Raw genomic sequence first — 120,783 nt, 5'->3', positions numbered from 1 at the left:
CTTAATACGCCCGAGTACACGAGGTAAAACTCGGAGGCGCCATTGAAAAGTTCAATTATAACACACTTCTTATCTCTTATCTGTACTGACCCGCAGCACTGCACGAAGTGAAGTCCCCACCTGCTTGCATTTTACTAATATTCAACATCGCGTATGTGCATAACGTTATCCTGCCAATCATATAGGCACATTCGCACATACAAACCGTTTTAAGAAAGCAAAAGTCGAGCACTTGTGTGAAAAATGTCGCACCGTTCGCCGGAAGTACGCCGGACGGGCATGAACCCCTATGCGGTTTACCAAACGAACAAAATTATTCAAAGTGCATTTGACGGTTGATAATGACCATAATATTTGTTTATGTGTTTGCTTTCTTCCTACCCGAGTATGACGAAAAAATTTCAGACACACCGTTCGGGCACAGATCTTGGGCGTCAGTAAAAGCTCGTTTGAAAAGGCTTAGCGAGGAATAGGGGACGCTTGTTAGGGCCTCCGTCGTAGCTAGCCGATCTCAGCGTTTGTGAAAACTTAATCTTCTATCAGCATAAAATTTGAGTGCGAGATATATGATGACACGAGGAAGACATCGTAGTAACTTTGGTGCGGTAGTGAGGTCGAATTTATTGCGTTTCCTTAAACTTTCATGCGTCAACGCTGGGTTTAAATTTGATACTCCTGCGAGGATGCGGTTTGCTTTTCGCCCAATGAAGTAACAAGAAGCGGACGTTTAGCAAACAAAATATGTGTAAGGCTCCAGGTGACCAAATTTCAGTTGTAGTTCACTGATACTAGACGGGATTATTGAAATTGAACTCAAAGGTGAGGTGGCTAAGCCCCGTCTTAATTACTACGTTTGCATACGCACTCATAATATTCGGTGTTTCGGGAACCAAGGAAAGTGTCCCGGTTCTCGTTTTGTATCGCTCAAGAATGTGTATTGCACGTTTGTGAAAAGTCAAATAATCGAAAACGCAAGCAATGCGTTCAGTCGCGGCCCGATAGCTGAGATGGAGCTGCTCAGTCGAAACCGAAACTGAATGGCCAATTAGTTCCCAGAGTGGACTGCGTGGTATTTCGCCGCAATGGGGCGCGTCGGTTTTGGAAGAAGTCCATTGGTGAAGTTTGGCTGGCCCTCCCATCTATGCCATTGAGCCAACTTTGCTTATTACAGGTTCCTTTATTAATATACATTTGGGTATTATGGACTATATTAGGGAGTTTGTATGTAGAAAACAATTCAGTTATAGAGGAGAATACGTGGCTTTGGTTCTTTAGCAATGGTGCCCATTTTACGGACTGCTGTTACCTCACTTGTAGCCTCGTGCGACCTAAAGCGCACGGTGATGCCAGTTTTTAGTACAGCTCAATAAAAAATCAATGCCCTTCAAAGCTTAGGAGTGACAATAAGCCAGTTATTTTCTACTGTCCATTCAGATTACGTCAGCCTCGCTGGTTAGAACAGACTCCAGTAATAATGCACGTCAGTCTGCAGCAAGAGTATCTGCATTCTGCATACTCGTTTTACAACGGATCAGAATCTTCACTATCAAGGTCTGCTGTAACGAGCTTTAACTGCGCGTAAAACAGCAGGGAGTGATGGCAGACGGTGTTAAGGAATGCCAGTTGCAAGTCCGACACCGGATGGAGACGACTGCACGCTGCCACGAAAAACCAAGTCTCATCTCCCCCCCCCCCCCCTTCCTTTCCCCCCCATCAAAAAAACCTAATGGGGAAAGAAAATATTTATTCGTTGCACGGCCACGGAGAACACGACAAGAAAATAAGGAACCCGCACCCGTGAGTGGCCGAAATAAAGGTTAGAAGGCTCAAATTTTCCACGTATGTTTAATGAGCCACGAAAACACTGTACAGAAAAACAAGGGCAAAATAATGCAAAAAAAAAAAAAAAAGAACACTGAAGAAAATGAAAAGAGACGCACGGAGAGGTAACCCCCCCCCAACAGATTTTCCTCAAAAAACCTCCTGATGCATTACTTCAGAAGCGTAGCTGTGGTGTCTCCTCTTCCGCAGATGTCGAATTCATCTCGTCCTTCCGCCTCTTATGTACAAAGCGTCGCGGCGCTCCTGCTCTTCCCGCTAGCCGTTCCGGGGAACCGGGGCTGCGTTGGGTGTTCGTCCCAGCACCCGCCTGTCTGTTGCTGAAAGACGTCGATGGTGTCGTCGTCCTCCATGTCAAGACCCGCCGGCGTGTCCGTCTCGTTGATCGGCTGCCCATCAAACCGGAACCTGACATTCTGGATGCTTAGGCCCTGGTCACAAAAGAAAGAAACAGAACTCCTGCAATTGCTTATGATGCTGGGGGTCTGATTTTGGTCACTGCAAGAGAGAGATCTCATTTGCTCCTTGCGGAGTGAGCGAAGATAACGTTCGTAGAATATTCGTCTACTACAAAACATTAAAAAAAAAAACACTGTACTGTACATAACACAATGTTAGAAGTGAGGTGCATTCATATGTTACTAGATCCAGCCAAGAACAAAGTGTTTCATCCGGGCACGTAGCCAGGATTTTAATTGGGGGGGGGGGGGGGGTATTCGCCAAACAGGTGTTAGTAAAGGGTTCAGTAGAGCTACTGCAGCTTTTCCTTCATTTCCTGTTAGATGTTTAGAAGTTCTTGCATCTTTGTTTTCGCCATTCTCCTTCTGCTGTTCGACTTCACAATGTCAAGTCGAACAGGCTAAGGAAAACGACGAGAATGCAGGTGATGTTGTTTGTTGCATATGCTTTCTTGGTGTCTGTAGTCGTCATGACTCAGCCACAACCACTGCAAGTTGCAATTCTCGGGCATCGCGCACAATTTAAACTATGTTCACCATGTGTAGCGTAAAACAGACATGGAAAAAACAAACCAGAAATAGCTAGCAAACAATGCGAACGAGGGGCGAGATAGCGGACAGGCGAGACCGGATCTGGAACCACCGGGACTGCTACCATAGCGGCCAGGCGCTCAACAGGCACCCCCTCAATGTGTCTATATGTGCCATGTAAAAAACTTCCTCGTTGAAATTTATGTTAACATACATGTAAAAAAATATATATATATATTTTAGTATTGTAAAAAAAAACAAAAAAACTGGCTATTGGGAAATTCCAGGGTTTTCGAGTACCACTAGAAATTCCGGGGCTTTCAAGGTCTGGAAGAGGCTGTTTTCAAATTCTCTGGTCTTCAAGGTTTTGAAGGACCCGTGGAAACCCTGATAATGTCCAGAAATAAGCTCAGTTTAGCCATTTGCATACCTGCCAAGTTTGGAGAGACCAAATCCGGGAGAATGGGCGTGTTTGCAGGCACGTGTTTGCACTGTGCCTGCAAACACGTCTGTTTTCCTGCCCTTCTGCGGCGCGGCGCCGAATTCGGAATCATCTGCGCTTACTGACATGACACCTACAAAGCAACAAGTCACGGCAGCTCAACTGAGCGATAAGCTCAACTGGTTATAAACCAAGGTGCGCTGACATGGCGAAATACGGCGCAATGCTGCAGGCGGTATCTCCAGTTTCGGAATGTGTAGCAGACCCTGGTCAGCTGCAAGTGCAATTTCCGAGGCGGTACCATGCGCCCGATTCGGAGTTAGACGTCGCGCCACAGAAGAGCGGGAAAACACACATGTTTGCAGGCAGAGTAGGATGCGCATGCGCTTTTGTGTGATCTCGAAACCAGGTGACCCGCCGGCAGATGGCAGAGCAATGCGTTTCAGTCGCAGCTCGCGCGTCCTGGAGACTTTTGTCCCCGACTGTACATAAAGACAATTTTATTACATTTATATTGCACTGCTCATGCTAGCGAGATAGAGCTGAGCCTCACTATCATTGCAGCCGTTTCTTGCGATGGCAAAACCTCCCTGTACGGGGAGGGGGGTTAAAAGCGAACTGCATGCAAGCGATTTAGTGAGCAATGAGACGAGTGACGGCGACAGCAACAAAGGTCAGCGATGATCCACAGAGATTTCCCACTTTCGCTCATCGTCCCGCCGCTTTCATGCGGTTTGCCTCGTCGCGTGACTAGCCAAGCGACAGTAAAGCAAGTTGCTGTCGCTCGCCAAATCGCTTGTGTGCGGTTTATACTTAGTTTGCGTTTTCCGGGAGGTTTTCCTGTCAATCGTACAACCATCCAAATTGGTCAAAATTCAGGAGCCTCCCAGGTAATACGGGAAATTTGGCAGGTATGCATTAGAAGAGGTCAATGCTAGTGACACGTTTTTTTGTGACAGTTTTTTAGTTACGTTGATTCACTCCCTACTTTGTACTTGAAGAGGGAGATCGGTGGCCGAGTGGGCTATCACACACCAGTTCGTAGCACGCGGAGCAAAAGCTTGCACTGCAGAACCCAGGGATCCTGGTTTCGATCCCCACCCCTGCCCGTTTCGACCTGGATGAGCATCGCACCGGCGTGCGGTCGTGTAGCATTATTGCGGGGTGCACATTGAAGACCCCAGGCTAGCAGTTGTACTGCACTGGCTAAATTTCTTATCTACAGTAGGTATCAATGTCGCCATGCTCTGGCAGGCTAAACTCCTGCTGTATAAACAACTAAAAACCAATTTGTTTTCTTTGTAGTTGAAGAGGGCCGAGTAGCAGTCAAGCTGTTTGGACAACCACGGCCCGACTGGAAGCACGCAGTCTCTTTCTCTTCTTACGGCCTATGCATTTGGGGCAATCGCCACCTCCCGCCACAATTCGCGGGGGGCGCTGTCACCTCACCCCTGGGCTACCCTTTGCCGTTTGCACAGAGCGCGTCTGACAGCGGATCTCAGCGCTGTCGCAACTTGCAGCCGAGATGTTTATAGCCTTTGATACCCGATTCTTACGTTTAGACCCTCAGCCACTATCTAATGCGCTTCTGATGAGCCCAAATGTGACGCACATATCCGAGAGATTTGGAAGTAAAAAGCAGTATAAGTAGAGACAGCGAAGGCAATTGCGGAAAGCTATACTCGTCTTTACCTCCAGGACTTCTGTTGCAACTCAAAAACAGGAGGAGACGAACCCCTTCTACGTGGAGGAACTTTAAATGATAAATAATTCGTACACTCTCGTGAAATGTAAGCAGGCCCAATCTATCTATTGCCGTGGTCTGCATCATCATTTCATAGGTCGCACATGAAGACTACTACACCCTCTAGACGAGGGTGTAGTAGTTTGTACAATTTTCGCACAGTGCCTATTAAAGCCTAAAGTGCTTCCTCGTGGGCTTGTGCACATATCCCGCTGATATTTCGTTTCTGTCAGTGACCGTCTTTGCATGGTTAATCAGAAGTATTCTGAGGAACTGTTGCCAAAACAACACCCTACGATGCTCGAACACCAGCGCAAAGCAGCTCGAAGGGACTCTCCGAGTGGTGTGAAGTGGGGTGAGGTGGTTGCGCCCCTGGCGGCAAGCAAGTGAACCACATACGGAGAAAAAATGCTATTGACTCCCGGGCAATTGCAAAGGCCGTAAGAAGAGAAAGAGAGAGCGCGCTTCTCATTCGGCTGTGGGACAACTTTCCAGCGTATTTTTTCCCTGATACTTACATGGTGAATAAAGATATTTTTATTAACTTTGCAGATGCATTTTTTGTATTACTGTTCCTCACATTAATAGGCTGCTAAGACGGGCACTCTTGATGGTGTTGAATGCAGGTTACAAGTGAACTGTTGAAGCACGAGGTCAGCAGTCGCGCACACACAGCAATGTCCGCGAGTGAATACTCCCTATACTACTACAGTGTGAGGTGAGTGAACTCTCCCCCCCAATTCTCCAGTTTGACCCCTTTAGCACTGCTTCAGAAACTAAATATAACCTAACTAAGTCAACTGGCGGTTGGTTTTAGTTTCAAGTAAAATCGCGAAGACAGCCACATTTCTTTATTTTTTGTCGCTCAGGGACATATCGGTGCGACATCGCGAGGTGACTCCGTCATGGGTCGACAATGTTTCGAAATAGCGCTGCGAGATGCATCGAGGGTGGTTACACGACCAAAGCTGTGCTAGTAAACCCACCAGCGGTTAACGAAAGAAGAGAGAAAAAAAGAGGCAGAGCAAATAACTGACAATCAAATATTACGAGGAAAGAAAAAAAAAAAAAAAAAAGGTGAATGCCGGCATCGTTAAGCCGAGCGTGCAACTTACCGCTCTGTCGCAGTACGTCGTCATGAGTTTCCGCAATGGTGTGTGCTTCTTGATTTTGAAATGAACCACGCTGCCGTCTTGGCCCACGACTTTCAGGTTGATGTGTTCATTGTCGGGTTTAACATCCTGTACGCGAACACGAGGGAAAAAAAAAGCGCCAAATGTCGGCGTTTTACGTTCAACAGCAGCACTCGCAAACTTCCGCAGCATATAGTACAACTTGTATGAACGACGAGGTAGAGCGAGACGGTTTTGCAAGTGTTCCAAGCGAAACGACGAAATGGTCGCGCTACCGCAGGCAGTAAAACGGTATCTCGGATTACAGAGGAGTTCGCGGGGTTGGTGTTAAGCCTAATCTAAACAGCGGCACAATGCGACAGTTTGTCGGGGATTGATCGCGAGCGCTCGAACCCGCGCGCTTTTAGAGAGCGTGAAATTTGAGCGTAATGGCTGGGAGGGGCTCACCTTTTTGTCGTCCGACATTGTGGGCTAAATAAGTTAGTGTATTTTGCGTTAAAACTCGCCGCAAAACCGTCGTATGACAGTCCTTGCGTACACACAAGTAGAAGAGCAAAAAAAAGTAAAAAAAAGGCGGGGCCAGCGGCTTTTTGGACGAATAGATAGATATCAACAGCTGTAATCTTTGTAACGGGCGGTAATCTGTACCACCTAGCGGAAAGCTTAAAAAAACATGATTTTCCCCATTTTTAATAAATTTTATTGTATCTGTGTTTATATATATATTGTGAAAGCACTCGCTCTCAAACGTTTTGTTTGAGTTGGATACGCTGCATCTCTCCAAGATCGGAGAGCCGTGCCAAACGCTATTGAGTCTAATAAATAACTCTAAGGTGGCGCAAGCTACCGCCTAATACAAAAGAGTACAGTCAGACATCATTCTATTAGCACTGCTGATTCTGGCTGATTCCGCAGCTTTGGCTTTGACTCTGGCTCTGCCGTTCTGCTGTTGTTTTGGTGGTGGTACTTTTCGTGCGCTCCAGTTTGCACCAAATAAAATCAAGTAAACCTCCATCTGAACAATGTCGGAGCGAAAAGTATTAAACGTAAGTACTAAGTTTCGATCTTCGTATCGTTTGTAACGAGATACTGCCACCCTAAACGGCAATGGGACGTGCCCTCCAGTGGTCCGAACTCTGTTGCAGTGTCCTCCTTTACAATGAGCTCTCCCTTTTTTCCTACAGAAATACTATCCTCCGGATTTCGATCCGTTGAAAATACCCAGGCTCCGTCTTCCAAAAGACAGACAGTATACGGTTCGTTTGATGGCACCGTGTAACATGAGGTAAGTCTGCAGCGCGAACATTAGACGTCGCTCAGAGCTGTGCAGTGCACAGTGGTGGTTGCTGCCATGGAGTTATTAACAATAAACGCTAGAGGTTGAGGTGGCGCTAGTGTGCTGTTTTGCTTTTTGAAGCAGACAGCAACCAGTCGAAATTTGACTTCGGTAATGCGTTCCAATGGGAAAACGCAAATGTGTTTTCTCTTCGCGCTCGATTATACATGTCTTGCACGTGACGTCACGCTAGGGAAGGACGGGGCCCGCGCCATGCTGGTGGTTGACTTCACACCGCGCGGACGCGCTTACCAGGGTGTAGGATGTCGCTAACTGCCTGGACATGCTCTGGCATGCACCATATTTTCAACAAATTTACCTAGTTTTTTACACGTTAACTTAGAGAAACATGCCGACCTTACGATGATGACGTTCAGCCAGCACGTGCGGAATTTTTCAGTGTTGTTGCGATTGCGCTACAAGCAGAAAGTTTCTGTATGCGAACGACGGAATTTTGATGCAAAGGGTTGCCGTTTCGGTGAAAAAAGCTTCATTACAAAGGGCTGCCGTTTCGGCAAAAAAAGCTTCATTGCACGCCGCAAAATTTGACGAGCGGCTCTAGGAGACACTTGTAGTAAAATTGTTATGATTTTGCAAAGTACTAGTTAACAACGCAATGTCACCGTCACACTCTAAAACAAGAGGCAAGGAGAAATAAAGTAACAGACAAGACAACTCATCGTCTCGGGGCTTAGATTATGATGTTTTCTAACAAGCTCTCCTGAATACTTTCCCTCCTTGCAAAGTTTACCGTGTCGCGGACGGCACAAGCCCCGGCATCGGCGTCTCGGCAAGCGCGCACACTGGGGCTGCTGTTGACCGATCGTCGTCCGGCCGGACTCGCGGCGTGACACTCTCTCCCGTAGTCGGCAGGGAGCCCCGATAATTCACTCAAAGCGTGGAAACAGCGTGATGAAACAAAACGCAAAGGCATCGACGTCTTAAACGGACAAAGCAGATGCGAAGGCGTGCACGAACGTAAACAACGGTAGAAAAGTGCCATCACTCGCTGCCATATAATGCGCCTCGCAAACTCAGTAATGCATGGCCGCATCCCTTCTTTGCCACTCATACTTTCCCTTACTTGATGGCTACTCTGTCGCGGGGCATGCCGACGAAACAATAGACGGGATGCGTAGCAATAGCTGCTGCCGAGCGTGGTGCAGTTTACCATGGCTCTCGCTGCGAGTTGCCGCCGACTTCACCACCAGCATGGTTGTTACCGGTGTTCGACGTCATCATGTGACGTAGGTGCAGGGCATGTATAAGAGCAAATATTGCTTAGTGTTGTGACAGAATAAAAAGTTTGGAACGTTTTACAATCTGGTGTACAAAACTATATCGGAGTGTTTTTCTTTAGAATTCATGGCGTCGAACGCTGCGCTAAAATATCCCAATACACATGTATAATACATGTTGACGTTGCAGACGGCTGTTATAGGGCACATATTTATGCATATAGTCAATGCCATGAAGCACACAGAGTAAATCAGCTTGACAAAACACCAAAAGGATGCGAATATATGCCAAATCAAACAATCAAAACAGACAACAAGAACGAAGCATGGAGTTATAGGGCGAAGAACACATACTGGATTTTTTTGTTTCGTTTCTGTCATCTGAATCCTATTACAGCTTGAAAAAAACCCTACACACTTTTTAATTGTTCTTTTTGCTTGAATTGATAGCTTGTATTGACATATCATGCTGTACAACATAGACCTGGGCCTCAATTTTTGCTAACTTAAACAACGCTCAGTAATAAAAAAAATTAACTAAATAAATGACTTTTATAATGTGAATAAATCTACATAGTCCCCATTACGAGTAAAGAAACTACAGTGATTTCGAATATTCCCCTGGCGAAGAAAAAAATGTCACATACGTTTTCCCATACGAATACACAGGAAGGCTGGAACAGTAAAGTGGTTGCTCTCTGCTTAAATTTGCAACCGTGAGTCCTGTAGACACTATCACCAGCTGAGCCTCTACGGAACCATAGTTGCCACTAGAGCTCCGTCCAGTGGGAACCATAGTCACCTCTAGAGTTCCATCCGGATAGAACCGATAGTCACCATGTGTATCACTGGGGTATGGTGCCTAGAACATGTCTCCGACTGGTGTGTTTACCTTCGTCCGAAAAAGTGCTCCCTTGATGTCTGTCTGGTGACGTCAGAAAAGTGTCATGCTGTTGCCGGTCGCGATCCTAGCGGTGTTCCAGCAGCGGTGGTGGAGGTAGCAGACACCTGTTCTGCTACAGGTTGCTCTCTGGTGTGACAGTCCACAGTATCTTCAGCAGCCAGAAGTTGGGACGCCATGACGACAGCGACATTCGCATTCGCTCGTACTTTTTGCCTGCATTTCTATGACCAACCGCCAGAATCGTGACATCCGACAGCATGGCACTTCGGTTTCTATGACATGATTTGTTGCCACTTCGGGACCTCTTTTGATGCATGGGCGGGATAGGACGCTAAACACACCAGTCGGAGATGTGTTCCAGGCACCATAAAGCAGGGAACACATGAGCGGCAAAAACGGGCGCCGCGCGCCGATTCCCATAGCAACAGCCTGGGACCCTGTGACGTGGACCTATGCCAAGCCACCACGTCACAGCACGTGCGAGAGTTGCCATGGAAACTGCTGCGCGGCGCCCGTTTTTGTCGCTCATGTGTTCCCTGCTTAACTGGGGGAGCGTGTTAACGGTTAACCCCCCCCCCCCTGCCTGCACCTCTGCAATAAGGGATAGCTTCGCTATCCCCCATTGCGCCCCTGAAAAGGGAGTCCCATACCATTTAGCTCAGCGACGTTTTGTCAACGACATTTGCTTTTTTCAGTGATAATTGTGAGAAAAAAAAATGTGTAAAAATTGCCAAAAAAAGAAATAGTATGCCCATCTTTTGGATTGAACCTGGGTAAGCTCCGTGGAAAGCAGACACTTTTTTTCTGAGCTACTCTACAGCTTCAGATGGTCGTTTTGAAAGTTTGTTTTATATGAGACCCAATAGGGGACAACTGCCGGCAATATTTTTCCCGGGTTGTTGTGCCGGCTGCAGGCAGAATATTCACTACCAAAATATTAACCCACCTGGCCCACCCACCCGCACATGCCGCTTCGTGGTGGCCAAATTTGCTAAAGTGACTTTCAATGAAAAGTCGAGAGCAAGACTGTGTTTGCTAAAATGTCTTTCGACCAACTGAGCGCCGCCCCTACTGCACTTGCTATCTTTGCATCTGGACTATCTCTGCTAAACCTGCTATCGTTCCGTCTGGACAGAACTCTGCGGGATCTGGTATCATTTTGTCTGCAGGATCTGATATTGTTTTGTCTGCGCGAAACTCTAGACACTCTGTAATGTTAAGGTGGGCTTTTGCAGGTGCAAAACATGCGGTGAATACATCTACAAGGGCAAAAAGTTCAACGCAAGAAAAGAGACCGTGCAGAATGAGGACTACCTGGGCATCAAAGTGTTCCGCTTCTACATCAAGTGCCCACGATGCCTTGCCGAAGTCACGTTTAAGGTAGGTAAACATCAGTACTACAGTTGGTGTCTTACACTTTTCCAATGTTCACAGATTTACAGCCCAGCGTGCAATTGCCAAGCACAGCACGCGCGCGTTTCCGAAAGCGAGACATGAATGGTCTCGACAGTGGATAATTTTTTTGCAGTTTGTGTACGTGGTTTGCGTTGATGCCCCTCCATTTGGTCTGCAAACCATACTTCACTGTGGTGAGACTTCGAGCTAGAGATGTTTTTGCAGTGAGCACATGATGTGAAACTACAACCGCGTCTAGAGCAATGTGAGATAAGGCACAAACCACGAATAGTCTCGTGTGCATGGAGTGCACTTCTGTGGCACGTGGTTATTTGAGACGCACAGTGTGGTCTCAAATCAAAATAAGACTGAGTAAAGTGTGACTGCAGCCTTCGAATTGGATAACACAACATCATTGTTAGCTTCTGCACTGTAAAGTGCAGAAGCTAACAATGATGTTGTGATGGTCATCGCTTTTCTTTTCAGCATAAAGGCTATGAGTGATGCAACACTGTCCTTCGAACCACTAACAATGAGTAAAGTGCAACTACAGCTAATGCATGTACCAATAGACATGCAGTATTGAAAGATGTTTCCTAATTTATTGGCCCAATTTGACATGGGGATGCGAAACAATTCCGCAATAATTTAGGTATGCTTGAGAAACGACAGAAATATGAACGCGAGACGAATTCTCAACAAAATTGTATGTAAAAGGCACACATCTTTTTCTTCTTTTTGTGCCGGTTGATTTAGACGCAGCAGAGTGTTTGTAATGGAGCGAAATCTTGTCACGGTTGCCACGTTCACGCAGCACGCCTTAATCCGAATCTAGCACACGTGTCGGCACCATCGAACACGTGCAGCTTATTGATGCATGGGTACTTTCTGCTTCCAGACAGATCCACAGAACTCTGACTACATCGTGGAGCATGGAGCGACGCGGAACTTCCAGGCGCTCAAGTTGGCCGAGGAAGCGGCAGAGCGTGAGGCGAGGGAGGAAGAAGAGGACGAGAAGAACAACCCAATGAAGGTGAGGGCGGCTCCGCCTTTACATGAGAGTCGGTGGCCGAGCGCGTCGGCTTAGCACACCTCGGAGAACGTGGAGCAAAGCTCGCACTGCGGAACCCAAGGATCCCGGGTTTGTCCCCTCCTCCTGCCCATCTCAATCTGGGCGGACGTCGTACTGGTGTACGCTCGCACACCACTACTGCTTGATGCGCCCCTAGGGCTGTAGGCTAGCAGTCATACTGCACTGGCTTGCTTTGTCATCTTCGGCGGAGGCACCAGACGGTCATTGGGGCCGACCAACTTTTCGTCTGTTCAAGCACAAACGCAACACAATAAACCCTTCCCGAAATTGTGAAATTATGCATCAATTATGTGCAGCCGCCATTAGCTGGTCTCATCGCTTCCGGCGCAAAGCCTGCGATTGGTTCCGAGTTTGTGTCGAGTACTTACGCGGCGCTCGTGTGAAACACGTTTCTATCCAAGCACAGTTTTAATGCTGATGAAGCACTCGTGTCTAATGTGTGCTCAAAGTGCGTGACCAACTAATGGCGGCTGCACATAATCTATGCATCATTTCTAGGGATGCCGCAAACTTTTTCGAATCGAAGTTTCGATGATCGAATCAAGCGGTTCGAAAGATGTCGAATTTTCAAACTTTCCATATCGGGAAATTCGACGGAAGTCGAATTTTTGAACTTATTAAACTAAGAAGTTCGACGCTTTTCGAATTTTCGAACTTCTTACGCTGCAAAGTTCGATGCTTGTCGAACTTTCGAACTTGATAGACTAAAAGATTCGATGATTTTCTAACTTTCGACCTTCTTCCACTAAAAAGTTCAAAGCTTTTCGAACTTTCGAACTTCCTACGCAAGAAATTCACAAATTTTCGAACTTTCAAACTTATTAATCTAAAGAATTCGAAAATTGTCGAGTTTTCGATTCCTGAAAAGTCAAAAGTTTGACGAACTTCGAACTTTTAGAGTAAAAGTTTGAAGTTCGTCGAACTTCGAAAGACCGGCGGGCGGTTTATTTGTATTCAAGCAGTAAGGTACATTCGTAATTTTTTTTTTTTTCGCAATTTTACATGGGGTGTCGCATTCTTTGCGAAAGACAATGCCGTTTATTTCAATCATCTGGCATGCTTAGTTTTAGAAAAATAGATTCCCGAAGGAGCGACGGAGGACGACGGGTTTTTGATAATTGTCGTTTGTACCATATTTGAAGCGCGCTATAGCCGAAGCTATTTATGGCAGAGATGTTAAACTTTTTAAGAATAATCTATATATAGCCTAGGTGAGTGTCGTCTTAAGATATCGTTATTGTTGTTCAAGACGAGTTTCGAATAAATATCCAAACGTGTACCTACGGACAATTATGCCCTAAACTTGGTAATTTTTTTCGCCTACATTGTTTAGGGTATCGCATTTAAATTAACACCAGAGACGATACATATCATTACCATCTGCAGAATACAAAATAATGTATTTATTGCTTTTTCACGTTGAGGAATAAATTAATTCATGGGGGAAGATTTCTAAAATTGTTCAAGTTCAGCGTGTCATAAAAAAAAATTATTATTTTTTCTCATTTTACGTTTTTGGGACGTGTTTCTTTTGGCCTGTAGACATTTTGGTAGGAGAAACTTGTTTCATAGTTCTGGGCCTCTGAATATGCAAGAATACAACACTTCCGGCGGGTTCTTGGTAGTTTTTTTTTTCTCTCCAGCTTTTTATTTTTGCAGTTATTGTTATGTTTATTTATTGATTATTTTTTACCAATGGCACAGTTATTTAGGTCGAAAAGACATAGCTTTGAACTTTCGAGCCACCGAGCATGTGACGAGTAGTGCCTCCTGACAACGAGTTTCTAAAGGCCTGTTCACACATGCAGCGGAGCGCTACAAGCATAGCGCTGACCTCGTGCTAAGCACGTGCCGACGGGAGCGTTCACCAGCTTTGTATCGCACCGTCAAAACTGTTGCACATGGCATCAACAAGTACCTGATGGCACGTGAGCAGCGTTGCATCAGCACTTCGCTGCATGTGGGAACCGGCCTTAACAATGACCATCTACACAATCTTTTATGCAGCGAAGAGCGACAATAGCTATACATATGCATAAATAATTTCAGATAAAAATAAGCTCGACCATGCCCTCTTTCCCCGTATTGTTTTCTTTAACAGTCCGAAATATCTGGGAGGGGGGGGGGGGGAGGCACTGGAGCTCCCCCCCTTCCCCCCCCTCCCCGTTTTTCCTCTTCCGACGCCACTGGTATGGTAGAACGCTCCTCGACCTCAAGTTGCGTCAGCTTCTGTGCTTTTTGCTCGGCGTTTCTTCGCCCTAGAAAATAAACCTCCAAAGGAATTACAAAAAAAAAAAAAAAAAAGTCAAGGTGCAGGCGAGCTGGTGATTATGATACAAAGTCCCGACACTGGGAATGAAATTCGCAAGAAATAGTGTAAGAAGAAAGAAAAAAGGGGACAGCACAACGTCTCAAACTCAGCCGAGTTGAGTTTGAGACGTTGTCCTGAGCTGAGTTTTCAGCTGAGTTGAGTTTGAGACGTTGTGCTGTCCCCTTTTTTCTGTCTTCTTACACTTTTTCTTTCAAATTTCATTCCCAGTCTCAGGATTTTGCATCATGTACAAACTAAACTTACTATATGCCAGCGTCACTCGGGCGGCGTTCGATCGGATTACTACCAGAGCGCAAGGGGGTAGGGGGGCAGTTTGCCAGATCACTTCAAGGATTTTCTGAACCTCAACCACCTGCCTGCCCCTGGCGTTTTGAACTGGATCAGTATTAGTGCGTTCGTGGGATCACTACTTCGTAATTCACGTTAATGACCACCCCGGGCTGGCGGTCACAATTACTGATCTATTGTTACACGTCACTGCACTGGCAAATATTCCAGCACATCCGGGGCACTTCGCGCAGTCTAAATATCACACCCAAACTTTTCTAAACCTGATTTCGTGAAAACTAGTGAGGCGTGAAAACGTTATTTGAAACTGAAACTGGTGGCGGAACATGACAACCGGACTTCGAACTTTGTGCACTTGGACTTCAAAGAAATCAAAAACCTTCAAAGTTTTTTTTTTTTTTGATTTAGTTTTAGACGAGAATCGAAACCTTCGAACTTTATGTTGAAAGAAATTCGAAATCTTCGAATTTATCGAACCTCATGTCTTTAAAAATTCGAAACGTTCAAATATTTCTAATTTTAGATCCAAAGAAATTCGAAACATTTAAATCTCTCGAATTTCAAAGGGAAGTTCGAAATCTTCGAATTTATCGAACCTCAAGTAAACAAATATTCGAAATAATCGAACCCAAACTTTTAGAAACCGTGAAAGCTTCTAACTTTTCGAATTCGAACCTCTCTACGTTCGAAAATATCGAAACTTTTCGAAATCGAACATCAGTTCGGTTCGAAAATATTGAAACCTTTCGAATTCAAACCTAGGGTGGTTCGCGGCATCCCTAATCATTTCGAAAATTCGAAAAGGGCCTATTACTTTTACTGTGGTGCCTGGAGTGCGACTCAGACCGGCGCGCTTACCGCATCCTCAAAAGTGGTCCCTCGATTTCCGGCTCGACGACGTCATAAAGGTGTCGTGCGGTTGCAATCCTGGTGGCGGCAGAAGAGCGGAGGTGGATGTGGCATACGCCTCTTCCGTCCAACGTCGCTCTGGGGCCAGATGGCCAGCGGAAATCAAATCAGGCGCGAGATGGGACGCCACGACGAGAGTGACGCTTGCCTCTGCTCTCTTCTTGCGCCGGCATTTCTACAACAACACCAGCAAGATCGTGATGTCCTGCAGCACGCAGTCTATTCTTGCTTCGGGGCCACTTTCGATGCACGAGCGGGAAAGGACGGTGAAGACACCCGTCGGAGACGCGTTTCGTGCACCGCATTTTTACTAGGGAATTTGAGTAGATTGTTCCGGTAGCTCCAATAACGGTACCCGATACCGGTCCGACGCCTTTCTTGTGCGTCGCGTCGCAATCTGGTGATGTTGTCCGAGGTGTCGGAGGAATCTACCGAAACTTTCGCGAAGAGTCAAACCCCCTTTCTCTTGACCGCCTTCCTTTCTGTCGTCTGCTTCCGTCTTCCCGGGCAGCTCCTGGAGAAGAGGACCCAGGCGTCCAAGCAGGAGATGGACCTCATCGAGGCACTGGAGGACCTCAAGGACCTGAACAAGCGGCAGGCCAACGTCAACTTTGACGCCATGCTGGGCCGCTACGCTGCAGAGCGGGAGGCCATGTTGAAGAGGCAGGAGGAAGAGGACGAGAACCTTATCGCGTAAGGCTCCGTCCATTCCCTCGTGGGCGAGGAATTTGCATTTTTCGCGCATTTATTTAACTGCCTGGCCTTAGTTTTGTGGGCTGCGCGCATCTGCGGGCCCTTATATTTTTAGGCTTTACAGATTTGTTTTAAAAAAATCCGGGAAACCTACACTAATGCGGTTTGTGCAGGAGAAATTACACGGCCAAGGGGACCTAATAATTTGTCAGTGACTGCCTGCGCGTTGGGGCAGTTAATTTTGATTAGTCAGTTTTCATGCTTATTCCTTATTTCCCTGCAAACTGCACACATTTAGAAACCTGTTCTATTATTTGTTGCAAATTTTATGTAGAGCTTTTTTTCAGAATCGCACTGGCCATCCTGTTTGCCAAGAAATAGATTCGCATCAGTGCGGGTGTATAGCCTGGGCAGAGCTCTAATGTTGCTTGATATCCGATGTTGGCAACATCGGAAGCAAAATGGCTATAGTCGGATGCAACCTAAGAACAATCTTTTAGCTCCACCCACAAGCGCATTGCGCCCATCTGAAGTGCCTCCGCCGTCGAGAAAGTAGTTCGCTAGCAACGTTGCTTTTTCTTCCTCCAGGAAACCTGTCTTAAACTACTACAATATTTATTTAATTCATTCAGGACATTTAAATAAGTTAGAATACGTTTTTGTTAACAAAATAGCTGTTTAGTAAAGAAAGAAAGAAATTCATGTCCAATGTACCGTCTTCCCAATTCATTTTCTGTACAAGATACTGTCTAACATACCGTCTAACGTACCTCTCAGCAATGCTAAGCCTCGTGCCCGCTTCGAAATTTTCGTTGGCGATAGCGTCGCTGGATTGTCACGTTGTCGCGCAAAAACTGCTGCAAACGCAAGCCGATACCATCAAGATTTCGTGGCGTAACCTCGGGCACGTAAAACACGGTGCAAAAAAGCAGAATAATTGTCACGAGAAACTATAGCATCGCGTTGCTAAGGCCAGCAGCCATGTTGAGCTTTTTTTCTTTTTCAAAAGGATCGCGATTGGTCCACAGAATCGTGACGTCATGAAAACAATTGGCTGGCGTTTCTCGGCGTAGGATTACATTTTCCTCTGAGAGGCATTTCCGGTTTTTTCTTAGCTTGCAACCGACTATAGTGTCTTTATTATTATCGTCACATAGGCAACTAATTCCAGTTATACTCGGGGACAACTTTCCTTGGCAATTCAGTTAAAGATACGGGCATGCGTGCCCTTTCCCATTTTGAGCACTGATTGAAGTTGTGCGTGCACTCTTTCCCTTTCCTTAAAGATGCCAAGAGAAGTGGTCCCCGAGTACAGTGATGCACTTAATTCAGATCTTGATCGCAGTGACTTTTAAGTGGCTTGCTTGCAGTTCTTGGGCCATGTCAGTGTGGCAACCCCTGCCCCAGATGGAGTATGCGGTATTATGCATGAAATCTGAGGTCCAGTCGAGCTTAGAGACCCTGACACTGGGGGCGCATGAGGGTATGCCAAATGAAGGAGTGCAGGGAGACATAAGCTGGGCATATTTCGAGGCTAGAAAGGCAATCAGCAAGTTGAAATTGGAATGAAGACTGGAATGGAGACAATTGAGGATATGCGATGGGCAAGAAACGTATATAATAGTGATAGACCAAACTGTTGCCAAATTGAAAATTTGGCACCGAATCTCATGATTTGGAAAAGCCAAATTTTCGTCTTACTTCTTGGCAAAAATGCATTGTTGCTAGACCTAAAAGTTGATATTTCATTTTATTGGGCGAAAAAATTGACACAGTTATTACTAAGAAAGGGGATATTCTACAAGATAATTGTATCAGTGCCCTTTTTGTAATTGTGTGTTTACTGGCAATTTTACAGTGACGTTTTGCAGAAGTGGCGTGCCAACGAGGTTGGGTAGTAGTGGGCGCAGTTGTGATACACGAGTTTCTGTTTCGAGGCTTCATCAGTGCAAGCGGTAACACTGTTCTTACTTTCTCTGAGAGTCGCCATTTTGTGTGCAAAAATGGATGCTATGGCTGCTGAGCCTCCACCAGAAGCAATAACAATATTATTATAAATATGCATGTTTTTCGATATGAGTCACTTCAGCTTTGCATGAAAGTATGCATTCCATATTCACAGCGTCTCGTTTTTAACTTTTAAAATGCCGGTTTCTGATATTAGGACACACGCAGGCATTTAGGAGGATGGGAAGAGTTAGGAATGTCAGATGTGCAACATCGAGCATGATAGTTCTATGTTTATTTTTATGTAGATAGATAAAAAAACCACAAAATAGTGCTAATTAAAAAGCAGTATAATTTGTTTTGGCACAAACTACTTGTGAGCTGAAAACTGGAGTGCTATAATGGCGAGGAGTGCTTTAAAGTACTTGGTAGTCAATGTTGTTAATGTTGCAACTACCTCGTTGCATCACTGGAAAGATCAAATGAAAGTCACGTTATCCAGATTGTACCACATCATTTGCCCACTTGTGCAGTAGACTGTGTCAATTCCTGGTCAATCTTCTGTAATCTTCAAAGTATTGAAGAGAATTACACTTATAAAGGCTGACAAACACACAGTTACAGTGTCGCCTACTCTGCACCCAGCCCTAACCGCTGGTAGTATTCATTGTATGATGGTGATCGCACGGCATCCGTTTGCAATCCATGGCCTTGTCGTGTTTTCGCGCATGCGCAGACGTTTGCCAAATCTTCTCCAAACTTTCCTTCAAAAGTTCCTTCGCCATATCTGAAGTTTGCCAGATTTGGTCCATCACTAGTATATAAGCATCTATACATAAAAGGTTTGAACACTGAATGGACAGACCGAACCCAAAAACTGAAATTCAAATACCAAGAGTCAAGTGCGGGAGCTGAGCAGACTACCTCTGTGAAAAAGAAAGTAAAAGAAGCAGAGAGAAAGATGTGGGAGGAAAGAATGCAGGGAAAATCAGCCTTCAATATGTATAGGGGACAAAAACAGGAAGGAACGTGGGTATCATAATTCATGGGGGAGCTCGTTGTTATTTGAGGCTAGAACAGGAGTATTGAGGACTAGGACATATAGGACAAAGTATGAGGAAATGGATATGCAGTGTGCTGTATGCCAAGGGGAAGACAAGACAATAGAACACGTGGTGTTGAGGTGCACAGGGCTAGCTTCCACCCTCCTGGAGAGGGTGATGAATTTAGCCGGAGAGCTGGGATTTGCAGACAAGAATGGATGATAAGTCCATTTTGAGAACAAATAGGAGATGGAAGACTGGTGGGAATTATCTAGGGGGAATCGAATGACGTACGACGAACTGACACAGCTGGGGATAGGCGGGACGGAAGAAAATTGGGACTCCCTTCCACGTGGCTCTGGCCCAGTCTCCACCCCGCCTTCCAGTGGACCCAGTGCCGAGGTAATGCCAACTAGGTTTGACCAGAGGAAAATTGGCGACTTCCTCGCCGGGGAGAAGAGGTGGGGGGTGAAGCTTTTAGTTTTCTTTGCCCGATTCCCCAAAGTTCATCTTGGTGATACCTCACACCGCCTGGTGATGGCTATGAAATTGCAGAGGGTAAGCAGATTGGCGAAAGAAAGAAACCATATTTTCGGTTCTTAATTTACAGGCTAGGTGGCACAAGCTACCACCCAATATAAAGGATATGGCCGTTAGCATTGATCCATTCATCCATGTGAATCTGGCTTCCCAGGCTGTAGGTCGAGTAGTCAGTCTGGCAACCCACGCTCTGGACGGAGTATTTTTATGTCAACGAATGGATCAAAGGCTAGGTGGCGCCCGCTACAAAAGCAGAAAAGCCACCACTGCCACCCATCCCTTCGTTTATGCTAGATTCACCGAACATTTCTAGAGTATCGGAACTCCCAAACGCCGTCGTAGAACTGCGTCGCGACGCTGAAACTGAATCGAACTGGACTGGACAAACCTGGCAGAGTCTGCTTGTGAGCTGCCAAACGAGCCGGCATTCCTCTTGCGCTGACAACGTTACAGGCTACTTGATATGAAGACAGTAAGCGCCGTCAATTTGTCTTGCAAACATCATCAAGGCTGAGCTTGCAAGACTCGTTGTCGGGTCATGCTTCGTTTCACCGTAACTTGGCAAAGATTGAACGCTGCGGCCCCTGCGAGCCAATATGAGCGGCCAAGGCGAAGCACGTGACGGCCCTCACCAAAGGTACAGGGGCAACGATGTAGTTCAAATAGTTAGAGAAGGAGGAACTGCCATCTAGCCCAAACCCTCTTTTGTGTGTCCCAGACATGGCTTCTCTGACCCCAGAAGATTGGCCCGTCGCTCGAAGTTTGTACAAAAGCAGCTTTCTGCTCTCTCCCGTTTGCGGCTTTGACAGCACTGCGCGACGGAGTACAGTCATGTGTTTCTGTCCGGCGCGCCATTTGGCTCATCGGACCGTGGTCTTTGCCGCTTGCCGGGTTACGGTGAAAGAGTGTGGCCGGTGCATAGTGCTCGACGCCCCTTCTTCGTGTCCGTGTCTGTTTGCACTTACAAGTTTCCGAGCATTGAGGCTGTCCTGTTGTCCTTCGTACAATGATCGGAAAATGTACAGATTGGGATTCCAGTAAATGCAACAAGACAATTTTTTATCATTTGGACGCTTTTTCGTCTTGGCAACTCTTGTGCAGCTTGTACAAAGGCGACGCGTAAAGTACCAGTGCGGAAGCAAAAGAAAAATCTGGCACTTTGTGATCTGCTCATTTTGCAGGTCGGTCTTCGGGAAGAGTGCGGAAGGTGCCGTGAAGAGGATCGTCGAGGACAGCGACGAAGACAGCGAAGAGGACAAGCCGAAGAGACCGCGGACGACGTACGAAAAGCCGACGGACATTCTGGCCGAGGTGAGGCGGAATCCAGGGATTTTATGAACTTTGATGTTGCCTTTCTGAACAGCCAGTCTTCTCTGCTGCGGCTATAGTCGATCTACATAAATAAAACATAGGCGATCTTCCAGCCTTCCAAATGTCATTGTAGATCGGCTGCATACTGCTTTCTCAGGTGTTCTAAACCTGGCATCATGTCTTTGTAAATGCCACATTAAAGTGGTAATGTTTCCATTTAAAGTATATTTTCCTGATCCTATTGAAGTGTTTTATTATGACTAAGCTACAGTATTTTCTTTCAGGGAACCAGTGTCTCCAACACGCATGCAGCAGGGCCTACACTGATGTCAACCTCAAAGGCACCAGTTGCTCCAAAGTCGAGCTCGAAGTCGCTGCTAGCAGGTCTCGTCCGTCCCAAGTCGACACAATCCACATCCGAGCCCCAAAAGCCGGCGGGGTCTGGCGCCTCGTCAAGCCAATCTGCCACGTCAAATCCTGTTGCTTCGAGCGGGCTCAATCTTTTGGGAACCTACTCTGGAAGTGACGAGAGTGACTGATAATGTCGGTTACAAGCACGTATATGAAAAAAAAAAATTATGCGACCACTGTAATTATAGTTGTCACCAAGTGTGAACACGCGGATTTCGTGCTTCACTAGTGGGCAGTAACAAACATTTTACATCTGTAATATAAAATCATTTTCTGTATCACATCTAGTTTGGATCACATTGGTTCAATCACCGAAATTTACAAGTTGTTTTCATTGTACAGGGGCCCATGCTGGTGCATACATAATGATCTATACATATAATTTGTTCAGGTTTATTTGCACATTACTCTTGCTTTTCTTTGTAAAAGAATGAGGGCCGGGAACATTTTTATTTAATACTCGCTCTAAAATATTGAAACCTTAGCTACTGATAAAGTCTTGCATTCTTTTTAAAACAGTTATTAGTGTAATGTAGCTTCTATAGTTTTGTGTGCAGAGGCAGAAACAACTACATGGAAAGGTTTTTTTTTTTTTTTTGTGACATCTAGGTTTTTTAACGGGCATGGTGCAACAGCTCATAATGCTCCCTATAAAGTGTAGTGTGCCAGTGTCTAGCCAAAAGCTGTGTACACATTTTTAATTCAATTAAGAAAAATGGACGTCGTAAAGCCTTTTTGAAGGCCCTTTAAAAGTTGACAGCGTTCAAGTCCACGGAAAGACTTGTTCGAGCTTCCTGATGTCATAGCTTTGCTTTGCACTCGTGCATCTCCATGTGGTGCGGCACATTTCAACGAAAATGTCGAAAGAAAGAACCCACTTGGGACACTTGCTCTTCTCAGTGTAGTCTGAGGGACGATGAAAATCCTTTGCGTTTCCCAGCCAACTCGGAAACACAGAATCTGCACTCGTCACAAGCGGGACAGATCACATGTCGGCACGCCAATGTTGCACATCACCAAACTCGCAGAGCCATGGTCCCATGTTCTGTATTTGTTTTCGAAGGATGCCATCTTCTCCTCTGTTGCGCGAACAAACGTGAACGAAACATCGATTGCATCGGAACAGTGGCCGCAACCGTGGTTAGGCTCAGCAGGCCACAGTAAACACTCCTTAAAGGGCAACTTCGCTTCATTTTTTGTTTTCAAAAAACAATGCAGTCCCCTTCAGTATCGCCTAGGAAGACCACACGTCAAATATCACGACGCAGTTCTGTCAATGTTTCTGAAACGGTCCGGAAAAGTTTGCAACTCGCCGAAATTGGCTAACTCGAGCGGGCATATTCAGGCGCAACCAAAAGCGCAGTCAAGGCTGCGGCGTGGGTGTAGCCAACATTGAGCTAAACGTCATGACCATGGCCCCCTTTTGCTTGTTTTTACTTCTCTGTGCGAGCGTAGTGGATGACGTCAGCAACGTTTCCTCTCGGCGCTCAGCAATGTCCACGCGATTGGTATAACGCGCCTGCGCAGTGCGCTTTTTGGGAGCCGGACGGCCGACCCGCCATGGTTTCGCCGTTACCGCTGTCTCCCGCGTCACAACTGCCGGCGTCGTCTCACCGTTTGTGACTATTGTCTCTGGGAGTTTAATCCACACTACGTTCACTATGTGCGCAGACATGTGCCGCAGTTCTGCAGACGTTGTCGAATCTCGTAGACACCAAAATGTGACAACTGCGCGATGCAGACGACACCTGCACCTGGCACACGCCCGCCCCAGTCCTGTTCGTCGTTGTGTAGAGGATCACGTGACATCTCATACCACGTGATGGCTATGTTCTTGGCGGCCCGAGGCCAATGTTGCCGGACGGAGCCAAAGTTTCGGTTTCGGCTCGTGTTTAAAATTAAGATTTAAAAATATATATCCCATTCTTCGCGAAGCAAACAACGTGGTGTCTTTTACTAGGGCTTTTTAATGCAAAATCACTCATTATCCCAAAATCTTCGTAATTGAGCGGAGTTGCCCTTTAACAGACTTTCTCCACTTGCGTTTGCGCCACCTTTCTTGAAACTTGCCTTTCCTTTGGGAGTTTCAAATGCAAAAATCATGCTTTTAGTGCTGTTTATCGCAAATCGAATTGAAGATCCGTAGGAAGTGCTGCTGGTGCTGCTGTCCCAAGCGACAGCCTCTCGAAAACGGCGGTTTTTCGAGCACCATGAGTCAGTAAGACGCGTTTTTTTCAAACTTAGGGTGCGAGCGTTGCTTTGATTTTTTTAATCGTAAAAGTAGGATGTCCAAAAATAAAGAAAGCAAAAACCCCAAAAAATTGACAATTTCCAAAGTAAGCTTGATTTTTTTTATCCACATCTCCCTTTAAAGGGATACTTCAACAAAATTTGAAATATACCGGTTGTGTTCAAAAATAGGCTGAATATGATCCACAATATCCGTAAAAGAAAATTCGCTTTTGTTTGTATTTTGAGCCTGGTGACTGTATTTTTTGTTGTAAACGGTCCACTCTGGCAAGCGCTCAGAGAACAGCCAGCAGAGACCACGTGACATCCAACGCAATCGTGACGTAGGTCGTCTCGAGACGAGCAAAGCTACAGCGAGGCTGACGTCGAGAGGATGGCCTAGTCGTTCCAGCGACCGAAGCGGCTGCTTTTGTACGAATTTTGAGTGACTGGTTAATCTTCTATAATCTTATAGAGGGACAATAGCGACTTCTGGGTCAAACAAAGGGATTCTCGGGAAGAGGAGTTCCTACTTCCCCTCTTCTCTGGTCGTGGCCGGAGGCGAGACAATAACCGTCACTGCCCCTCAAAGGTTTTAGACGGGTATTACAAGCGAGGCATTAGCGACATCCACCAGGTGCTCTTTGCTAATTGTTTAATTCATTTCAAAATTCCTTTTCGTGACTTTTTTAACACAATATTGGTGTGTTCAATGTGATACTGCTCCTTGAACACATATAGACCAAGAAATAAGTGCCGAAATTTCATTGTAGTATCCCTTTAAGCTTGTTGCATCTGTTGACCTGATGGATTAGAAAGTTGGATGTAAAAGTTGTTTGCCTTTTTTTTTTAATGTGTAAATTTCCTGTGGCAGTTTCTAAGCTATACAAGCAAGTATGGTAATAGTCAGAACTTTTCATGCTAGCAGTTGTGTCACCAGAGCAGTTCAGTCGTAAAATCTTTATTTCTTGCAGAGTCCCTACAACAAAATATGGCCATATCGAAAACCCCGCCAAAACAAAACGCCCAGTGTGATTATGCTAGGTTCAAACAGACCGATTTGTAACAAATCAACAAGATCAAATCCCACTTCCATGACGGAGATCTTCGGAAAAAAAAAACAGTGCACCGAAAGCATGGTTGGTACAACGCCAGCTCAATAAGAGCTATATGACTGGAAAAATCACTGAGCAAACACCTTCTTTTGGTTTAACGCGTGTTGCCATGCAAACACAACAAAAACAGTTTGAACTTTGCGCACACCACGTTGTAGAGACGGCCGTGGAAGGCTGTGACAAGTCTAGCGACAATATTGCTTCAGAGCCACACAAACATTCGAAAACATTATCGCAGGACGCCCGAATACAGAACACAGACGCAACAATGCAAGACTGCTGTCCCGTAACATTGCGAAAACAATGCAAAAGTGACATTTGGTCTCCACGAGCAGCCGCACACAACGATGCTCTCTGCCAAAACTTGCACCTCGTGGCACTTTGGAATGAACGCGGTTCTGTAGCGGCAAAAGCAGTGCCACGACACTAACCTGGAATGCCCTTTAGAAACCCTGAGGGTTGATACCGTTTGACTAGGCTAGGGAACGAAAACCATGGCTCCACTGCCGGGCCGAGTGACAAACAGTGCTGCCTCCTTGCCAGCGTCGAGCTTGTCGTAGTAGGCAGACTTGACTCGATCCAGGAACTCATCAACTTTTTCGGAAGGCACCAGGGAAATTGCGCATCCTCCCCACCTGTGTTCAGAATGACAGTTCCCCGAAGCAATCTTGTTAGCAGCTCCCAGTAATCTCGTAATGTGAGATTTTCACGTCTCACATGAAGAATCCAGGAAAATAACTGTTGTGTAGCTTTAAAGTTGTTTTAGGGTGGAGGGGAAGAGTGAGAAAAACTATGGCTGCCTGTTTCCAATCATTTCGCAAGTAAACTCTGAACACGCTGTTGCAATTTTCCTAATTTCTGACATGCAACATGTGTGACGCACATGTCCGGTTGTCACAAGGAAGCGTTGGCTGCTTTCACATGGCAGCCAATGCCTCTGTCATCCTGGCACTATACCACACTGCCCGGTGATAGGTCATCTGGCACTATCCCACGCTGCCCAGTAATAGTACCAGGCATTAAAGGTCATCCTGGCACTATCCCACACCGCCTGGTGATAGTTACAAAAAGACGAAGGGGAAAGAAATTTGCAAGGAGAAAAAAATCGAACTTTTGGTTTCAAGGCTAGGTAGTGCAAGCTACCACCTGTTACAAGTGATACAGCCGTTAACCTCCATCCATCAATCCATTACTTGACCCCATATCGGCAGGGTTTCTAGACCCAAAAGTTCAGAGGACTGCGCCCTTAATCAAATACCTTGTTTCACTCTGCAACCATAGTAGAGGTGCGTTCTAGTAAACAAAAAACTTTATTTATCTTGATCCTTCGAAAAAAAATCACTGTACACACAATAAGTTTCCACAGCATTCTTCAAAGCTTGTGGTGAATGCCACAGTTTTATGTTTTTTAAACTATCAAATTTTTATGCAATGGTGTGCACATCTTGGATTTCTCGTTTTTTTCCCATTGACCGTTTGAAAGCCATCAAGCCAAATGCCGGCGTTGGGCATCTAAAAGTTTGAGGAGACCGGCACGGTAAAGACAGAGCCAGCTAGCTTTGCATCTACCCACCAATTGGCGTGGTGGTAGAATGTCGAGCTCAGAGTCGTGATTTCGGTTCCCATTGGATCGCGTCAAAAATTGTGTTTGTTTGTTTTTCTTTTCAGTTTACCACTTTTTTTAACAGAATGTCCTGTGAAGAACATGTCACACATTTTTTAGTGTTCTCCATGGCGTTCTGTCACACCTTTCTCAAGCTTATGCACCATTCCGTGTTAATAAACTATAAAAGCCGAATGCACTGCCCTTAAAGGTAAACTGAAGCAGTTCTGTATTTGAGGAACAACACATAAATCGTCTACATTTGGCCTCCAGGATCACGAATATCGAGATTATTTTTCAATTTGGTGCATGGATGCTGCAGAAATTAATTTTCAAAGTATATACTGCTCAATCCCCTTCTTCCCGGGGTGTGACGCCATATTAGGAGCCTTTCAAAATCTCCGCTCTCGTGCATCTTCAGCGCTTGTCAAAGCTATGCACGCGCACTCTCACTATTTACAAAAAAAATCGGAAAGAGACGTCACGACTGGTGTCAGTGCGGGGGAATATAAATGGCAAGCTTGCAATTGCACGCGCGGCTCATACGAGCAACACGCGCTTGGCGGCCCAAAGATTCTAGTACGACGTCACGACTGGTCGGAGGTTTTTCGTGTTTTCTCACGTTTGGTTGCATCTTCGGGCAAAACAAATCTGATAGTCAGATTCACGGGATAAAAATACGTCAGAATTCACCTCTAACTCGTTTTTTCCAAGAAGTGTTTCAGCTTCCCTTTAAGCGCCGTACACACTTGCAACCGAGTACGACCGAGAGAGACAAGACCGGTTTTAAGCGTCTTGCAACAGCAAAGGACTGGATGCGCAGCAGGTTGTACGCCGTCGCAAGAGGCTTAAAACCCGGTCTTGTCTCTCAGTCGTACTCGGCTGCAAGTATGTGAACGGTGCTTAAGACGAATACCTAAATTTGACGACACCGAGACAAGGCTGAGCAGTTTTTCACGACTGTTTCTCCGAGATTCCCTTTGGTGTTTTTGGAGTATATAACGAAGTTCGTATTGATCTACTGATGAGCTCACCCCGCTCCAGTGAGCCTGGAACCTAGTGCTCCTGCCTGGAGTGAGGCGTCGACGAGCCTGTCAAGGTCCGGGTGGCTGCACTCGTAAAGGTCCCTGCAGCTTGCGTGGCTCTCATTCATTAGCTGTCCCAGTGTCACCAGGCTGCCCTCGAAAGAGTCCGGATTCGCGTTCTGGTCGCAGACCTCCTTGAAGCGCCAGACCCTGTTCGCCTCCTCGTAGACGTGGACTGCTCTTTGGTAAAGCTGGAAAGCAAGTAGAAGTTGTTGGCACTTCAACAGGGTTTGGCAGGCAAAAAGTCACTGTTAGTGATGCAGAATCGCCTTCCAATGGTGTCTGGGTTAGCTCCTACTGCAGATCCCAGGGATCCTGGGTTTGATCCCCACCCCTGCCTGCTTTGTTAGGGAAGACCGTTATACTGGCATGCGGTCATGGTGAATGTTAGAAGGCCCCACACTAGCAGGGGTACTGCACTGGCTAGATGTCTTATCTATGAAAAAGACACCAGACACCCGCTGGGGGCCGACTAACTTCTCGCCATCTAAACCAGGGGTCTCCAAACATTTTGGTTAAGAGGCCACACTGTGGATCTGTCACTTCCCTAGGGCCGGAAAAAATTTTAGACATTATAGTCGAGCAAACCTAAATGAGGATTTAAATACAAAAATTTAAACAAGAGCAAAAAGAAAAAATGAACGCATCTCCACGTGGTGAATGATGTTGATTGGGGCGAAGCTGTGGAGGTGCTGATGATACTGATTTTATTGTTCATAGGTAGTGCTGATGGTGCTGATTTTTTTTTTTTTTTTTATTGCTCATAGGTAGTGTTGAGTTCCGGGTTGCATTTCGACTTCATTATTACTGCTTTATGGTCGGTGATATGCAGAGCCAGTGGTTCTTCTAGCGTATCAGCTTGAATCCGCTAGAAGCCGTGGGAATGCATCTCAACCACTTAAGTCAACGGTCCATGTCGGAAAGAGAATGTGTGGTATGGATCGTGGTTATATACGCAGCTGAGCATTTGACCGCAGCGTCCACTCGTCTATAAACGTTGAGCCAATGCATGCAAAGTTTAACGCGATTATATACGCATTTGACCGCAGCGCCCGCTCCTGTATAGACGAGCGGCTACATGCAACGTGTCATCCATGACATCCCCAGCTCTTGAGTTACTACCACCATCTCAGAGTCCCCCACTCGTCCCGCAGTCGTGGCTGAGTGGTTAAGGCGATGGACTAGAAATCCATTGGGGTCCCCCTGCACAGGTTCGAATCCTGTCGACTGCGCAAACATTTTTTTTTTTTTTAAGAAAACAGATGGGATGGCAATCGATATGAGCACGGACGCCGGACGGACAAGGCTTTGCCCCTAAAAAACGTAAAGTGGATGAATGCATTTAGTACTTTAATTTTGAAATTAACATGTTGCTAATTATGACATTCACAAAATAATCAGGACACAGGAAGCTCACTAGGCATAAATAAAAGTGTATATATGTTCACACAAGACAGAAGGCTAAAGAGAATGGTAACTCTGATGACAACAATATGCAATAGTTATGACAAGCGTTGCAGAGTTGCCACTCCGGAGTTGGGATGATTCTGGAATCATTCTGCACTTTCCCAACCCCGGAATAAAATGGGAATGGAATGGAAATGGAATTATATTCCTTTTGCTTGGAATGGGCTTGGTTCTTATGCGGACTGTGTCGATCTTCAGCTAGTGAAACTCTAGCGCACGGTCAAAGTGACTCTTGAAACAGTATCATTGCAGACTGACAACGCCACTGTCTAACCGGTTCATTCGTTTTCAAGGATGAAAGTGGTGTCCCTAGTGAAGCAACCAAAACTGAAAAGTTGTAGATGAACAAGTTGCCGTCTTTGGTGCTGCGAGATGTGACAGAGCGGATGTTATGACCATGTCATAGAACACGAAGCAGGGATAAAGCAATGCCGTCCGCCTTCCTGGCAAGCGCGGAGCCAAAAGTGTCGCAAGTGGCTCATGTTTCTGCGACACACAGGGTTTGATTCCCTGACGAGCATCTTGTACGAAGGATGCAGCGGACGCTACAAGCCACCGCAGCAAACCTAGTGCCGTGAATGTATCGCATGATACATTCACGTGACACATGTGCATAATTAGAGGAATGGAAGGGAATGGTTCAGCCAATCCAGGAGTAGGACTGAGTCCCAGTGTCTTTGTCTCTAGAAGGTGAAAAGAATAGAATTATCAGAAACTCCGATTCCCCGGAATGGAGTTGGTATAGAAGGGGGGTGCTTATTCGGCTGCAACACTGCTTATGACACTAAGCACGATGCATGCAAGAACGCAACTCAATTTTGACATGGTTGCACAGACGTGAAACGGGACTATGAATAGTAATGCTGGTCATGATAATGCACAGTTGGCAGCAAAAGTCTTTGCAGTGCACAGCAGTGCTAGCCGAAATGACTGCTTACGCCTTCTGACGACGCGCAGCCGCTCTCAAGACTCGCACTCCGAGGCTGCGCTTACTTCTGTGTTTGCAGTCATGTCTTTTTCACTCGCTTCCGTCCGACGCGCACAAGATAACTGGGATCGACGCAAGGTGACGCTTTGTGAGTCGTCATGCTACACGTCTGTCCAAGTCATCATGATGGGTGACGGAACTTGCAAGTTCCAGATGACATTCCGCAGCACCTTGTGCCAGTCTGTTATCTCATACGCGTCGGACAGAAGTGAGCAAAAAAATACATGTCTGCGAACACGAGAGGAAGCGCATGCGCAAAGCGAGAGTCTTGAGATCGGCAACGCACCATCAGAAGGCGCGGCCAGTCATTTCGGCTGACGCTCCCGTGCCCCGCAGACTTTTGCTGCCGACTGCAAAATAAATTGTCGTACGGCAAGATAACCCCCGTTTTGATGCAGTTTTTTCTCTTTCTTCCTGACATTTGTGTTCGTTCTTTTGGTGCGCACTGCAGCACCGGTGTCTTTATGCACGCTTATTGTTGCGTTGGTAGCTGCGGATGACAGGCTGGGTGTCGCTGGAAAGACCATGGCCATTCGCGGGCTGGCCAGAAGCCCTTTACAGGTTGCACCTGGCCTGCACAGTGGCGTAGCCAGGGGAGGGGCTTATGGGGCTTCAGCTCCCTCAATGCACCCAGTCACGAATGTATCTGTCTCCAAACCCCAGCCTACGGGCTGAGGTTTGGAGGCCATGGCATAAACAAACATACAACAGAATTACAAAATGATTGTTCCAACAGAAGCCAGTCCAGATTTCCCGTGTGTATGTGGCTCGGCATGGCACAAGTGGATGGAAAGGGTAGAGTGGAGAACGTAGCAGAAGTGGAGAGGGTAGAGTTTTTCTTTCCACACTTCCACCTGTCCATCTATGCTCCACTGGCCAGCTGCCCACTACCTGCATGTGCTGACACACATGCTGACACGCACGTTGTGCACATGGTGACATGCATATTGATGCATGTGTCGGCACGTGCGTTGATGCACGTGCCGACACATGTGGGGATGCACACGTTGACATGCACGTTGATGCACACGTTGACATGCACGTTGATGCCCATGTTAACACATATAATGCACATGTCAACACGTCATAGATCACCTCATGAACGTCTCTCTGCGCATCCTTTGCTTTGTTGCAAGGATGAAGAGGTAAGGGGGGACGAAAAGGTAACACTTTGAAAAGATGAAGCAGTGCGTGACAGGAACGCCGAAACTTCACACGACCGCTGGCTGCACTTCTCTTACTCTTAAAATGCATATGACAATTTGAACGCTGCTTCGAAACACAGCCACCAATTTTTTCGTCAAGATAAAGCCAGGGTTTCTCACACATGGCGTTGGTGAAAGAAAGGGGCACGCAAAAAAGGTTGCAGCATTTTTCCGTTAAATTCAGCAGGGAAGTTGTGACATTGTGTGATGTGAAATGAGGTCACCTGACATTGTGACATCACTTTAAGCGTTTACCCACTAAATTGTCTGTAGTCTTTGTGCAGAAAAGCGAACAGTGCCTTGCCTGTTGCCTCATGCAACAGGCAAGGCACAGCAGAGAACCGGTAATTACTGCTGGTCCCCCACCAGATTATTACAGGAGCAGAACCCACCTTGAACTCTTGAAGGTGTTTGGTGTTCCTGGTGAGGAAAGATGCCTCGAACTGGTCTTGGTCCAGGTCAAGGAGGTTGCAGAGCTCAGCACGAGTGTAGCTGGCGGGGTGGAGGGCTAGCTTCGCCACTGAAGACATCTCATGCAGCGGTACCCCGAGAGACGCCTGGACGTCTCCCAGCCGCGGCCGCTTCTTGCATTCAAGGTTGTGGGCCTTGGCGATAACCTGGGCAGGGCAGACACAGAAAACAAAAAATTCCAGTCTGCTCGTTGTCTCCACAACAAGTGTTTAGGCGGGCAAGGCGAATACTGCAAAGTGAATTGTAGTTTACAATTTCGCCAGGTGCTTGTTGCCACATTGTGTGTTGAGCACAACCCACATGCGTCGTGTGTGGTTTGAGCTTAACACATTCTGTGCTCCTCCGTCTTTGTCGGCATGATCAAGCTTGTGTAAATTGTTCTTTCCTTTTTCAGAAATTAAGTGGCAACATAAAAATATAAAATGTTTTGTGTACAAGTGTCTTAAGGGAGGAAACTACCCAAAAGGGTCATCTTTTAAACCTTTGGCTTAATAGGAATTAAATTTACAGTAAACAATAGCAGTTGCGAGGCAGAATGCAGTGCGAAGTTTCGTCTGTGTACGTGAATTGTGAAAGAAATTATAGTCATTTTTATTTGGAACACGGTGACAATGTTAAAGAAAACTTTTGTTAGAAAACTAATGTAATACCCAACATTCTTCACTGGATATGCAGAATGCCTGGAGAGTGCAACTGTGAAAACAAAATTTGCAAAATAATTTATTTTATGCTAACATCGCACTCAATAATTAAAGTTTTAGTTTTGCCTTTTAGATCGTTGACAAAATCTGAACATCGTTTGTAAGACATCCACAAACTAAAAAAAAAACAGTACCACAGTTGCATTGCATATTAAATTCCAGTCAGGAAAAACACGAGCGAGCCTTTCTTTTTGTCCTGTTAGCAAACAATACAATAGTTTTTTTTTTGCTAAAGTGAAATTTATGCCAAAAAGTGGAATGGAGAAAAATGCGTTCAAAGTACTCGAGCCTCTACCTTTTTTTTAGCATCGACGGACCGAAAATAATTGATAAAAAAAACCCTATGCAGTGTAGAAAAATTAAAAGTTCTGCAAATACTTTCTAGATGTTGGTGAATGGAAATACAGTGTAGACCGCATATAACGTATGTCGCGGGAGTCGCGAAAATCCGCACTATAAGCGGTACCGCGCTATAACCAAAACATCAATTTTTCAGGCCAAAATACATGCCATCAGACAACTTACCTTTGTAAAACAATTTATTTTATGTTAGATGAAAAATAAAGCTTAGTTTGAGGAAAGTCTTTGTTTCACCAGACTAGTACACTTCTCTCTCAAGTGTGTCACACATTTTGAAAGAAATGAGCGACTTTTGTCTAGCGCAGCCTTTTAACGGCATCGCGGGTTGCGGACAGACGTTGCGAGCGTTCAGGATTGCTAACCCTAATCACTTTTCTGCGGTGATGAAAACGCGTGAAAATTTGCATCCTTTATACGGTATGCGCATGAAATGGTCAAAAAAAGGCATGAAATGCGCATATGAAATGCTCCAAATAAGAAATCCGGGCAATGTTCGAAAACACGAATGCTGAGAAAGCACCACTGTAGTCGAAGTAAACAAAACACGACGACACGGGCGTTTCTGCTGTCTTGAGAGTGCCGCCACGAGTAGGTGGATCTTCCCTTCTAGTACGTGCTGGGTTATCATAGTGACACACAATGAAATTCACAGTCAAGGATAGCGCTTTTACGCGGAACGATGAGCTTCCACCACGCCGTCTACGTCGACGATCACCACCGACACCATGTTTGTGGATAGAAGCAGCCGGCCCGCGACCGGCATGCAACGCGCGCGAATGGCTGGTTGGGCTTGTCAACTCTTTGCGCCGTGAACGACACGTGCGTGCGTCCCTCCGTCGCTATGGCAACTGAAGCCTCTCTCTTCGCTTCTCCCCGCTTCTTCGAGCAACCTCCTTGCCCCCGCGAGTGCCGCTTGCGGCTAGCGCCGTTATCTGGTGTCACACAGGGAAGCGTGCTCGCTGCGCCGGTCGGCGCGCTGCTCCAGAAACCGCACTATAACCGGTATTTCCCTTCGCGCGCCTGCATTTTAAGCGGTATGTAATTACATGGAGTTCTATGGGAGGCGAACCGGTGGTTAAAAAAAGCCGCTTTATACCCGGTCCTGCACTATAAGCGGTTACGTTGTAAGTGGTCTATACTGTATAGCGTTTTTAAAAATCAACTTCTTTTGCAAAATTTTTTTTTCTGGGTAGGTTAGGCACCTTTTGAGGGGGTGGGTAAAGTAATGGCTAGTCGAACAGATTTAAAGGGAAACCCTTGTAGTTTAAGAAGTGACCCTTTTGAGAGAACTACTACTTGCCAGTGCTGCAAGTTGACATTCCACCACCCGGACGTTGTAGTGGGATGTTGCCGCCTTGTTCATTTCAACGCAGCTGTTTGCAACGACGAACGTAGCGCCTTTGGGAAGTGCGACGCTCGTCGTCTTGAGGGGATTGAACTCAATCAGCTTGGCAGTGCCTGCAGCAAAGGATGGAAAAGCTTTCCTCTATCACGTCATTCCACTTTACCACTTTGCCACGCGATATTCAATGCCTTTGTCCCCTGCAAGATAATGTGGATCGAATCTTGCAGATGCATTAGCAGGCAGATTAACTTCAATTATACTATTCTGTTTTTAGTTTGAAACAGGTGTATTTCTGTGGATTCGCAAGTTCCTGTTGCTTTATTACACAGGATGGAAATGGCAGAGAGGTATTTCTGCTGTCCTGCATCTAGCACATGCTTTGTACCTTCGATAATCCTTCGGCGTCTCGTCAGCTTCAGGCGTGCAATTGCAGCCAAAGCACCATGAAAGGCGACAAGCGCTTGCTTATGACTGCATGTTCAAAAGACATGCCCTGCTGTCCTCGCCCTGACACCGACTATGGCAGTTTTATTACGACAGCAGTTTACAGTTGCGGCAGTTTGATTATCACATATTTTGCTGCATGGGTTGTACAACTCTACAACCGACAAACGCATCCAAGGCATGCTGTGTTCTTTTTTATTGGTTGAAAGTTTAAAAAACTGAGCGGTTTAACTGAACGAGTTTACTTTAAAATGGTCCTGTTTCTACAAGTTGATGTTTAAAAATGTTTTAAGAGAACCAACCATATGTGCATGCACATCGAGAAGTTTCTCTCTGCCGTTGGCAAGACGGGCTGTGCTACTTTTCTGCCGATAGCATCGACTTGTTGACAAGTTATGCCCTCGAGAAAGATAACCCTGGTTGCTGTGGTCGACGCGCGATTTTTCGGACGAGACTGCACCTTGTTCAGCAAGGAAAGCAATGGCTTGATCCATGCCTCCGCCTTGTGTGCCGATGAAGCGTTCCGATGTTGCACACATTGAAGCCAGCTTCAGCTTTGGCATTGCCATCCTGGAGAGGGAACGAGAAGTGTGTTTATGTTTCAACGCTAAATGCCATAAAGTATGTCGGAGCATTTGCAATCCAATTTGCCTTTGAAGCAAAAGAACATTGCATCTTGGCATAACCTCTCGAGTAAATACCTATAATCTCCGTTTTACATTACGGCCTCAATCATGTCAGCTTTGAAGTATGCCTATAACAGATAAGTGACCAGAACAAGCTGTGACCTAGACAAAGCTCCAAGTCACAGCCTGGGCAAGGCCCTTTGAACAGTTCCAGATTATTGTGACCCACTGCAATGTTTTCGTGCGCAGACTGATGTAACTTTGAGTAGACGGCCCACTGCTCTTTCCATGAAGGATATATGGCACTTCAGACCTACAGGCTAATCATGTTTATATTTAGCCAAGAAAATGTAAAAGGAATCATACGATGTACATTCCCAATAATTTCCAGTCCACCAAACTGGACAGTCCACGAGTGCACTCCTACTGTCCAGGTTGGGAAGCCGCTACCACACCTTTTCCTTCACTAAAAAATAAGGAGCACAATTCGACTCATTAACAGCCAGGGGCAGATGCAGGTGTTCCCTGAGGGGAGGGGTCAGCGCATTAGATGTTTGAGAAACCCTTCCCCATCTTCTTCCTCTTCCCAGCCCTAAAATTTTAGATGTGGAATTTATAAGGGAGGAGTCGAGACATCTAGACCCACCCTCTGAATCCGCTACAGATCACTAGTAGTCCAGCCTTCAACAAGCCTAACAAAAAGCAGGCATATCAGTCCTGGGATCAATAGGCCATTCCAATAATTGCCTTCTGCGGTGCCATCTTCCTCTACGAGCCGTAGAATGTGTTCCAAACAAGCTCAGCAGCTCTCTACCACGGAGCATCAGATGCCACGCATGCATCCACAGCCCAGCGACTCGGCATTATCGCCCGTTTAATGACCACACACGTTATCGAGTCCATACATACCCACTGGCTCGCAGCGTAGCCAATGCTGCCGCACACACCAGCGCGCTCGAACTGGAAAGCCCGGCAGACGGCGGTACGCTACCGTGCACCAGGACATCCATGCCCGGTACGGAAGTGCCAAGCTCATTCGACGCCGTGCGGCACTCGAGCACCCCGCGGACGCCGCACATGTAGTAGTGGTACCAGCGTGGCTCAGTGTCATCAATCTTCAGCGCATCCATTGGCACCGAAAAGCTCGGGTACCTTGGCTCAGCATTGCTGAGGTGCAGCGTGGCCACTTCGTTGCGGCGACACGCGACCAGGATGTCTTGCTGGACCGCCATGGGCAAGACAGCGTAGCCGCAGTAGTCTATGTGTTCGCCGATCAGGTTCACTCTGCCTGGAGCTCGCACATAGAATTCGGGCTCAATGCCGAATGTGCGTACAAACGAGGATTGGAGGCTGGTGATTCGCCGTTTGGTGTCTTCGTCAGTGAGTGCGGTGGTGAGGGGGACCTCGGGGGGAAACCCCGAAAGCCTGCGAGTGAGATGAATCGGAATGCGTTTAGGGGTGAAATGCTGTTCTTCCCTTAAGTAACAGCACCGACTTGCTTATGTGGATGTCATTTGACCTGGTGATGCAGTAGTCTTGCTGCTGAATGCATGCCAGATAGCCTTTATCTCATTGCTTTTGCAGGATGCTGAGTATGAATAATCGTGGACATGGTGAAACATGTCCATCATACGCGAGATTATTACAGGGGCATATGACATGGGGGTAGGGGTAACACACTTCTCGAGCGAAAAACACAAATATTCCTTGTCCCACTTTTTTTTTTTTTTTCTTTTTACAGGAACAAACTGTCATGAATGTGGATCAGTCAATGTTTAGGAATTAGCAAAAACTACTCTGTCACCAAGTACTAAAATTTGCGTCTCCAGCTTTTTTTTTTTTTTTTTTTTTTTATAAAATGATCAGGGAGAGCTGTGGTGACATCTAAAAATTGGGGTGTGCGTATGTTTATACAGCCTAGAACTTTGTCTCAACGGGCGACTTGTCTCCTAGCTGTAGATGAGAAATTTAGCCAGCTACAGCTGGGAGACAATTCGCCCGTTGAGGCAGACACCTAAGTATTGGTCGCGCCGAAAAACTATACTTGCATTTCGTGATAGAACACTTAGATCAGAACACAGTAAACATGGGGAAGATCGGCCGATTGCGGACTTTATGCTTCGTGCCACGCCGCTAATATGACAGGAAATATGAGAGAAAACTTACGAAGAGTCTCCCATCGCAGCCGCTGCCGTCCCGGAGGGTCGATATAATCAAAGCAAACACTCTAGGTGCAAATTCCAGCTCTGACGAACAGCTGCGCTGGCTCCACTTGAAGCTGCCACTCAGTGCAGAAACCTTATCGCCGGGAAACGTATTTCCGGTACGCTTGTACAGAGCACGCAGCTATGCGGATAAATTACAATAAGCTGTACCGCGACCAAACCTCAGACACTGACACCCGAGATGCAATTTCGCGCTTCGTTGGAATTGTTGAAGCATCCGCGCCGACTGCGCTGCTACTCCCGAGGCACAGCACGCGCAGCCAGCGCAGCAACGAAAGATTGTTAACACGGATGGATAGATGAATGATGACTTTCTTATGTGAATAACTACATACTGCTAAAGTTTTTTATAGTTGGGCAGGAACTTGCGCCACCTAGCAGAAAGTTATCCAGTGCTAACAGCGCTTGCGTACGCGTGCGCCCTCGCGCTGCTCGCGCTGCTTGCGCTGCTTGCGCCGCTTGTGCCGCTTGTGCCTCTTTATATCACCGATATCACGTGCTGGTTTCCGTCTACACGCATTTCTGGAGGACAGAGTCACGGAGTGGTCACCCACCGCCAGCAAGAAGAGAGGACGTGTGTCTAGATATAACCAGCACAATTTGAAGCACGTGGCTGACAGACAGTGAAATGTCTCAACGAGTACAGCAGGACTGGCAGGACCGCCAGTCTGCATAGTTTCGGAATTGCGGCCATTGCGGCTACGAGTGAAGCGTGCGGCTCGCAGGACCAACGAAGTGACCCCATCTCTACGCGGGAACGTAAGATTTCTTTTTCTGAATTGTTATCTGGGGAGTTGCATTCCTCTACAGCCAGAGCTACAAGCGCGAGCTTGTGGCGTTGAGGAGTGCCTCCCGCCTACGGTGCTCGTTCTGCGGAAGAACGTTTCAAAGCCTAGCTCGACCTCGTGCTCTCGCGCTTGTAGCATTGGCTGCAGTCTCAGCTTAAATGATAATGTGATCGTGTGCACGGTGCACACGCACACTGCAAAACATTGCAGTGTATTTTACTGGTTGACTTTACCACGTGCAATTTTAATGCTCATAGCTCCGTTTCTGTGCAATCGTGGCAATTTGTACGACGGACCGTCTGTTGCCGCAGACGGCCTAGTCAACAACGTTGGGGCTGGCGAATTCTTCGGTTGGTGAGAAACGCCCCATACCATAATTCAGGGGAAACCCACCTCTTTCTAGAAAAGTAGCTGTTAGGGCAATTTTTAAAAGTTTTTTTTCCTTTTTTTTTTTCTTTTTTTATAGTTGGTCATTTGTGTCCTGCTCCTGACCTCCCTTCGTCCTCGTTTTTGCTGCGCACGCATATGTTTTATGAACCACTTTCCATTTCACCTAATGATGCCGCGAACTTATTTCGCATCGAAGTTTCGATGATCGATTCAAGCGGTTCGAAATATTTCAAATTTTCGAACTTTCAATAGCGAGAAATTCGACGGAAGTCGAACTTTCGACCTTGTAAAACTAAGAAGTTCGACGCTTTTCGAAATTTCAAACTTATTACGCTGCAAAATGCGATGCTTCTCAAACGTTTGAACTTTATAGACAAAAAAATTCGATGGTTTTCGAACTTTCGATTTACTTGCACTGAAGAGATCGAAGCTTTTCGAACTTCCTACGCTTATAAATTCGATCATTTTCGAACTTATTAATCTAAAAAAAATCGAAAATGGTTGAACTTTGTTTCTGAAAAGTCAAAAGTTCGATGACCTTCGAATTTTTAGAGTAAAAGTTCGAAGTTCGTCGAACTTCGAAAGACGGGCGGGCGGTTTCATTTGGATTTAAGCAGTGACGTACGTTCGTAATTTTTTTTTCTCGCATTTTTACATGTGGTGCCGCATTCTTTGCGATAGACAATGCCGTTTATTTCAATCATCTGGCATGCTTGGATTTCAAGAAATAGATTCCCGAAGGAGCGAGGAAGGACGACGGGTTTTTGACAAGTGTCGTTTGTGCCATATTTGAAGCGCGCTATAGCGAAGATATTTATGGTGGAGATGTTAAACTTTTAAGCATAAGCGCCAACTACGGGGGGGCAGTGGGGCTCGTGCCCCCCCCGGACGGCTTCACGGGGGGGCAGAGCCCCCCCCGGCCCCGGCCCGGGATTTTTTTTAAAGAGCTTGGCTTGGGTCTGCGCCCATCGACAGTGGATTGTTGGCCGTCCTGACTGGCAGCTATTTCACAGGGGCCTGTTTATTCCCGCTTCTTATTTCCTTTCAGGCTTTTAAATGGTGGATCTCGGGACAGTGACAGGTCAGACATTCAGTGGAAAATTCCCCTCAGACGGAGTTAGATGCGCGGAATATGTTGTCTGAATGAACAGCTGAAGTGCCCGCTTCAGCTATGACAGGCTAAAAAAAGTCTTGAAAGCGTCGCGACATCTCTGTCGGTTTTTAGACAACAAAAATGCTTCTGAGAATAGGAAGCATCCCCGACACAGTGAGTCAGTGACTGATTCTGCAGATCTGCTCGCCAAGAAAAAAATTTTAATTTCTTGCGCGTCTACAAATGAATGCCCTTTCGGCCAAGAAAATATTGTACACATTTTTGATTGGTCAGTGAAGGGCTTTACTACCAGTCTTGTCACCGAACAGCGACTCGAATACTCGTCCAGAAAACAACTTTTGGCGGAAAAATTTGTAACCCCAGCTTCGCACAAGGTATAGTGGTATCAAATGGTCTTTGCTACCGTCTGAGAATTATTTTTGGCCCTCTTAAAATTGAAGTCAGTCGTATAATTAAAGCTCCTTGTGCCACCATTACCCCACTCTCCCCTGCTGCATGTGTTAACAAAATAAACAAAACATGACAATAAAATACACACCAGAAGCCAAATAACAGCATCGCAAAACACAACAAAAACAAAGGGACGCTGCTTTGAAACAAAAGCCTGTGGGGAAGAGAGCGATTGGGCCTTCGGAGTCTCTACGAAGGCCAACTTTGGGGAAAGAATAATCATCATGCCCGATACGTGTTCCTTTTGTCATTTTTAAAACGTTTGTATGGACAGTGCGGCGCTAGGCGGCACAATCCGCTCCCCTTTTCCGTTTTATTCTGAATAGGCTTCACGAACATTCCCAGGGAAGGCATTCATACATATACGCCGCAAACAGTCAGTAGAATAGCAAGTGCTTGATCACTTCCTTTGAGGCAAGGTCACCGGAGCTTATTACCTGTGGAAACTATTTTATATTAACTCCCTGGGTTGAGGCTTATTTGACAAAGAGACGGAAGCAACTGAAGGATCGTGATTGGAGTCCCGGAATAACGAGCGGGGCCAAGCGAAGTTCAATTGAAACTTAAATCGTGAGCCGACACGAACACCGCAAATGGAAACCTAAACTCAGAAGCCATTGACATTCTTGAAACGTAAGCCGTTCTCATAGGAAGTCGACTCGCCCAGTTCCGACTCGGCCAAGAACGTGACAGTTCGTCCGGTATCCTGTGTAAAAATTAAGACGAATGGCTCTCCGATGGGTCCCTGCGTTGAAAAGCGAAGTCTAGCTCGTCAAAAAGTGATTACACGAGGCGGCGCACCGAAAGGAACGAGCATCCCGGACAGCAAGGTCGCCGCGTGGGGAGCGTGCCTCCAGGCGGAGAGTGCGCGTAGACAAGCCCTGCCGACGGCAACTTGTGTCTGCTAGGGATCAAAGGTTCGTTGTTTGTGTGCGTCTGTGCGGCGTGTGTGTGTGTGTGGGGGGGGGGGGGGGGGCGGTCGGTCAAGGCTCCGACTGCTGCAGGTGACCCTTATGGGGAGAATCCACGGAACAAATAAAACAAGGACCTTCTCCTCCTCTCCCCCCCCCCCCCCCCCCGCAGCCTCCCCCCCCCCCCTTTTTTTTTTTTGAGCCACATTCCGGGTCTGCCCCCCCCCCCCCCCCCCCCCGGGAAAATGGAAACTCTACGCCGCTGCTTTTAAGTATGATCAATGTATAACATAGGTAAGTGTAGTCTTAAGATATGATTATTGTTGTTCAAGACGAGTTCGAAGAAATATCCAGACATGTAACTACGGGCAATTATGCCCTAAACTCGGTAAATGTTTTCGTCGAAATTGTTTGAGGTATCGCATTTAAGTTCAAACCACAGACAGTACATATCATTACTATCTGCAGAATACAAATTAATGTACATATAGTTATTTTCACGTTGAGGAATAAATTAACTCAGGGAAAAAGATTGCTAATATTGTTCAAAATCGGCACGTAATAAAAAAAAAAAATTTCTCTTTTTTTTTTACGTTTTTGGGACCTGTTTCTTTTAGCCTGTACACATTTCGGTAGGAGAAACTTTTTTTCGAAGTTCTGGGCCTCTGAATATGCAAGAATACCACACTTCCGGCGGACTCTTGATTGTTTTTTTTTGTAATTTTTGTTATGTTTATTTATTTATTATTTTTTACCAATGGCACAGGTATTTAGGTCGAAAAGACATAGCTTTGAACTTCCGAACCGCTAAGCATGTGACGAGTAGTGCCTTCTGACGAGTTTCTAACAATGACCATCTACGCGATCTTTTATGCAGTGAAGAGCGACAGTAGCTATACATATGCATAAATAATTTCAGATAAAAATAAGCTCGACCATTCCCTCTTTCCCCGTATTGTTTTCTTTAACAGTCCGAAATATCTGGAAGGGGGGGGGGGGGGGGGGTGGGGGAACTGGAGTTCCTCCGCCCCCCTCCCCCCTTCCCCCCCGTTTTTCCTTTTCCGACGCTGCTGGTATGGTAGAACGCTCCTCGACCTCAAGTTGTGTCGGCTTCTGTGCTTTTTGCTCGGCGTTTCTTCCGTCTCCGAAAATAAACCTCCAACACAATTACAAACTAAAAAATTGTTAAGGTGCAGGCGAGCTGGTGTATGTTGATCATGATGCAATATCCCGAGACTGGGAATGAAATTCGAAAGAAATAGTGTAGGATGAAAGAAAAAAGGGGACAGTACACAGTCTGAAACTCAGTTGAGTTGAGTTTGAGACGTTATTCCTGAGCTGAAAATTTTAGCTGAGTTGAGTTTGAGACGTTGTGCTAAGCTGAGTTTGAAACGTTGTCCTGTCCCTTTTTTCCTGTCTTCTTACACCTTTTCTTTCAAATTTCATTCCCATTATAAGGGTGGAATTTGCATCATGTACAAACTAAACTTACTATATGCCAGAGTCACTCGGGCGGCGTTCGAGCGGATTACTACCAGCGTGCAAGGAGGCGGGAAGGTAGTTAGCCAGATCGCTTCAAGGTTTTTCTGAGCCTCAAGTGACCCTCAACCATCTGCCTGCCCCTGGCCGTTTCGAACTGGATGAGTATCATTAAACAGTGCGTTCGTGTGATCACTACTGCGTGATGCACGTTAAAGACCCCCCCCCCCCCCCCCCCCCCCCGGGGCTGGCGGCCACAATTACTGATCTGCACACGTCACTCTGCACTGGCAGATAATCCAGCACATCCGGGACACTCGTAGTCTCATTTAATTGCCTGACCAACTTCGCACAATCTAAATATCACACCCGAACATTTCTAAACCTGATTTCGTGAAAACCAGCGAGGCATGAAAACGTTATTCGAAACTGAAACTGTGGCAGAACACGAAAACCGGACTTCGTACTTTGCGCACTTGGACTTTAAAGAAATTCGAAACCTAAGTTTCATTTTCGAATTTAGCGCTAAAAGAGAATCGAAACCTTCGACCTTTATGTAGAAAAATATATCGAAATCTTCGAATTTATCGAACTTCATGAACGTTCGATTTTTCGAATTTCAGATCCAAAGAAATTCGAAACATTCGAATCTCCCGAATTTCAAGTTAGGGAAGTTCGAAATCTTCGAATTTATCGAAGCTCAAGTAAAAAAAATATTTGAAATAATCGAACCCGAACTTTTAGAAACCGTGAAAACTTCGAACTTTTCGATTTCGAAACTCCACGATTTTTGAAAGTTGCAAATTTTTCGAATTCGAATCTCCGTACGGTCGAAAATATCGGAACCTTGCGAATTCGAACATCAGTTCGGTTCGAAATATCGATAATCTTTCGAAATCGAACCTAGGGTGGTTCGCGTCATCTCTAATTTCACCAGAGCAGACGCTAGAGAGGAGGTGGCCTCTTCAGCGTGCCAGCGTCCGCTGTGCTGAGGTGAAAGAGTTTCCCCCTGAATTCTTAACCTGTATCAAACTATAGTGTTTTTTTCCCCCAAAGTTAACATAGTTTTTACACTGCTACAGCTGAGAACTGTTGCGAAAGCATATGGATTCGTCTTGCATCTCCTTCACATGCGCTCGCGGAACTAGCTTGGAGAGGGTTGGTGCACTACGGAAGCTACGGCCAGGGGCGGATCCAAGAAATACCACCTAGAACACAAGGCCTGCGCGTTTCCTCCTCTAAACGTCATCACTAGTAGATCCCCTCAGCGCCCCCTAGCTAGCCCGGATGAGCAACATCGTCTGCTACATCGTCTGCAACATCGTCTGCTCCATTGACTGCTTCAGTGGTTTGTGTAGCAGATAATGAAACAGATGCTCATGTCGAGTGTCTTTTGCTATAGCATACGATGGAGTTAGACGTTCACGTGGAGCGTAAAATGCATGAGTGAAAGTGCCTTACTGCTGTGCGAAGGGCCGCAAAGCCCTCCGCTGGGCGCTGGACGCTGGCACTGGACGCCATTTTTGAGGGCGCTGTTCATACTCCGTTCATTCCTAAGCAGAGAACGCAGCCAATGCCAGAAGCACGAGAGCTCGAGGTGGCTGCTTTGAAGCGTTCTTCGGCAGAACGAGCGCACGCTCGAAAAATGCTCGTCCTAAAGCCAGGAGCGCGGGCTAGCCGGCGCTTCTGGCCGAGGGAGTGTTCGCGTGCACGTTACAAATGACTTGCAAGCACGCTATCAGCTCGCGCTCAGCAGACGCGCACGCAGCTGTGGCCGCAAGTGAATGCGACGTAGTTGGCCGTGTTCCAAAATTTACTCGATCTTATTCCAGGATAAGGTGTTTATACCTTGGCGTTCTAAAACCTACCCGCGTCCAGCGTTTTTCAATATCTGTCTTGTCACGTGACACGACCCGTCGGAGTAACTCGGATCCGTTTGGGTAAGATTTGGAACGCAGCCGTAGTTCTGAAGCGGCCCATATATACTCTCGTCAAGCTTCGGGGTGTTTGCCGCTTGGGGCGGGTCGGGGATCTACTAACGAAACGTCATGCGCAGGCCTTGTCTTCTAGGTGGTATTGATCCAAGGGGGGGTCGAGTTTGTTTGGGTGGGGGGAGGGCGACAGGGGTGGCCGGCCCCCCCCCCCCCCCCCCCCCCTCACCCTCCCGAAATTAAACCGACTACGTAGAAGGCTGAGTACTCAAGGACGAGGGTTCAAAATAGGGTGGGTCGCACCCTAAAGGCCCGTTCACACTCTTGCGACTGCTTGCGACCTCTTAAAGGGGCACTGACACCCCAAAGGTCGTATTTATTTTTATTGTTTAAAACGATGCAAGTCGTAGTCATAGACACGCAAAAAAAACCGCATCGCGAAAAAAAATTTTCCCACGCGCGCGCGCGCCTTTTTATTTTTGGCTTTTGATTTTCCCGCCTCTCGCCTCCTCGCTTCTTTTGATCGGTGACGTCAAAAATCAGGAAATTTAGAAGCTTTGTAGGCGACATCTCTATAACATTTAATTACGGCAATCTTAAAACATGTTTTTTAACGCAATTGCGAACGCACTACGGCCCTTCTTTTTGAAATACCAAAAATCGGGAGTTCGTTGTGGTGCCGTCTCCTGGATTTGTATCCTCCAACAGAAAACAGGCGACACCGCTCAAAACCGGTCCGCCGCAACGCCGGCGCTAGCCGGCGCTCGCTCCTATCCTCCTCGCTTTGGGTCGCCATGGCAACAGCAGGGAGTGGTGACAGGAAAGTGGACTCTCAGGTCTCCTCAATTTTTGACGTCAAGGCACCGGCGCCGATCGCGCGGGAACTTCGAATTCGGCATTTGGAAATTGTTTTTTTACTTCACGAATACTGAATTCCCAAATCTCAAATTTTGAGGGTAATGTCCCGGCATCGTTTTCAATCGTTTCGGATAATAAAAAAAAATATGATTTTGATGTGTCAGTGCCCCTTTAAAGGGATACTACAACGAAATTCCGGCACTCATTTTTTGGTCTATATGTGTTCAAAAGAGCAGTATCACATGGAACATACCAATATCTTGTTAAAAAAGTCTCGAAAAGGAATTTTAAAACGAATTAGACGATTATTAAAGAGCACCTGGTGGATGTCGCTAACGCCTCGTTTGTAATGCTCGTCTAGGAACCTTGACAGCTAGTGACGGAGGTTGTCTCGTCTCCGGCCACGACGAGAGAAGGGGGGAAGGAGGAACTCCCCTCTTCCCGAGAATCCCTTTTGTGTGTCGCAGAAGTCGCTATTGTCCCCCTAGAAGATTATAGAAAATTAACCCGTCACTCAAATTCGTACAAAAGCAGCCGCTTCAGTGGCTGGAACGACTAGGCCATCCTCTCGACGTCAGCCTCGCCGTAGCTTTGCTCGTTTTGAGACGACCTACGTCACGATTGCGTTGGATGTCGCGTCCTGTAAGCTGGGCCTTCTCCGAGAGCTTGCCAGAGTGGACCGTTTATAACGAAAAATACAGCCACCAGGATCAAAATACAAACGTGCGATTGTCATTTACGGATATTGTGGATTATATTCAACCTATTTTTGAACACGACGGGAATATTTCAAATTTCGTTGAAGTATCCCTTTAAACCTGGGTTCCTTAAAACTTGTTAAACCAGAAAACACACTGGCGCCATCTATTGGGAAGCAGTGTAAACTCGGCGGTCCGGCATATTTTTTTTTTTATTTCTCGAGCATTATCCTTTCTTTCTTGGCTCGAAAAACTTTTGACAATGTTATAAACGAGCCTTTCTATGGGTATTACGCGCATTTGACCTCGAAAATCCCGCAAAACCTAAGCTCTTGTGAAATGCAGTTCCAGGGTCACCGCATAGATGGCGCCACAATGTCAGTGTGTTCCCTCATTCTAAAAACATTTAAGAAGTTGTAAGAGTTCTCGTCTCTCTCAGTCGTACTCGGTCGCATGAGTGTGAACGGGCCTTAACAGGCACACTTGTACCTGCTTGTACTCGGAACTTGGAAGACCACTCCGTCGCTTCAAGACCACGGCGGCGGTTTCAAAGCACGGCTTGGAGCCAATAAGTCGGCGCAGCGGCGCACATCTAGGGGCCGTCGGCGCAGTGTGGTTCTGCGGCGGCTAAACAAAAGGTGCAACCGGAGTCATGTTTATGCTACTTTATATTTTTCTGCCCCCCCCCCCCCCCCCCGAAAAAAAAAAAGAAAAAAAAAAAGGAGTTTTGGATTTTTTTTTTGGCTACGGCCTCCGGCATTCTCGGAGGGAAAAGCCGACGACGATCCCTGCGGTGCCGGGGTTCTCGTAGCTGAGCCAATAAAGATTATATTATTATTAATATTATTATTATTATTAACAACATTCATGTTTGCCGCTGGTATCAGCGCAGTACCATATGTGATGATAATCTATGGCTCTCATGGTAGCGGCCGTCGATCTGATTGAAGATAATCATCGTGTAACTAGGATGCCGGCCACGTTTATATAAGCACAGTGGCGTTAACGCCGGAAGTAATATAAAAAAAAAAAGAAAAACTCGACAAACCCGTTGCTTTCGGGCAGGGGGCGCGAGGCTCTGCGCAAGGGCAAGACGCCACCATGTTATGCTGGGTGCGCCGTCCACGCTAGAAATAAGCTACGCTTCAGAATAACGACACTTGACCATCTTGTGGCTTAAAATCATGGTTGCCAGTTATCTGAACCTTTGTCTAAAATCACAAGAGGCGCTTTTCCGTGCTCCACAAATGTTTAAAAAGGTCGCTACAGAGCAAAGCAATTTTGCATGAGCTTCCTTACACCGAACCTAATGCTGAAAAGGTCGCACTTTTGAATCATGACGATCGGCAGTTGTATCTATCTGCTTTGTACAAGCACTAAAATGGCGGCGCTTACAACAATTTCGGGGAACAGAGTGCCGATATACTCTAAGCGCAACTGATTTAGTGGCTCTAATCCACGCGATGCGGCCATAAAAGTGGCGCTGTACCGTTTGATTTTGCACGTGCCACGTTTGAATACAAGCATCTGTCAGCATTTGTAAATGCGCAATAACAAAAATTGCAAAAAAAAAAAATAAATAAGGCAGCGTGCGGTTTTAGCGTTTTATTAAGCATTCTTTTCAGCTTTATTATTTGTATTGCTTTCTTCCATAGCCTCCCTGAGCACGTATGTTTCACTTTACGTGATGGCGAAGCCGAAGCTACTTGCAAACGCACGTTCCCCACACTGTAAAAGTTAACTGTTAAAAAAAAAGACAGAAAATGCTTAGCAGCTCTCTTGCTACAAATTATCTGTTTTCGTCTGTTTCTCTGTTTCCGTAATTTTTGTTAAAAAATAACTTCTTGTCTTTTTCCCCTCTTTCTGTTCTTGTCCTTCCTGTAAAGTTACTGAATTTTTGTTGCCCAGCCTTGTAGAAAAACCGTTTGTTTGTTTCCGCAATTTTTGTTTGTAGAAAAACTGTTTGTCCGGTTACCTCGCAGCGCCTAAGGCATTATTGAGGAGGAGAGATGCGAATACATGGGCAAATGTACAAAAACACAAGGCCGCATAACATGAGCGCGCAAGACATATTTGTAGTAATTACATGGTACTCGGTTAAACAGCAGTGGCATGAGTCTGAAAACGCTCGCACCAGTTAGTGCAAAGTCGTACATCATGTGACGTCGATTCTGTCTTCCGGTACAGGGTTCCAGTCGGTCGTTGTAGATGGGAAAAAAAAAAAAAAGTTTCAGATACGTCATAGAAAAAACTGTCGTTGATGTTCCCTTGTCGGTAAAAATTTCTAGACGGCCGTTGAAATGAACGAACCACTTGCAGGAACCCGCGACGGGGCAAGCAGATAACAGGATGCGAAAAGAATAGTGACTTGGCTTTCTTTAGTTCTCATTTATACTTTGTTCAGTCCAAAGCTGACGGTGCGGAGGGAGCTACGTGCTGGGGCCCTAATCTGGACACTTGGCGAAAAAGTCGGCGAGAAATCTGGCGGCCGTGATTGGCCAACTCCGCACTTGACCTTGGCGCCTGCCAATCAGAGCCGCATGATTTCTCACCTTCTTTTTCGCCAAGTGTCCAGATTACGGCCCCTGGCCGGACAATTTAACCGCTTCCTTTCATCGCCTGATACAGCTTTTGCCGGAGGTATGGGCGGGGGCGTAACCAGATGGGGAAAGATAGGCGTACTACTGAACCGACGAGGCACGTAGCATCCACAACACTGTCGGTAGTTCAAGTCCGAGGGTCAAGAAGTGAAAGGTAGCGTCAGGAAGGGAAAAGAAAAAAGGTCCGGCTTCTGCATTTATTTTTGTGATTTCTTACTAAAAAATCACATTTTCCAGGCAGCCAGGATATCGTTCAGTGCGTATTTAATGATCACCCCGTGTGTCAGAAGCGTGAAATAGAAGTTAGCAGTTCGTTCGTGCACGGAAGACCTGTGGAGCTTGATTGACGTCAGTTATCAGAACCACGCAGATGTCCTCTTAAAAGACCGAGCACGTATGTCTGCTGCAAAATAGTGCGTATTGAGAAATGCGTAATAAAAAAATGCATAAAAAAGATTGCGCAAGTTGGGTGGAATTGTAACGATCCGGTCATGCTCCACGGACGTACGCGCAAGGCGCGCGTGCAAGCAGCCTGCTCCTGGTGCGAGCGAACGAAAGTGACTGTGACGGAACTTGCAGTGCACTACCAGCGCCTCGTCGAACACATCAGAGTAGGACCTCGGCGAGGGTCAAACACATCGGAGTATGACCAACAAACCTTCGCAGCGCCCTACTCTCCAACCCGCAGTTTTATCAGTTTCAAGATGCCTCCAGGAGGCGCAGCATGCCTCGACGGCCATGCGCTCTGCTGTTTCCATATAATTCGAACCCGATAGTACTATACCATGTATTAACATTCCTTCATAATACAATTTCTTTTAGCTTTGACTTTGTTCACTGATTTAATGATCATCCGTTTTGCAGGAATAAAGGAATTTCGATATTTTTACAGTAATCTAACTTTGTTTACCCTGTTTATTCACCAAAAATGTTTGGGATGTGGGAATGATAGAAGCTCTGCTTTCTTACAAATAACGGGACGTTTTGTAGAGTGATTATTTAAGGAAAACAACGTTTTTTTGGAGTAATAAAACTGTTTTTCACCGATAATACAAGTATCTTCAGACCGCTTATTTACCAAAAACTTGTGTTCTTGACGAATAACATAGGCCCTGTTTTTTAACCGATAAGCTTGTCTGTATCTTAATCTAACAGAACCGTTTCCTTATTTTGACCGCAAAATCGTGGAGTACGTTTTATCCTATCATCGCACCGCTTGTACCATCTATGAAAACCTCATTGTCCCTGCCTCTTCTTTCCTTACGGCGAAAAATATCTCGTCTACGCCTTTTCTACAAAATTTATCACTTCAACGCTTCACTAAAAGATAAGTTATTCCTTAACCCCGCATATATATCTTCACGCATTGATAATCTTTTCAAGGTCGGCTGAGACATCAGCATACAACGACTTCTTCATACCAAAAACGTCTTCTGTGTGGAACCACCTTCAAGCATCTTTAGCAGCTATCCCATCACTTGATTTATTTAAAGAAGCGCTAACTAATCGCTTTTGTAAATATTTTGTCGAATTGGTCGTGTTTTAATCACTGCCTTTTAAGTTCTATTTTCTTTTGAGTGAATTCTTATATGCCCCGCCCCCTCTTTAATGCCCTATGGGCCCTGAGGGTATTGAAATAAATAAATAAATAAATAAATTTTCCGGATAGTTCCTATTATATTATAAAAATATTTTTTTACAGCGCAGGTTCCCCTGACCGATGCTCGCGCTACACAATCGCGCGTGCTTGGCAGGGACACTGAAAAGCTCGCAGAGTAATAGTTGGGCAATGTAAAGAAATGGAAATATCGGATCTCTTTCGTCATGCCCGATTCGTGCGATTTCGTTTGCGATTTTGCACTTGCGACGTTGCTCAAGCGGTGGAGGAAGCGTTTAGTAGTGGATGGCCCGACGTCACGGCTGCGAAACTGCGAGCAAAATCGCACCATGTAAATCAAAGTAAAACGCTGCTTTTCTTCTTTTTTTTTTCCTTGTCGATTTTGCGTCGTTCCTTTGCATTAGTTATGTGGCGGGTTCGAATCCCGGCCGAGGTGCCCGCAATCTGACGGAGGCTTATTGCGGAAGAGGCGCCGTGTAACCGAGCTTTCGGTTGCACGTCAACAGATCCCCAGGTGGTCCAAATTAATCCTCAGTCCACCGCTGGGGCGTGCCAGATGCCCGCCGTTGGTTGGGCGCCCGTAAAAACCCCCCAAATTTGACTTTGTCTGCATTAGTTAAGGATACCAGCAAACTTCCCATCATGCCGTATCGCTCATTCGCGTCGTCTGTCTTCAGTGCACGTCTGGCGTCAGGCACCTGAACGCCTGTGTCCGACGGGTCGTACGGCGTGTCAGAAAGATGGTTCTGCCGTGACCCCCGAGGGAGTCCCCTTTGTCACTAATCAGCATTGTGCACGAGGAATCTCGAAGGTCATGATTCGGCTAGATACGGTGCCTGCCCCGGTCGCATCTCCGACTGCGGTGTTTACCGCGCCGTCATTTTCGGTCCCTCGTATTCAGCCTGATTGTCTGTCATATGCTGTGGACGCGCTCCAGGCAGCGTTAAACTACCGGGAACGTCGGGTCCCACGAGCAAACGGGGGGCCCCGTTCCCGGTAGCAGACGGCATTCCGATCCAAGTATTCGCCGGTTTCATTGGCCGTCATTGAACATTTCCCAGATCCCTAAGAATGTTCGAATCGAATGGCAAAAAGCCCCGAAACTTCGACATATGGCAGCAATCACTGGCGCTACGTTTGGGAACTAAACGCTCAACAAAGCACAACATTCTTTTTTCTGGTAAGTACACGGTACTTTTAGGAACACTTATTTTTAACCATCAAAAGGAGGATTTTTTTTTTTTTTTTTTTGAGTGGGGGGGAGGGAGGGAGGGAGGGAAGGAGCAGGAAAACGAAGTGGCGCTCCTCCGCGGCAAATGTAATTTAAAGCGTTCAGTTTCTCTCGACGCTCGCCATAGTTCAATATGGTTAAAAAAACTCCTGAAAAGAAAAAAAAAAAGTTTTTTTTTTCAACAATTTGACTGAAACACGCCTGTTACAAAAATTAACTTCATGCAATTTTTTTTTTTTTTTTTTAGAGCAATAGTGACGGCGTGAGATTTACTTCAAATTCTGCGCGCAAAGTTCATGACGTCACGGAATGGTCATACATTCTTTCCACGTCAACGTGATCGCCGTGCCGATCCACCTCTCCTCCACGCGCCCGAAGTGCCGAGGGAGCAAACAAGCGTAAAGGAGGTGACTCCCGATTAAATCGCGTCTCAGACCGTCAATATTGCTCTAAATTTTTTTTTTTCCGTAAAATTAATTTTTTTGACCCACGTGTCCCAACCAAACTGGCATTTTCCGGACTAAAAATGTTTAAAAGTCGAAAAATCACCCTATGCGGATTATGCAATGATTATGTTTTTTCTAGATCGTTCAGTGTGACAAGTAGTGAAGGATTTTATGAGTAACGGACTATATTCACGTTGATTTGCGTATGATAAAGCTTCTTTGCGAGCTAATACAGTAGGCATTTGTCAAGATGTGCCGTGTATGATACTTTTTTATGTTCGGACTAGGCACCAAGTGCGGGCAATACTCGGGGTGCGGATTATGTACCGGGTGCGTACTATTTAAGCAAACACTTATTTTTGACCTCAAATTTGCCCCTGCGGACAATGCACCGGGTGCGGGCTACAGTCCGGAAAATAGTGTACTACAAATTAAGTAAAAAAAAAAAAAAATGAGTGAGGAAGTTTCCTTTTGGTTGGATCTTGCCATCCATCTCTCAAGCTCTCATTTTCTGAGCTATCTTTAGGCATCGGCAAACAAGGGCCGATCTGTGGTTGATAGCTGAAGATAAGAGCGATAGCGCACACAGCAGCTCGGAGCACTTGGAACAAAAGCTCGCACTTTGGAACCCAGAGATCCTGGGATCGGGTCAATACTCGGATCGCGTCTGCTTTTCGTGTTTTGCGACAGATAATGCTGTGCTATTAACTTCTGTAGTCCATTAGTTAGTTTTTTTTTAGGATACACGGGCAGCTGGTTGTACATTTAAAATACCCTCGTAGCTTCAAACACGCAACGCCAGAAAAAAAAAAAAAAAAAAAAATCGGCTTCAGCACGATCAATGGGGTATCGTTTCGCAGGGGGAGCACCACGCGGCAAAACCGACCTTCCGACACTAAGTTTGACGCTATGGGCAGTCGATTTTTTTTTTTTTTTTTTTTTTTTTTGTGCACAAGCAGTCAGCACAATTAAGGGGACACTGCCAGGGCATTTTTGCTCGCCGAGGTTGTTTTTTTTTTATTTGAACATGACCCATGAGAGCCCAACTACCCAGAACATAATTTGCGGCTCGAAATTCGCTTTCTTTCCGCCCGGAAACAGCCGGTCCAGAATTGGCCGGTTTCAGTCGCGCTCGCTTCCTTTTCCATGGTAACGCGGCGTTGTGGTCCCATTGAACTTTTCAGAAACTCACTTATAACTTTTGAATAAGGTATCGGATCGTGCTGAAACTATGGCAGCTGATAACACACACCACAGCGCACTATAGCAAATAACACTCACACCTTACACACGAAAAATAAAGCAAAATTCAAACGAACCGCGCTGACTGACAACTCTTTTTATATAACTTTGTCTTCTTCAACCTCTAGCACCACCGAATTTCCCAATTCACGCGCACCGATCTCCTAGATGCCTAAAAGTGTTTTCTCTTTTTCTGTCAGGTGTAAAGATGGTGTACTTATACAGTTGTTATAGTTCCTGGCGATATGTTCTGCTTCGATAATTTCTCGAGTTAATTGGTTTCTGTTCCTGCCTAAAATTGTACAGGATGGCAAGTGAACGTCGCACCCACAATCCCGGCAGTGTATGCCTAGATGCCCTGAGTTGGCTCTGGAGCTGTTGTTGTTGTGTTCCCGGAGCCTATCGTTAAGGCATCGGCCGGTCTGACCAATGTACACTTTCCCGCACGAAAGGGGAAATAAGTACACCACTTCATCGGCACACTCAACGAACCTGTTCTGATGGTTTTTGGTGCAGCATACTGTTCGGTGGAAATCAGGTGAGTTGACTTGTTTACACAAGTTGCGAAGCTTATTGGGAGCAGTAAAGACGACAGTGATGTTGAACTTGTTTGCAATTTTCTTGATTCCATGGGAGAACCTGTGGAAGTATGGAAGCACGACAGGTCTCGTAGATCTTTCTCTGGCTCTTGGTGTGATATATGATGTCGTATTTTTTGTTTTCAAGATGCTCTCAGCAATCGATGTTAATAATGACGTGGGATATCCGGCGGATGTTAATCTGGAAATTTGGGCATCGAAGCTTATTGAAATAGAATGCTCGCAAGATTTTTGAAGAGAGTTACTTAGACATAATTTGACGATTCCTCTTTTTACTAGCTTAGAATGTGCCGAATTGTACGGAAGAATTGGTTTTTTATTCCTTGGCTCATATTTCCAGCATATATGAGTGTGTTGTAAATTGAGCCTGAGATCGAGGAATCGGATTGATCTTTCTTCCGTACAATTCGGCACATTCTAAGCTAGTAAAAAGAGGAATCGTCAAATTATGTCTAAGTAACTCTCTTCAAAAATCTTGCGAGCATTCTATTTCAATAAGCTTCGATGCCCAAATTTCCAGATTAACATCCGCCGGATATCCCACGTCATTAACATCGATTGCTGAGAGCATCTTGAAAACAAAAAAATACGACATCATATATCACACCAAGAGCCAGAGAAAGATCTACGAGACCTGTCGTGCTTCCATACTTCCACAGGTTCTCCCATGGAATCAAGAAAATTGCAAACAAGTTCAACATCACTGTCGTCTTTACTGCTCCCAATAAGCTTCGCAACTTGTGTAAACAAGTCAACTCACCTGATTTCCACCCAACAGTATGCTGCACCAAAAACCATCAGAACAGGTTCGTTGAGTGTGCCGATGAAGTGGTGTACTCATTTCCCCTTTCGTGCGGGAAAGTGTACATTGGTCAGACCGGCCGATGCCTTAACGATAGGCTCCGGGAACACAACAAGAACAGCTCCAGAGCCAACTCAGGGCATCTAGGCATACACTGCCGGGATTGTGGGTGCGACGTTCACTTGCCATCCTGTACAATTTTAGGCAGGAACAGAAACCAATTAACTCGAGAAATTATCGAAGCAGAACATATCGCCAGGAACTATAACAACTGTATAAGTACACCATCTTTACACCTGACAGAAAAAGAGAAAACATTTTTAGGCATCTAGGAGATCGGTGCGCGTGAATTGGGAAATTCGGTGGTGCTAGAGGTTGAAGAAGACAAAGTTATATAAAAAGAGTTGTCAGTCAGCGCGGTTCGTTTGAATTTTGCTTTATTTTTCGTGTGTAAGGTGTGAGTGTTATTTGCTATAGTGCGCTGTGGTGTGTGTTATCATGTGCAACCAACTCGCCCAAGCTGCTACGTTAACAATATGGCAGCTGGCTATAGGGTGCCTACATGTCTATCTCTCTGAGGGTGAAGACATCGATTGTTGCCCTGAATGTGCCAGCGCGTGACGCTCTCGCGCACTCGGTGTGTGCCTTGGGCGGTAAAATGGCATCTATGCATTAGCCAAAGCTGCGCGCTCGAGCTGAGTGACACCAGATTGCGCGCGCTTCAAAATGCATAAAAAAACGATTGGGCGGAATAATGGCTGAGATGTCACTACTCAAGCAAAAGCGCGCTTGTGCATGAAGGCACTCTAGCTGGTTATGACCTCTAGCGCTACCTTTGGGCGGAGAATGAGCGTTCGGCAATGCCTAGTTTATTTTTGAAAAAAAAAAAAAAAAAAAAAAACATTTGTACTTATTTTTTTTAGACCCTGTAGTGTGTTATATTTTCATATTAAAAAATTCGAACACCAACCAAGCCCTTCTGTGGGTCCCTACAGAAGGGCTTGGTTGGTGTTCGACAGATCTCTGTCAGATGTTTACTTTAAAAAAGTTATATTTTCATGTGTTGATGGACAAACTGGAGTGGCGCAGGCTGCTCGGAATATGAACATAGACTATAAATTAAAAATGTAGGTTAAGTCTCTGCAGCCACATGTAATTAACTAACGAAGATCCCGACGTTTGGAGGCCAGCTCGGCCCTGCGATCACGGGTGACTGTTTATATCCTTGTCTTCGTCTTTCATAGTGCCCGGTTTTTTCGTCTTCTTTTAATGGGTACCTTTTTTTTCTTCTTTTTTTTGCGCGTTGGTTGCTGACGACGTATCGCTCGACGCATCCCGCATGACGCATCTGCTGGCCTCGAAACGTCGGGATCTTTGTTATTTGTGGTTAGAGACTTGCATTTTACATTTATATGATTCCCAACCAGGTGGATGTCCACCGAAATATTTCCTCTCAACATCCTGTATGTAGTCTTTCTGCACGAGCGATAACCCCGTGAGGGTCTGCTCGAGCAGGGCACGAAGCGGCACCAGCTGTCTCGTGAACTGTCACCTGCCTTCTATGAACTACTGCTATGGCGGCATCATGCATGCGCTTAGTAGAATCAATCTATTAAATGTCCTACATATATATATATATATATATATATTTCGAGCAGTGCGGAGCAACGGGTGTGGGATCCTCAAGTGGGTTAATTCTGCATACTGATCAACTCGGACAGTTTCAAAGCTGAAACGCATCAGGTTGGCTTATGCAAAACTCCCATAAATTATTTGTACTGGTGCTTCAATGTTTATTTGTTAGGGGAAAGATTTTTTTTTTTTTTTTTTTAGGCTAGGGATAAAAAAAACAGATGGCTTTTGGATGATCGTGCCTGGCGGTTTTCAATTCGGAAAGCATCTCCCCCAGAAGCGTCCATACAACATCAAAGTGGTTGACTTTGGTGTTGAACACAGAGAGGCATGTGTGGTGCGCTTCTCGGGGCACTTCCGCCAGGTGGTGAGGGAACCTGAAAGATCATTGCTAAGAAATATTCTCAAACAACGCAAAGGTGTTTGGGGATGGCTTTTGTAGTTCACTGCTATGTATTAAAAATTTTAAATATTTTGTTCTGAGTACACTGGCAGAACGGCTCGTTAACTGATTATCTTTATTGGTACATACCGAAGGATCGACAGCGTTTTTCTGCGGTCTTTCCACCACGGGTATGATTAGTCACTTTCCCGGTCTAAAAGCATATGTGCTTTTAAACATTATCGGACAATAAAATTATTTGGCCGACTGTCTGAACTTCGAGGGTCGGTTAGTGGACAGACATCACAGCCAAGCAATAATTTGGCTGAAACGGTCGCGCAGATTGTAGAAGAAAAGGGATAAGTAGGTCTCAAGGGACAAAAAGAGTAAAAAAAAAAAGTGGATGAATACGACTGAACACTTCCAATCAAGCGACACCTTGTGTCCAACCCTATATGTGTGTTTTGTTGTGTGGTCAAAGTCCAATTAACTAAGTTGATGTAGCACTATTCTTGTTACTACTCTAAATCAATATTTGCTTTGTTTTGCTTTCTTAGCCTGGCACCATTTCCACACCAGGCATGCCATGGAGTCTAACCAAGGGGGTGCAAGGTGTGGTCGAGGCAGAAGGCCGCCACGCAGAGGAGGCTTTGGCCATGGCAGAGGAGGACACACTCAAGTCGGATCTTACAGTGGCCGTTCAAGAGGGACGGCCTCCAACCCGACACGTCGTGACAACCGTGGATCCCGTGAATCACGGGGGTCTGGCAGACCGGTGCAACAAGATTCTAGGCAAGGTGCTTCCTCTGCAGGAGTTCTGAATGCTGCTAGTCTTCCCACCGGACATCGTGTCGGCGAACGTCCATTGCTTACAGGTGTCCAAGGTGCCGAGGGGGAACGGGGCATTGTAAGGCGAACTGAAGTTAATCCTTCCGACGTCGTGCCGCGTCCAGAGCCTTTTGCCTTTCCTTCGTTCGAAGAAATCACAAAAGGTCCGAATGGGAACACCACGGCTTCCAGTAACATCTTTGAGTTTGCTAAGTGTGCCCTGGTCAAGCACACACATGAGCGCTTACAGAAGGCGGTTAGGGAGAAAGTGGTTGCAACCCTTGGACACTTGAGGGTCGTACCTCAGAAGGGTCTTGGACGAACTATCTCTGTAACCATCTCCGATTGTCTCCGTCAAGGGGCAGTTGGGACTACTATTGCGTTACTGGACATGAAGCTTCAGAGCATATTTTATGGAGAGATTGTTCAAGTGGAAACGGAGCAAGTCGTCCTCTTTCACAATTGCGAGGAAGTATTAGATGTTCAACCTACTTACGCTTTCACGATGGTGGACACACAGCTGAATGCTAGCTTTTGCGTGGAGCTTTCGTCTATCTTGGCTCGGAGAAAGGAATCTTCGTTGTTACGCAAACTTTGGCTTGGCGCAAGCGAACGCGATGGCGGGACAAGACTGGTGCAATGTCCAAAATCGCCTGATGTACTCGATCGAAGTCAGATTGAAGCTTTCTGTGCTGGCGTGTCTGAAGAAGTAACTCTTATCCACGCCCCTTCGGGTTGCGGGGCCAAGAGGCTCTTAAAGGCTATGGTCGATTACCTGTGTCTGAATCAACAATCCCTAAGTAGGCATCCTGTGCTGCTCATTGTTCAGAACCCTCTACAGTTGCAAGTGAAGCTAAGGTGGACATCTGACGATGTCTTCAACATGAACTCTGAGCAATCTCATGAGGCAACAAAGACTGCGCAACAATCCTTGCCAGCTCTCTCCACATTAAGGGACATAAAAACCACCCTTGACAAATTACATGATTTGCTACTGCAGATGTATGATGCTGAGACCCGTATCTTACACCAGTCTTCGTTTGAAGGCATCACACGGGCATTCTCTCTGAAAAGAAGCGAAGAAAAAAACCTTCTTGAGGCATGGGTCTTGGATAACGTAAAATACACCGCAATGAAAAGCAGTGTATCCAGAACCGAGTTTCAAAGGTTTCGGGAGCACTGCAAGCGACACCCTGTAAAAAAGGTGGATGCTATTGAGCCCTCGAATGAAGACATTAGCTTTACTTTCAACAGGACCTCACAAGCACGGTCCGGACCATGTCAACAGACGTATGTCCCCTCTGACGAAAATGCTTTGAAAGCAGTCTACGTCTGGAAAACATTGACCAGCACCATTCCCAACGCAGACCTCATGTGTGTTAGAGATGTTCGCCAACTCGAAGTGAGCGACCGTTGGAGGCTGTACAAGCACTGGGTTGTTCTTTTTCTCGAAATGAAGCAAAGAGAACTCAGAGCAACGCTCCAACGCCTCGCGGCTTTCACTAACCAGTATAGGCAAGTTTGGACGGAAGCCAGAGCATGCTTGAAGCCAAGTCAGCCAGTGATTCTGGCTTCACCAGTCATTGCAGTTACTCATCGCTCTCTTCTTGAAGTACTAAGACCGCGCGTGACGATGATCTGCGGTGTCACCGAAATCGAAGACTTCTATGTGCCTGCTCTACTTCCAGGGTATGCCGAGAGGGTGGTGTTCATGGCCGACAGCCTGAACCCTCGTCAAGCTTCGTCTTGCTGGAAGGACTTGCTCGACTCGAAACATTTTAAAGTGTACGACCTGGTCTTCCAGTACTTCCAGTCTCAAGAGGTGTGCGACCTTCTTTCGCCATTTTTGAAATCCAGTCTGGTCTCCAGAAAACCACCGCAGCGGGTGAATGGAATCGGAGAGACAGTACAGTTCTTCAACATTCCCGACATCATCGAGGCCGCTTTCATGATCTCTCGGGTATGCGTACACCTTCAAGCGCATAATTACGAGTCCAGCGATGTAGCAGTGCTGGTGCTGTCGCCGCGGCAAGGTGCCATGAAAGCTTTGAAAGCGGCACTCCTGCAACAGGGATGCAGGTACAGCGTCTGCACTGCCAAAGCCTTCTATCCGAAGCGCTGCAAGATTGCATTAGTCTATCTGGGCCCCGGTTCGCTTGGTACCCAGTTTGCAGCTGCTCTAAGTAGGGTTAGTTTTGCTGTGTACGGCTACGGAGACTTCTCCAAGATTGACGAGAGCTGCCAGAACGTCCTCAACACGGCAAAGGCAAGAACCGGGCATCTTTTTTGCGGACGCTTGAGCCTAACGTGCGTCTGCCACCCTGGAAGAGTGATCTCAGTCGCGTCACGTCAGGATTTCGAGGCGAAGCTGCATGGCGATGGTTTCTGCATAGATACTTCCAGCGGCATTCTGAGGTGCGGACACGCGTGCGAGTTTGTGGATCAGGAAGTGCGCCAGGTTGTTGCTCCGTGTAAGCAACCGTGCGGAAAAACGATTTGTAAGCGCAACCACGAGTGCCCAAACAAGTGTTCGGAGCCATGCAGCCGTCTTTGCACTCAACTTATTACCGAGAAATTACCAATGTGTGGTCATGATGCCACCCTGCCGTGCCACCAGCTCGACACTGTTTTAAACGCACAAAATCGTCTGCTAGACTCCAGCAGCAGCAGCTCGACAAGAAACCAACCCTTTATGGCATACGTGTGCCGTGCAGAAATGACAAAAAAGCGTCCTTGTGGTCACTTGGTTAGGACAAGGTGCTGCGATTTGTTTTTTCATTGCTGTAAGGAGCTGCGTCAAAAGACACTTCCCACCTGCGGTCACGCGGCAACGCTCCCATGCTACATCTGGCATGACCCAGGGAAGTTGACCGTACATAAGTGCGGTGAAACGGTCACAGTAAGAGGGTCATGTGGACATGATGCTTTTGTTCCGTGTCACAATGTCAACTACCGGATGGAAGGGCATCGTCGTTTACCAGCGGGACACAAATGCACCCGCGAGGTAATGAAGAATGCTCCTTGCGGCCATCTGGTTAAGGCAAAGTGCTTCGAATCACTGTCCGACCCGTGCCAAGAATGTGGAAGAGCTTGCTGGGCACTTTGCTTGCAACGCGGCTTACAGACTGCCGGTTGCAGCGGGATGGATGCAAGATGCTCTCAAAATGTTGTACCGCTTCCCAGCCGTGAGACAGCCGCGAAGATGCTCCCTTGTGGTCATCCGGTCTCCGCTGAGGGCACCACACTTGGAAGAGTCGCGGAGCTCGACTGCCAAGTGATGGTACCAGTCACACGCCAGTGTGGACACGTACTTCGTTTGGCTTGTTCCGTCAGTCGCCGTACAGTGAAATTTCCGCCGTGCCCTGAGATGGTTGAAAGACCGCAGCCGTGTGGCCACAAGGCTTATCGGCGTTGCGGTGACTCTACGTGGCTTGACGCTACACTGACTCGTTGCCAGCATGTTGTAAACAAGACCCTTGTCTGCGGTCATGTTTCTAGTGGCCCATGTTGGCGCATAAGTCGTGAATCGCGTGCGTGCGAAGCTTTGGTCCAGAAAGAGTTTCCTTGTGGCCACTCTGTTACGAAGCGTTGCTCCGACAGTAGCCCTTGTTCTTTACCGTGCACAGCCCGCCTTTCCTGCGGGCACACATGCGGTCAAATATGTAGGCACGCAAGGCACGTGTGTCGTATATGTAAGGACAAATGTTGCCTCTCGTGATCACAGAATGTTGGACTGTGTTATTTGCATTGGGCCGTTGGATGCTGCATGGCTTATCTAAGAAAAACTGTTTTTCTGTGATTATTTAGGAGAAATGTTTGCTTGTTTGCCTTTGACTTTGAATGAATGAATAAACTTTATTGCAGGTATGGGTTCTAGTACACCCAGTTGGAGCCCCTAGTCCGGGGCCCCATACGTGGTGGCCACCGACTCGGCACGCTCCACCAGCCATTGTTGGCCGGTGGCCGTGTCATCGGTCAGCCGCTCCTCCCAGGAGGTGGGGGATGGGTTGGGAAGAGGCAAGACAGAGGGAATGGCTTGGCATTGCCAGACCATATGGAGAAGGGTAGGACGATCGCCGCAGTGCGGGCACTCAGGCGGACCACGGGAGGGGTACACGTAGGAGTAGAAAAGGGGCGTCGGGAAGGTGTTGGTTTGGAGTTGACGCCATAGGACGCCCTGTCTGCGAGTAAGGGAAGGCTGAGGTGGAGGATAATGTTGTCGAGCGAGGCGTAGCTCAGCTAGGTGAGTCGAGTATGAAAAAGGGGCTGGTCGGATGGTAGCTAAGTCTTCCCCAGGTGCCCGGTTTGAGAGTTCTCGGGCGAGCGCATGTGCGCGCTCATTACCAGGGATGTCTGCGTGCCCAGGCACCCAGACTAACCGGAAAGTGTGGGAGGTGGAGGATAGGAAAGAGTCGAGTAGGGACGCAGTGAAGGGATGTAGGGTGTTGTAAAGGAAGTGGCGACAGGCTGTCTGGGAGTCAGTCAGAATGTGAGTGGGCGTGGAAGAGGAGAGAGTGGAGGTGGAAAGGATTGCGCTGGCAACCGCACGCTCCTCCAGGAGGGACACGTCAGTGAGACCACGTTCCGTGGCAGCGTGGACTAGCCTGAGATCACTGTTCACGACGACTGTGATCCCCCCACGTGCATCCTGCGGACTGGCGTCCGTAAAAAGGGCACGAACGGTATCGCAGCCTTCAGTATACGCGCGTCGGAGGTAGCGCGAGCGATGGTCACGCCGCGCCGAGTGACTGGTAGGATGCATATGGCGGGGAATAGGAGCCACAATGAGTTTGGCGCGAGCAGCGGGGGAGAGACCCGCAGCGCTAAGGGAAGCAGGACAGGGTGGGAAACCGAGGATGGCAAGGAGACTCTGCCCTTCAGCCGTCGAGCGCAAGCGCGTCAACTGGGCAACCTCATGCGCTTGTATAAGTTCCTCCAGGGTGTTGGTCACCCCAAGCCGCTCTAAGCAAACGGTGGCTGTGCGAACGGGGAGACCGAGCGCCAGTTTCTGCGCCTTCCGTAGTAGGGTAGACATACGTTTGTGCTCGGTCTGGGTGAGGTTGTGGTAAGGTAGGTGATAAAGTAGGTGTGTATGAATCAAGGCCTGGACAAGGCGCAAGGTATCTGCCTCTTTAAGGCCATTTCGGCGGTTAGAGATGCGGCGTAGCATGTGCATGATTTGGTTGCACTGGGTAGTGAGTTGGTGAAGGGTTTGCGTTGCCTTAGCGTTGGACTGCAACGTGAAGCCAAGCACCCGTATGGCCGATTTACGCGGGGCGGGTTTGTCATCTAGTGTGATGGTGAGGGGAAGATCGGTTTGTCCGCGAGCGTGTTTTGTCACGACTAGTAACTCCGACTTAGTGGGGGAACATGTGAGGCCCCCACGCCGGGCATATTGCTCGATGGTAGTAGCGGCTTGTTGTAGCTGAGTCTCTATGTGTCCGAGGGAGCCTCTCGTTACCCAGACAGTAATGTCATCTGCATAAATTGCATGGCTGACATCTGAGATCTCATCCAGAAGGGGAGGGAGTCCTCGCATAGCAAGGTTAAACAGGCGGGGAGAGAGTACAGAGCCTTGCGGAGTACCACGGTTTGCCACCGGAGCGGAGGGGGAGCGAAGGTGACCAAGAACGAGGCTGGCAGACCTGTCGCGGAGAAAATTGCGGATGTAATTGTACACCTTCGCTCCGCAGCCAGTGGCTGCCAACTGTTCAAGGACCAGATCGTGGGACAGGTTGTCGAAGGCTCCTTTAAGATCTGCGGCAAGGACAGCGCGATATTGAGCAGTGCTTGGAGCGTCTAGAACTTCGTGTTTGAGGCGGAGCAGTACATCCTGAGTGGAAATACCACTACGGTAGCCATAGAGGGTGTGGGGAAGGGCGGAGGTGTCGGCAAAAAATTTGTGTAGGCGAAGCTGTAGGACCTTCTCGAGCAGTTTGCCCAGACATGAGGTAAGGGAAATCGGGCGCAGGTTCTCCAAGGAGAGGGGTTTGCCAGGCTTAGGAATCAGAACGACTGTGGCTTCCTTCCATTCCTTGGGAAGGGTACCTGACTCCCACACCTCATTCAAGTACGTAGTAAGTTGAGTGGTGTCGGAATCAGAGAGGTTGTACAGGAGAGAGTAGCGAATCTTGTCAGGACCAGGGGATGTGTTGCGGCGAATGTCGGTGAGTGCAGCGCGAATCTCAATGTCCGTGATGGGCGCGTTAAGATACGGAAGATTGTTGGGGGAACCCGTGTAGTCCGCGTAGCGTGGAGTGTCAGGAGGGGGAAGGTAACGCTGTCGTAGCTGTGCGAGGCATTCGGAGTCTGTTAGGTTAGTAGCGTGGAGAAGTTTGTAAATGCCCTTGGCCCTGTCCGATTTGGCTTGGCCTGGTTGTATTAGATGACGCAGTAGGGACCATGTTCGTGCAGTACCGAGCGTACCATTGAGCTTGTCGCAGAGCGTATTCCAGTTTTGACCAGTGAGGTTGGCAGCATAGGTAGCAGCATCTACAGTGAGTTGTGCAATGCGTAGTTTGAGCTTCCGGTTGTGTCGCTGACGTCGCCACCGTTTGGTTAGACCGCGGCGCGCTTCCCATAGGTGAAGAAGGTGGGAGTCTATATCTGGCGCATCGGGAGTGGTGGTAAGGGTGCGCGTGTGTCGGTCTAGCCGGGTTTGCAGTGTCTGCACCCAGTCAGTGAGTGTGTCGGGCGAGGTAGAAGAGGAAGATGCGCGGAAGGCAGGCCAGTCCGTGATGCGGATTTTGCGTGCCTCACCCGCGAAGTCTTTGGTGTTGATATGGGTGACAAGAATGGAATGGTCACTGCCGAGCTGTTCCTCAAGGTTGTGCCAGGTGCAAGGTTTTGTGCCACGGTACAGGGTGAGGTCAGGACACGTGTCTCGTGCAACGCTGGTGCCAAGACGTGTAGGTGTCGATGGATCAGTAAGTAGAGTGAGATTGTGCTGTTGGATCAAAGTGTGCAGCTTGCGCCCCTTAGGTGTGTCGCGAGGGTAGCCCCAAGTGGGATGAGGAGCGTTGAAGTCGCCTGCAATGAATGTTGCGCAATCCTTGCGCCGTGCGGCTTCAAACAGCGTATCAAATCGTGCGTAGCGGTCTTGGGGACGGCTATAGACATTGAGTAGGCAGAGAGGTTGGGTGTTACGCTTGCGTGGGGAGGCGGGAAGGAGTTCAAGTAGGACATGTGGAACGGCCTGGTTGTCTAAAGTAAAGTCTACCGCGGTGTGAACGCGTTTGACTAGGGTGGCCACAAGGTGGTCCTGTTTGGGATCGTTAAGTGCCACATATGTCACATATCCAGGGAGATTAGGAAGGGTGCGAGGTTCTTGTAGAAAGATGATGTCGGGTGGGGGAGCGTGCGATTGAAGATACTGTATGAGGCTGCCGCGCTTTCTTCGGAGGCTACGGCAATTCCACTGCCACACAGTAAGTTCTGAAGAAGAATGTGGCGCGGCAGTTGCCATTTACAATGATCTAATAAGGGGAAGGGCCATTTGAAGAATTGTGAGTATGCTGCGGGCCCATTCTGCGTCAATAGATTCCAAAAGCTTGCAGATTATGTTTGCTGCTGTTTGAATTAGCTTCGGAATCCACCCCTTACTTGGGGCTGTGTCTGTTGACACGGACGGAGTTTCGCGCTTCGGTGTTCTTCGCTTTCTTGGATCGGCGGGTGTGTTTCCTGACGTTGTCGGATCTTCGACTTGGATTAGGTCAGGTGAAAGAGGCCCTTTCTTAGTCGCAGGTGCCTCTATTTTGTTACTTTTTGGAACCTTAGTTAGTGCAGCGTATGTAGGCCTCTCTGGCACCTGGTTCTCAGTTATGGTAGCCAAAGTGTCCTGCGCAGTTGAAGAAGGCCCTTCGCTTTTTCTGGGCAGCTCCGGCCATCCGGATTCATGAACTGCAGTTCTGGCAGTGCGGAAATCCACTCCGTGTTGTCTGGAGTAATTTTTTGTCTTTTTTTTCCTGCCGCCATTTTGAACAGGATGGTGATGTAGCCGAGTGTGCGTCGCCGCAGTTAATGCACTTTTCTTGAGCAGAGCAGGAGTCTCTGTCCTCATGCGTGCCGCTGCAGCGTTTGCACACCGGGCTGCGCTTGCAGGTTGCCTCTCGATGTCCATAGCGGCAACACTTGCGGCATTGAAGTGGATTCTCTTGGAATTGTGAAACTGCATGCCGGACATGACCGAGGTAAACGTAGCTTGGCAACGTCGATCCACAGAAGGAGATCTTGATCGCTGAACTTTTACCTAGTCGTCGAAGACGAGCAACTCTGTTTTCAGGGGATCTTAGGTTGCTGGTGATTTCTTCGTCAGTCAGCGTGGTGTCTACGTCCCTGATTACACCTGTGGCGCAATGTCTGGGGAGAGGCTCATACGCTCTGACTTTGAATCCACAGAGCACCGTGCAGCGTAGCAGCCCACGCGTCGTCTGACCGTTCCTTACGTCAACGGCAATGAGATTCAGGCGGTTGTTGAACCTGATTTCCGAGATACATTCAGGGAACATGTTCTCTAGAGCAAGGGACAGTTTTAGGCTACTGAGTGACGTAATTACGTGGCCCTCCTCTAATGGCGTGAATACGACAGTAAGCCCTTCAGGCACTACGGCAGCACTGCAGACTGTCTCAGCACTTAGGCTCGAATTAAGGCTAGTCTTTTTTCGCTTTTTTCTTGTCTTGGCATCTTTCCATTCTGGTTCGTCAAAGTCAGAAAGCTCTATGTCACTGGTTGGTACAATGACTCGACGCGAAGAGGTTGTGGCACATTGCTGACCTGGAGTGATGTCCTCCGCGGTATTCATGGGCGAGTCCTTGTCTTCTGATCCAGCGGTTGAGTTGCCAGAGATGGAGGAAGCCAGACTGTACTGATCGGTGGAGACGTGATGACTCGAGTGTTGAGAGGGTGGCCCGGAAGACATAGCAAGGTCGATTACCGTGCACCGGGAAATAGCCCGGTGCGGGAGACCACACCGTGGACAGGAGCAGTCAACTTCCGAAGGTTATCTAGAGTTCCAACTATTCAGACCGACTGATAAGAGTAAAAATGTTAATTCAAGGGAGCGAGCTTGAAAAACGCAACCGTCTTCGAAACACTTCTTCCTTCCCTAACTTGCGTCAAGCAAGTAACGAAGCCGGAATATAATCTCCCTTTGACTTTGACATCTAATAAAGAGAAGAGCATTGGTTGTGTTTTAACATCCGTTTTATAGTTCTGTGGTTTTAATGCGGCACGTAGAATAAATTCACTCCAGGCCCTTTTCAAGACGCCATCAAGCAACATTGGCGGTCGCCATTTTGGGTGGCTAGGTGGCGCAAACTACCGCCTGTTATAAAGGGTACAGCCGTTAGCATCAGAGCCGTATAGACCGACACGCGGAGCGACTCTGTTTACCAACACGGCCGCAAGGCCGCGCATGCGCGGTAGCTGTGTGGGCAAAAGCAGCCCGGCTCTTCGTGTTTTCGCCATTGCGTTTAAGGCGTGCGCTCGTTGTTGACGTTGTAGCGACGCTCGTATCTTTATTTGTGCGTCGTATTTCCTCACAACATATGTCGTATGCTATGCCCGACTATTTGAGCTCGCTGCCCGAGCCTGAACGGCAGCGGTATCGAAACAAACTGTGCGTGGACGGGGTTGCCTACGAGGATCCGTACGCCGTAAACAATGCCCGCTGGACTTTCGATGTAAAGTTGCTGCCACCGAAGTCGACGGCTCACGTCGTCGTTTATTTGTTTTTTTTCGCTACGCTAGTTCACGGCCGACACGGTGTAGGCGTAGAAGTCTCGCGAGGCCTACGATAACTTCAAGTCGGTTTCCACACTGCCGACGGGATCAGCAGACTGTGGGTCTGCGGAAGTGTGTGTATTCATTAATTGATTAAATACACACAGCGTCTTCAAGTCGAGGTATGATATTTTTCCTACCCTCATGACCATAAGGCATGACAAGCAGTAACGCTTTGTCCGTTGTGCAGTCTTGGTGGTAACAGGTTACAAGTAACGGCGTTGTTGGTAACGCGTTACTTTTTTCGGTAACGTAGTAACCTACTCGTTACGTTTTCGACACAGTAACGGGTAATGTACTTACGTTATTGCGGAATTGTAGTAGACAGTTTCCGCAGCCCACTAAGCACCCAGATAGCGCTCCGTAATCCGCCACAAGACCTCGAACTACACAGACAAGGCTGGCGGCGCGTATGCGCAGCTGTGGCGTTTTCTTCAGGGATACCGTAGCGGAGGAGAAAAACGGTCTACTACAATTCCCTATTATTTCAAGTAACGTAGTTACGTTACTCGTTACTACTTCCCAAGTCTTAAAGAAATTACGCTTCAATTTTGTTCCGTGTTTTAGGCGTCAAGCCATGTTTTTCTTTGCGTTCTTTCTCGTGAGTATTTAGGTGAAACCGTAAAAAGGGATCAAGTAATTATGTTCAGTTTCTGCATGAACATAATGTTTCTTGATATATTACCTGTATTGTCAAAACCGTAAAATGTGTTAAATCACAATTTAAAAAAAAGTAACGCAGAAGTAACGTGCGTTACTTTTTATCGGTAGCGGTAACGGGTTCCTTTTATTTTTAGGTAACGTAGCTCAGTAACGCGTACCTTTTATTTGCAAGTAACGAGTAACGTATTTCGTTACTTTTTTTTGCTAACGCCTACAACACTGTCGTTCTGTCGCCGATCCCCTTCTGCTGGGTAGCACGGGCGTAACGAGCCTCCGACGAGCGCTTGGCCGATGCTTTGTGCACGAACACCATGGGAACAAAATCAGGGTGGTCTCGATCAGACAACGGTTTCCCTGCACATAATCAAGGCTTGGGACGGAGATTGAAATAGAAGCCGCACTTGCCTTCAAGGAAGTGCTTGCCGCACAAACGGTCGTTCGCGCGAGGCGACCATCCTTTTCGATCCACGGATATTATCAACCTTCTATGCCTTTCAGAGTTTGCCGGGAACTTGTGGAAACTCACTCCTCTGCTTTTCTTGTACATTTCGGTGCAATTAACGGTAACTCAGCTTTGCGGCAAGCTAAAATGCTATGACGCCCATGCGAAACGTGCGCGCTTTTGCCCACACCCCCCGGCTCCGGCGCGATCGCAGCGCCGCCGCAGCTCCGTGACGTCAAGCCCGCGTGTCGGTCTATATGTAGAGAGTTTGGCCATTCGTTGGGAAGTATAGGAGACAAATGAGGAGGCGCCATTGGCCGAAAGCGGGCTGGGCGTGTTCCAGGGCGTCTTCACAAATTCGAATGTGACCAACCAGAAGCCGGAAATAATACCCTGGCGATGGTCGCGAGAAACGAACCTGATAAGTGCATCAGAGTAACTCTCGGTGACTGAAAATATGGTACACGTGATGTTTCAATCACGCTCATCCAAAATGATGGGGGAAGAGTGCGACTAGCGGAAGGATCGACATAATCCTTGCGCCGAGGGCCGGGAATCTGCCGTCCTAGCGATCACACTCTGTCCGAGCAAAACAGTTGAGCGGCAGATTCGTTTCTTGCATCTATCTGCATGATCATGATCGAAACATCACGCGCACCCTATTTTCAACCACGAATAGTTACTACACTTGACTTACGCGGTTATTAAAACCATATACGAACATATACCTTTGATCAGAGCTGTTTCTCGCTACCACCGCCAGGGGACTCTCTTCGGCTTCTGGTTGGTCAAGAGATCATGCCAAGCTTTCTTTCCGAGTCTGCTGCACGCCCTGGCTCTGCCCGCGCCTCCCATCGACCAAACACCTTCTATATACGGCTCTGGTTAGCATCCATCCATCCATGGGGCGCGAAGCGTGCGACTAGTTCGAGTCCTCGCCGAACGCTGACGCAGCCCTCGTGCCCAATACATGTTCAGAGTGCATGTCCCAGCAATGGTGAGCTAGAATTAATGGATTAGCTAGTAGATGGCGCGTCATTTTTGAAAAGGGTCTTTTGTAGAGTTTAGAATATACTAGGGGGGGGGGGGGGGGGGAAGTGTGGAACCGAAAAAACGCTCGCATGTTCTACTTCGTTCCAGTCACCGAAAAGTATGTGCGTATCTTTGGGAATGTGTCGGAATCGACTTGGCAACTAGGACTCGACGTGTACGCTACATGCGGGCATTGTCGTTTACACAGATCGAAGAGACTCCGGCCTCGCACGATGCCGAAACCGGAAGTAAGTCGGACTGAGCACTGCCTTTAATGGTTGTGTACGGTTAACACACAAAATCGACATCAAATATTGTATCTTTTTATAAAGGGGTGTAGCTTTTTCATGGCAGCGAATGGAATGAGTTGGTGCTGGCACGTGTTTCTTCTCTATACGATGTCCCATACTTGCATAAACTTCAGAAATATAATTTTACTTCACGGGTAGATGCAGTTAGACGTAACAGTGCGCAAATATAATCGCAATTATGCACTACCTCAAAAAAAAAACAAAAAAACTAAACCAATTAGTTCACTTTTTTTAGTTTTTTTACTGAATATATTTGTGCGTCTCTTGACAGCTTTTCAGGATTCAGTATCCGGCGTTTCACATTCGTCACATTTTATGGTTTTGTCCCACCTTTATTAACGAAGCTGAGTTCTGTGAGACAGTGTATGATACGAGCCGGTTGTTCTATTACGTTTACGGGTGTGCGAATACCGGCTGGAATCGAACAGCTCCGCCTCATTCGTAACCTTCATAGTGGAAGGGAAAGCCAAAACAACCGGTTTTCGTTTTTTTTTTTTTTTTTTTTTTTTTGTAACAGTTTTAAAACTAAGGATGAAACTCGCTATTGCGGCTATTCGATTTGAGCCGATATTCACGCACCTCCAATTCTTTTGCAACACCAGTAAGATTTTCGGTGCAGTTCTCGATTGCGGCACTTTAGATGGGATCTAGTAGTGCTAATATAATTCGTTTCATAATAATTACAAGTTCGAGAGTAGTCGATGACACGAACACCGAAACAAAGACTAAAAGAGCAAGTGAGCGACATTTGTTGCCCTTGATTTATTTAGCAGCCGATAGAACGCGCAGAGAAAAATGACGAGCACCGTGACATTGCGCTTTTGAGACCGGTGCAACCGGCTCGTAGCGTCGCAGGCGCTCGGACTTGCTGCGTTTTCACTCAAAATCACTCTTTGGTCCATCCCTTTTTAGTGGACCGGCAAATCCGATGCGTCGTCAGCTAGGCGTTTTCCACTGGCCGAGAGGCCACAACCAATCGACTCACCTTCTCAGGGTCAGTTGCTTACATTCCCGCGTGAGATCCCGCGGTTGGCGTATATTTCACGGCCAAAGGTCATGCGGGTTCGGATGCAAGCAAGCTATATCTGGGTGATTTCAGATGAGATCGACCAAAGGGTTGCTGGTCGGCATTTTTTGATCAACTGATGTTTTCATATGCCATTGTTTAGTGTCTGTGTCTGGTAGAAACGAATCCGCACTCACTTTTGACCAGAAAAAATTTAAGGATCGGAAAAGTCGTAAGCAATGAAGAGGTGGACAGTTGCATTAACGCGCACTGATGGAGGGGCCACGTTTGAAAGTGAGTAACTAAAACGATAAAATTATGAGAATTCTAATACTTTTTGGAAACAAACTATGGGTACAGGTTGCTTGTAATATAAAGTAACATTATTTATTTACATTGAATTTCGTTTTCTAGAAATTTCCAAACATGCCTGCTCGAACGACAAATGGCAAATTTTGGAGGCCTGTATCTCATGAAATAATTTAATCACCGTCATATACGTTTCTGGTAGTATTCCACTTATAAATGGGTATTATTCATCTGCACATATTCGTTTATATCTCGGAGACCACGTACGATGGTGTGAAGTGCCCGTGTTGTATATTCAATAACGTGGCTCTTGATTCTCGCAGATGATGATGATACCGTGTCTCTACACCTCATAAACAAAGAATACTACATGTACACGGGACGAGACAAACAGGGGGAGGATTTCTGGAGCACAAACGAGCACGTACCACGTGACACAAAGCGTCGCACCGCGTTCCACGCGGCGGCGTGTGTTTCCAGAACACCTCCGATTGGATACATTTCGTTTCTTGTGCATTAATAAGGCAGGTAGGAAACGCCAGAAAGCCAAGGTGGAGTGGTGTAGAAATTAGCGCACCCGACCGGACATTGGGAGGCCCGGAGTTCAAATCCTGGCTCCGCCGTTTTTTGGCTTTCGGCGGGTTCCTGAAACCTTTGATTCATTGGATTAAGTACGGCTCATTCATCTGCACATATTCGTTTATAATATGTGCAGATATTTCGGACTGTTAAAGAAAACAATACGGGGAAAGAGGGCATGGTCGAGCTTATTTTAATCTGAAATTATTTCTGCATATGCACTGTCGCTATTAACTGCATAAACGATCGCGTAGATGGTCATTGTTAGAAACTCGTCAGAAGGCACTCCTCGTCACATGCTTAGTGGTTCGGAAGTTGAAAGCAATGTCTTTTCGACCTAAATAACTGTGCCATTGGTAAAAAATAATAAATAAATAAACATAACAATAAATGCAAGAAAAGTAAAAAGCTGGGGAAACAAAAACTATCAGGAATCCGGTGGAAGTGTGGTATTCTTGCATATTCAGAGGCCCAGAACTACGAAACAAATTTCTCCTACCAAAATGTGTCCAGGCTAAAAGAAACAGGTCCCAAAAAAGTGAAATAAAAAAAAAAAAAATATATATATATATATATTTTTTTTATGACGTGCCGAATTTGAATAATATTAGAAATCTTTTTCCCCGAGTTAATTTATTTCTCAACGTGAAAAGAACAATATATACATTATTTTGTATTCTGCATATAGTAGTGATATGCACTCTCTGTGGTGTTAATTCAAATGCGATACCTCAAACGATTTTGACGAAAAGATTACCAAGTTTAGGGCATAATTGCCCGTAGATACATATTTGGATATTTCTTCGAAACTCGTCTTGAACAACAATTATCATATCTTAAGACGACACTTACCTAGGTTATACATTGATCATTCTTAAAAAAAGTTTAACATCTTTACCATAAATATCTTCGGCTATAGCGCGCTTCAAATATGGCACAAACGATAATTGTCAGAAACCCGTCGTCCTTCTTGCTCCTTCGGGAATCTATTTCTTTAAAACCAAGCATGCCAGATGATTGAAATAAACGGCATTGTCTTTCGCAAGGAATGCGGCACCACATGTAAAAATGCGAGAGAAAAAAAATTACGATTTCACCTCGCTGCTTAAATCCAAATGAAACCGCCCGCCCGTCTTTCGAAGGTCGACCAACTTCGAACTTTTACCCTAAAAATGCGAAGTTCGTCGAACTTGTGACTCTACAGGAATCGAAAGTTCGACAATTCTCGATTTCTTCAGATTAATAAGTTCGAAAATTATCGAATTTCTTAGCGTATTAAGGTCGAAAGTTCGAAAAGCTTTGAACTTTTTAGTGCAAGAAATGCGAAAGGTCGAAAATCATCGAATTTTTTAGTCTCTCAAGTGCGAAAGTTCGACAAGAATCAAATTTTGCAGCGTAATAAGGTCGAAATTTCGAAAAGCGTCGAACTTCTTAGTTTAGCAAGTTCGAAAATTCGACTTCCGTCGAATTTCTCGATATGGAAAGTTCGAAAATTCGAAATCTTTCGAACCACTTGATTCGATCATCGAAACTTCGATTCGAAAAAAGTTCGCGGCATCTCTAATTTCTAGAAATCGTCGCTCATCGCCTTGGTCGCTTCGCTTGCTCCCGTCGCTTTCATGCGGTTTGTCTTGTCGCGCGAGTGACCGATCCCTGGTGTTTAGGATTGAAGCAAAGAACCTTGAAGGGTTACAGAGATTTTGTCGGGGGGCCGGTAAGCCCATTAGCACTCGTGCGAGAAGGCCGTAAAAAGCGAGGAGGAAAATGGAGGAGGAAAGGGGAGGAGGAAAAAAAAAGAAAAAAGAGGGGGAATATTCTGCCACGCTGAAGAAAATTTTGAGCGCCCGCCTTTAAAGGGATACTGAACCAAGGAATTTAGTGTCCATAATAAGTGGCGCACGTTCTTTCCACGAGCCAGCAGCCGCTAGTGTGCCCGAGCACACGCAACAAAAATGACGTCAAAGACCTCCATTCGCGGTTAAGATGACAGTGTAATGTATGAGCTTCGGGCCAAAGGAGAATAAAGACAGGATTTTCATCTACACACTGGTGTCTGGTGTAAAAGGTAAGCGATTAATTGGTCTAACAAGCACGTAGCTTTCACTTGTAGAGATGAAAGGCCTGTTTTTATTCTCCTTTGGCCCGAAGCCCATGCATTTCACTGTCCTGTTAAGCGCGAATGGAGGTCTTTGACGTCATTTTTGTTGCGTGTGCTCGCGCACACCGGGGCTGCTGGCTCGTGGAAAGAACGTGCGCCACTTATTAGGGACACCAAATTCCTTGGTTCAGTATCCCTTTAACACACGGCACTCGGCAACAACAAAGAAATTAAAACGGCCCGCCCCCGAGATAAACTGTTTTCCTTTTTCTGTTCAACGAAGCTTCTTCAACGATATGAAGTTGGCACACACTACCAACGGACGACCGCGTACCCAAGCCGGTCAAACGTCGAACCGCGACCTCGAAGATGGCGGATGGACGGTGGCGCCCCCTGGCAAAATCGAAGCTGCAGGCTCAGTGAATACCGCCTATTGTTTGAAGACCGGTGGCTTCGCTGCGTGTGGAGGGAGGAATGGCATGTTTTAATTTTTAGGCTCGGTGCACAAGCTTCCGCCAGTTTTAAGGGGCACGGCCGTTAACATCCATTCATTAGAGAGTTTTAGTATACCGTTTTCATTTTCCGCTCCGCTCTGGGGGTGCCAAACTGCGCATGCGCGGCCTGCTTCGCCGGAATGGAAAGCGGAGGTCCAAAAACGCGTTTTAGTTGAGCGTTTTTCTTCAGCGTAAGAGCGTTTTGAGCGGGTTCGAAAAATTTGCTTGCGTAGCCCCACAAGTGGACGTTTATAGTACTAGTAAGACAAAAAAAAAACCTGAACGTTAACACCAAGAGAGTGAAAGGGAACTTGTTTGTAGAGGTAGTAAAGACGAAGGCTACAATAATGAACACAAAAGAGTAGGCACAAACCTGAAGAAATATTATGCTATAAAATATAAATATAATCGTTCCACCTTGTGTGCGAGTAAAGCCGAAGGTATAAGCATGAGCATGTTGCTCTAAACGGTACTTTCACTGCACGAGCGCGCGTGCTTATCAAGGACGCTGAAAGGCCAGCACTCGCTCTTGTAGCTTCTGCTCCACTCGAATTAAAAATGAAACAGATTTACTTATTCGAAGTAGAAAAATAAAAGAAAAGGACGAAGTTTGGGCATTGCGAGCACATCCTTTTGCGTAGTACGAGTACATTGTTGCTCAAGGCTAGCAAGGCATCTGCACGATGAATCCCCGCTGTTCTCAAGGAAGGAGACTTCTACTAACGAGATTAAGCTGGCGAGACATCGAATCTATGATTCGTATCCCTCGTGCCATCAAGCGCCGAAGCTTCCTTTCCGAACGCGGTTTGCTGGATATTTCCAACGTAGAAAAGAAACCCTTTAGGAAGCTATCCTGCTTAAAGAAGGACCTGGCTGCTCTGCATGCGGGCCTCTAAATACCAGCACCCGACAGATCGGCGCAGGGTGTTGCCAATCTGGCGAGACGCTTTGCATGGTTCTTCTCGACTGGCCTATCCCAACCGTCTGTTCGTACTTGAATGAGCGTTTGGACGGAACTTGTCGGTGTTCTTCAGTTTGTGAACCTCATCGTGGGTCACATCTACGAGAGGTTCGGCCACCTGCTCGCTGACATGAACAAACATAGGTGGTTGACCCTGGCGAAACTGGAGCTGTGCTCACAGGTGAGACCTTGCATGGTTTCTGTAAATTTCGCATTTTCATTGTTTCTAGCACAGCTGCTCTGTCTGGTGAAAAGGTGTACATGGGCAGTGTCAGGACAAGTCACGACGAGCGCGTTCGTAATCTGTGAGTATTAGTAGGCCACTTTTATTAACCCTCTTTGCTCTACTTTACGCTCTGCGAGAAGCATCGTCCCCACCGCGCATGCGTGGCCCGCTCTGAGTTGAGTGAGCGTGCGCTCCGCTTCACAAGTTGTAGAGCGGACTGCCCTCAGCGTCCCTAGCGTGATCGCTTAGATCTCAAGATGGCTGCACTTACTCAATACGCGTCGATGTTTTTGACCGTGACCTCAGCTTGAAAGGGGTCAAATCAAGAAGTAAAGCGTACGCCCCGCGCGTAAAAAGTAAACCATTCGATTCGAGTTCTATGTAACACAAAACAGCATAATCAAACGAAGTGAACGAGTATCACTTTGCAACCAGCACGGCGTCGGTAAAGTCGTCGCGTTTTTGTGGACGTCCTATGGCTATGCAGTCAGATGTACGGGTGCGCGTGCTTGAACGCCGATTATATCTGTGCATGCGCCCTCCTGTCGAAAATGCCACTGAAAGCTGACCACGAGCATAGCGCTCGCAAGCTGCACCAAAGAAACCATTCATCTCAGCTTTATTTATTCACACTCGCTCGCAACGTTTGAATTGTTTAACTTTCCTCAGGAAATGTTCGCAATGGATTTCCTTGGTAGATTTGGAAAATAATAGAAACTTGAATGCAGCCTTTTCAAAAGTGCAACCTATGGTGCCGCTAGTCTTCGAGGCCGCCTTATTTTGGCCAAGTGTCTAGGGAGCAAGAGAACTACGTCATTGTTTGTCGCGGATGCGAGTCTAAGGGCCGGTTGCACCAACGTCGCTTAGCGCAAAGCGGAGCTTAGCCGGGAACTTAAGCTTAGTTTCGGTTTCGTTCGGTTGCACCAAACTCGCTTATCGCTAAACCTAGCACTAAACTACGCTTAAGGCCACGGTCCCACTGAATGTGGCAGTTCAGGTACTTTTTGGCAGGTCATTACTCATCTCCTTATAAATACTGTTTTGTGGGATTGATGTCATTCGAAAGGTAATGCAATCCTCTTTCATTTGATATTATGTATGTGTTGGACTTTACTGTTCATGTGCGTTTGTAGCGTTGCGAATATGATGGCGCGGACCCTCACTTGCTCCGCTAGTTCATGTTTTATGAACGATCCATTAAAGATAGCACGGTTCCAATAAAGCAGTTTTGTTAAGATGATGTCGGAGCACAATGTAACGATACACTTTTTTGGTATTTGCACTACTTTGTTTTTTTCATCCCTCCAAATATTGCCCTAAAGTTGTCATTTTTCAGCACGAATATGTTTTTATTGACAAACGCTAGGGCAATGAAATTAGCTACAGATGTAGTGCTTATAATTGGTAATATGCAGAAAAAAATTTAATGTTGTGTAAAATTTTTTTGTTTAGATATGTTACATCAAACGTAGCACTTTTTTGTGCTTTGAGTCATCGTACTTCAAATGCCGCTGAGGAAATATTTAAACTATGATAAAATATTTTATAACATTTAGAGCTACAATGGTTGCCCAAGAGGTGGACGATGGCTTTTTTTCATTTTCAAAGTCATAACGCTCCAGGAGCCCTTCAAACTTACCTGTTTTTGACGCATATCTTTTTGGACATCAAACGGATTTATTGGCATCTAATAACATTTATTGTTTGGAATAGACATACATTGCGATGTATTAAATTTTCACAGTGATCTTGCTTTGGTTTCATAATAGGTGCAGAGCTTAGCTAATTTTAAAAACAATTAAAAACTGTTTGGGTGTTTTGTTGCGCTACCTGGCGGATGGCAGACAAAGTGCCGATTTCTAGTGTTCGAAGAATTTCCGAGGGCGGCGTTGGCGTCTGTATCATCATCAATCGCCGTGTCTTTTTACCTTCACATTTAAAAAATATATTGGAAGATTTACTATCGATAAATGAATGGTTGAAGTACTGGGTCAGGTTAATAAATCTAAGACAAATAATTATACACGCGTAGCGTGATATAATGTGTTAATTATTCGATATGATTGAAATCAATAAACAATAAAGACGAAGAGGAAAATAATACACCCGAGTTCACTTCATGCCTAGAGTCACTGAATGAGCTTTAAAGTATCGGCACTCCGTTCCCCAAAATTGTTTTGGGCGCCGCCATTTTGGGTCCTGTTCAGTGCAAACGCAACTGCCGATCGTCATGATCCAAAAGCACGACTTCCTCAGCATTAGATGCGGTGCTAGGAAGCTGATGCAATATTGCAATGCTCTGTCGCGGGTAGTTTAAACATTAGTGGGGGACGGAAAAGTGTTTCCTGTGATTTTAAATAAAGCTTCAGGTAACTGGCAACCATGATTTTAAGCCACAATTTGGCCAAGTGTCGTTACTCTGAACCGTAGCTAATTTACTGGCACAAGCGGGAACAATGAAGAAGAGGCAGGTGTCAAAAGGTAGTGGCTTGTGGAATCCACGGGGCTTAAGTCTTGGCCCCTCCAGGTATTAGAAGCCTCTTGAACAAGATCATGAATAGTGTCATTAAATAAGCTACGCGTCAGAGTAGCGACACTTGGCCATATTGTGGCTTAAAATCATGGTTGCCAGTTATTTGAAGCTTTATCTGAAATCACAAGAAACGCCTTTCCGTCTTCCACTTTAAACAGTGTGCGACAAAGCGAAGCAACATGACATGAGCTTCCTAACACCGAATCTAATGCTGAGGATGTCGCACTTTTGAATCATGGCGATCGGCTGTTGCGCCTGCTCTGCACAAGAGGAGGAAACGGCCAGGTAGGAGAAACGCGGGTTTTATGTGCAACCGTTCTAACCGTCTCAAAAGAGAGAACGCGCTAGCTTGCGCTGGTTAAAAAAAAAGGCATCCAAAGAAAAGAGGCGGCACGCTGTGCTCTTTTTTATTATGCGTCTAATAGCAAATTGTTGTGTGTATGTTTATACAGCCGGAAGTTAGTCAGCCTCAGTGGGCGTCTGACTCTCAGCTGTAGATAAGCAATTTAGGCAGTGCGGTACAACCGCAAACCTGGTGTCTTTAACGTGCACCACGCAGTAGTGATACACGACCACACGCCGGTAGGATGCTCTTCCAGATCGAAACGGGCAGGGGCGGGGTGGCTTCTGCAGCGCGAGCTTTCGCTCCAAGTGCTCCGAGCTGGTTTGCGCTAGACCATGCACTCGGCCACCGACCCCCCCCCCCCCCCCCCCCTTGTGCGTCTAATTTATATACAGGTATAAGTATTTGCAGATCGACGATGGACGTCGATCGTCTCGAGGTAATGTAACGTAATAACATTATATAAATAATAAACTTGTTGAAAAACTCAACGACTCAATTTTTTAATTCTTGGATTGTAATATGGCCGTAGCCTATTGTACTTGCTGTTGATGAAGAGCAATATGAGGTGACGAGGTAATGATTAAATGATGAGGCTCTATAAGGACGACGACATTAGTGAGTGTCGAACCACAACGTACAGTGCCATACTTGTTTCAAGTATCGTGTACCCAAAGACTTTCTTCTCCCTCAACAGAATATGGCAGAATCAATGAGGATGCTACTTTACAACTGTACGTGGAACAGGAAAACTGCACTGCGCAGAAGTGCGGCTTATTCGTTAATAAGAGGGACGGATTTCTAGCAGCGTTCCCTGATTGATTACTTGGAACAAATGGCCTCATTGACGTAAAGTGTCCCCGTTACAAAAGATTCTTGAAGCATACTTAAACCGCAAAGGAGTATGAGGCGAAAAATAATAAAAAGGAGCCTGGTGTGAAAGGTCGAAATCATTCACCATGGCTTCTACTATCAAATACAAGGGCAGTTACACAATACACAAAGAGAGTTTTGTGATTTAGTTATATTTACACTCAAGGACGTTGATATCCAACGTATACAGAGAGATGACACCTTCTGGTCAACCAAGATAGAGCCTTTTCTACTCCCGTTTTACATGGAAGGCCCGACTTCCGCTGAAATTCCTTACGTAGACGAGTTGTCTGACCGAATAAACTGCAATTACTTCCGATCTGGGTATCTCTCGATCTTCGTTTGTAAGCCATAGTATCATGAGATCGAGGGGTGTGGCACTTCGTCCACCGAATATTTCTTCGGCGGGTGTTTTTACCGTGTAAGAGGAGACCGTCGCGTGCTGCTGGAACAACAACCTGGCGATTCTTCACTGAACTGCTTCTTCCGTAAGCTTCGAAAGGTTTTTTTTTTGTTTCGCACACCATCTGTTCTGCATGCCCGTTAGTTGCAGGATGGTATGGTGCACTAATGTGATGACTGATGCCGGTTTTTTTCTTCAAAAAACTTGTTTATTTTGTTTGAAGCAAGATTTGGCGCGTTATCAGAGAAAAGTATTTTCGGTAGGGCAAAAGTAGGTAAAAGAGACCGTAGAACGTCAATGACATGTTTGGACGTCGTGGCAGGCATCGTGTAAACTTCCAGCCACTTAGAGCACGCATCGCCCTTGACTCCGCAGATGCGGATACGTTTCGCCACCCACCGATTGAATAGTGGATTGTTTTCAGTTACTGTTCATGATGGCGTTGGACTCACGGAAGACTTCGAGTCTTTCCAGAAAGTTAGCCTAGGTGCCAGGACTTTTGTCGAAAGCGGTAAGCGTTCGAAACGTCGACAACGTCGGTAGCCACGTGTTGTGCTTGACACTGGACACTTACCACTCGCTGAGACGAAACTTGCTTGTTCGTCTGCCACGAGTCGTCCGATATCAGGTCATCACCGCAACACCATCTCCCGACTAAAACGCATGTCCATAGTTAGCAATCACGTGAATTTATAAATTCCCGAACGCTCATAACTTGCCGTCGCTAAACGCCATTCATTCATAGTGTCATCATTGCAAATAAACGCCTCCCTATTTCTTCTGATGGTTTTCATCATATTCCTCCTAAGCTGTACTTACAACATTATGTGTGTCGGTACTTCCGAACATATTGCAACGGCGTTTGTTTTCTGGGAACCCCCCCCCCCCCCTCTGTAATGTAAAAACCTTTACAACATCTTCTGAATCCCATGAAACACAATATATCTAACGTTATTTTAGTCGTCATTAAAATAGTGAGGTAAGTACCGTAAATCGCGAAGCCGTTCACTAGACGTCCGCTTCCACGGTGTCTTGGAAGATTGAGTCTACTGAGCGTGCATTCCTGCAGAAGAAATTTTCATTGATAGAATATTGACACCTCAATCGACATTTGATTCCTTGTTGGTAAGATTTATTGCGAAAGCCCGTTACAACCGCCGAACCGCATCTTCCTATATCAGAGAACAATTTATACCCAGCCTGACATTCTCGGATACGTCCGTTTGATGGGCCACGCTACTTGAGCTAGCTGAGCACAGCTGGCAGCGGCGCGAGCAAGGCCACGAGGGGAACGAGATGGTGCTCGAGCCATCCCACTGTTAACCAATGTTTCGGCCACCCCACGGGTACGTGTCGCCATCTATTGGTTGAACTAACGCCTTGTTCAAGATGGCTGTCGTGGGACCGCAGCCTTAACTTAAGCGCCCAACATTGGGCGCTTTGCTTCTGGTTGTTTCTTAATCCTGGATTAAAAACATGGCGGCTGGTTTGTCACGGTCGACGCGGTGGACGAAATTGGTTGTGCAAAGTGTTTTAGGCTACATCAGCGTGAAAGCCTCGACAAAATGACTTTCGATTGTGACAAGGATGCAAAATATCGTCGCGTGAAGTGTTTATCGACCCCTGTTTTCAAGTTGGCTCTCCACTTTCAGGGCGTGTTAGCCCTAACCGAGAAACGTACGGAGCTGCGGGGCTCACGTCTGTATTCCCGTTGGTTCTTCTGTCAACGAGCTTATTCGTATGTACTTACTAATTTTCGCATAGCTGTAACGTATTGTTATTTACCACCTTGTTTATTTACACTTGCAGCGCGTATCCTTCAATCTGATCAGCGCGTTGAATAGTGGCAGTACATGATCTCGGCGATCAGCTGATTGTCGACACCTCTGCCGTTTGCATTAGATTGCGGCGCTTTTAAGTAATAAAATAGCGAAAATTCAATTTCTTTCGTTTTCTGAGTTTTGAGACAATCTTCAGTGAATTTTCCTTATCTCGCGAGTAGAATCTTGGCTTCAGAAAACTGTATCGTTCCATAACTGTAACTTCTTTGGTGATCGCATTTTTTTTTTATATGCTTTATATCTTTCATTCGTTTCCCGAGAACGGGATACTGTTGTTTCCGAGTTGTGCTCTGTGATGGTGTTTTCCCTTTACTTTTGTCGTTTGTTGTCATTGTGACGATGGTTGAGGCTATATACCGGAACATGTTTTCAATAAAATTCAGTTGAAAGTTGCGCCTTGTTGTGTCCTCCGTAACTTTTTTGGTGATCGCGATTTTTTTAGGAATATTTTGCTTTATATCTTTCATTCGTGGCGACGACAAATCGTAACGACTACTATGTTAGATTCGGTCATTGCCGTATCGGGGCAGGCTGGGGCACATGATGCGAAGAGACGACCGTTCTTATCGGCGCGATGTAATGTACTAGTGGGAGTTTTTTTTTTTTTTTTTTCTGAACTCGACAGTGTTAAACTGAAGTCCGTTTGAGGCTGCAGCGGATGTTCAACGACGGTACAGTGCAGTTCTGTCACCTTGCTGATAGCAACGAGTACCGTCGATGCAAGGTCTCGTGACCTGACCTCTCGACGACTTCTATTCGACGATTTCCGGGCATTTTCGCAGCTGCCGTGGCGAGTTCGTCACTGTTTTGAACTTCATCGGTCTCAGGCTTCACTTGGTTTTAGTGGTCATCTTACCTGCCTACTTATATCCATGATGTTTTGTCTTCAGCGATGTAGTGAGTAGTGTCCTTCTCGCGTTCGGTGAGTTTTGGGGCCCCCGATGGCTCCTTCGCCTCAAAATGTGAGCACGAAAACTACTACCACTGTCAAAATATCCTGTTATCAACCGATATTAAACACACAATCACAGATGTAAAGAGCATTCGTGTTTATTTGAAGCTTTGACTTCTGTTATTGAAAGTTAAACGAAAAAATGTTTGAATTTGGAGACCTTTAATTTGTTACTCACCGAAGAAATACAGCCAAAAGCAGACGCCGACGACCACTACTACGGCAGTTTTTTTTTTTTTTTTGTTTACATCACGTGATTCCTCTCCGCCAATCGTATTCGTCGTTCTGAGCGTTCCCTAGTTTGCTCTGTTTGTCCCTAGATTCCCTACGCAAATCCAGCGTTTAGCTAGGGGCGCGTCTGTAAAGCCGGCTTAACCTTGGTGCAACCGGAATTTAAACCCGTGCTTACCTAAGCTCGGTTTAGGGCGCCAAGCCGGCTTAGGAAAGCGCCGCTTTGGGTTAAGATAAGCGACGTTGGTGCAACCGGCCCTTAGACACGAATGCTGCGTCAATACTAAGTATGAAATTGATTCTAGTCACAACTCTCGCACTAAAAGCGATGCCCAAAATATGGCGGCCGAATATGTTACCCGGTGGTGTTTTGAAAAGAGTTACCAATAACGGTCGAAAGAATATTCCACGTCATTTTTTTGTCTGGTGAAAACCAGACAGGCATAAACAATGCAAAATTTAACAAACACAACCCTGGACTTCTAAGCAATAGTGGTAGATTAGAACAGTTTTCAGAAGTTTCGTTTTGAATTCCGGCGTAGCGGGCCTCGCATGCACAGTTTGACGGCCTCAAAGCTTAGCAGAATTAAGGAACAACTATATCTATATTAATTTACGATACCCAGTTTTTTACAACCCTACAATGGAAATACGCTTTATCTTAGAGGAGTAACAAGTCCCATATCACATGTTTTGGTAGTGTTTAAATACTGCCGTGTTGTAAGAGTGTTTTTCTTCGTCTTTTTTGTTAGGCCGTCAAGGACAAGGGAACACCCCTGAACAACTGTTGGGGTTTTGTTGAACGCACAGCATGCCTATATGCCGTCCATCAAAAAATCAGAAGAGGACCACAAGAGGGTGCTCGTCGTGAAGCACCAGGCAGTGATGTGCGCAGACGGCTGGACGAAACCTACAAAGACCATGGGCATCTTTTTGTTTGTTTAATATTAGAATGCATAAAATTATCACAGTAAATCATATTCAAGCTTTTGTACTGAGCGAAATACCTGTCCAACTGGGCTGAAAGGGATTTAGAAATATTTTAATAAAAAACGTTTACTAACGATTTTACTTCTCAGATGTGCGTGTGAATATTGAATCTAACCAAATTACAGTGTTACTGTTGAATTTAGCATTGTAAGAGTAGCCTATGTTGCGTGGCCTTCTATTGCAAGACAATACCGTAGCACAAGTGAGGCAGAAACTAGGAAAACGCACTTTCATAAACACACAAAAGAAATAAAAAGAAGTGTATAGTCAAGCAAAATGGTTTCATGTCACCCCCCAAGGCAGATACATACACTGCGCTCTACTGTTAATACGAACACGAAAAATATCGCTTTTATTTGCAGTTTATTTCTTTGACACCTATTGAAAAAGCTGAAAATTTGTCGCTCAGATTAGTGCCCCAAACGAGCACTTTATTCCACACCAATAGGCAAATGTCAGCCCCTCGAATTTAAGGTGAAAAATGAAAACAGGATATTGAATGCTCCCGCTAACAATGTCGCGCAGTGTACATGAACACCAAGGCACCCTATCACAAACCGAAGCATACGAAGAAGAAAAGACTCATTTCATTGGAAAAAAAAAGTAGAGATATAAATGGAGCACTCGCTTTCGCTAATTTTCACTGTCTTGCTGCCTGAAGTAACTAAACAAAATATCTGTCCGTGACTCATTTCATTGGGGAAAAAAAGTAGAGATATAAATGGAGCACTCGCTTTCGCTAATTTTCACTGTCTTGCTGCCTGAAGTAACTAAACAAAATATCTGTCCGTTTGCCGACTGCTTTATTCTTTGGTCTTTAACCTTTAATTTTTGGCTCTGGAGAGCCACGGCACCGCGGAAAGTAGCAGCCCGTACCCCCGAGGCCCGCGGTGCCGCGTCTAGGGAACATGGTAATGTGATGAATATATACGTGCAAGATGACGACGACATGGGTTGTTGGTATTGGGGAGGGTGGCAGTCTGATTCGCAGAAGTCCAGACTTCGTGGAGGCGGGTTGGGCGGGTGAGCAGCGAGCCATGAGGATCTTGCACGCCGTTCGATCAGTGCATGAAGGAGCACCAGGAACATAATGGCGCTATTGCTCACTGGGGTCCACTGGGGTAAAAGAATCATGCTCCAAGGAGGTAGTCCAGCCGAAGTAGAAGGTGCCGCCTCCGAGGAACCGAGGCCCGTGCTCAGATTGAGGCACCGCCGTCGCCCGGTGTGTCATCCTCTCAACGTCGTCGTCGTCATCTCGCATAGAAAAATCGAGCCCGCTGGCTTAGACAAGGAAGGCAGCACCTGTTCCCACCGTTCAGGGGCAGTGAAAGGATTGCGGCCAGCGATTTCTCGAAGCAGCCAGAGGTTCTTGACCACCGTGAAACATTTTCTGAGGGACGCCTTTTCAAACAAAGTCTGCGCAGCGATCTTAGTGCAGCGAGGTTCATAACGGTCAAGCGCGCTCCTAAGCATGATTTCAAATAGCGAGCACCCACCTTTCCAGAAAAACACCATCTAGTGAACCTTTACTGAGAATGGAACGTAATTCTTAAAATGGCGACGATAGCGGAGCTGACGCTACACGCTCAAATCCCAGAGCGGGTCGCGCATGCGCGATGGCGACTCCGCTTTCCATAGAGCGGAGCGGGAAAGCGAAAACGGTCTACTAAAACTCTCTATTCATTCAGGCTACGGAGGCTTATTGCGGAGAAGGCGCCGTGTAACCGAGCTTTCGGTTGCACGTCAAAAGATCCCCAGGTGGTCGAAATTAATCCTCAGTCCTCCGCTGGGGCGTGCCAGATGCCCGGCGTAGGTTTGGCACGTAAAACCCCCAAATTTGACTTTTCATTCAGGCTTGACTATCGGACCGTATCAGACAACCTCCGCACGCCAGCGGCACGGTGTCGACATCCAGAGGCCGCACTTGGGAACGTTTCAAGGGGTGTCCAAACAGGACACTACGAAACCCGCGACTCCGACAAATCGTGAAAATTGAAGCGGACGCTTCTATTTTTACGGTCTGTCGGAGTCGTGAAAATGTTTGCAGGAATCGTGAAAATTTTTATGATCACGACTGCTCTCCTCTTCAGATTGACGTCACACGCCACCTGCGTCTGTCTCACCTCGCCAACGCCCTCGCGTACCGCCGTCGCCTCGGCTCGAAGGCCAAGGAGGTCCGGCTTTGGGTGGATTTGGGACATTCCTGCGTCGAAGGGTGCGTTTCGCCCGCCTCGGATCTGCTTTCTTTGTCGAGATTCACTTCCCTCGTGATGGCGTCCGATGCGGTTCCGTATTGTGAGCGGAGGCCTTGAGCAATTGACCGACAGCCAACAGAGCGTGTGAGTGGCTCTCCGGACCCACGTGATGAGCAGAGCAAGGCCGCCGTGGAGGAAGCGAGGGGGAGATTTGACGGAGGGAAGTTTCGCCCCGGGAAGAATTGACGGAGGGAAATTTCCCTCCGACGGCCGGAAGCGGATCGCGGCAGAGCGCGGCACGATTTGCCGGAGTCGCGGGTTTTGTAGTGTCCTGTTTGGACACCCCTTTATGGTTACAAAATCCACAACGGCCCCGCAAACAGCTTCCTTTGGTGTAACAGAAAACGCTCCGCCACTCAGCAAAAAAAAAAAGAAAAAAAAAAAAAGAAAAGTTTTTATTACTAACAGACGTATTTCCGTTGCGCCTGTACGTTCCGCGAAGTTATTTCAGTACGCTATCAAGCCTCGGATAATATGTTCGGGATCAAACTTCGCGGAGCGCTGCAGTTATCGAAGCACACGGGTCACTCTGGTTTTGCTGCGCTGCTCCTAGCAACCAAGCACTGATAATTCCGGCTGACACTTAGGCGTACCTCTGCCCTCGGGAGAGGAAGTTCCGCGCACGGTCTCCCCACTCGAGCCTGTGTCACGTGCATCTCGAGGTCCAGTGGATGTCTTCTTGCGTGAAAAGTGTATACCTTGATCGATGAAAACTACAGAGCGAGTATAAGCAATTATAGTTAGCGTAGCCTTCGATCACATGAACGGCGGATAGCAAAATGTCGCACTCGGATAAAAACTTCGCAAAAAGTGAGTACTATCAGCGCTACGAGTTGTTTGTCTTTTGTCATAGCTACGTAGTTTGGAGACTGAAGCTTTTTTTTTTTTTTTTTTTTCAATGCGAAACATAGTGCCAGTTTCTAGCGTCTTCGTGTCCGTAAAGTGTAGCCTCGATGAAGAATAGAGGAGGTGAGGCTTGGTGAAATGAAGGCTCACGAACTTCACCAGCGTGACGTTCGTCACATGACCATATGACGTCATGGTGTCATGTGACGTCACCTGGCGTAAAGTCCGTGGTCACGCGTGATGTATAGTGGCACCACGTCATCATGGATAAATGCTATGCAGAGCGCCTCTGGCATATACGAAAGAGACGGGTATTTTTTTACTTGAATAGGTTTGTCTGGTTGTTTGCCGCCAGATTTTGTGCATCATTTGAGGAGTTCCGTTTGAGCTGTTAGCCAAGTGCAGGGTTGTAAAGTACCTGGGTACAAGTAACTGGAAATCGGTATCTAGGTACTTTTGTTGTACCTGAGGTACAACCCTAGGTACTTTAATTTCTCGGTATCCGTATTTATATCTTAGGTATTTTCCAGTAAGTTGTAACTAAGTGAAGCTACTTTTTACATGTACTTTTCTATTCACTTCTTCAAAATGGTAGAAACTATAAATCTTGAAGTATTAACACTTACACTACCATGTGCCGTGATTCACGTTGAGTTGGGTACGGCATTGGAGGCACTGACTTGATCAAACGACGTTTTAGCGAACGAAGCCCCGCTTATGAGGTTTCATCGAACGACACACTTTAGAGAATGTAGGTGTTCATTTGAGCGAACGGTATATTAGCGATGCCGTTCTAGCGACACCAATTTATTTAATCGCTTCTGAATTTCGTGTAGGGAAAATATCGATCTGCTTCCTACATCTCAAATCGAAATCGACTTCATTGCGTGTTTGAAGTTCCTCTGGCAGCTATACAAGGAAGGAGATGACTTGAACGATGTGCGCAGTTTCTGTTGCCCGTATCTTGTCCTGGTGGTTGCACTGCTCTGCCATAAATACAATATAAAATATAATTGCAATAAATTATAATTACAATCGTAAAGCAATGTAACATTGCGTATATACTACAGTTTCCACTCGATAAATTTGGACTCAAATTTTGCAGTTATCGAAACTGAGAAAGTTCCGAAAAAAAAAAAAAAACAACAACTCATTTTTCTTCTGACTAACGAAAGAAAAAATAAAACGAGGAAGCTTAAAGCCTTTCGCTCGTCATCCCGAAGGTTAAGTGCATATGCACTCGACTCATGCGTTTCTTCATGCCTCCGACGTTTTCTGGGCCCGTCGGCGTCAACACCGGCTCTGAGGGCAAGAACGTCCATAAGCGAGTTTCGGCGGTTTCGGTGTAACATGGTAAACAGTGGAAGCTGTGGCCTCAGTGAACCAATTGGAGCGTGGGGACAAGGCACGTGAGGACTCAACACCGATGTGGACCCCCGCAGGGGGCACCTGTGAAAGCAGGTGTTTGGAGAGTGGCGTCTCCACGGGCCCCGAGCCATGCGGGTTCGCCCGCCCACTTCTGGCTGTGCGTGGCTTTCCCGTGTCCGGGGAAAAGGGCATCCTGGTGGTTGAGCCGAGCCCGGGGTAGGTTTGGACCCTTCGGGGTCCCCTGGGTGAGGCAATACACCACTTCGGCCCCCGCTTCTCGTAAACGGGAGTCCTGGTAAGGCCCGGCCAGGATGATTCAGTCTAGTCGCCTTTTCTTCTGCTATCCCCTCCAATCTTTCATTTTTACCTTTCCTGTTTCTTTTACTTCTTTCTCATTTCTCTTACTCCCTTTTCACCCCTCTTTGGCGGCAAGGGCTAACCATGGGTGGCGATAGACCTCTGTCTTGACCCTCACTTGGGTATAGTTTCCCGACAGCACTGTTAGAGTAACGTCTCCAGCAAAGCACTTCTTGCTATGGTGCGTTACCTAACTCCTTGTAGGGCTCGGTGGTGGGCGGTGCACCGCGGATTCCGAACACTCTTTGCCCTCCTATGGCGTCCCTCTCTTCCAAACCCCGTTCAGGGCAAGCCGTTAAAAGGCGCTGTCCTGAACGCAAGACTATTGAAAAAGAACCTGAGGTAGAAAACTTCACGAAGTTTTTCGTTGTTCATTCCCTCGATGAACAGAAACCTGTGTCCAAGCTATCGCCATTTGTCGTAGCCAAATTACTTGAACACCTTGTAGGGTTCTCCTACAAGGCTAAAAAACTCCACTTAGAAGACCTCCTACTTGAGATAAATAACAAAAAGCAAAGTGAAGCGCTGCTCAAGCTGAACACCATGCTTGATGTGAAAGTGTCGGTGAGCTCTCATCGCACACTTAACACCATCCGTGGAGTTCTCTCTGAGGATGACTTCTTGCACACTAGTAAGTAAGTAAGTAAGTAATATTTATTTTCAGCAATATTGTGCTGAGGGCACCAGACAAAAAGCTTCCATGAGGTAGCTTGACTGGGCCTGGTGCCCCTGCACTTACAGGGCATTATAAAAAAAACAAGTACTACAGAATACACTTTGACTAAACAAAACAAACACGTACATCTTTTTTTGTTAAACAGTGAATATCATTGTGGTCTATAAGGAACTTGTTAAGTAATGAAGGCAGGTTATGCGCAATAGATTGGAGTGCATAATTTGTACGAAAATGAGGCACGTTCCAGAACTCTCTGCGTCTGACAAGGATGAAGGATTCACGTTTTGTCAGATGGGATACATTAGACAAAAAAGAAGCAAACTCAGCGGTCGAAAATAAATAAGAACATAGCAAACGGTACTCGTATACACTGGCAATCCTCATGATGTTGAATTTAAGAAATAATGGCTCAGTATGAGTGTCGTAAGGCACGTTTGCAATAAAACGCAGCATTTTCTTTTGTAGGATCGTGAGTTTGTTAATATTAGATTTGGTTGTTGTGCCCCAAACCAAATGACAATAGTTAATTTGTGAGCTAAACAGAGCATGATAAATTTGCATTTTAATATTTACAGGCAACAAGGAGCGACAGTGGCATATTATTCCAACAACTTTTGACAGTTTCGTAACTAAGTATTCGATGTGATTATCCCATTGCATATGTTCTGAAAAAATGACACCTAGCGTTTTGTGCTGTTTAACTATTTCAATCTGGTCAGTTCCAATCTCTAGAGTATAATTACTAATAACGTGCTTATTTACAGGTCTAAACAAAATTGCTTTGGACTTTACAGTGTTTATTTTAAGACCATTTATTTTTGACCACGAAAGAAACTTTTCCAAAACTAAGTTTCCCATGGGTATAAGTTCGTCCATATTCGATGCAGACAGAAATATACTCGTGTCGTCTGCATACATTACAAAACGTGCTTGATGGCAAATATTGACTAGATCATTTATATATACATTGAACAGCAGAGGGCCGAGTATGCTGCCTTGGGGCACACCAAACTTCAAGATTTGCAAAGAGGAAACATGATCACTCACGGAGACACATTGCTTACGGTGTTCTAAATATGAATGAATAAGTATCAAAGGCGTGCCACGTATGCCATAACATGAAAGTTTATCAAGGAGCGTCGAATGGTTAAGACAGTCAAACGCTTTGCTAAGGTCAATAAATATTCCCAGTGTCAGCAGTTTGCATTCTATATTGTGTAATATTATTTCTTTCTGTGATATCAGAGCGCTTTCCGTGGATTTTCCCTTGCGAAATCCGAACTGGGAGTCAGTTAGCACTGAGGTCTTCGTAAAAAAATTGTCTAAACGATATAATATAATTTTTTCCAGCCCTTTAGAAAATATTGGAAGAACAGAGATGGGTCTATAATTTGTAACTAAATTTTTGTCTCCACCTTTATGCAAAACTGAAACTTTTGCGAGTTTCATGTTATTCGGAAATTGACCACTCGACAATGCTAAGTTAAATATATATACCAAGAGTGGGGCCACCACATCGATTACGAATTTAACGGGCTTTATTTGTATATCGTCTATGTCATGGCTTTTACTGTTATTCAATCCCATAAATACACGGATCACTTCCAATTCGTCTGTAGGTTGTAGGAAAATTGTGTCTGTTACACGGTGCGAGATAAACGAGGAAGCATGCTCATTGTGCGCGCTAGAAGGCAAGTTAGTAAAATGTCTGTTAAAGAGCTCAGATAGTTGTACTCCTGATACGCTCTCACCAGAAAGTGAAAGTTCATCTATTGAATTCTTCTGCTTGCTGCGTTTAAGCACTTCATTTATCGACTGCCAAACAATCGCAGGACGCTTCTTGTGGGCGTCATGAAAAAGACGTTTGTGATATTCTGTTTTTGATTTTTTAAGTGCAGATGTCAGTTGATTGCGATACCTCTTAAAAACTGCATGGTCACCGTCATCCTTTGAACAGAGGTACTCCTGATATAAGCGATTCTTTTTTCTTATCATTGTTAGAATAGGTGGCGTGACCCATGGTTTTCTTATTCGTTTTTTAGCAGTAACCGTCTTATATGGAAACGATGCGATGTATAGCGTCTTAAAAATATTTATGAAATCATCATATGCTTCGTTCACGCATTGCTTTGAAAAGACAGAAGTCCAGTCTGTTTGCATGACTGTGCTTCGAAAGGACCGCAGTTGGCAGTCGGTTATCGCTTGGAAAGTTACGAGTCTACCGACGCTCCGTGATAAATCACGGGTTTGAAAACAAAAAAATATTGGTAAATGATCGCTTATATCACTACTAATAGTACCTGCACTGCGAACTGTACTATTTATATTGGTAATAAAAACGTCGATACAACTTGCCGTAGAATGAGTAATTCTGGTGGGGGACACAATCACATTGCAAAAACCACTACTACTGAGTGTACTACTCAGTCGTGAAGAAAGAGAAGAGTTTTCCGAACTATTTACATTTAAGTCACCGCCCAGAACAAGTGAGTAGTTATTCAAGGATATGAAATCAAGATACCTCTCAAGAAAAGACAAAAAGTTATTAAAGCTACCAGCTGGCGGTCGATACATAACAGAAAGCAGCTGACGTCCGTGCTTCACAGTTACGATTTCATAGTCGTCTGTAATTTCGGTAAAGGCATCGAGTATTTCGCATCTAATATCCTGTCTAACATAGATACAAACACCTCCCCCTCGTTTTCCGCTTCGATTCAAAAAGAAGTGATTGTAACCCGGCACGATAAAAACATCGTCATCTGTTGCGTACCATGTTTCGGAAAGCATCACCGCTTCAAACGAAACACAGAGTTGATCTAAAAGAGTAATAAAATTGTCACTTTTACATTTCAAAGAGCGTATATTTAAATGTAAGATCGTGGTCGAGTCTTTGGTTCCTGCATATCGCTTTAGTTTAACAGGCAATAGAAGTTCATGGTATTCGGCCATGAAGCTAGAGGTTAAAAGGAAAAAAAAAGAAAAAACAACGGACAAACAAGTGCAAAGAAAACCGTGAATTACGCTGCAGTCGCACCAGCCTCAACGTTGCTTTCTGCACTATCGAAGTGGCGCGACACAGGAAGTGGTCCAAAAAATTGCCTGAAGATGCAGCCTTCTGGCCAGACAGACACGCTGTTTATCGCTTCAAATACTTCTTTGTCAACGAGAATGTGGAAAGACGCGTAGTAAGGAAGTTTCGTTTTCAATTTCGTGCATACGAAAGTTTTACCTTGCAAAACAGCAGCGACCAAATCCTCAACGTCCTTCGTACTTGTTTCCGGGGACAGTCTTGACACAAACAGGGCTCTTTCTTGTGGGGCACGTTGAATCACGGCTATCTTTGACGCTTTCGAAGTTCCGACAGAGGGCTTTACGGGCTTACGGCGGGTGACAAGGGTGAAGCCGTCACCATCCACGGTGCTTCGTGGAACGGAGTCTCGTTGGGCTGTAGACGCTGCAGGTGGAAAGAGCCCAGTTGGTCCGATGGCATTCGCTGAAGTGTCAGCTGGCAGCGCTTTTCGAGGTCTCGGTGGGCTCTGCTGTCGGGAACTCAAGGCGGGAAACTCTACAGTGGCAGATGCGTAGGACGACGGACGAGAGCGGTCAGTTGTGTCTGAAATATTCCTGGAGCGTTGACTCACGAACAAAGAGACGGTGTCGTTGAGACGACGAACCTCTTGACGTAGCGAGGCGTTTTCCGCTTTTAGTCGTGCGAACTGGTCAACGAGCTCTTCCAGTACCGCTTGCATGTCTTTCTTTGATGTCGATGAACCTGCTGCAGCACAGAGAATGTCATCGGTGTCGGTTTCCGCGTCCATTGTATATTCCGTGGTTGAAATTCTAGGCGTGGGAACTTGGTCGTCGTCGTCGTTTTTTCGCTTGACGCATTTCGCACACTTGTACTGGCTCACCCCATCTTGCACGACTAGGTCGTAGTCATCATTGACGATATTCACGCACTTGCAGTGAAAACGAGTTAAACACGCACAGCAAACAATCTGTTGCTGCTTGTGGTGAAATCCCGCGGAGCAGCTGCCACACGTGTCCTTCTGCCGCGCCATTCGCGCAGCGAATGGCGCGGCAGAAGGACACGTGTGGTAGTGAGGAACAACTCCTCGAGGGACTCCAAGGTGCCGGCGTTGTCGCCGTAAAACGGATTATGTTCAGAAAAGATGGTGAAAAAATCCCTTCAAAACACGTCATCCTAACGTTTGAGAGGCATACACTACCACAATCAATCAAGGCTGGATACCTCAACTACCACATCCGCCCTTATGTCCCCAACCCCCAGCGGTGTTTCCGTTGCCAGCGTTTTGGTCACGGAACACGCAGCTGTCGAGGGAAGGAGACTTGTGCAAAGTGTGACAGTCAGGATCACATCTCTGACAATTGCGCGAATGTGGCCCACTGCACTAATTGCGGAGGACCACACCCTACTTACTATCGTGGCTGTCCCATATGGAAGCAAGAGAAGGAAATCATTGCCATTAAAGCCAAAGAATATCTCAGCTATAGCGAAGCAAAGAAAAGGCATTCCTTTATGTTGAAGGTATCATACGCCGACGTGGCACGCAGGGGTCTTGCGCCACGCTCGGAGTCGAGGGTTACCCAGGTCTCACCTGAGGTTCTGGAGGCAGCCCTCAGGGCCCCAACCCCCCAGCTAGAGCAGCAGTGTCCCCCCCCCCCCCCCCCCCTCCCCCTCCTGAAGGGAGTGCACAGGCTGCTTCTCTGGTTCTAGACAGGCCGGCAAATGCCGTACCTGTCCGCATATCGCGGTCCTCTCCCGGGGAGAAGGGGCGAAACTCCCGCCCGACCTCCTCAGAGAGGACCTCCTCTTCGAAAGAGCGGCACAACCCTCGGGCCGCTCCCCCAGTACCCAAGGGGCCGGAAGGGGCAGAGTTGAGACACTCTGCCCAGCACCTCCGGTGCCTCTTCGGCTGGTCGTGGCCGGGGCATGCCACCCCGTGCAACGAGCCAGCCAAAACCTTCAGGTAAAGGCTCGCCTCCAGAAATGAAGGCGATGGATGATACCTCTGAGTCACCCACTCTTGCATCCGACCAGGATGACATGGAGTGGCAGACTTTGAAGACCAAAGGAAAAAAGCCAGTGGTCCCTCCCAAATAACCATTAATTCAATACTTTCAATTTTTTCATTGCCCCTCTTTAATTTTACATTTCACCTTTTTAGATAAATGAAGAATTTGCATTTTATGCAGTGGAACTGTCGTGGTCTTTCACCTAATATTGATGACGTTAACTATTTTATGGATGATCTTCGACCTATTGCCCTCGTGTTACAAGAAACTCATCTCCAAGCTCATCATACGCAGATTTTAAGCGTCATCAAGTTCTTCGTAAAAATCGTGTTAATCCTACTTCTGGGGGCGTGGCAGTGATTGTGCAGAGCGGGGTTGCCTGTTCCGAGGTCCCATTCTGCACCCCACTGGAAGCCGTAGCGGTACGTGTTCTTTTAGACCGCCTTATAACGGTTGTTTCTATTTATTTGCCTCCGAATGTTCCCCTGCATCCCTCTGAGCTCCAGCGACTCGTGGGACAACTTCCTCAACCCTTCTTAATTTTAGGTGATTTTAATGCCCATCACCCCATGTGGGGCAGTACTCGTCTCGAGGCAGAGTAATTGAGCGGTTTTTACTATCATCTCAAATATGTCTTTTTAATAGGAGGGAGCCAACATTCTTTAGTTCAGCTCACAATTCATTTACATCTATCGATTTATCTATTGCACCATCTTCATTACTGCCTTGTTTTTCTTGGCAGGTTCTCAATATCCCTTTTGGGGGTGACAACTTTCCGATTACTTTAGAGAGTGACATTTGTCTTCCCACTCTGTTAAAACGAATGCCTCGGTGGAAGTTGGACGAGGCCGATTGGTCTCTTTTTAAGTTAAGCTCCACGCTGGATACATCCCTGTTTTCCTCCATGACTGCGGATGAAGCCACGTTTTATGTGACAGAGCAGATAGTAAACTCCGCTCTGCAGTCAATTCCCCAAACTACCGGTAATCTGCCTCGTAAGTGCAAACCTTGGTGGAATAAGGAGTGCGCCATTACGCGCTCAGAGCAAAATAAGGCATGGGGCAAGTTCAGGCGGTATCCCACCTCAAGAAACCTGGTTGAGTTTAGAAAACGAAAAGCTAAAGCGCGGTGGACCCGTAAGCGATCGAAACGGAAAACCTGGATTAAGTATGTGTCGTCTCTGAGCAGCTTTGTAACTGCTAAGGAGGTCTGGGATAGATTCAGGAGAATAAAAGGGGACTACAGGGGGTTTACGACTCCCGTTTTCAACCCTCCATCTGCATCATTGAAAGATACAGCCAACGTTCTTGGGAAGTACTTCTATTCGGTGTCCAGCTCCTCTAGTTATTCAGATTCCTTCAAGTTGTTTAAACGACGTGCAGAGCAACATAATATAGTTACAACGAGATCAAACGCTGCATCTTATAATCAGCCTTTCACACAGTACGAGCTAAAGAATGCCCTTGATATATTAAAAAAAAACTTTCTGCTTTTGGATTTGATGGACTGCATTACGAAATGATTCGTAATCTCTCTCCAGAATCTCTCGAATCCCTTCTTAATTTCTTCAATTCATTGTGGAAAAGGGCTAGCTTTCCAGCAGCTTGGAAACGGGAACACATTATCCCTCTCCTGAAGCTGGGTAAGGATCCATCTCTGCCCTCTAGTTACCGTCCGATCGCTTTAACCAGCTGCTTTTGGAAAACATATGAAAGACTGATAAACAGGCGGCTGGTGTACGTTCTCGAAAATGAAAGCATTTTGGATAACAATCAGTACGGGTTCCGCCGAGGACGATCCACCTTGGATCATTTGGTGCGCCTAGTAACGGCCATACGTGAAGCATTCGTGAATAGGCAGACCTGTGTATCAGTCTTTTTTGACTTAGAAAAGGCCTACGATACAGCATGGAGATATGGCATCCTCCAAGAACTTTATGGCTATGGAATTCGTGGCCGTATGCTGCAGTGCATAAAAGATTTTTTGACCGACAGGACGTTTCAGGTCAGATTAGGAACTGTTTTGTCGAGTCCATTCGTTCAAGAAAACGGGGTTCCCCAGGGAGGTATCCTGGGCGTTACACTTTTTGTAATCAAAATGAATTCTCTCGTTCATGTTTTGCCACCGTCCATTACATACTCACTTTATGTTGACGATATCCAAATCTCAGCATCGTCGTGCAATCTCTCGAGCTGCGAGCGCCAGCTACAGCTTGCCATAAATAAGCTTGCTAAGTGGGCGGACGAAAATGGTTTTAAGTTTTCTCCCGAGAAAAGCGTCTGTGTCCCATTTTCTTTACGCCGTGGTCTATCACTGGATCCATCCTTAAAACTGCAAAGAACCTACATCCCTGTCAGGAAAGAGCACAAGTTCTTAGGTGTTACCTTTGACGAAAAGCCCAATTTTATTGCTCACCTCAAGTCTTTCAAAGAAAAATATCTCAAAACTGTGAATATTTTGAAAGTCTTAGCCCATAAAACATGGGGATCTGACAGAAAATGCCTTCTACGGCTGTACAACGCTCTTGTTCGATCCCGTCTCGACTATGGGGCTCCAGTTAACGGTTCTGCATGCACGACCGTCCGCGCTCAAGATGTTGGATCCAGTCCATCACCTTGGACTGCGACTCGCAACAGGTGCTTTTCGGACGTCCGCCATCCTCAGCCTGTATGCTGAATCAAAAGAGATGTCACTCGAGAAAAGACGCCAACATCTAAGCTTAACTTATTACTACAAGATACTTGCTAACCATAATCATCCGACCTACCACTTCCTACACAAATCTCGATCTTGCCGCCTTTTTGAGAATAAGCCAAGCATTGTAAGGCCCTTGAGTTTCCAAGTAGAGCAGTTATGTTCCTCACTTGATCTGTGTTTGAACGAAGTTAATATTTTGCAGAATGTAGACTGTGTTGCCCCCTGGGACATAGTGCCATTTGCTTGTGACTGAGCTCTCGCAAGGTTTAATAAACATAGCGTCTCTGCCATTATCATGCGACAGGAATTTTCTGAGCTTGAGAAGAAGTCTGAAGGTTACACTCATTTTTACACCGATGGCGCCAAGACGTCGTCATTTTTTTGGCAGCGCCGTGCATTCTGATTGTTTTATTAAAGTGAAACGCCTAAATGCTTTCTCCAGCATTTTTACAGCTGGAGTTTATGCAATATCTATGGCCATATATTATATTCTCCGGGCTGAAATAAAACAGGCTGTCCTATTTGTAGACGCTCAGAGTGCTGTTACCGCAATATGCTCTTTTAGAGTTACTAAGAATGCGCTGGTGCAGCAACTTCAAAATAAGCTTAATAAAGCGGTACGTGGAGGCCTTGATATAAAATTTTGTTGGGTGCCGAGTCATATGGGAATAAAAGGTAATGAAGCAGCAGACAGACTCGCTACATTCTCAGGTAATCTCCCCCCATCTCATGCCTGTTTGCCACACCAAGACATCAAACCTCTAACAAGGTCATGCCTTTTTCGTTTATGGCAGTCTGAATGGAACATGGAGTGCAATAATAAACTTCATATTACAAAGCCGGTTCTTGGGCTCTGGAGAGCTTTTCTCACAAGAACCGATTCCATGAAATACTATTGTATCGTCTTCGAATCGGTCATTCTTACGTAACGCACAAATATCTTCTTAGTGGAGAGGACCCAACGGTGTGTGAACATTGTAGGGATACGCTTACCATCATGCATATCTTGTGGCTGTGTTCAGCTTTGGACAAGGAACGTCGTACTCGGTTTCCTGAATTGTTTCACTTCCGAATCCCATTCCATCCTGCTTTTTTGCTGGGAGAATATCCCCTCATCCCATTCAACCGTGTGTTGTCTTTTATAAGATAATAAGATCTAACCCTACATCGGTAATTATTATTTTGTAGCTCATTAACAACAACAGCTGGTTTCTTAAATTTTGATTGGCGCAGTATGGCCTCCATAGCTGTTGCGCCATAAAACCCCCAAACATCATCATCAACCGATGTGGACATCGCATTGACACCAATAAAGCACATTTATGGAACTCGTTTTTAGTGTATCCTTAGTATAAAAAGCTTTACTTCCAATATATTTTGACAAATTTGGGGAAAATAAATAAAGACAGTATCTTTAAAGTAACTGTACCTGTACCTAGGTACATCTTTAAGCAAGTACCTAGGTGCGTACCTAAGTAGCTTTTCGTGTGAGTAACTGTATCTTAGGTACATTTTTTAAGTAACTTTTACAACTCTGATCAAGTGATGATAGCACTTTTCAGCCGGGATCTGTGTAGTTGCCAATGCCTATATTCGCGTGCCTTACTGCTTGACGGGTATGTGTGTGTGTTTTATGGTTGTAATTGGTACGCTTCTCATGCAGTATCGTGCAAGAGCCAATCATAAAGTTTCTTCCTGACAAGGCAGGATATATTGCAGGAATCCAGCCTCTGGCTCTATCAATTCTCTGGACGCGGCTTTTTATGATCCGCAAAATGCAGACCCGTCCAGGCAGCGTTGTGATGGGGAAAAGGACTGGAAGAAATACAATGTAGAAAACCCGAGACTGTGGTAAAAACAAGGAAACGGTGTCGAAGAAGAAAGACAGGGGAAAAGAACGTCTTTTTCGTTCTGACTTGACCAGTGGCCAATGGACAGTCAGCTTGACGACCAACATTTGTGTTGCGATTACATTATTTTCAGTATGTGTAATTTCAAGCGCGGATACGTTTAGACTGTGAAGCATGACTAGTCAGGCCCACGGAAAAGAGTTCCCCCTGCAAACGCTCCCATAATCCTTCCGGGAGAAGTTGAAAGATAGTCAGTGCACAACTGCTCCTTCCTCCAATGTGCAGAGAACCAAATACGGGTTTCAACAGACTTTTCTGCTATGTTGCAGAACACCAGCATAATCACTATAGCGTTGCGCTAAATGTTTCTTATGCAATACTGTCTTGACGATACCCTTTGTTTTATGGCCCGATCGATACCCCTCCCTTCTCCAAGGCAAAGTAATCAAACATTATCGCTTCAGGAGAGGAATACAGAAACATCATATATTGACGGCCTCCATGTACGGTCTGTGAAGGATGTAGTTGATATTATCGCACCTATTCTCATCGATATATTTAACCTTTGTTTGGAGACAACCGTTTTCCCGTCACAAATTCAAGTAGCTAGAATTACAGTACTTTACAAAAAGAAAGATAGAAATGATCTGGGAAATTATAGACCAGTTTCCGTTCTCCCAAAATATTCAAAGGCTTTTGGAAACCTTTTGCACGCGAGACTTTCAAGATTTATTGGTAAGTATAAGTTGTTGAAACAACAGCAGTTCGGTTTTTCTAAAAACAAATCAAGCGAACTGGCCTTACTTGAACAAAAATAATATATCCTTTCACAGTTTGTAAACAAAGCTATTGTTGTTGGGTGTTTGTGAATTTTTCAAAGGCTTTTGACTTAGTAAGTTATAGAAGTTTGCTAGAAAAACTGAAAAACGTTCTTTTCCCTGTCTTTCTTCTTCGACACCGTTTCCTTGCTTTTACCACAGTCCCGGGTTTTCTACATTATGATCAACATCCACCAGCTTGCCTGCGCACTCACAGTTTTTTCATGGAAGAAATAGTTAATAAGAAACGCGCACACGAGCAAACTGAAAAGCTTCCAAGCTTTTCAGTTTGCTCCCGCGACACTCAAGTCTTTTCATAATAAGTCAGCGCTGATGACCCTGTAGGGTTTTCTGTATAAACCCAAGTGCACGGAATATTATGCGGCTGAATGGCGGAGTGAAAAGTTCTGGAAACCCAATATGCTTTCTATCGTTACTTTTCTAAGTCTAATCAGAATTCAAGGAATTTCCCACTCGAAATTTCCATTCGCTTTAAAGGCCCGTCAGCACACCCGCGTTTCCGTAGGACAGAGTTCTTGCAATCTCTTACGGCGAGAATGCACCCGAGCCGTTTATTGGGAGAGTTTGGACATACATTGCTTTGAATAGGCGAGCCTCTCGGGGCCAACCGCAGGACTCGAAACAGCCCCTAGCAGGGGGGCTAAGCTCGGCGCGGCGAGATCGAGGCGAGTTCTCCGCCAAACTCGCTGACCGCCGCGATTGGTCGGCGCCGTGCATGACGACCCGCGCCGACAGTCGGAGAGTTGCATATTCGGAACTCGCGGCGAGATGCGGTGACGTCACTGTGACGTGGCAGAAGCCGCCGCGGATGGGAAAAGCTTGCCGGCTCCGACCACTCCGACCTAGGCGAGTTTGGGCGAGTTGGGCGCGAGATCAGGGAGAAGCGTCCAAAATGGCAGCGTTTTCGTTCGTGTTTTGCCGTCGGCATAGGTATTTTAACCATACCAATGTGTTTGACATGGACGACGTTCATTTTCAACAACACTATAGCCTCTCGAAAGACGTGGTAAGGTGGCTGTGCGATGAACTGCGTGGCGAACCGGGCTTGAGGCGATGGAGCCGTTAACGAACTGTCGCCCCCGTCGGGAATCCTACAGCCAAATTCTACAAAGTGAATCCTAGAAACAAATGTGTTTTTACGGCAATCTGCAACCAGGAACGCAATTTACCATTACCTACAGGCTTTTACAATTATTTTGATGGGTTGCTGTGCTGCGTAGATGCAATATAAAAACACTTGATAAAATTCAAACTAAAACAGATGATAGAAGAAAAGCAATGTACATGAATGGCGCAGACTAACAACTGTGTAATTTCTTCCTCATCTTTCTTCTTCCACACCGTATTTTGACAAACAAATTAGCCGTTAGTTGTTTATACAGCAGGAGAACATGCCAAAACATTGCGACATTGTCACCTACTGTAGATAAGCAATTTAGCCAGTGCAGTATGACTGCTAGCCTAGGGTCCTTAACGTGCACCACGCAGTAGTGATACACGACCGCATGCCGGTACGTTCCTCATCAACATCGAAAAGGGCAGGGGTGGGGGTGAATCCACGATCCTGGGTTCTGCAGCGCGAGCTTTCGCTCCGCGTGCACCCTATTTTGAAACAAAAAAATATATTGTGGCTGTGTGGCGGTGGGGGGGGAGAAAGACGAGAAAGGAATTACACAGTTGTTAGTCTGCGCCATTCCTGTATGTTGTTTTTCGTCTATACTCTGCTTTAGTTTATATTTTTATCAAGAGCGTTTTTCTTGCATCTACGTGGCGCAGCAAACCGTCACAATGTCTAGTCAACTAGCCTATATCCAAGCAATGTTTGTATAATTAGCATCCCTGCTGTTACCTATTCTTATTTGTCATTTACGATTTAAATAAAAAAACTCGGGCTGTATGTATGTTGATACTGCCTAAAACTTGGTCTGCCTCAACGGGGAAGATTCTCCCAGCTGTAGATGAGAAATTTAGCCATGCAGTGCCGTACATACGCTAGCCTGGGGTCTTCAACGTCCATCCCGCAGTAGTGTTACACGACTGCACGCCGGTACGATGCTCATCAACATCGAAACGGGCAGGGGTGGGGATTGAACCCAGCATCCTGGGTTCTGCAACGGACCTTTCGCTCGACGTGCTCCGAGCTGGTGTGCGCTAGCCCAGCCGGCCACCGATCCCCCGATTTAAATAAAATAGAAACCCTTCACTGTGGAGCGTAGGGAAAAATCAGAGCTACGCTGGGGAACTCGCCGCCACCGGGGGGGTCGGAAATGTAAGAGGGGGAGTGGGAAACTCGCCGGGGCGGAGTCAAAAGAAGCTCCTCCCCTCCCTCGTGACGTGGCATCGGAGAGATTCCCGCCGGAGGGGAGCTTAGCCCCCCAGTGGTCGTGAACTCTAGATATGTGGCACGACTAAATTGAGCCATTTTAGCGTTGCTAGAGTGAAAAGGTATAACTTTCGGAGACTCAAAACTTGGCATGGCGCATCCGAGGTTTTCGTCATGTCCATATTCAGCGGTAGGAAATACGAACGAGCGCTCCAAACCAGGGCCGACTTGATAGAAACAGCGTCTCAGCTGAGACTGGGAGAAAGAAAACACTGCCAAAGCTGCAGCACACGAGCTGAGCGGGTCTCAATCTGCGTCCCGAGACGCTCGCGCGCTCCAGCCTTTACCCTGTTTCCTTTCAGCCAGTTTCAGCTAAGACGCTCTTCTACCAAGCCGGTCCAGAGCAAACTGTCACCGAGACGCCGAGATTGAACGCTTCTGTTTCACGCACATTAAATGTCGTTTTCAATATTGTGACGTCGCGGTCTGCTGATTGGTCGACGCTGTGTCGCCCTTTTAGTTTACGCTCTAATGGCGGGAGGAGTATCCGGCGCTGGCGGAGAGTTTGACCCAGTGGTCAAACTCTCCGAATATACGGCTCTGGAACGCACCAATAAACGGCTCTGGAACGCACTGGCACGCGGCGCCATCTATGCACTGAAACTGCATTTCTCAAGGGTCAAGATTTTGCCGTATTTGCGAGGTCAAATGTATACGAGCTACCTATAAAAACTTTTCATTTATAACATTTTGGAAAGCTTCCTTTTTATTCAAATAAAAGAAAAAAGAAAAACAGAATGACGCTCTAAAAAAGAATGAAATATGCGGAAACTGCAAGTGTTCCACGCCTACCCGATAGATGGCGCCAGTGTGTTCTCTCGTCGGAAGAGGGTTCAAGGTACACAGAAGGAATCGTAAATGTGTGGATGAGCCTTAAATAAGGAACGGTATGCGGTCGGGCTGGCTAGTGCGAATACTTCCGTGAGTATTAAAATAATAGTTTATATGTACTATGGAAGTATGGTGGGAGCTGAGAATAGAAAGCTGTCGCAGCTGCTTGACTAGTCGTCAGCCCCGCCCCTCAAGTACCGGGCAGGACTAACAAAAGTTAAATGAAAAAAACAAACAAACATAAGAAATTATACGATGCTTTCATAACAAAAGAAAAAAATGGATAACGTGACGTTTATCTACACTAAGATCAAGTGATTAAAAAGGTGAAAAAAAAAAGAAAACAGAATTTAAAATAAAATAATTTTAGCATATTTTAGTAGCATACACAAAGAAACAAGAGAATTAACTTTTTATGCTTTGGTACACTACGCGAACTTCAGTGTACCTGCAAGTGTATATGTCAATATTAACAAGGTGATAGCTATTTAATAGAGATGGCAATGAATAACAGACGCAGTGTTTTCCGGGGTTTAGTCGAGTTGTACGTACTGTCCAGTTCTCTTTATGTCTTGTAGAATAACTAATGCTTTTTTATGTGCAATTGGGCAAGGTTACGTATACTATATATTCTTTTGAGTTTCTGATTTCTAGCGGACATTCAAACGATATCTATATAGGTTTTAGGCTCTGACCGCGTGAGAACGACGAAAGAAAATTGCGCTTGATGTACCATACGGCGCGTTGTAGGTATTTCGTGTATATTTTTTTTGGATTAAGCGAACACGCTGTAGGTTTGAAAATGTAGTTGCCCTCCACACCAGTTGACAATAGCATAAATTTGAGTAAAAAATTAAATGGTAAACAAGCAGCTTAATTCCTGTGGAGAGAAGGTGTCCAATACGACCAACTAGGCCAGTCATTTGAGCTATTTTTGTTAGTCAGCGGTTAACGTGATTTTCCCTCAACATGTCGGAGGAAGGCACAACACCGAGACACTTTAAATGTAATAGCTCCTCCATACGGCGTGGATATAAGATTATGTTCCGGTCTGTAGGAATGGGCTTGTTTTTGATTGGAATATAACTGCCTTGGTTTTTGCTTCATTTACCTTCAATGAATTAGATATTAATCATTTTTCCAGTGTTTTCATTGTATCATTGCAGTTACTCAAGAGCATATGAATGCTATTGCCCGAAAGGAATATAGTATGATCCACATATGTAATAAATTTGGCTCTAGGGCTAATATTTACAAGATAATTAAGATACACGTTCAAAACTAGTCGCCCTAATATGCTACCCTGTGGCACACCAGAAAGCACAGGTTGAGCCTTCGAGCGGATATTATTTATCTGCACGACTGTTTTTCGATTAGATAAATATGATTTTAAAAGCAGCAAGACCCGTCCCCGAATACCATAGTAGTTCAGTTTTTCAACCAAGCTTCTATAACTGACCAAGCCTTTGAAAAATTCACAAACACCCACCGACAATAGCTATGTTTACCAACTGTGAAAGAATATATTATTTTTGTTTAAGTAAGGCCGGTTCGCTTGCTTTGCCTTTACAAAAACCGAGCTGCTGTTTAATAAATCTTGAGAGTCTCGCGTGCAAAAGGTTTTCAAAAGCCTTTGAATATTTTGGCAGGATGGAAACTGGTCAAAAATTTCCAAGATCATTTCTATCTTTCTTTTTGTAAAATACTGTAATTCTAGCTACTTGAATTTGTGCCGGGAAAACGGTTGTCGCCAAACAAAAGTTAAATATATCGGTGAGAATAGGTGCGATAATATCAACCATACATGGTCTTCACAGACCGCATATGGAGGCTGTCAATATCTGATGTTTCTGTATTCCTTTCCTGAAGCGATAGTGTTTGATTACTTTGCCTTGGAGAAGGGAGGGGTATCGATCGGGCCATAAAACAAAGGGTATCGTCAAGACAGTCTTGCATAAGAAACGTTTAGTGCAACGCTACAGTGATTATGCTGGTATTCTGCAGCATAGCAGAAAAGTCTGTTGAAACCCGTATTTGGTTTTCTGAACATTGGAGGAAGGAGCAATTGTGCACTGACTATCTTTCAACTTCTCCCGAAAGGATTATGGGAGCGTTTGCAGGGTGAACTTTTTTCCTTGGGCCTGATCAGTCAAACGTATTCTCGTTTGAAAATACACATATTGAAAATAATGTAATCGCAACACAAACGTTGGTCGTCAAGATGACGGTCCATTGGCCACTGGTCAGACACCACACGCACGCCATAGTCACGACGGAGAATCTAACATAAATGCAGGGCGTTGCCTATTGTGTTCACACTTCCTGTCTTGTGACTGGTTCTTTGACGTTCTTATTAGATTATGCCGGAACCTGATTGGTTACGGAGGGATATAGTAGGTAGCCCGGGTAACGCCTCGCCCTGCGTTTCGTAAGCTGTTAGGGACTATACGGAGCGCTAGTTCGTCTGCTTTTTGCGCAGGGGTTGTGGTGACGTCAGAACGCCGAGCTCTGATTGGCTATGATCGGAATGATAGTGGGTAGACCTGAAGGTAGCTAGCATTAAAGTCTACCCACTATCCTTCCAATCAGCAATTTGACGTTCTCACGTCATCGGAACCTCTGCGCAAGAAGCAAACGGACTCGCGCTCCGCACAGATATTATATTGGCCCCTTGCCTATGCGCCGAGTAGATTCGGAAGGGATTGTGAGATCTACAAACAATCGGTAGACGAAGGCGACTGAGCTGTTCAAATCACGTGGCGTCTTGTGTCTGACGGTATGTTTTGTGGTACAACCGGTCAAAGCTGGATTGCCTGAGTAGCTGTTTCATTATTTTCAGCTCAACTCTAACTCGGTATTCGCTCCATTTTGTTTTCTAGCGTGACGCCGCACCAGGCACATCATGGAGACTCATTGGCGAGGCGGAAGGAGAGGCCAAGGCGGAAGGCCTCCACGCGGAGGAGGCTTTAGGCGAGGCACAAGCAGAGGAGGACCCTCTCAAGTCGGATCTTGCAATGACCGTTCAAAGGGGACGGCTTCTAAGTGGAAACGTCGCGACAATCCTGGATTTCGGGACTTTCGGGAGGCTTGCGGACAGGCGGAGGGTACTTCCTCCGGAGAAAATTGGGATGCTCCTGCTGTTGAAAGGCCACTGCTTTCAGGCCACGATGATCTTGAGGAGGAACCTGGTACTGAAAGGCGAACCGAAGTTTCTCACTCTAACACTGAGTCGCTCCCGGTGCGTTTTACCTTTCCCTCGTTCGAAGAGCTGACAACAGGCTCAAGGAGTAATGCCACCGCTTACAGCAACGTCTTTGACTTAGCGGAGTGCGCCCTGGTAAACCACACACATGACTGTTTTCTGAAGGCATATAAGTTGAATGTAAAGGCCAGCCTCGGGGACCTCACGGTTGTACCGAAAAGGGGCCTGGGACGGAAAATCTCAGTGACAATCGGCGACTATCTCCAGCAAGGGCCAATCGGGCATACTGTTGCTTTAGTGGACACAAAGCAACAATGTGTTCATTATGGAGAGATTGAGCAAGTGGGGAAGGAGCAAGTGGTTCTGTTTCACAACTGCGTGGAAATAATAAACATACCTACTACCTACGCTTATACGATGGTGGACACCAACCTGAAGGCCAGCTTTTGTTTGGAGCTTTCATCTGTCCTTGCATCAAGAAGGGAATCCTTGTTGTTGCGTAAACTTTGGCTTGGTGCACGTGACCCCGTCGGTGGAAAGAGATCGAGTTCAATCCCTGGTCTTCAGTGTATCGAAACACCGGCTGTATTTGATAGGAGCCAGTCTGAAGCTTTCCGTGCTGGAGTTTCTGAAGAAGTTGCTCTTATCCATGCGCCATCTGGTTGTGGAAGCAAGACTCTTTTGAAGGCCATGGTGGATTACTTGTGCTTGAACGAGCAATCCCTAAACAAGCAGCCTCTGCTGCTCATTGTAAAAAACCCTCTAGAACTTCAAGTGAAGCTAGGATGGACCTCTGACGATGTCTTCAACATGAACGGCGAGCCAATGTACCAGGTGAAAAAGGCTGCGCAAGAATCCTTCGAAGCTGTCATGGCATTAGGGGAAGTCAAAGCCACCTCTGCCAAGGTGCGTGATTTGCTACTGCAGATGTATGACGCTGAGACGACTATTTTACACCAGTCTTTATTCGAAGGAATCACACGAGCGTTCTCTTTGAAAAGAAATGAAGAAAAAAATCTTGTCCAGGTTTGGCTTTTTGATAACGTAAGATATGAAGAAATGAGAAGTAGCGTAACGCAAGCCGAGTTTGGACGGTTTCAGGAGCACTGCAAACGGCGTCCAGCAAACAAAGGCGACGCAGCCGCTGAGCCCATAAACGAAAACGTCTGCTTTACTTTCAACAGGAGCTCAGAAGAATGGTCTGATCCGGATGATCAGACGTTTATTCCCCGTGACAGAAACTCCTTGATGAGTGCATACGTCTGGAAGACTTTAGTTGCTACCGATCCCAATGCGGACCTGATGTCTGTCAGAAACATCCGCGAACTTGGGTTGACCGACCGTTGGAGACTCTACAAGCACTGGGTTGCACTTTTCCTCAAAATGAAGGAAAACGAGCTCAGAAAAACGCTCGAACACCTCGCGACTTCCACTGAGCGGTATAAGCAAGTTTGGATGGAAGGCAGGACATGCTTGAAGCTAAGTCAACCAGTGATAATGGCCTCACCAGTCACTGCAGTCACTCATCGCTCTCTTCTTGAAGTCCTAAGGCCTCGCGTGACAATCGTGTGCGATGCTACTTCAATTGAAGACTTCTACATACCTGCTCTAATTCCACAAAGCATCGAGAAGGCGATCTTCATCGGCGACGGCCTAAACCCGTACCAAGCTTCGTATTCTTGCTGGAGACGCTTGCTAGAATCTGAAAACTTTCTTGTGCACGAGCTGGTGTGTCAGTACTTTCAGTCTCAAGACGTGTGCACCCTTCTTTCGCCGTTCTTGAAATGCATCCCAATATCCATAGAAGGACCACAACGGATGAATGGAATCAGAGAGACTGTACAGTTCTTCAACATTCCCGACATCAACGAGGCTGCTTTTATGATCTCTCGCCTATGCGTGCATCTTCAGGCGTATAATTACGAATCCAGTGATATAGCCGTGCTGGTGCTGTCGCCTCGGCAAGGTGCTGTGAAAACGTTGAAGCTGGCCCTCTTAAAACAAAAATGCAGATACAGCGTCTACTCAGCGATATCTTTCTATCCGAGGCGCTGCAAAATTGCGGTCGTCTACGTGGGTCCAGGGTCGCTTGGAACTCAGTTTGCAGCTGCTCTGAACAGGACTAGTTTCGCTGTGTACGGCTTCGGAGACTTTTCCAAGACTGACGAAAGCTGTCAAAACATCCTCAATACGGCAAAAGCGAGAAACGAGGATCTGCTTAACGGGAGCTTGAGCCTGACGTGCATCTGCCACCCTGGAAAAGTGATTTTTGTCGCGTCGCGTCATGACTTTGAGACAAAGATAAATAGCCACGGTTTGTGCATAGGTCCTTGCAGCGATGTTCTGAGTTGTGGACACGCACGTGAAGTCGTGCATCATGAAGGGCGCCAGTTAGTCGCTTCTTGTCAGCAGCTGTGCCGAAGGACAGTTTGTAAGCGCAACCACGTGTGCCCGAACATTTGTTCTGTCCCTTGCACCCGGCTGTGCACTAAGCTTTCTACGGTGAAACTGCCGTCGTGCGGTCATGATGTAACTTTGCCTTGTCATCAACTCGACGCTGTTCTAAACCCACAAGAGTGCCAGTTGGACGTGAACAGTTTCCCCTCATCAAGGAAGCAGCCGCATGAACCCTATGAGTGCAATCAAGAAGTAACCAAAAGACGTCCTTGCGGTCATTCGATTAAGACAAGGTGCTGCATATCACTGTTTCCCCGCTGCGAGGAATTTCGCGATGATTCACTTCCAAGATGCGGTCATCTGGCTAAGCTAGCATGCTACGTGTGGGATGATCCAGCCAGTTTGATCGGCCATGAGTGCACTCAGATGGTCACGGTGAAAGCATCATGCGGACATCATTTTTCTGTTAAGTGTCACGTGCTTGTTGAAGGGCGCCCTTGTGTGCCAGATGGACACAGATGCACTTACGATGTAACTAAGAAAGCTCCTTGTGGCCATCTGGTTAAAGCAAAGTGCTTCGAGTCAGCGTCCAGCCCGTGCAAAAAATGCGGAGAAGGCTGCCGTGAACCCTACAATCAACACGGCTTGCATGTTAGCGACAGAAGCGGTCTTGATGCGAGTCCTACAAAAATGCAGAGACCTAGCCAAGAGGCTACCACGAAGATGGTGTCTCGTGGTGGTCTGGTCTCTGGCGGGGGAAGCACGTCTGATGAACTCGTAAAGGTTATAACTCGCCCGTGTGGCCACCAAATTGGTATCACTGGATCGTTTAGTGGCGGCGACCCAACATTACTGCCGTGCGACGAGATGGTTGTGGAGCTGCGGCCGTGCGGGCACCAGGCAAGGCGACGTTGTCATGAAACTTTGGAGCGTGATTGTACTTTGGCCACATCGAAGTTCTTGACTTGCGGACATATTGTTACGGGCCCATGTTCGTATATGAGCCGTGGGACTCATGCCTGCCGTACATGCAAGGACCGTTGCTGCATGATGTGATATGACCGAACGCTGCGCGGAATTCTGTGTACTGAATATTTGGGCGTTGCATTGTACACGTTGAAACGAGTGAACGACATTGTCCTTGAAAAAGAAAAGTAAAAGAAAAAGAAAGCGACACTACTTGACTGCGCATTTGTCTTCAGGAACCGTAGTTGGGGTTTAATATCGCATATATTTGTGCGGCTGAAATATAACGCGAAAAGTTCCGAGGACACCTAAGCACGTCTCATGAGTCGTGAATGCGAAAGCATGAATGTTCAATAGACCATTTGCAGAAACCCCAAAAGCCCGCGCGCGCCGCGCGACGAATAATGGAAGAACTTGGTACGCCCCCTCCTATCGTCTTTCCTCCCGCTACTACGTGGCATACGCGAGCAGGCTCAAGTTACCATAGCAACAACGTTCGAGCACCTCAGAGCCGAGAAGCCGAGTCGGAACGTCGGATAGCGATGAGCGCACGGGGAAGAGGGTTTGCTTCTTTTTCCACCCCTCTCTTTTGTACCGCACCGCCTCTGTCGTCTGCTGTGCCAACGCTTTGTCGAACCTAGTCAAACACTGCCACGATCGCGGTGCAAAATAAGTGGATTCTGTCACACTGCAAGACGTGAAGTTAAGTTACGAGCAATAACGCATTCAAATCACCTTTCGCGATGCGTTTACGCTGCCACAGATACGGTATGCCGCCAACGACGTACGACGTTCCGACGGATAGGTGAGATGGTGGATGGCTGCGGCGGCTGCTGGCGGTAGATGCCGCGACGCGCGCGCAGTCGCGGAGGCGCAACGAGAAAGCGCGTGATCTGTACCGAGGGTTCCCGAAATTCCCTGCCGTCTTGGCGCTGTACGTTTTGCAACAGGTCTGTTGAACGCCGCTGAGTGCTGGCGTGGACGGCCGCGTTTCGCTACTGCCGAGGTTGCGGCCGCCGATGTTCCTCGGCGCCGAGAGGAGCAGAAGGGGCCGCAGCGCCAGCAGGGAGTGCGGCGTTGCGCCTAGCAGCAGACTTGTGCTCGTTACTTAAAACATTTAATGAATTACAATTACAAATTACTGAGCCTCAAATGTAATAGATTACTTTTACAAATTACTTCCCTGGAAAGTAACGGATTACTTGTTACGTTACAAATTACTTTCACGTTACTTTTTCCGTACACTTATCCAGAAAACAATAGAAACAATTTTGAAAATTTTCTAAAATGCTCTGCAACACTACTTTTTATTTCTCATACGGCCGTATTCTGGTAGTCCTTGTAAAAATGAAATATTGTATTTAAGACAAAGAGTGTATAGGTGCACTCTGTTCGCCTGTAAGCTGACAAGGCACCGAAAGCTGCAACCAAACCCGCCATCCCGCTAGCTTACGGCCTTCGGGAATGATCCCTGCAATTGTGCAGACAAAGCTAGTGGTGCGCATGCTCAGTAGCAGCGTCCACCTCCACTAGAGGATTTGGAACTAAAAAATCGATATACGAAAGCTCCGTTTTGACTCGGGTGTTTCGCCTGTTATTCCCAAGAAAAGGAAAACTTAATTCTATCGTTACAATGATAGCCAATGCAGAATGCAGGTGTCCCTGCTTACTTTGATGTATTTACGTAAATCAGAGTTTTTTGTTGCTGCAGATGGCAATGTGTGTTATTTTTGGCTAGCAAAGTATGCACTGTAACTCTAGGTTCCCGTTCTCCTTAATGCCCTGAATTTTGAGCATCTCAGCAAGAGATGGCCATGGAGACGACGGACCCTTCGTGACCGAAAATTCGACCAGTCAGAGAAAAAGTGGCGGTTACGGGTTACCGATAGTTCATCGTTAACCTGTCATTCACCCATGATTTGCGTCATTGTCATTCACCCATGATTTGCACCTAGCGCTTTACCGAAGGTCCCAGGCAGACTGCATTTTTTTTTTTACTTTTCCAAAACATTCGATAAAGTTTCACACAAGCTGGTGCTATTAAAACTTAAGTCTTAACATTGACGCAAATGTTCTGTCCTGGACGATGGAACTAACTATGAAACATCACCACTCGCCTCCGTCAATCCCATGGAGTGCCGCAAAGTTCTGTATTAGGTTCGCTATTGTTCCTTATCCTTATTAACGATTTGCCGAATTCGATTTCTTCTTCAATTAGTTTATTCGCTGATGATTGTGTTATTTACAGAGAAGTTACTAACGCCTCGGATGTTCTGAATGTACAAGCTTACATTAACCATGTTTCAAAGTGGTGTGAATTATGGGAGATGAAACTTAACACGACTAAATGCAAGGCCGTGAGAGTATCGCGTAAATGTAATTTTCCTTCTTATTTTCTTGAAGACGTCCCCTTACATTCTGTCTCTTCTTATAAATACTTAGGCGTGTATACAACTTCAGATATTTCCTGGCAAATGCATGTTGAGTATGTTATTAATAACGCTAATCGAATCGAAAACGAAACGTTTCACTTGCCCCTTCATCTTTGAACTGTACAAAACGCTTGTACGCTTCAAATTACAATATGCCTCTTCTATCTGGGACCCCGGTCATTCCAAACTAACTGACGCCCTAGAATCAGTTCAGAATCGCTCTTCAATGAAAACTAGCCTATTGTTGTCTAACCTCAATTCACGTCGTAAAATAGCTCGCTTCTGTCTCTTTCATACGATATACCATGCTAACTCATTACTTCACAACCGACTGCTGAATCAACCTTGTTATATTTCACCTCGCATTGATCATGTGTATAAAGTAGACATTCTAAAATGCAACACTAATGCATTCCAAGAGTCTTCATTCCGAAAACTTCAGTGGATTGGAACCACCTTCCCGCATCTATCGCAACAATTGTTCCTGACCATTTATTTAGGACTGCCATAAATAATCTATACTGCTCAGATTGAGCTGCGAAGTGTACTACTGCCACTAACCCCCACTCCGCTCTGTAATGTCGCCCATTTGTCGCCGACGCTACGTGGAACCTTTCTTTCAATGTTTGTAGGCTCAATGTGGCCTCATTAAACTTTTATTGTTCGTTCTAATTCATTTGCTCTTGTTATTGGTGATAAAATGGCACCTGACATACAGTGGATGTACATACACGCGTAAATAATCAAGTGCGTGAGATCAGTAACGTTGCCAGGAATCATTTATTTATTTTATTTATTTATTATTATTTTTTTTTTGGGGAGGGGGGGGCTGAGTTTACTGGGATGTCCATTACTTGGAATGCAGAGAGGGGGAGGGGCTCAAAATGCATGTGTGTATTATAGGGTCGGCTGGATTCCTGTGGGGGGCGGGGGGGTGGGGGGGGGGGGGGGGGCTAAAGCCCCATAAGCAAGCCCCCTCCTGGCGAGGCCCCTGCCTGAAATACATAAGCTGACAACCCATCCTTAGACACGTCCTGTACGGAATCAACCACTAATAATGCCATACGTTTGATGCCCTATTGTCACTCCCAACACAGTTATATCGCAGTCCGAGTAAACCATATAACTATAGAAACGAATGCGATGAACTTTACGAAACCGTTTGGAAGTTCCGGTGTTTTCTTCAGACGCAGTATTGCCATGAAATGGTAACTAAGAATGTTGTAACCGTAAGGCACTCGCTATCTCATCTTTTTTTATCTTTGAAGTTACTGTTTTTCTTTTCACTTGGCACTCACTAAGCTTTGGTGGGAATTTGCACACGGCGTAAATGATGAAGGTGAGTACGCCACGGTGGAGACAGATAAGTGAACTAGAAACGCCTGTTGCAAATTTCTGGCCAAGGTATATTCTCCCGCTAGACTTAGCGTGTCGATTTCCCCCCTTAATTTAGCGGGGAAACTGGATTGGCGTCTAGGCCACAAGACGTGAATTTTCCCGCTAAGTTTAGCGGCGAAACTGAGCTGACGTATTCTTTACGCGCCGTCAATTTCCACAGGGTGTAGAGGTCATGTAACGTCAGGTGACATCACGTGACGCCACTTTTGCTCCAAATTTCGCGGGAAACTGAATTGGTGCCTAGTTCACCTGACATCCACCACGTGACATCGATTTTCCCGCTAAATTTAGCTCAGAAACTGAAATCCCGTGTAGGTCAATTGTTGTATGAATTTCCCCGCCCTTTCTGAGTCAGTTTGCCGACCGGTGTTGTCTGCTTAAGTTGTCGCGGCATGCTGAAAACTTTTTCAACCAGGGCTTCAAAATCATTTCTCGATTCTTGCAATGTCTGATTTAAAGGGAAGGACTGCGGCCGTGAAATTCTCTTTTCTTTTAGGGAAAACGGCGGCGGAAACTCTCGCAATGCTTCAGACAGCCTAAAAAAAAAAAAAATGTGCTATGGAGAAATATTAGGTGTACGAGTGGTTTTCACGCTTCGAGGCCGGTGAATTAATGAGCTACGACCAATCTCGTCCAGGGCGGCCCTCAACCTTCTCAACTGGTGAAAACATCCAGAAAATTCGGGCATTGTTCAGTCGAAGTTCGTTCCTCCCGTTGAAACTGTTAATCGGGTGTTTTACCTGAGAGTTTTGCGACGCTCGCATAGCTCAGTGAGGCAGAAACGCCCCGACGTATGGGAAAGGGGAGAGTTGTGGTTCCATCAGGACAATGCCCCAGCACACACTGCCCTGTCAGTGCAACGATTTTTCAACAAAAATGGAATGACACCGTTTCTCCACCCCCGCTATCTACTGGACCTCGCCCCGCGTGACTTTTTCCTGTTCGCCCATATTAAAAAAAAACCTGATCGAAAAATGTGTCGTGGACGTGGAAGGTCATTCAAACCAGACATTGCAAAAAAACAGGTAATGATATTGAAGCACTTAGGAGAAAAGTTCACAATGTGGCGCTGGAACTTTAGCGGAAGACGCCAATCGACAAACTTAGGAGGATGGGTTGCCGTTAAGTGATGCTAGCGTCGGAAGCTGTTACATACGAACGGCCCACCCTCCAGAAAATCATTCCGGTTATATTTAAGTCCCCCCTCGTACTCTACACCAAGTATCCTATATGATTTCCAGTGTATTATAAAAAGCTATCTCCGCGAGCACTCTGCAGTGCTAACCGCCGTCTCATGCGTCCATTGACCCGAGCACATGCGTTCTTTTTCTTCAACAATTCGTGTGGAGCAAACACGCCCGGGAATGTCCCGCATCGCCACATTTCGCTCTTATGCGGAGCGCCGTTGTTCGTGCGCTCCTTGCGCAGGGGTTGCAGCATCGTCAGAACGCCAAGCCCGGATCGGCTCGGACTGGAAGGATAGTGGGTAGGTCTCAAGGCAGCTAGCATTGAGGTTTATTCTCTATCCTTCCAATCAGAGTTCGACGTTAGGACGTTAGGACGTCACTGCGAGCTCCTCCACAGTGAAGCAGACGAACTTTCGCTCCGCGTATATGTTTCTGCTGCAAACCCCAAGCGCAGCACACTCGGACGAACAATGGCGGCCAAATTGCGGCATACCCCCCCCCCCCCCCCCCCCCGCCGACATTATCCGGTGACTCCGTGTCATTCCTCCCCGTCTGCGCCCCGCCTATAGCCTGGCAACCTTGTGCGGTTGCGAACGGCACAACGTGGAAAGTCCTGTCGTTCAAAGCTGCGAGAAACGTCCGCCTTTTTTGTGTTCTCGTCTCGCCCCTCCATGCGGTCGCATTTTTATTTCGTTGTTATGTTTATTCGTGCGTCTTGGGTGTCGCGCTGCGGGTGATATGGCGGGGAGGGGGTAGGCGTGTTTCTGTGAATGGGGCCGCCGAGGTCCGCCGACTTGACCATCGACAACGACCGTCATGAGTGCACGGCTGCAGAGTGACGTCCGTGCTCGACGGGCGAGATGACGTGTGTCCCCCTTTGACCGGTGGCCGAACGCTCTGTCTCTCTCTCCCTGAAAGTCACGGCAGATTTATACTGCGTTTCGCGCTGAATCCCACAGCAGCCGCGATATCCCACGCGACCAATCAAGCAGCCCCAAAAGTGCACCGTCACGTCGCTCGTCGCCTTTATGCGCTATGACCGGCTCAACCAATCGCGTACAGCGAACGGCCCAAGCTCCTGCGACCCCACAGTTACGTCGTAGAGTTTTCCGGATGAAAGATTCAAAGAAAACGCTCGCTTTTCTCCTTGAAATTACACCGCAACACAGGAGTTTCTTGGTCAGTGGGGTTGCGTGCGAGTATACTTGGGAAAAGACAAGCGCCGAAAGACTAGGACAAGGTAAGAAGACGACGACACAAGGCGCTCTTGGGTTCCACTAGTTCCAGTAAGCTCGTGTAAAGCGAAATACATTCCGAGCGAATAGCGTTGCAGAGTCCCTTTAATGCGCAATGGAGTATAAGGGACAGTCGGCTAGCAGCTTAGCTGCGCACTGTTCAGCTCTAAGCGGACAGTGCGGTGGAAGCTATGTACTTACTCGTTGGACCAGCCATCGTCTGCTATTGTCACGCGATCTCGCTCCCGCCCATACCTGCACGCAGAGAGCGGGGTGAGGTGATGAATGGACGGCGACTGATCTGTCCGCGTGCGCGTAACGCCCATCGCACTGTCAGCTTAGTGGTGAACGGAAAACTCGCTTGGTCGGTAAGTTGATAAAGCTTAGTCCTAACTTTTGGGCTGGACCAGCTTGGTACAATTGCGTAATCTCTCACCGTGTAAAAGCTTGCTTTTTTTTTTTTTATTTGTGCTTGCATGTTAACTGAGAGTATTATTCACTGATTTTATAATTGCAGATGAAGTAGCCGGTCCCAGGACACGAGACCAAACTCAACTTATCAAATAAACATTGAATTGAATTGGATAGCCCGTGTCGAGAAAATACTGAAACAAAAAGTAGTCGAGCTTGCTTGGGAGAAGAGCGTGTTGGTTTTGGTCATGGATGAAGAAAGAATAAAACAATTAAAACAGGGACAACACAAACCACATCTTTCAACTAGCAACAGACGAGTAAACTTTCAAACAGCGAGCAGCCGACTATACCCAGTAGGAGTAGGGGAAGAAGGGGGGAGAAGGAAAGGAAAGAAACGCGAAGTGCAAGTCAGGGTGGTAGGGTTATCTCGGATTTTAAAAATTCAACCTCAGTTTTCGTCAGCAGGAGGGAAGGGTTAGACACGTTGTCTAACCCATCCATGAAAAAGTAGTCGACTTCTGCGCTTTTGAAACTTGAAAGCAGGACTTGTCTTTTTGACCAAAACGACTTCCTTATTTTTTTTTTAGAGATAAAAAAGGAGGTTAAACTTTACATGTAGAGGTACAAGTCCTTCAGCAAACCCAGATTACTGCGTTTGCTCTCACAGTGAACTGTTCAGAAAGCGTACACGGTGCTATATTTTTGTTTATCCGCGTTGAAGCGCCAAGAATAGTTGTCACTGTAGAAAAACGGGAGAAGGATTGTCGAAGGTGAGTGTTGTGTCCGCTACCGAAAATAAGTGACGAAATAGCGTTACTCGTTAGCCTGAAGAAAAAAAAAAAGTTAACGCGCTATAGAGCTCCGTTACTATTTTGTAGACGCAACTAAATACTGGTGTCGTTGCTTGCCATGACCCACGGACGTTACTTTTACGTTAGTTTGTCGTTACTATGTGCTTCGCTGTTAGTACATGACAGGTGTTTATAATAAACCACTCCTATAAACTTCGCCAACGATACACTAGTTCAGAGTGATTATTTATTTAGTAGTACACTGCAGCGCCGGAGCATTACAACAGAGGAGTGGGCTACAGATCATATTCATTCGTTGGAAACTCACACAAGCAGCACAAGCCAGCAACCAACAATACAAATAAACAATTCAAAACAACACACAATTATAAAACTTTAATACCACCACAGATACTAACAAAGAAATTCACATTGCATTGATCAGCTTAATAAAAGATTCACTGTCGGCAGGATGTGTAATGCATATCCTCGAACACGTGACGCTCCGCGAGCGCGTTCCGGAGAACTGAACTTTGCCCGTAGCACCTGCCTGGGATGAAGAACCTGTTCTGAAAAGAACGACCGGAGGCACGCCCCTATCGGACGCTAAATAGACCCCTTCGTGTAATCAAAGTGAATGCGGTAAAATGAACGTTATTTTATTACTTCACAAACCACCGTCGCATTTTATCAATTAACGACACGTCAGCACACGGCCACCGCTAACACGCTTGTTTTGGTTCAAAATGTGGCATCATGAACGCTTCCAAACTTAGAATTTATCCTTTTTGTTGCTGACAGAACGAGAATTTATTTGTTTTCAAGAGAATGATGTGACCAGCTGGAGTAGCCAGGGGCGCTGAGGCAAAATCCTTCGCCGGAGCGGCGACAGACTGTTGCCTTCTGAACGGATGTCCCTTTCTAGCGAGACGGCGGCTCAGGGTATGGCGACGGTGATCTTCGCAGCTTCTATACAACGACTGCACCAAGGACGATAAGGAGTTCCCGCGCAGCGATAATCTCGCGCCTTTTGGGCCCGGCCGTGAGAACGTTAAAAGTGTCTTACGAAGGAGTTTGAAATGACGCCTCTTGCACATAGCTTTGTTGGGGTTTCTTTGTCACTTTTACGTAGGGTACGTAATGAAAATTATTCTGTTTTCAAACAAACATGCCTCCATTTTTAATCGAAAGTAGCGAGTAACGGGTAACGTAATTTAATAAGAGATTGCGTAAAATATCAACGACATTTCTCGTTAGTCGTTTGGGATTCTAACGAGCGTGTTCGTACGTTTCTAAAAAAAACGAACGCGTAGCGAGGAACGTGATTACTTGTAAAGCGTTAGTTCCAACACTGAAGGTGAGCTAGCCGGGAACTCAGTGCTTCGACATATACCGGTTTTAATAAACCTCCGCAAAGCGAATCGGTTTTATGTAGACAAAGACTGTATTGTAAGTAAACCATTCGAGAGCACCATATACGGGATGGTGGCTCCTAAGATTAGGAGGCACATTGCCCCGCAATAGACTAAACGAGCGAACGAACGTCAAAAAGTATAACGATCGAGGTTTCCCATATCTAACGGGTCGGGGTTCGCCACTGCGTGTGCTATGACCCGGGCAAGGATGTGAACGTACGGTTTATGGATTCTTGAAGCGACCACTCTGCATACTCCCATGAGCTCGCGGAAAGGCTGCGAAGCACGATAAAAAGATTGGAATCTGGTTTTCTCCGTTTAAATCGGTTTTTAGTGAGTCAATGCGTTGCTCATCTATTAACGTCGACGTACCTTTCTGTTTCGATGCGCGAGGGCCATACAGGGGTCGAAGGTTGCACCGAGGCTACCTGACGTTTCCTCATTATACGATGCTACATTTAATTGGGAGGTTCATACGTTAATGCTTCGTGAATATGTCGCCCCCCCCCCCCCCCCCCCCCCCACCTTCCCGCATTGACCACAATGTGAGTCGTGCATAATAACGACACAAGAATACATGTATTCACTCAGTTCATCCCCCGAAAAGATTCTCCATAGAGAGGTATCCATATTAACGCGGGCTATATTAACGAGACATGACTGCATCTATTTACTATTTTTGGGGATACCGCGTGCCGAGAGTAGAGACACTTGATTTATGGAACGTAGGTCGTGGTGTAGGTGCCTCGCGTGGTTCCTTGGCGACTATTTGTTTTCCTCGTGCAAGTCGTCTGACTTTTTGTGTTTAGTTTCGGTTTCGTCTGGCCTAAAATATCGTTAAGAGAAAGACTATAAACAGGGAAAAAATAACAAGAAATACGAAAAAAAAAAAAAATCTTTGGTACGGACCAGAATTGCGCCTTTCCCTGCGTGACAGTTGTACGATAATTTTTTCGCAATTTGTCATATGTAGCTTTATAAACCGGTTCTAATGTAATTTACCGATGTGTTAGCCCGATGACCCGGGAAACAACGAAAGGATGGCGCTTTTAAGCTAGCCACGTATTTATAAATGTAAATGCTATTTACGGGTAATGGATTGCTTTCTTTTACTGGGCTCGTGCGACACCATGGACGTTTGAAAAGGCGCATTTGACCTCATAAACAACGCGTTTAGGAGTGTTCCTCCTTGAACATTTCTTGGTGACTTTTTTCTTATTGGACAACCGTGGTATGGTTCTGAGTCGGAATACTTTAGAAGCGCAAATTACTGGCTGCTTTATATGTAGTTCCCATACCGCAGTGCAGTGGCACTACTTGAGTGTAATCACAATATTAACCATTCATTCCTTATGCAAGAGTATAGACCTGGCCTAAAGCATGCCAGGAGTATGCGTATGTTGAATGTGGTACTCCACCCGTGAAGATGACAGACAACATTTCAATGACCATCGTGCCAAAACGAATATGCACGTTAGGAGAGTTCTATTGAAGCTTCTTGCGACGTCGGCAATGCATAACTGATACATTTGGTCTAACGCTAAAAAAAAGTTCCCAGGTGGTGTAAATCAGTCGTCATTTTTTACCGGTGTGCCGGATGCCCTACGTTGGTTTGGCACGTAGGCAGCAAAGTCTCACCTGTGTACGACGATAAGAAACAACCTGAAACACTAATTCGAAGCAAATATAAATACAAGTAGCCCTTTACTACCGCCCCGGAGCCAATCAGAATGCTGCGTAAGCCGATAAGAATGCCGAGGAACCATCGATGGATGGATGAATGAGGCTGAACCCTTCGATTCAGGTGGCCACTTGCGCCACCTAGCCAGTGTCTTTTTTTCCCCTTTATTTAACATAAATCTATATATATAGATGTATTCTTAGCAGCTAAATACAATTCGTACGACGGAGGCGGGTTTATGCAACCGGGTGCTTATACCTTCAGCGCTACGGGCCGCCCGGAAGGGAAAAAGAATTCACGAAAGAAGAATTATGAACATAATAATCCACTGCCTGCTTTTCTTGAGTTGTCGGTGGCTGTAGCGATTACAGCTAAAACCAAAAATGCCGAGTCACTGGGATATGGTCGTGTGAGCTAAAGTCCCTTGATGCTTCTTTTTACAAGCAACGACAACCAATACAAATGATAAAGCACAATCCGCTGGAACAAAATGGCGTCATTCAGTTCAGTCTTCTGCTGTCCGCGGCCATTCGCTTCCTAAAACCTGCACCGACACGCAGTCGGCCCTTCAAAAAATCTCGCTACGCGTAAAATGCTCTTGCCTAGGAATTTTAGTGTGAGCGACGTTTGATATTTGGCTGGAGAGAGCTACTGCGCATGCCCAGAACGAGTCCTACAGCCCAGTAGGCAAAGATGGCAGCGCGCAGAAGGCGATTGTAGTTGTTCGTTAGCGCCACGTTATTAAAATGACTTATTTGGGAACCTGCCATAGAGCCTGCTTTAAAAAAGTAGCTCCGATTCGTACTCGAGAACCGAGCTAATGGCGATCGCAACGCCGCCAGTTCTCCCGCAGCGTCCTCTCCGGGAACTGCAGGGCTGCACGTCGAGTCGGGCAAGGGCTGGTGGCGCCATCTCGCAGGTACATCTCGCAGTAGCTCTGTAAAGAACTTGCATGTTTCAACTCGTCGCTAAAGGGTGACGTTGTTATCGTAGCTAGCTCGGTCTCGG

At 46.4% G+C, this 120,783-nt stretch overlaps 5 protein-coding genes across 5 annotated transcripts; 3 read left to right on the top strand and 2 right to left on the bottom strand.

Annotated features, from left to right (window-relative positions):
• Positions 1-1,826: 1,826 nt before the first annotated feature.
• On the bottom strand, positions 1,827-6,738 carry LOC8053043 (small ubiquitin-related modifier 3-like). Its single transcript, XM_002434328.5, has 3 exons — positions 6,595-6,738; positions 6,130-6,255; positions 1,827-2,270 (listed from the first exon to the last, which is right to left on the bottom strand). Exons 1-3 carry the CDS (start codon positions 6,610-6,612, stop codon positions 2,061-2,063), a joined length of 354 nt encoding a protein of 117 aa, XP_002434373.1. The 5' UTR covers positions 6,613-6,738; the 3' UTR covers positions 1,827-2,060.
• A 304-nt stretch (positions 6,739-7,042) lies between these two features.
• On the top strand, positions 7,043-21,870 carry LOC8053044 (splicing factor YJU2). The gene is made up of 7 exons (XM_029969062.3): positions 7,043-7,193; positions 7,332-7,432; positions 10,861-11,005; positions 11,919-12,053; positions 16,154-16,335; positions 21,047-21,176; positions 21,461-21,870. The coding sequence occupies exons 1-7, from the start codon at positions 7,170-7,172 to the stop codon at positions 21,713-21,715; spliced, it is 972 nt and encodes a 323-aa protein (XP_029824922.2). The 5' UTR covers positions 7,043-7,169; the 3' UTR covers positions 21,716-21,870.
• A 2,891-nt stretch (positions 21,871-24,761) lies between these two features.
• Positions 24,762-37,757, bottom strand: LOC8053047 (N-acetylgalactosamine kinase). Its single transcript, XM_002434332.4, has 7 exons — positions 37,393-37,757; positions 36,136-36,651; positions 35,061-35,170; positions 34,112-34,269; positions 31,672-31,896; positions 27,569-27,810; positions 24,762-25,566 (listed from the first exon to the last, which is right to left on the bottom strand). The coding sequence occupies exons 1-7, from the start codon at positions 37,404-37,406 to the stop codon at positions 25,410-25,412; spliced, it is 1,422 nt and encodes a 473-aa protein (XP_002434377.3). The 5' UTR covers positions 37,407-37,757; the 3' UTR covers positions 24,762-25,409.
• A 185-nt stretch (positions 37,758-37,942) lies between these two features.
• Positions 37,943-61,317, top strand: LOC115310634 (NFX1-type zinc finger-containing protein 1 homolog). The gene is made up of 2 exons (XM_029969054.4): positions 37,943-38,210; positions 57,180-61,317. Exon 2 carries the CDS (start codon positions 57,209-57,211, stop codon positions 61,166-61,168), a length of 3,960 nt encoding a protein of 1,319 aa, XP_029824914.3. The 5' UTR covers positions 37,943-38,210; positions 57,180-57,208; the 3' UTR covers positions 61,169-61,317.
• A 44,506-nt stretch (positions 61,318-105,823) lies between these two features.
• On the top strand, positions 105,824-109,435 carry LOC121832887 (NFX1-type zinc finger-containing protein 1-like). The gene has a single exon (XM_042289928.1). The coding sequence runs from the start codon at positions 106,277-106,279 to the stop codon at positions 109,310-109,312; it is 3,036 nt and encodes a 1,011-aa protein (XP_042145862.1). The 5' UTR covers positions 105,824-106,276; the 3' UTR covers positions 109,313-109,435.
• The last annotated feature ends 11,348 nt before the right edge of the window (positions 109,436-120,783 follow it).

This window comes from Ixodes scapularis, unplaced genomic scaffold, assembly GCF_016920785.2.
Source record: "Ixodes scapularis isolate PalLabHiFi unplaced genomic scaffold, ASM1692078v2 PGA_scaffold13__105_contigs__length_92229423, whole genome shotgun sequence".
Classification (NCBI taxonomy): domain Eukaryota; kingdom Metazoa; phylum Arthropoda; class Arachnida; order Ixodida; family Ixodidae; genus Ixodes; species Ixodes scapularis.
The sequence above is the reverse complement of the archived record's forward strand: the minus strand, read 5'-3'. Positions and strand labels throughout refer to the sequence as shown.

Bases quoted from the DNA above. Each gene is read 5' to 3' on its own strand.
- LOC8053043 (XM_002434328.5), bottom strand. The intron at 2,271-6,129 runs GTAAGTTGCACG...TTTTGTGACCAG, and splicing joins CGACGTACTGCGACAGAGCG to GGCCTAAGCATCCAGAATGT.
- LOC8053044 (XM_029969062.3), top strand. From the start codon at position 7,170: ATGTCGGAGCGAAAAGTATTAAAC. The intron at 7,433-10,860 runs GTAAGTCTGCAG...GGGCTTTTGCAG, and splicing joins ATGGCACCGTGTAACATGAG to GTGCAAAACATGCGGTGAAT. The intron at 16,336-21,046 runs GTAAGGCTCCGT...CTCATTTTGCAG, and splicing joins GAGGACGAGAACCTTATCGC to GTCGGTCTTCGGGAAGAGTG.
- LOC115310634 (XM_029969054.4), top strand. From the start codon at position 57,209: ATGGAGTCTAACCAAGGGGGTGCAAGGTGTGGTCGAGGCAGAAGGCCG.
- LOC121832887 (XM_042289928.1), top strand. From the start codon at position 106,277: ATGGTGGACACCAACCTGAAGGCCAGCTTTTGTTTGGAGCTTTCATCT.
- LOC8053047 (XM_002434332.4), bottom strand. The intron at 31,897-34,111 runs GCAAGTAGTAGT...TGCCCTGCCCAG, and splicing joins AATGTCAACTTGCAGCACTG to GTTATCGCCAAGGCCCACAA. The intron at 25,567-27,568 runs GTGAGCTCATCA...TTCTGAACACAG, and splicing joins TCCAGGCTCACTGGAGCGGG to GTGGGGAGGATGCGCAATTT.